The sequence below is a fragment of the Cydia amplana genome, chromosome 23, assembly GCF_948474715.1.
Source record: "Cydia amplana chromosome 23, ilCydAmpl1.1, whole genome shotgun sequence".
In the NCBI taxonomy this organism is placed as follows: Eukaryota; Metazoa; Arthropoda; class Insecta; order Lepidoptera; family Tortricidae; genus Cydia; species Cydia amplana.
This window is the reverse complement of record NC_086091.1, coordinates 14,301-158,479: the sequence shown is the minus strand read 5'-3', so window position 1 is coordinate 158,479 and position 144,179 is coordinate 14,301. Positions and strand designations below refer to the sequence as shown.

Sequence of the window (144,179 nt, the reverse complement as noted above, 5' to 3'; positions counted from 1 at the left end):
TTTTCGGTTATATGTTAAGTTTTAAACTGTGCAAGCCATTTCGTAAGCTCACGCAACTTTTCAATAACAAGTAGACAAAGTAACGCTCCGTCAAACGCACTCCCTGCGCTGTCGGTTAAATTTGAAAACCAATCGTCTCAGAAGTTCAATTAGAGCTGTCTGTCGCACAAAGCGGGGCCCGAATGTGCGGAAGTGAGACAAGGTTGACACGGGTGTAGAAAGAGGGTTCCGTATAATATAAATATTATAGGTACATGTACTTACGATATGTGTACCTATACGGCAATTTGCCTTGATTAATAGTACTTAAATTGTCTTTGACGAAACACAAGTCAAGTTTGCATCTCTTTTTGCCAAGTTATGTCAGAAAGAGACGTCTTTATTAAAAAAAAATTGTTGTAAAAAAAAAGTTAATCGATTGCTTATAAGTTTTTAAATTGTGTATTGCTTGACATTTGTATAATTATAATCAATTGTTGCTTTCCTACTAAACGATCATAATATAAATTCGTATAATAATAATAATAAATGTTTATTTATTGACAAACTAAAACCTAAAAACTATGTTAGTATTCGTAACTCACTAATGACTGATTTTGAATGATTCACGGTTAGTTTCACTAGACTTATATCGTTCCGTTTTTCAGTTACCCGTGAACAAGATGCATAGTAGCTGCGTCGAAATATCGGGAGCTCGAAAACAATACAAAAGGTAATCACTGTTCATATCCCAGTTGATATAAGTCTAATTTTAGTATGACTAAAACTCCCAGGTTAAAAAAATTAATAAAAATAATTTAGTATGACTCACGACAGCTTAAATTCGATGAAAACACTCAGTTAAGGTTTTCCTAATAGTGCCTCCGGAACCCTAGCGGTGTCAGAGCGGACGGAATTGGAGGGCCCCGAATGTCCCGATAGGTTTTATTGCCAAGCCTTGATTAATCGAACTTGTGTTTCGTTCCACGGGCTTTTTGGGGCTAACGAGCACAAAACTTCCAAAAAAAAAAACGATTTGCGTATTTCCATCTTTCTTTCGAACCATGTAACTACGAGTATATGCTTGTGACGGGCTCGATTTTAAGATTTTGGAGTTTTTTAAAGGATGACTCACGTTGAAACGGCCCGGGTCCAGGCTGGGGCATCCGACACTTCGTTTTCTATAGAAAGCATCACGTGATCACCGGTCACGTGTCATAGAAACTGAAGTGTCGCTTTGCTCGGTCCGGACCCGGGCCGTTCTAGCATGTCATCCTTAAGACGCGCTTTAAAATAAATGTGGGTAGTATAAAATCTTGGTTTTTTATCCTAAAAACTAAAACGACATTTCTATGGTCAATATCACGGGCTTTTTAAATGCCTAATTTTCTTTTTTGATGAAATGTTTCTACATATTAGTGATATTTCTGGTGATTTTGGAGTAAGCGAGAAGAGCATGACTGAAAAATTGTACTTATGTCGACCCCTGAATATAATAAGCAGTGATCGGAATTGGTAGTGCCATTTCACGGGACTTCGGTGCGTAAGCTTAGTATGGATATACCTTTTCACCCCGAGTTTTCATATTACCTACTTCAATAGGGATGTTGAATTTTATAACAAAATCTTATAGCAAATGAGCAGTTTATCATAATAATGTGGATATTAAAATAAAATACGGAAATGTTACAAAAATACAGGACCAGAAATTTTCAAAATTTAAGTTTTTTTTAACTTCCAAAAACGATAAAAGTAAGGGTACCATTCGATTCCTTACATTTTATCCAAAAAAATATTGTAAAGCAACTATATACATAAACGCAATATTTCACGGACAAAAACGCAATTTTCTTGTTTTGTCCATACTTCAAGATGGGATCTCAATGACCTTGACGTCACGTTCGCTTATCCTTTTGTGAGGGGCGTTTCGCGAGTGAAGTGCGACTGTCGGACTTTGACTATAATTTCTGACTTTTGTGTTGCTTTAATGCAATGGGTCCCATATAGACAAATGATCCTAAAAACAAAGCCGATCGATTGATACCATAAATGAACATGAGTCCTGTAGCCTATTAAAGACATACCAAGAAATATTTTCGTGAAAAAATAAGAGTCTTGGAATCCCGAGTCTTATCCATGTTCAGTACAATGTTTGAGGCCATTGACCCCAAATGGCACTACCTATTCCGATCATTGATAATAAGCTTAGAACTTTTTTAAACCCCTATCACTTTGCCAAACTTTGTAAAATCATAATGAGTTGAACCATTTAACTATAAGCTGACTGATGACGTATCAGTAATAAATCATTCTAACGGCACTTACGACCTTACTCCCTCTCAATACGAGCGAAAATCAATCATCAACTTAAAACTAGACAAATTAAATGCTTTTAAACTAAAAGGAATTAAGTACATTAATGCGCACAAGCAAATGTCAACCGTATTTGATTAGCATTAAAGTTTAAATTTATTTAAACTAAAGCTTACTCCATCCAATGTTGTATCTAAATGCAAGCTAGACTGATTAGGATCTCGTTAAGCAAGTTTGAAGCTTACCAAATGGGAGTAAGGTTGAATTTCGAGTGATTTTGGGGAACGTATGAGCCAAGAACAGAGCAAATATATTCGCGAATCACTCGCAAGATATTCATTATGAGTACGTGAATGTATATAGTTGTACTGGATATGTCATTGTCATAGCACGGTTTTTCGGCGGCAAAACGTTCCAGTGCTAGTTACTTTATAGCAAATTATATCGATAGCAAGCAAAATCCAAGTGTCATATGTTTTTTGTGGCTGGGAAGTGAGTAGACTAGACTTATAATACTAATAATATTGTATAGGTACCTCTTAAGCCAATAAGTATATTAAATCTGTTGTCAATCGATTCGTTTAGTGACGTCGACAAAATTAGTGACGTGGTAATTTTTGACTAAAACGGGACTCAATCTATCGATTTACTACAGTCAAATCGTCGGTTCTATGTACCTACTAGTTGATTTTTCAACCGAAGATATTTGTTCTATGCTTCCAGGCATTAAAATCCACGATAGTTTTATATATGGAATTTTTCAAACTCGATGGGTAGGATGACAGATGTCATTTCAATACAATTTTCCGAGATATGGCGTTTTGGGGTTATAAATTATATGGAGATGACACCGTCATTCTACTCATCGAGTTTGAAAAATACTGTAGGATCTCATTGACAATAAGGAATCCAGTCATTAGTGTAAGCAAGAACAAAAATATCGCCGGTTGAAAAACTAACGTGAGTGCTGTGACCCTGTGCATGACATAAGTACCTAGTATGCAAAACGTTCAGAAAGTTGATAAATAATACCAAGTGCCGGTCGTCCGAAAAACTCGCACAGCTAGATGATGTTGATACCAACTTTAGTCACACAATAAAGTCACAATCACTACATAGTATAAAACAAAGTCTTTTCCCGCTGTCTGTCTGTCCCTATGTATGCTTAGATATTTAAAACTATACAACGGATTTTGATGCGGTTTTTTTAATAGATAGAGTGATTCAAGAGGAAGGTTTATGTATAATTTGTTAACCCGTGCAAAGCCGGGGCGGGTCGCTAGTGGAGAAATAAGAGCGTGCTGCCTTCCAGGCGAAATATATCTTCATCAAGTCTGCTCGACTCTAGACCACCGTCACTTTTGCTTCTAACGCAATTACACGCGGGGTGCTTTGATGTGCCGCTAAGCTTAATTTCCTACTGAAAGCTCCTTTTAATTCAAATTCAAAGCGATGGTAATTCTATCAAATGCTTTTTTAGTCTGATTGTCTGCAATTTGGGTACGAATGGATGTTAGGGCACGTTTTTTTGACATTGGCATCGATTGTGCATGTAGATTTGAAGCAATTTAGTCTTGTATTGTATAAGATGAAAATTGCTCACGTATGTTTTCGAACACAAACGCTTCCTTATCACTTTTATTATTCCACTTTGTTTCACTGTAAAACTGGAGCGTTTTTAAAAAGCGTAGCATACTCTGTTTATGTGCCACAAGAACAAGGGTTTAATATAGCAAAAATAAGTACGTTTAAGCTTACTTATTTTCCTAATTATTAAATATAATATAAACAATAAAACACTAAAGGAAACCGTATCTTATCTTAACTTTTGATCAGGGCATATGTGTAAAATACTACTCATTAAAAATCATAAGTATATCACGCGATAAATTCAGATTGTAAGTTAAATAATATACAGATTTGTTGTCTTGTTCATTAAAACACATTATGAATACATCGATTTACTTAAATATGCTCACAAGATAATGCTTGAATCATGCATGTGTCGACAGGTGCGTAGTATCGAGCTCGTAAACGTTACAATAAAAATTTATTGTCCCGTGTCGAGTTTGCACGCTTATTCATATGCGCGATGTTGTTGAAATGTTATTTTGATGACTACATTTTTGGATTGAGAGCTTGTAACAACACTGATTGATACTTTCACGATTTGTATAAATTATTATTAACTAATACGATGGTTAATCGCGAAAAAGTTAGTTAGGATTACCACCCACGTTTTTTTGGGGATCACAAAGGCAATGCCGTCACTTTTAACACGTTTAACGTCACACTTTAAACTCTCGCGTTTTGTACACAAATTTAATTACACAAACGGGAAACCGTACACCGAAAAACACACACGTACACGGGAAAGACCGTAGTCTTTCCGTGACCACAGCTGGTGCAACTCAGCTGAAACGTCGGAATTAAAGGTAAAAACAATTAAATTATATCGCGGTAGACCCGTTTGTGTAATTAAATACGTTTAACGTCGGTTGTAACTTAAATTAACGATGCGAAATTTTGGCAGATCAATATTGAACATGTTTATAAAGTTATACGTGTTATAGTTTGTACGTTTGGATATTTGCATCTTGCCATGATTGTTTCTCCATCATGCTAAAGCGGCAGAACGGATTTTGATGAAATTTTCATGGTGACAGAAGGGATAACATTAAAACAAGCGGCCAAGTGCGAGTCGGACTCGCCCATGAAGGGTTCCGTATTTAGGGGATTTATGACGTATTAAAAAAAAACTACTTACTAGATCTCGTTCAAACCAATTTTCGGTGGAAGTTTGCATGGTAATGTAACTAATGTACATCATATATTTTCTTTTAGTTTTATCATTCTCTTATTTTAGAAGTTACAGGGGGGGGGGACACATTTTACCACTTTGGAAGTGTCTCTCGCGCAAACTATTCAGTTTAGAAAAAAATGATATTAGAAACCTCAATATCATTTTTGAAGACCTATCCATAGATACCCCACACGTACGTACGGGTTTGATGAAAAATTTTTTTTTGAGTTTCAGTTCTAAGTATGGGGAACCCCAAAAATTTATTGTTTTTTTTTTGTGTAAAAATCTTAATGCGGTTCACAGAATACTTACCAAATTTCAACAGTAGAGGTAGTTCTTATAGTTTCGGCATAAAGTGGCTGTGACATACGGACGGACAGACAGACGGACAGACGGACAGACAGACAGACATGACGAATCCATAAAGGTTCCGTTTTTTGCCATTTGGCTACGGAACCCTAAAAAGGAAATATCCCCCAATTTTATTATATGGACGAGGGAAAACAAATAATCCAATACAGACAATTGACAAATATGTACATCTCAATATAGGCAAACATTGCAGTATGATAATATTTTAATATTACAATCTCAAATTATTGCAGTAATAAACCGTACCTAATACAGTAGCGTCCAATTGATATGGCTATAACAAACTACTAATATGATATAACAAACAAATAACGTCGGCTCGCTGCCAAAACGATATCATTCGGCAGCATATTAGTTGGTAATAGCACTCGGGGGACACTCAGCCATAATAATATTGGTATAACGCTAAAATACTTTAGGTATTCTCTATTTACAGACTTACTTACACCGCAGTTTGAGTATTATAGGTAAATATGACGTGTTTGGTTGAAAAAAAACGACACAGTTATGATACTATACTTATATCTAAAACAAATCCAGATCAAATTACGTAACAAATACAGGTCAAATTATTAAACAGAACAGGGGCCCGTTTCTCAAAAGCTTGTAACTCGTAATACAAGTGGAAGTCCCTTTGTAACTAAATCTGTCAAAAATTGACACCCGCTTGTATTTCAAGTTACCTACAAGCTTTTGAGAAACGGGCCCCAGTACGCAATAAAGAAAAATTTTTTTTATTATATTATTTATTTAGCCATGTAACTTATTAAGCAACTAAAGAAACTACTGCCAAATCCAATAGTCTTTTATGATTACGAATATTACGATCGTCCTTTATTAAAACATGTTGATGTAAGTACTTAAGTAAATATTCATAAGATTTAGAAATTAAAGTCCTTGAAGATGTCCCTATTCTTTAACCAGAAATATTACTTTTGATAGATCGTATCCATCACAAACTTATGACCAAAAAATACTATCTACATTAAATTCACGAGCGAAATAAAGGTGAATTATTACAAAATTACATCTTCGACGTCGAAACGTTCAAATTGGCCACTAGCGTAGGTTACTTCAGTGTGTACATATACTCGTATGTAGCTACATATAGATATGTTGCAAGTATGTGGTCAATATCGAAGCATGTGGGAATAATGGCCATTGTAGGGCACAGCACCCCTAGCACATGATTGGCGCGACAGTATCTCACGGCGAGATAGACTACCCGTCTTTTTCTAACTATATTAATAAAAGAGGGAGGGGTAGTCTATCTCGCCGCGAGATACTGTCGCGCCAATCATGTGCTAGCCCGGCTGGTCGTTAAATCAATATACAAAGTGTGTGTAGTATGGATCTAATTAAGACCAGTGAGAAGGGATTTAAAAATCCTTTTGAAACTTCTTTTTATTTGACGATCACGTGATGCTTTCTATGAAAAAAACTGAAGTAGGTATCGTACGCCTCGGCCCGCATCCGGACCGTTCTAACGTCTGTGGCAGCCTGGCAGGTAATTTATTTCCCAATACATTAAGAGACTTGTCCGCCATACACATCTTTCAGACATATATGACGGACACATCGGTATGTATCTATCTAATGGCACTTAAACATTGATTTAATGTGTCTGTTCCCGAAACGGTCATCATTTGCACATGCTCCGATATCACGCGGGCAATGTATCGATTTTATGGTTGTGTGCACACCAAGGGCACTTGACTAGACAGTTATCGATAAACTATAGCCCCTGCCTGCGGTTTCGTCCGCATTGTCGTTAAATTACTCCCAGACCCACCTATTTACTTTGGGTATGAAAAGTATCCTATGTCGTGTATAGTGTGTCCAAAATCATCCAGCTAAATGCGATTCGCTGCTGATAGATGTGACTTCACCCTAAGAGGTATGTTGACTGGTCACCGTTGTAAACGTGACAGTGTGATAAATATAAGACAGTATCTACAAGAATATGTCCACAGGAAAGACGAATAACGTTTCAAACGTTTGCGTTCATTGAAAAGCGATTGATCAACTGTTTCTGTACAATATATGCGCAGTTACACCGTACGTCCTAAAAATAGCTCTTTTTTTTGAGTTATGAAAAACTATGGTGATTTTTTAACTCAACGGAAAATTTATGCTTACATACATTTCCGGGAGAAGTTGTGTTGTGATTGTGACTTCCTATTTATCCCGACTAGAATTATTTTATCCAAATATCATCATCTTCGCGTTATGCCACGTTTCGCACGCAATTTCTCGAATTGAAAGTCGCACTCTGTTAACGCTAGTTAAATAAGCCACCAGCGCTCCCAATTTTATACAAATGTAACGAAAAAAAATACAGCAAAGTAAAAGTCAGCCCAATTATTATAAGAACCGAAAACTTTATAACTTGCTTCAACCCAACTTCAACCAGTAAACCAGAGTTACTATTTACAAAATTTAATCCACCGAGAAAAATCCACATTCAACTTTCACAAAAATCCCCAACAGCAGTCGCCCAACGCGCGAATTTTCCGAATAATAAATATTTCCTAAATCGGACCCTAACCTGCCCAATATTACTTGAACCTTTGAAGTAAAATGTGTTAACGTACAAGTTAAACATGATTTTAAACTTTAATGCAAAGAGATAAAGTCCATCGATGATGAATTGTGTTGCTCTTAGTACAGCCGCCATCAGATATATCGGAGTGGCGAAGGTGCTCACAAATATCTGAACGCGGCTCTATTGTCAAGGCGCTAGAGTGCGTGTTTAGATATTTGTTAGCACCTTGGCCGCTCCGATATTGTATCTCATAGTGATGTTGACATGGGATACTGTTAACTGATGATTCGTAAGCCTTATTGCGTTGGACATACGGTATATAAGTAATCAGTTTTGTTCGTACGTTAAACCGCGCTATTCACCAAGTCGTATTACATTGAACGTTTTATCTAATCTAACTAGATCTATGATTTCATTCGAATAGTATGACCATCGTCCGCACTTTTAAGACATACGAAACCGCCGCGAAAAACCCGCTTCCATACAATAGGAGTTACGCTGTCTATTTAAAACAGCATAAGTACTTAAAATTATATGACACTTGGCACGAACATTTACATAATATATATTATGTATACTTAGATAAGTATAATTTGACATACATGTTTGACACTATATTTCGCTTCTAAAACAGCTAAAACCTAATAGAGCGAATTCGCTCTAATTTCTTTGTGTTACAATTTCTAGAAATTATTTAAATCTAGTACCAGACTAGAGACAGATATTATTATGCTACGGATTAAAACGAGTGGGTAATTTCGATTACAATGGGAGCGGCTTCGTTCGTGTGAAATTTAAGATTATCCTCTTGCCGCCCACAGACCTATAAAAAGGTCTCCTGTTCCATTCTAATTTGAACTTTGTGTCGACAAAATAAAATTTCTTCTTGCTTGGCAAGGTTTGACGTATGGGCGGCTAGAGGTTATTACTGTTACGAGCTTATACTGGTGGCCGGTCGGTAGGTACAGAAGCGGTCTTAAAGTTTTGTGAATGTTAGTTGCAGAAGGGGAGACCAAGGTATAATGGTGACGTGATATCAATTTGATTCGGTATTGACAGGTTCGCTGACGGCGGTCATCTAGTAAGATCAGCAGAATACAGGGTGATTTTTATTTGGATTTCATGAAAACATTTCTGGAATATTGAAGTTAGTTTTTAGAGATCCTTGTAGTTTCTATATCACAGCAATTATACTCGGAAACTATAAGATAAGTATATTTTAATTAATTAGTTTAGAAGATAACATTTAGGTATAAAAAACTATATTAGGGGGCTCTTTACATGTTTTAACTAATCACATCATTCGACAGGTCTTAAAAACAACAATGAGGGTGCTAAGAACGTTTATTCATTTAGGGAAGACTGTTGGAAATAATCGCGTCTAAAGTCAGAAATATTGTGTACATAAATAATATATTAGGTAGGTACTCAAATAAAAAACAAAACCTTGTAAAAGATGTAAGGTAAACGTACTGGTGCTCGACGCGATCCCAGTACATGTCATCTTGAAACTTAAGTCATCATTGTCAATAGAGGTGACAGCAGGGTATCATCTATTGGGCATTAGCATGTCGAGCACTAGTACGTTTACCTTATATCGGACTTTCCGCTTACAGTTGTTGGAAAACTAGTATTTTATTCATGCCTGTTCTGTTCCGAGTCTAATTTAGGTCTAGCTCTGTCTGATGGCTACGGTGCTTGTTTTACTTTTAGTTTACAAACAGACAGGAATATTTAACGTATTTTCAATAATAATTTCATTTCAGGTAGGTAGTTTTTTTTCATGTATCAAATTTACTGATTATTGAATTCATGTATGAAATTTTCCCTTTGAAATTTTTGCGTTTTCGGGGTTTGCCTTGCTGTAAATCTTATGTAGTATGACCTTCATATTTTCCTCTTAAACTAGGGCCAGGCAATAAAATCACTCTGTATAAATTAAATTTATAAATGAGAATAAAATTACGAGTAAAGTTCTTTATTTCAACCCAAAAGTTACGTAACTGTTTCAAATTAAACCGTGTCTGTTACCAATAAAACGGGATCCATTTTAAAACAAAACACATTATGATACAATTAGTCGATGCCTTGTTCTTGGCGCGGTTATCCAATAACACACTTTGTTATTTAACTTGCTTGCCAAGCAATCGGTTGTTCAGCGTACAAGTTTGAGCAGAAAATATAAAAGTGCTTATCTGGGCTGAACGAACATGATTAAATATTTCCCCCGAGCTACAAAATCCCATACTTTTTCGTAACTCAGATGAAGATTTAATAGGGAACTCTATCTCTACACCAAGTTTTATCGAAATGTAACAAAAAAAAACGCCAAAAAATAATAATAATTTTAAAATAATAATTTGGTCAATAGAAAGAAGAATTCCCTTCTCACAATTCTCTTCTGTACAGTGTAAGAGCAAATTCACCGTAACTTATGTTAGGTATACAAAATTTTCATCTGAGTTACAGAAACGTATGTCCTTTCCGTTTTGTAACTGTTTAGAAAATTACATTCATACTTTAATCCTAAATTGAAATTTCGTATTTATTCCGCCCAGTAGGAGGTCTTCATACCAGCCAATTTTTGTTCAAATCAAGGAAGAAAAACGACAACAACATTAAAATCGGCCCAGTAATAGATTTTTCTACTGGTACGTCGGAGGCGATTTCTCCCTTTCGATAAGAATATATGATTTCTAATTGCTACGAGAAAATGGTGCCGAGCGATAGCATCACAAGTTAATAAGAAGTGAGAACATAATACTCGTGAAACATATTTCAGTGGCTGTAATGTGTACTGGCTAAGTTGAAGTGTCATATTGTTCTAACTTATTTAGCGATCCGGGTCTAAGCTAAAGCGATATACCTACCTACTTTTAAAATGTTTACCTTTTCCGACGTTCCAACAGAGTTACACCAGCTGTCACAAATCACCTGTTAAATCCGTTCTTGTCACTAAATGCGAGTACTTAAGTAGGGTAACGGCACCAGTGGCCAGCCGGGTACCAGTGGTCAGCCTTTTGAGCCGTTTATTGGTCATAAATATCTGGTATATTCGTTAAAACAAATCGCGAGTACTCAAATAGGAGCTTTGATTCCTTATTGGTTAATACGTCACACGACAGGTGCGGTGAGGGAACGGGGGGAAGAAATATACTCGTTCATACAGGTGCTGTTTGTCGACGAGTGCAATAGTGTCATGTCCGCCATATTTTTTACTGCACGTGGTGTTCTCTTGACAGGCAAGAAAAACTATGTTTTAATGTTAAAAGTTATTGTTTTTGTTAATGATTGGTTTATTTATTAGTTTATCTATTGAATTGCATTATATTTGAATGAAAATATCAATATTTCACTTATAAATTGAGGGGGCTGGCCACTGGATAACACTTTTTTCCAAAGAATCCAGTGCCCAGCCCCCCACGGCTGACCTTTGGGTTATTCGTTTATTTTATTATTTTCGAGCCAATGCGACCGTTAGGACCGTTAAATTTACATTTTCAAATTTAGTTAGGCATGCCCTAGTCAATTTAAAGTAAAACCCAGTAGTCAGCCGCATTTGAAATAACGTTTTAATGCGGCTGAGTACTGGGTTTCGCGGGTCCAGTACTCAGCCATTGACCTTGCTTGGTACGTCGCCGCCAAAAATATGTCCACATTTTTAAACCCTATCTCATTGAAATAAGGTTCAAAAGTGTATACATATTTTTGACGTTAACTATACATAACTATCATTTTGGTTTCCCTGGTCGGTATATGACTTTGTTTATTAATGATATGATCTGCATAGACTCGATTAATTATTTTTTACCGAATACCTACTAGGAACATAATTATATATTACCTGCTTTACCTCGCTAATTTTTGACGGATTAATTATTAGAAAATAAATATTGCGATTCTTAGTTTGCAAGAATAATGTTAGTTAATTAAGTACCTATGGCCAACAAATTACGTGTCATAAGAATTGTATGTACCTATAAGATTTTTTATTTATTAAATAAGTAAACAAGTAGGTAAATAATACATATGTATATGCAAAAAAATTATAAACTAAAATTAAAAACTACAACTAACTACAATAACGATAACTAAAATAGTAATAATAAATATATATTTGTATAACATCGTTGATTTTGATATATGCAAAAAATTATAAACTAAAATTTAAAACTACAACTAACTACAATAACGATAACAAAAATTATAAAGAAAAAATAAATATTATAATATCGTTGATTTTGATATAAATATTAGTGATTTTGATCTAATTATTATGAATAGTATATAGGCTGAGTACTGGGTACACAGAGGCTGCTTACTGGATTTTGGAGGCTGACTACTGGAGAAAAGTGCCACTTTTTGTTTAAACTTAATTAGAGATATTATAAAGATGATTGTTATTTTTTTAAATATTTTGTTTTAAAACTATGATAAACAATTGATCTAACCATGTCATTTGTTTAATTATCCGACCAATCCTGTAGAAATGCCGAACGTTCAAACTTAAAAAAGTCGTTATAAGGCTGACTACTGGTGCCTTTACCCTATGTGATGTAAGCCGTGCCCTACCAGGGCCCATGTGAAACAACTATTACCTATGTAACACCTGTGTACTTACCATGGATGCAATAAATATGAATATATGATATGAATATGAATAAGTATGTACAAAACACGAGAGTTTAAAGTGTTGTACCATCCTCTTGAAATATGTAGGTACCTACTTGATTTGATATTCGCTTGACATCACTCGTAATTTCAGGATTTCTGCGGCACACCCGGATAAAATATTTATAAACAAACTATCCTTTCTAAATTCTATAAAGAATTGAATATCTATTTTACTAAAATTCCAAAGTAAATCTAACCTAAAGAAAAGTAAAGACTTAGCAATTATAAAGAAACATCCACGCCATAAAGCCAAGTAAACTAACAAGGAAAAAACTAAAACCTAAGCAGTTATGAACCCAGAACCTCATAAATAGAATTCCTTCACGCGCTCCATACTTTAATATCGCGCTGTTTGCTGTCTTCGCAAGTTTTTGTGACGATATAAATCATCGCTATCGGGGGGACAGGGGGGTGAAATGCACATAGACATATACAATTGGATAGAATACTCTATTTTGTATGATACAGGAGGCAAACGAGCAGACGAATCGCGTGATGGTAAGATTACCGTCGGCCATGGACACAACGTAACAACGTAGATAAGTGCGTACAGTTAGCGGTCTTTCACTAGTGCATAGCCGACTTTCAAGACGTGAGTACGTTCTTTTTTTGAAGGCTAAGTAGAAGGTCATGTCCAGGGATCGGATATTCGGATCGATATTTACCTAAACTTTGGCGGCGTGAACGGTATGGAGACGGACTCAACTTTATTTTCGTAATAAATTTCCCGGGATTTCCCGGGATTTGTTAACTATGTAACAAGGCAATCTAAACTCATATTTGAACATTTTAATACGCTTATTTATTATGTATTTAATGTAATTTACTACTATGGAGAAATATTAAATTCAATGTACCTGAGATTTATTCAACTAGCGAAGTATCATTATCATAACTTAGTTTAACGGAACTTGTCGTGAGTACTAGTACTTTTAAAACTACGAGTACTTTAGAAATTGTTTTCCTTCGACGTTTCAAGGACGACATTATACCCGTGATCTCAAATTTTTGCCCTTCCGCTATCTCTGCTACCGCCATTGTCTTACGCATAGCAGGTAAAAAAAGACGGGCAATACAAAGAAAATTCGTCACCACGTGTACTTTAGGTATGTACGTGGGCTTTATCTTAGAGATTAAGTGGGGTGTTGAGAGTAATATTAATACTATTCATTTAATAGTTTTCGAAAGTGCATAGATCGTTCGTTGCTGTACTGTACATGCATTTGGGTGTATTATTTACTTTGGTTTTACGTTTCTACTCGGCTATTCAACAACGGTTTCGGCTTTGCTTTGTGATTTGGATTTTGGATTCTTTTTCAACACCGACTTGTGCTTTGGATTCTCGGACCTTTGTGTTTCCTGTGACAACATATTTCCTTACAAAAATGGTCAAAAATAGCCATAAACTAAACATGTAGGTAAATTTGTACCATCTTATGTCATTTCGTGCGATCCCGGAGTCCCGGAGCATATTTATTAAACTTATAATAAAAAAGAAGCCGACTCCATATTTTCCCAACAATTTCCGGAATTTTGCCAAGTTTAGGTAAATATCGATCCGAATATCCGATCCCTGGTCATGTCGGTCCGGAAGTACTGCGGGCGACAGTTAAACAGTTTGCCTGTCCAAGGTAGGAACTTTCTGGAGAAATGCACAATTGAGGACTGCCAACCATCTACCTACTAAGTGGTGAGGATGGAAATGTTGTCGCGTAGGGCGATGGCAGAAAGAAGCGACAGGGATTAATCCGAACGATGCCTAATCTGGGACTGTAAGACGGTGGTTGCCTATCGGTAAACGCCGATCTAAGTAAAACTGCATCAAAGGACTATGCGTCAAAATTGCCCCAAAACCAACAGAGTTGAGAGTTAGGTCATTAGATAGGTATTTTTCTGTAGTTCATTTCGTTCTATGGGCACCAAGCGGAATTCCATTGCAGAACTGAGTATTTGGTATTTTAGTCAAAATGTCGTCACCCTTATTACCTAGGCAATAGAGTCCACTGCCGGGCGAGCGCGGCAAATCATTCGGTGTGCTCGCCCGGCGGTGCGCGAACATCTACCTGCAACAATTAATTTACTTACTTGGACTTTATTGCCTAGGTAATAAGGGTGACGTCATTTTGGCTAAAATACCTATATCTCAGTTCTGCAATGGAATTCCGATTGGTGCCCATAGAAAAAAATGAAGTACATAGAAATACCTATCTATTACCTTACTTTCATTTCTGTTGGCGTTGGGTCCAGGCTCCATACAAAGTTGCCCATGGTCCTGTCACTATCATTTTGGTATATTCCCTTTTATCACCCCCCCCCCCCCCCCCATAGATGGGAATGATTCATGTCCATGCACCTATTCCCATATGGCGGGGACAAATCAATACTAGGTAATTCAATACTAAATAAATAAATATAAGCACTAAAACGATATATCCCTACTATGGCTTGTCCGTCTTGTGACATAAAATATATGTCTGTAAAAGGGGGTTGGGGAGGAGTTGCGGACACAAGTTTAGCGAAGTTTTTGTACTCTTTTGTAGACTTGTCTGCACGTCTGTGTCGTCTGGACTTTTGGGTTTTGGGAAGAGAATTGTAAATGTCACATATGTTTGTGAGAAGTCTAGGCAAATCCGGCGAATCCAAACAACGGCTCTTTTTTGCACTCATACGAGGGGCGGCTGAAAAGTTCGCGGCCTTAGAAAAAAAATGAAAGAGAGTATTAAAATAAATGTTATTATTTTTCAATATAGTCCCCATGGAGTGATAAGCACTTTTCGCTTCGAGCAAACAATGCTTTAATACCGCCGAAAAAATAATCTTTTTCCTTCGCTTCAAAATGGCTCTCTACCGCAGCCTTGATCTGATTGTCATCGGCAAACCGGCGACCACGTAAGTCTTTTTTCAAATTTGAAAAAAGGAAATAATCGCTCGGAGCCAGGTCTGGACTGTAGGGTGGATGATTGATTTCTCCAAAACCAGTGTCTTTTAGTGCCTGCCTAGTAACACGGGAAGTGTGAACTGGTGCGTTGTCCTGTAAAAACAACACTCCATGGCTAAGTTTCCCACGTCACTTCTGGACGACTGCGTCACGTGCTTGAATCAATAAATTTGCATAATAATGACCGTTCATTGTGGTCCCTTTTGGCAAAGAATCAACTAATAAAACTCCTTCACTGACCCAAAACACGGTCGCCATAAGCTTCGAAGCTGACTTTTCCACTTTAAATTTCTTTGGTGCCCTCTCGCCCTTTTTTAACCATTGCATAGACTCTTGTTTTGATTCTGGATCGTATTGGCGAACCCACGTTTCATCTACGGTTACGATTCGGTTGCAAATTTCGTCCAGATTCCCTTCAGCTAGATCCAAAAATTCTTTGGAACTTTTACGTCGCCGTTCTTTGTCAAGCGGTGTCAGCATTTTTGGTACCCAGCGCGCAGTAATTTTTTTCATGTGTAAACGTTTATGTAAAATGTGTCCTACCCTTTCTTTACTAATTTGTAGTTTCTCCGCTATCTGCCAGATTTTAATTCTTCTGTCAGCCAGAACACATTTCTCCACTTTTTCAACATTTTCGTCAGTGACCACCGTGACAGGCCGCCCATGGCGGGGGTCATCTTCACAGCTCTCTCGTCCTTGTTGAAATAAACGAGCCCATTTTTTTATCATAGTGTACGAAGGGCTTAAATGATGGAGAGTATCCGTCATATCATTAAAAATCTCTTTAGGCGATTTTCCTTTTTTTACAAGATACTTAATAACCGCGCGATGTTCAAATTTGTCAAAATTTCCGCATTCAACAGACATTGTTAAGTATATCCGCGCACAGAACGAAAAACGAATATTTTTTTAAAATGGCGGCAATATTTAAACTGCCAAAGAGGCGGGGGAAAAAGTAGCATAGTTTTATTTTTAATCTTTCTTTTTAGGGTTCCGTAGCCAAATGGCAAAAAACGGAACCCTTATAGATTCGTCATGTCTGTCTGTCTGTCCGTCTGTCCGTCTGTCCGTCTGTCCGTCTGTCTGTCCGTCCGTATGTCACAGCCACTTTTCTCCGAAACTATAAGAACTATACTGTTGAAACTTGGTAAGTAGATGTATTCTGTGAACCGCATTAAGATTTTGACACAAAAATAGAAAAAAAACAATAAATTTTTGGGGTTCCCCATACTTCGAACTGAAACTCAAAATTTTTTTTTTCATCAAACCCATACGTGTGGGGTATCTATGGATAGGTGTTCAAAAATGATATTGAGGTTTCTAATATCATTTTTTTCTAAACTGAATAGTTTGCGCGAGAGACACTTCCAAAGTGGTAAAATGTGTGTCCCCCCCCCCCTGTAACTTCTAAAATAAGAGAATGATAAAACTAAAAAAAATATATGATGTACATTACCATGTAAACTTCCACCGAAAATTGGTTTGAACGAGATCTAGTAAGTAGTTTTTTTTTATACGTCATATATCGCCTAAATACGGAACCCTTCATGGGCGAGTCCGACTCGCACTTGGCCGCTTTTTTTTTCTAGCTTAGGCCGCGAATATTTCAGCCGCCCCTCGTATCTAGATTATTATCAATAGATATTCAAACTTTATTGCATATAAACAATGGCGCATTTAACGCCTTAAGACATTCTCTACCAGTCAATCAATGGGCTGAACAAAAACAGTAGTTGTTTTTAAATACTTTAATATTATTACCTAAATAGGAAAATATTAAAACTAACCTAATATTTATATAAAACTACTTAAAAATTAATCAACAATACAAAAAATATTTTATCATAAACGAAATAAAAATAATTCAGGCACAACCGAAAAGAACATTGGAATATTTGGAATAAGCAATAGGTGCTGTGCAAGATTACACACTTAAAGAACATTTTCAAAATTTCTGGTAACATTCATGAGAATTTTTTTATGCAAGTTTCCACTTACAATTTACAATGTTCCCGTTTATATTGGGGATTGTTACTCAATGTCCTTAACTGTGTCCCATTTACGCCACTCATTGTCAATATTGTCATCTATTTTAAGGGTCGTAGTATTGAATTTTGGACCACAGTTGGGGTCATAGAATTAGAATAGACAAGAACAACAGTCAATCTTCAAAAGTGCGACCAAAAATGAAATGCAAGTGTGTGCGTAAATTGTCTATGTGAGATCAAAAATAGTGATGTCATGTTACAACATATTAATAATCTGTCGGTGTTTGATTGCTTTATCGTGTTCATATACGTGATGGCTTCCCTTTCGCACACTTCAGCTGTCTGTCAAGCGCGAGCGCGAGAATGACAAGTCTGTGGTTGGGGTAGTTATATGGTACCTAGTTAAAACTAGCCCTTGTTCGACTAGACAAAGTGGCAGCAGTATTGAGCTAACTCCTAAACAGGCAGTTCGTTAAAAACTGCCGCATACATTTTTTATTCGCACTAGGGTGTGATTGGAAGCCCGGTCGGCTTGTTACATTGTTGGGTACAAAGGGGAAAAGGGAGTTTTAGTTTTTTACCGAATACGAAACTATACAGGCCAATTGAAACGTACACTTTGACATCAAAATGATATCTAAAAAAGCGGCCAAGTGCGAGTCGGACTCGCCCATGAAGGGTTCCGTATTTAGGCGATTTATGACGTATAAAAAAAAACTACTTACTAGATCTCGTTCAAACCAATTTTCGGTGGAAGTTTACATGGTAATGTACATCATATATTTTTTTTAGTTTTATCATTCTCTTATTTTAGAAGTTACAGGGGCGGGGACACACATTTTACCACTTTGGAAGTGTCTCTCGCGCAAACTATTCAGTTTAGAAAAAAATGATATTAGAAACCTCAAATTCATTTTTGAAGACCTATCCATAGATACCCCACACGTATGGGATTGATGAAAAAAAAATTTTTGAGTTTCAGTTCGAAGTATGGGGTACCCCAAAATTTATTGTTTTTTTCTATTTTTGTGTGAAAATCTTAATGCGGTTTACAGAATACATCTACTTACCAAGTTTCAACAGTATAGTTCTTATAGTTTCGGAGAAAAGTGGCTGTGACATACGGACGGACAGACAGACGGACAGACGGACAGACAGACAGACAGACATGACGAATCTATAAGGGTTCCGTTTTTTGCCATTGGGCTACGGAACCCTAAAAATGAGCAACTCGCTGTATTGGCACGAGCGAAACGTACGGGCAAATGAAAACAAAATGACATCATTTTGATATCAAAATGTAAGAATTGGCCTTCGTGTCTAAGTTTATCAGCTATCAAATCGAGTTGTATCTTATTTACAAGTCAGTAAATCTAAATCAGGCTCCTACTATTAGGTACCTATGCAGAGTCGTAAAAAATCAAGAAGTCACAAAAATCCACCTACATGAACTCGTAATGTTTCTGTTGAATAACTGCAAACGCATAAAAGTACTAATATTATTTTTTTATAATATTTTTCACATAGCTTGGGTACGGTGACAGCTGTTATCTCAACAATAAAAAATTAAACAATTTATAACGTATAAACGCTAAATTGTATTGAGATGACAGCTGCAAAAATACTACCTAGTTGTGCTTCCGCAAATTTTATTTGTGAATCCACATTTGTCCATTTAATCCACATGAAATTATCCTGCAGGATTTGTTTGAGTTAGAATAACAAAATGCAGGCCCCAATCTGCACAAACTACCCAAAATTCGACCACTGTAAAGAGACCGACCGGGCCCGGGTACAATCGGGAGTATTCGTGTTAATTTTCCCCGGCTGTTTAATCACCCGGGAATCGCTCTCGGGAGTCCCGGATGAATTAGAGACCGGTACTCTGTTTAGTAATACATATGTACTTAAAGCAGTAACATAACTTGACTGGATAGTTAACGGAACTTACCATAAACGGTAGTAGGTTCTTGCGAGTATTATTATGTACTAAGCTGCATTAAGTTAACTTCGACCGCGAGGTAATTGTGAAGATAGCTGATATCTACTAACCCAGGAGAATTACATACTTTAGCAACACTTATGGGCCAATAAAATTAGATTTAGCTAATTCCCAGCAAGCTGGAAATTGTTTTAATACCTTCATTTGGTTCTAAATGTGTGTAATCCGAGTTTGGGCAATCCCAAGAGGTGATAATTTATTTATTTATTTATTTATTTATTATTTATTGAACACAATGTAGGCTTACAGTTTCAGACCAAATCACTTACACGTTAGGAAAACAGATACATTGTCAAAATAGTAAATAGTAAACCCATTAAGCGCCTTTTATGGATCTAATTTGATTGACCTATTACCTACGCAACTTCAACGCCTAAGCGTTACCTAAGCGATACCTAAGTATCATGGCATCTTGTTTACTGTTTGCTACAATAGAAAGTGCTTCTATTTTATTTAGCAGTTTTTTTACAAAATTACCCCGCTTATGACAGACAGTTATGATACTGCTTAGTGATCGGCCTGACTCTCGGCAACTCTGCAGCTTGTATAAAGATACCGGGCAGATCATTTTGTATAGAGTTGTGTTACTGCTTACATCATTCTGTGGCAGTAAGATTGGCCTGACCCTCGGGGCCCCGGGGCCAACCGGTAATGAAGAAACCGGACGGTGATCCGATTGTAATTGGAAACCGGTTTGCTGAGGTCTAAAGGTTTTACGTTTTTTTTATTGGAATTATGCAAATCTCGTCGGGCTGTGTACTTTGACAGTTACCGAGGCGTAAGATTGAATTGGTTATTACTTATTAGTGAACCATTAAGGCCCCGTGGGTTCAGGTTCTTCTCTCACTCTCACTGAGCTTAAGCGTGAGCGAGAAGGCTGTGCGTGCCCGGGATCATACGACGTTCACAAAATTATTTGTGAACGTGTACGCAGAAAAAAATCAACCTCTATCGAACTACTTTTTTAAATAAATCCAATTTACGTTAAGAAATCTGAAATAACTTGCCTCGAAGGAAGATAACAATTATAACTGAACGATAAAAGACAAACATTTCCAAATAATTAAATTAATTATAACTGAAATATACATATGTACATACTTACAGACGTAGGTAAGTCAAATTAGACCAATTATTATACCTCGGCAGGCAAAACCGGCTAAAGGTGTCATTCGGATTCAGACTTTATGCCAGCGTTATTGCTGCGGGGCTTGCTGGCGACTGCATTGCTGCAGCAGCAGCAGTAATACGCGTAGTCGGCAGTAATGTCGCGGTGGAATACAAATTTGACAAAATGTAGGGCCGAAGGGCAGAAATAGTAGTATTAGGGAGCAAAATGACATATTTACGGCGAGGGCGTAACATACATTGAAACCTGAATAAATTGTACCGACTTTCGATTTAACTTGACGTTTCGTACAGGAACCCGAAACGTCAAGTCAGGAGTACGAAACGTCAAGTTAAATCTAAATTTCTCGATAAAATGAACTTTTTGACGTTTCCTGTAACGATGCTGTTAGAAGCATTACTGCAGACGTATTATAGCGCGTCATTACTGCAGCACATGACAATTAAACGTCAGTGCCCGAATTTTTGACATTTGCGGTAACATTGCAGTCGGCAGGAATTGTATCTGGGGGCACGGCAGTGCCCCCGCGAAGTCGAGCGCGAGGCAAACACTGCCGTACCATCCTTTACTGGAACCATTTCGCCGCATTTTCAGGCCCCTCTTTGAGAACCTCTGGATAAGACCAGAACGCAGAAATTTTCGTCATCCAGTAAGCTATAATCACATACTTAAAATCCAAAATTTCAAGTCATTTAGTTCCGAAGTTAAGCGAAAGCAAAGTTTCGCATTTATGACACTCATTCATTCACTCACTCATGATCATCAGAATATAATTAGTACTTCCCATAAACTCAGAGAGCTAAAGGGTAAACCTAAAAATATTGCAATATCAGTCACGTTTTAAAGATCTGAGAACTGCATAAGTAAGTTTGTAATCCCATATAAATATATGATATTACAAAACTTTGTTTTTAAGTTAAATTTAGTTTGTAGTTAGTTAGTTGTAAGTGTATGGACTCAAGGTCTGAAATAAATGTTTTTTTTTTTTTTTAATTACAAAGTTACTGTTGCAGTTCCTACAAATAGTAGGTAAAGTAAAGGTACACTACGATGTACGATGTGAGTATGAATGAAGATATGTTTAGTTATGATATGTGTATACATAGTATGGGTATGAGTACCCGAAAAGAAGGACTGCCTACAAAAAGAGATGAGATCCCATCAAAAACATTACATGTAAAAAGGTGCAAGTCTCGCAACGCTTTTACTACAAAAAAGTTTTGAGATGTAATGTGAAACCAAGTCGGTTATTTTAATCAGTGCCAGGGGGTGTTGAAACCGTATCAATAAGATATCTTTAATTTGTAATACATATAATGACTTGTGACGGTGACGGTGAGGTGACGATGATCCTTTTGTCATTATGCAGCCGTGCGATGGCCAAGTCATTATACGTATTACAAATTAAAGATATCTTATTGATACAATTTTAATACCCCCTGGCACTGATTAAAATAACCGACTTGGTTTCACATTACATCTCAAAACTTTTTGTGGTATATGTACTTGGTAAATTGTAGTAAAAGCGTTGCGAGACTTGCACCTTTTTGCATGTAATGTTTTTGATGGGATTGAGTTTACCGGTTCGGATTTAGGGTAACATTCCATTTCTGACCGCAGCTGCACTACTGGTACTGAACGCGTCGCTGTTTCTGTCAATTTCCACAATAAAATTGACAGTAGTGTAGCTGCGGTCAGAAATGGAATGTTACCCTAAATCCGAACCGGTAAACTTTAGGCTGGTACAAACCGCCGACAAAATGTAAAATAATTTGCCAATCGCGTCTGTTTAGACTTCTAAATGAGGACGGGGGAGAGGCGGGCCTTTGAGGTAAGATACTTACGTACCTCATTATTTGTGCGTACCAGAATTTAGTGAGGAAGTTAAACAGTGGTGGCCTAGTCGTAAGGCGTGGGTAAAAACGATGGGGAAAATGGGCGACTTTCCCGTGGACATTACAAGAGTTAAGACAAATGAGGATATTTTCTATAATGACAATTCTCTTAACAATTTGGGTACATTTTAGATTAAGGCTTCATCATCAAGTTTTTAGAATAGGAGGTTTTAAGATGCCTGATAGAGTCCAGCGACAAAATTAGCCTTTAACCCTTTTCTTGGCAAATTAAAAAAATCGTAAGTTCAAGCCTCGACTGCATCTTATAGCAAAAATACTCTTAGAATAAATACAAAATAGGGTGTAAAATTATGTATCTTGTAAGATACATTGCCAAAAAAAAGATGAAGTCCTCGTTTTTTTGAATCTCGGAGTCTCCCACGGAAGAAAGAATGAGCGCGCCGCGCGAGGTGCCAGTTCAAGTCTCGCCCGAGGGACTGACTTATTTGACTTTTCCTTTACCTATTTCTTAGCATTTTAAAGACGATGCCTATTCTCTGCTACCTTTTATACCACGTGTATGACTTAAGAGCCACAGATGAGTATCGGTACACCTCTAGCGGCTTACCGGACCCAATTTATTTTAAAACGTCCTCTTTATTCGGGGGATGATTGAGTTCCTTCAAGGGATGTTATTCCTACGGCTTGCCGTGTCAAACACTGAAATGAACCAGTAACGTTTGACATATCCTATATGGTGCCTACATGCAATATGACCACATCTAAAAATTTATGATTTTTGAAGATCAAAAAATACTCGTGGAGTCTTTATTAACAATTTTCGGCTTCGCCTCAAATTGTTACTCACGCCACTCGCCTTTTTTGACCTGTCTTAAACAACGGCGGTTGCATAAAATACTATTGTGCTCATGTGGCCATTTACTAGTAGCGAGCCTGTGTGTATTTTTAAGTACCAACATATACTAGGTAACAAGGGTAGGTATTGTATCCAATTTTAAGATACCTATAATATAAGTAGAAAAAACTATAATCCATTCAAAGCACTCTTTTAAAAATTCATCCTACTAGTTAACGTGTGCAAAATACTCAAAATTGGCATCTAATTAAAATTCTATAGAAAAAAGTGCAACTTTGCTAATTTTCTGAGCATTATTAATATTATGATACGACCGTATACTTACGTACTTATTGGTGCATGCGAAATAAAGTGAAAGCCGTGCGTGAAATGTGCGTCAATCACCAAGACGATTGTCAAGATAAAAGATAATGTCAAAACCAGTTCAAAAAATATAGAATTGAATGTTGACCTCCTTTGACTCGCCTGTCGGCGGGAACAGTCAGCAGCGGCAGCTTTGCGGCTCGGCCAAACCCTTTTCCAGACTCAATTTAAAGGTGTCCTATTAAAATACCTACTTTCCTGATTGCTTTACCAATGCCCCGAGAAAGTCTGGCATTTTTCCGATTTCGGTTGAATTTATAGGTCCCATTTTAATACTAGATATATTTTATATTAATCTTTGAAGGCTAGGTATAGCTCAGCATAGCATTAAGCTTTAGCTTTAAACCGGGGAAAGCCCAACTCGTACCAATGAGTTTTTTATGTACTTTATCAAATCCCTCGCTCTGGTGGAAACGCAGCCTAAAGGGGTCGTATATAAAATGAATCAGTTGATTAAAAGATTAAAGAATTACATTAGCGACAAACCTCATTATGAGAAGGCTTTTAAGCGGTACACTTAATATTCGTTAGATTGGGATTACATTTTAAACTCCGAATGGCCCCATTAAATCTACCGCTTTACATTAATCGCCCCCAGCGAAAAGCCCCCAATTAAATGGTTTTAAAGGGACAGCGTATTGGGTCATTATTTACTTAATTGGTTTTATATTGACTTTCTTCGTCAATAGACTGGTTTAATTACTATCTAAACAAAAGGTGCAAAACGTATACACTTTACCGATATTTGTCTACCTATAAAGTATTATTTATTATGTTTTAGGAATGTTTAAAGTGATAAAAACAATGTTTGATTACTCTTAAACAACATCCATTGCTAACATGTATTGTTTTTGACTCACGGTTCAAAAGTTAATAATAGGGTAGAGTAGCCTAAAGCGGGTATTCTACCTAAAGCGGACGCTCTGTGTTATATATATGTATGTGCAAGTTACTGTATAAAGACGACACGAGTATTTAAGTTACTGTATCGAGCCTGAATCTCGTCTGTTTCGCTGCAAAAATTACAGTAGGTACGAACGAGTATGTGTAAACGATAAGCATGTACTAACAACAAGAACATAAAACGTATCACCAAATGAACTCAACTCAGCATAATGCTAGCAGCAGCTATGACGCCAGCGCTAGTCTTCGTTCGATGATTCTACGACAGATAACACATGAAGACACATGTAAAATACTTCATTTTCCTTATTTTCTCGTAACAAACACAATAGTCTTACAGAATCTCCCCGGAATCGGAAAACAATCTCGCCAGGATTGACCCCAGTGACAATGAAAGCAAAAATATACGCAAAGGGACGCGACACAGATCTTTATCTTGAAATAAATAGACGCAGCAAATGCTCGTAGGTATTTTTTGTGATGATTTATTTTACCAGACATGGTTTCATAAAAGGTGTTATAAAGTTTTTCACAAGGTAAAAAAGCAAGGTATGATCGCGGTTACGCTGTCATAGCATGTCATAGCAGCTAAGGGATTTAAATCCTTTGTTCGTAAGCTCAAAATTTATTGTACTAAAATGGCCTACGAGCTACGACACGGTAAATGAGTTCCTGGAGAATTTAATGTGATCATGTTCCCATGGTATATTATATTAGATAAGATCTGTAATTGTATTGTCATTTGAATTAAATCCAATATGTTATTGTTATTAATCTCTTAATGAAGTTGAATTATGGAATTGTTGACAGTATATAATTTACAGCTAAGTATGTACTTTAAAAAAAATTATTGACATGAATCTAAATCTATTAATTATCATTTGTAACGAATTATTGTTAAATATGTAACTGACAGTGTATGATTAACACCAATAAAAATCTATCTATCTATCTATCTAGAGTGAGTAAATATATAACGATGTCAAATTTCACTAAGTACTACATACTTAAAAACTTACTACTACTTATTCATAAAAACTCTATAAGCTTCTATTAGCAATAACCCATTGTCTTAATCTATCAAGTCAGCTTATTTATTTTTCTATGGAATTACTAATAAGCTTAGTTGGTGAGCCATTAAAAACGGACTACCTAATTACTACCCATAGATAATGCCGTAAAACATGTACGTTTGGATATTTTAAATATACATACCACAAAACATGGTTTTAAGATCAAGACGACCGTAACCGGCAACAAGTGATAAGAAAATTTTAAATAACCAACAAAATCGACCCGCGTGGCGTGGTTTTCATACTATTGAGGTTACCAGAGGCATCTATTTAATTATATGGTCTGTGGTGACAATGAAGGCAAAAACATACACAAAGGGGCTCGGTGACAAATGTAACGGATGCCTTCTCTTGCTTTTTACGTTGCTTATTGTGAAGGGGGTTAAGAACGGGTGGGGAGGGAGGGGGGGGGGGGGTGAGAGAGAGTATATAGAGAAGGCATGGATTTACGTGCTTGAGATTAAGCTCTTATTCATAGAAATTTATTTGCTTTTTGCGTCTTGGTAATTTCCTACCGAAACAGTTTCTCAGTGCGGCAGGCACAGGATATTAATACAGTTTTTTTGCTTTGGTAACCTATGTCTCTAATAGGTTATCAAGGCAAAAATAACTGTTTAGCGTAATTATTATTCCTTCTAATATACCTACGACCCTCCTGTATAAAAACATAAAATGTACACTTCAACAAGGTAAATAATAATTTATAGTAGCCAATTTTGTTTGCAAATAACGGGTTATTTATCTATTTATTCTGGCTAAGCATGTACAAAAATACAAAAATGTACGCTTCAAACTATCATGGTTAAATAACAAGACAGTAAACCTGCACAACTTGGCTCACCCGAACTAACAGCAAAACTCGTGTTTACCGGAACAACTCCCGTAACAGGCGCTAAGCGTGGAAGGAAGACGCTCGCATCGCTCGGCTGTAAAACATGGCTATTTGTTTCCGAACGCACACATTATTGTACAGTACGATGACTGTAAGCACCAAATGGGATAACTATGGATAGATGGGGTAAGACAGTATTTTTTTGACTATGACCAGTTAAACATTTGAAAATTATTAAAGTATAGTTGGTCAAACCAATTGTCAGTAAATAAGAATAAATGTAACTATACTCATCCTTTTCTTTTGAGTGCTAGTACTAGTGTAAGACAAAGATTGTAAGATTTTCTCTGTCTATGTTTGAAAATAAATGAGATATGGATCGCCGGCATCATGAGCGGCACAGCAATATAATTAAGTATGCGCGTGCGGCATGCAACAGAGATATCAATGTATACGAAATTCTTCATGCTTAGTGGCTTTACTTTATTCCAGTCAAGATACTGTATGATTAGTTTGCGATGCGGTGAGTTGGGAACTAAAATCGAACTATTTAAATAACCGGCTAACTTCGCCGACGGACAAACGTACAGAATTTATGGCTCCTGTTTGACTCCAGTTGGAAGTTTCAATAGAATGTTTCTAACGTGGTTAAGGAATCGTGTAAGGATATGTTCAACTCTAGATAAGAGGTACGTAGGAAATAGATATTATGTCTAATAGACGTATTTGTCAAATGTAGGTATGTGGGACATAGGGGTCTTAATAGGTGACTCCTGATGAGGTACATTACATTATTACGTATTTATTATTATTTTATTTAAACCGCAAAACTCAACAAATTTAGACTTGTTATTTTCACGTCTTATGGTTGGCGATTGATCTGCCAGATCTGACGGAATATGTATAGGTACGTATATCCCTATTTACTAATAGACGGAGAGCACTAGCTCGAGTAGCTCTAGTAGGTATAACCTACTGGAAACACTACATTGTAAATCGTTAAAAATCTTTCTAGTCAGTTTACTACACTTTTTATTAGGGTTCCGTACCTACCCAAAGGGTAAAAAACGGGACCCTATTACTTCGCTGTCCGTCCGTCCGTCTGTCACCAGGCTGTAGTATCTCATGAACCGCGATAGCTAGACAGTTGAAATTTTCACAAATGATGTATCTCTGTAGCCGCTATAACAACAAATACTAAAAATAAAATAAAATAAATATTTAAGGGGTGCTCCCATACAACAAACACGTTTTTTTTGCTCTATTTTTTGTGGATGGTGCGGAACCATCCGTGCGCGAGTCCGACTCGCACTTGGCCGATTATTACTGGATCCGAGAGCCTGGCACTGTTTATTTCGTGGAGGTCAAAATCGATCAGTAAAGGATGAATATATAGGTAGGTATATTTACTAACCGTGCCCATAATTACGGCCGAGCAGAAATCGTAAAACTACCCTCCACTTAATTACAACTAAACAACAATTGTGATAAAGTTGCTTGTTTACAAGAACAAGTTGCTTGCAACGTTTTCTACCATTTGCTTATAAAATATTTTGACCGATACTTTTATCTCTTCTTCTGATACCTATTTAAAATATTCTTTTAGTTTCAAGTTACTGTCTCACCGGATAATATATTCCCTCAAGTTTCACAATAAAAGCAGATATTTGTCAGAAATAAAGAATAATCCAGCTTTAGTCTCATGCAGAAGACATGCACAAACAACTGAAGTAAGACACCCAATTTATAAAAGAGTCATTCATATCAAAAATAACGCAATGCAGTTGGACGTATCTTAAGACGTTAATATAGGGTTCAATATTGCTTGGGTTAAGTGTATTTTGGGAGTCGTCTTGTCGCTATTGTTGCCACAAAAGTTGTACGGGAAAGGAAATATTGGAGTATGTAACAGGAACAGAGTACCTAATCCTATATATATAGGTAAATATTATTTAGTGACTTGTCTGCACGTAACGAATATTGAGTGCATCAAAGTAATAGACGTGTCCAGCAGGCAGGGATTACCAAAATATGTGTACATATTGAAAAAAAATCCCCGGCATTGGGAACAGGCTGTTCCGAACTCTTAATATCTGTTGCCGTCAAACCCCGTTTTTAGTGAAAACTAGTTATAACCGAGATATCCCAGTTAAAACTAGTTTTCACCGAGGACACATAGGGACACCGAGGGTAATATATTTTATACGGAAAACTATTTTTATCGCGATTTCACTAAGGTGATACGGACAACTAGTTTTAACTAGGGAAAACGCGTTTTCACTAAAACGAGTTTTAAGGTGACATAATATATGCATCTCTTATTCATACGAAATTTACATACCTACCAACACGTACGTTTTTTACACGAGAAATTTTTCGATAATACATAACTCACTTTGTCGCCGCTGGGCATGAACTTGTAAAGTTGTATTTAACATAGTCACTCTGTTCGGTTTCCTTACTCCTGCCGGAAATGCCTTTGCGTCTGCAGCTATGGCAAAGTGCCAGCTGACTGTACAAGAACTTTAACTGACCATTCACTGAACCTTATTCCCTTGAAATACGGTTCAAAATAGAAGTGTTTTTGGTGGCGGGGTGAAAAGTAGCTAAATGGTATGAAAAGATGACACTTTTCGTTCAATACTGCGGATGTCTCAAATATAAGGTTTTATTTGGGAAGTGGCTTACAGAAAATAAACATGTGTGTGTAGGCTACCAAAAAGTGGAACTCTTGAGCATGAAAAATAATGAATAAAGCACATTCTCACATATATTAAGTAAGTTTATTTAATTTTCATACTAAAATTTCTGTAAATTATATTTTTACCTATTATATCGTTAAAAGGATTAAGTAAAGAGTAGGCATTGTCTTCTTACATAACTTCGTACAAGTAGGTACTTACCCAAGCAAGTGGCAATGGCTCTATTTGACTCACTAATCTCCTCGCGACATGGCTCGTCACGCCGCAGGCTGTAGGCCCGAGTCAAACAATTTACACACAAATTAGACTTCATCTCTTAAGCGCTGTGCACATTAGCGTTTATATCCGTTCCCCTTTTTTTCGGCTTTTTTAGGCAACAAGATTTCTCCGTTTTTAGGGTTCCGTAGCCAAATGGCAAAAAACGGAACCCTTATAGATTCGTCATGTCTGTCTGTCTGTCCGTCTGTCCGTCTGTCCGTCTGTCCGTCTGTCTGTCCGTCCGTATGTCACAGCCACTTTTCTCCGAAACTATAAGAACTATACTGTTGAAACTTGGTAAGTAGATGTATCCTGTGAACCGAATTAAGATTTTCACACAAAAATAGAAAAAAAACAATAAATTTTTGGGGTTCCCCATACTTCGAACTGAAACTCAAAATATTTTTTTTCATCAAACCCATACGTGTGGGGTATCTATGGATAGGTCTTCAAAAATGATATTGAGGTTTCTAATATCATTTTTTTCTAAACTGAATAGTTTGCGCGAGAGACACTTCCAAAGTGGTAAAATGTGTGTCCCCCCCCCTGTAACTTCTAAAATAAGAGAATGATAAAACTAAAAAAAATATATGATGTACATTACCATGTAAACTTCCACCGAAAATTGGTTTGAACGAGATCTAGCAAGTAGTTTTTTTTTAATACGTCATAAATCGCCTAAATACGGAACCCTTCATGGGCGAGTCCGACTCGCACTTGGCCGCTTTTTCAGTTGTTAAGAGTCAGACCACAAGTTAACTTGGCAGCGAGTTTGATAGCATAGACTGTGCAAGTATAATTAGACGTCAAACTTCTATGAAATTATGACGTTTATAATAACACTTGCACAGTCTGTGCTACCAAACTTGCCGCCAACTTAGCTTGGGTTAGCCATGCAAAATATTAGTTATTATTGATCAGTGCAGTGCGATGCGCGCTTGGAATCGGACGCGCTTCACTGCATAATATCGAATAATATATTTATTCGCGATCGGCGTGACTTAGGTCGCTGCCCCGTATTTTTCGCGATGGGTTCACAACAACTCATAGCGAATGAGTTACTGGCGTTTGTACAGAATGCCATAGACACCATGGACGAAGTCAGCATCAGGCAGATCTGCAAATCGAGTTTCAATGAAGACGACATTTGCAGTGGCAAGGCGCTGCTCTTCCAGACGCTCGGCAAAACTGACCAGATGCCATCCCGTCGGAGGGATGGGGGGTGAAGAGTCTCCAGGACATAATCAAACTGTTCAAGGAGACCGATCCAGACGACGTGCCTGCCTTCGTTGCGAAGCAGCTAGACCGGTTACCACCGGTTACCTTCGACCACGTCGACGTCACCAGGCTGCTGAAGGACATTACATTCCTGAAGACGAGTCTGGCAGAAGTGCAGGCTAAGTTAGAGGTATCTAATAATACCATCAGTGAGCTACGTTCCGAATTGGCATTATTACGTAGTGCAAGTTCGGAATGTAGGTCAGATACCTCTAACATAGCCGTGTGTCACGTTGCGCGGAATGTGTCCATCGGCGGTTTAAAACCCGCGAATTTGGATGCGTCGGCGATTGCTGACCAGGCGACCGCCAACCCGCGCCCCGCCGCCCGCCCGTCTACGTCACCGGAGACGCGCACGTCACGCGAGAATACGTTAACCCCGGAACGTTCTTACGCTGCTACTGCCGCTAAGCCGCCTGCTGTGTCCAAGCCTAAGCAGCGGCCGAAGAAAGGGGTGCAGAGCCTACGTGAACATGTTCACAAGGACCACCAGCCGGCTCTAAGGGAGTCGCGATGCGACGAAGATGGTTTTAAAAAGGTGGAGAAGAGAAGAGAAGGAAACCAGCTCGTCAGAACCAGTGCGGTACCGCACCGACCGGACCCAATCATTTGCTGCGTCCTGCAACACCGTCGACGCTGCTGTATGTGTCCCGTCTACACTACCTTACGAAGGTCGATGATATCGTAAAGTAGGTATGTGAAAGCAAAAACCGGATTCATCCTGAGGGTCGCGAAGTTGGAATCTCGACACAATGCGAATTTTAATTCGTTTGTGGTGACCGTTCCGACTGAACATCTAGCGACCTTCACCAAGGAGGAGTTTTGGCCGAAGGGTGTCAAGTTTCGGCGGTTCCGCGGCCGGTTCCCTGACACTGCGGGGTTGCGTAATGCATCGCAATCATAATGTGTTTTTTAGTGTTTAGTTATATTTTTATAATATGTATGCTAGTTTTAAGGTATTTATGTATGGGCTACTAGTTGCCTGAAATAAACGATTTCATTCATTCATTCATTACTTACTAGTCTTTGTCCTGCGACTTTGTCTGCGCATCATATGTGAAATCAGCACGCGTGTGTAGACGCAAAACTGCCATCGCTGCTTAAGAATGCTTATCGCATTATATCTAGTACTTTAAATGGTTTTACATTTTATTGGTCTCTTTCTAAACTGCAAGGCCAAAACCGTCGACGACTGGTCTGGCCTAGTGGGTAGTGACCCTGCCTGTGAAGCCGCGGTCCTGGGTTCGAATCCCGGTAAGGGCATTTATTTGTGTGATGAGCACAGATATCCTGAGTCTTGGGTGTTTTCTATGTATTTATGTATTTGTATATTATATACTAGCGACCCGCCCTGGCTTCGCACTGGTTAACAAATTATACATAAACCTTCCTCTTGAATCACTCTATACATATATCTATTGAAAAAAACCGCATCTAAATCAATTGCTTAGTTTTAAAGATCTATTAAGCATACATACAGAGAGACAGACAGGGAAGCGACTTTGTTTTATACTATGTAGTGTTATCGTTGTCACAACACAAGCCTTCATAAGCTTACTGTGGGACTTAGACAATCTGTGTAAGAATGTCCTATAATATTTATTATTTATTTATTTATTAAACCCCTAGTGTGCACAGGCCCTTAAACCTTAAGAGCCCTACAATAAATTACAAAGGTCATACCGTCTTGTTTAGCCCTTTCCATATTTATTCATGAGTACATTTGGGATCGTATATAATTAAAGGTTTCGTTCCAGAATTAATAAGAGGGATGGAAGGAAGGATGCGAGATCGGATGGATAAAAATGAAAGGATTTTTGGGACACAATATGTAAGAATGTGGACGTAGAGGAAATAATTGATTTCAGAGGATATACGTATCTACGATCTACGGGTAACATAATAATGTGAGATGGTAAATTAAGTTTCGGTGGAACCTTTTATTCGAGACAAAGAAAAGTTATAAATATTGGTACTTATATGGCAAAAATTAAACCGATCCTCGGATTTTACTCACGGGATAATAATTTTCTTTAGCTTATTAAAAAATGTGTGCTAGACTATACTTCTTCAATTGTATGATTCCCTTTCATACGGTTCAGTTGACGGGCAAATGAGATAACTTTGTCTGGGAATAAACTTTCATCAATACAATCCAATTTGGGCTTGAAATATTCTGAAATCAAATTGTTCAAGGGACTTTGGGGAAAAAAATATATGGTTGTCTGTAAAGTCGGTCGGTCGGATAATAATTTTGCGTGATAACGTCATAAGAAAACATTGATGAAAAATTGCATACTTTTATACGTTACCATGGCGATCTGTCCACAACGTTACCATGGAGATTTGTCCACAACGTGACACTTTTTCGTGCATGCTAACGGTGTTCATCGATTTATAAGACGTATTTATGTGTTGTGTGTGTCTTATATTATTGTAGGTGACAACAAAAACTCACTTATTACTACAAGTTCAGAGCTATAGTCAATCGCACTAGTACCAAAACAAGGTTGGTTTTTGTTTTTCCAATTAGTGAGTTTTGGTTGAACCATAATTACTGTTGAACACATTACCAGCTTTTTTTAAAAAAGCATTTTTAACATAATTATATATTTTTTGTGTCGTCGTCCGTATGCCTGTCCACTGGGGCCTTCATTTTTGAGTACCTATTTCGTCGACAAGCAGCGGCGCGGAAACAGTCCCCCCTCACGCACTCCTCTGGATTAATTTTATTAAAACGTTCCTTAATAACGAAAATCTACTCTGATCCCCAGGACTTACAGACCCTTTTCCAACCACCGACCCAAGCAAGCCGGATTATTGAAATTTACCGAATAAAGTCAAGTGGAATAATGAAAAGAAAACTTCATATATTTTTAATATCGTTTATTTTATCCGGTATACGATTCCATAAACACATTGCGATGAATATTATGGCCTGTACATTCAATATCAAATCAATAAAATGTATATTAGTAAATAATGTAAATATATATTATGATCTATTTAAATTATGTTGGCACTGATAACGTGACACGTGGTATCAAAATGGACGCTAAATATGGAACTTACAACGGAACTACAATTCCTCGGCCCGACCCCAATCCCAACGGCATTCTTCTAAACTTATAATATCGCTAATAAGTGTTCAAGGCCGTTCAAAGATTTGATTTAATACATGAAAGTTTTTCTTATTCATATGCCTTTTAATCCTAATAGACCTCCAATCATGGACATAAGAAGGAAGACTAATTACGTATATTTATCTGGACGAAAAGTATGATAATAATAATCATTGTGTTCATTACTGTCTTTAGTGATGTTGATGTCCTTCCTACATTAGAATCACCAATTTAGTCAGATACATTTAAGTTCTTTATTTTTACGTCTTTAATAACAGAACTTATTTATTGCTTTAATATACTCGTAGACCCTTAGTCTTTTATGACTCTTTTTTTGCAGTTTTTCAAATCATGGGGTAATAGTACTTAAAGGGTTAAACACGTCAGATTCCAAACACTATCAGTAAAACATTGATTTTATCTTATCCCCCACACCCGCGAATAAAAGAAACCCTACAGCTGCGATAGTTGTAAGTAGCGTATCGATTGGGGTCGGGCGAGAGTCCGGGCGGGGCGGTACAGCCTGTGAGATGGCCTGACGCACACTGAGTGTATCCGTGCTTGTATCTATTTCCTGCTTATGTGATCTGATACGTGAAAGATTTTATGTAGGGGACCAAAAACGTAAAAAAGTGTTAATTAATTTTGGAAAATATAAATAACTATTCAAACCACATTACGAAGAGGCCTATTTTAGGCTTAGAAATTTACAACTTGGTTTCATAGTTATTAATTTGATATTAGGTATCCGCAGTGTGCCTCAATCAAATCAAATCATGCCGAGACTTTCAATGTTGGAATAGGCCTTAAGAATCCGAATAAAAGAACGTTTTTACTTATGATTTACGACATTTCAGTCAACGCTATCTTATGCCCCTGTGTAAAATAATAACATTTCAAACGCTTATTTTTCTTATCCTCCTGTCAGGGTGAGTAAAGCTATTAATTTTACTTTTGCGAGATTTTTCTACAACCAAAATAAGTTAGTTCTATTTTTTGTTTTCCACGATGGTATTTGAACTTGGAAGGAATATACTGCAATAAATAGGTACACTCAGATAAACTCAGTTGTGCAGTCAGGCACTGACTAATGTCACTACTGAAGGGTGAAGTTGCTATGGAAGGACGTCGTCGCTACAGAAGGACATGGTGTCAGTGGCGGTGCGTTCATAGAACTCAAATCCCACCTACTTGCCGAATTTTTAGGTTAGAAGTTTTCTTTAAGCTCACGGAACAAGAAAAACGGAGTTGGGTAAGACTTGTGGATGAATGTGTTTGACGCGCCGCCACTGGTAGGTTAGACAAGAAGGGCGCAATGCGCAGGAGAGGGTCTAGCTCTTAATCTACTTCGAACTCCGATGGACGGAACATTGCGGTTTCCACTCAGGTACGTAACCAAACGTTGTACATCGTTTTATAATACAATTTTAAATCATCGCACAATTGACGGCTCTTAACGGTACAAAAATACATCTCACTACAACTAAACTAAAGGCGACTAGTCGCAGGCTAATTGCGATTAGTCGCAGCCCCGCCGGACTGACAAAAACTAACGATTAACATCAACACGTTACCAAACATCCGATAAAAATTTCCTTTTCATTTACACTAGTGTTATTAGGTACTTGCAAAAATGGTGGTAGCAAACTTTTGTCCATACAAAACTGCCCGAGCTACGCGGGCACTAAAATTGACATCGAAATTTACATGATTTAGATTCAGCTATGATACATGATGTTTTAAACGTTAATTTTACGAATTTGACATCTATATAAAATATATAGCGGTGTGCTAGCCAGTCGCGCTCTTTACAAGTCCGCTTGAGGCCTACCGAGGCCGAAAAAAATGGTTATAGCTTTAATCTTGTTATGATACGTCCTTGACATGGTTTGCAGTGCAACTCAAGTGCACCAATAAGTGCCTTATGAGACGAATTCATGACGAGCGAGCGCCTGGGGAACAATCAGCGAGAGCGATTGTCAAGGTCGTATCAAATGAAGATTAAACCATTCATAAATTGTTGAAATAGAATAGGCCTCCAGATTTAGACTGTGCGAGGCCGAAAGGCCTCATTCGGACTGGCGAAGCTTCTAAGCGCCTGCTAGCACAACGCTCGCTCCAACTTACAATAAATTCTAATTCATTTCAATTGGTGTTACAATACATTACTCACCGATTACCATACTATGTTAAACTTCCACATTCATCAATTATAAGAAAAATCTATTTTAAAATATCAACAATTTGGCACATTATCTTCCTGTTTTCTCAAAATACCCATAAAGAAAGCTTAAAGATTAGGAAGGGATGCCTTAATAACAAAATGTCGGCGTAAAGAGATAGCTAAGTATAACGAATACATATAGACCTACGAAGACTAGAGGGACGCATCCCGTACGATAGTGGGCGATGCCCTAGATACGAACAGCTACTATATAAGAGAGTCAGAGTGCCATCGACGACACGTGTGCGTTGAAACGTGTCGGACAACGACGCATGTGCGTCAAGATCCTTACGGGCACGAAAGAGAGCAAGCGGGAGGATATCTACACCCCCGGAGCGGGGACCACATAAACAGAGTTGATAGACAGAAAGAGGTCGCTAACATTAAACTGTGACTTTATGGGATGCCGATTTTGCACGCACACAAATGCTTACCGGGTTTAAGCCATTCTCTGCTAAGTTGTGAATGTGTCAATTTCTTTGACAAATCGCGTTGATGTCATTGCCGCATTACTGCCCCCATTAAAACGGTCTATTGTTATGAAATCAGTTTAAATAAAGCAGTTCATCTGCCTATCAACTCTGTGCAATAAACTTTTGAAGTCTACAACAATATCCGCAACATTTGCGCAGTCTTATCCTAGGTCATTCTTAGTTTCCATTCACCGAGTATTGCTTGAAACTTTTAACATGTCTCTGATTCCAGTTCATCCCAGTCTAACTTTTCTTCCACTGTTCCCACTGTTGGCACAACTTTAAATTCGCTCCTTGGATCAATGCAATCAGTAAACTAGGTTACGAAACTTTCTGCAATCTTTGCTCTAACTTTTAAGTATTCAGATACTTTCAAACATTCGAGTCTAGCACTCTATTCACTATTTACACTTTCACTTCACTACACTGATTTTTGTCTTTCATCACCGCTTAGGCTCAAATGGGGTAAATTCATGTCTCGTCTCTCCAAATACTACAGCTTAGTAGTACATTTTAATTTCTTAACCCAATTTTCGCTAATATAGGTAATATAGCTGGTTAAAATTGTCTTGATAGATGGCTTTATGTCAAATTGCACGCCTCCTTTTCACATAAATTAAATAGCGATATTCATCCAATTCACTGCTATAATATAGATGACTAAAATAGTCATGATGGAAGGCATTATGCCGTATCGCATGCACTAGAAATTAATCATCTTTATTCCAATTCCGAGGATTAAATACCTTTAATATTCACTTCAGATCTTACGCTCTCGTTAGCAGCGGTTTCGACATCGTTCTATGATCTTCTAAATTAATTTACTTCTTCAATCCAATTCTTAGGATTGGAAAGTAAAATTCAGTTTAGATTTTATATACTTTTTGGCAGCAGCGTCGCCATTCTTTCTATCGTCTAGTTTTAAACTAGGAAAGCTAACGCCATCGTCAGTAAGGTTAGAGAGGCGTGGTAAGCGGTAGAGGCGCCGTGTAGGGCGCGGACGGTCTGCCTGGCGGGGGCGGGGGTGCGCGGGGGGAATACTGCCACCGCGCCGCCGCCCGCGCCGCCGGCGACGCACCACACCTGCAATTTAATGACTGTGTTAATTTCATGTCTTAAGCTGCATATAGTCAAGGAGTTTGATATATGTGCCACTTTGACCACTTATTAACATGCCAAACGGACAATTAATATGAAAGCCACTTGAGATTGGGGACGAAGTATCACAAATATATTAAAAATTCCTTGACTTTACTTAACCTCAGTTTAAAATTCCAGATAAGATTTTATGGCGATCTTCCGCTTCGCCGAAATACAAATGAATGCTACCTAAATGAAATTAAATGATTTATTCTTGCATGAACAAGAGATTGAAAGAAAGAAGCTGTATGTGTCGCTACCTCTAGTCTCCGTCACTGCAGTCACTAACACCAAGCAGACATAATATTGCTCACCTCGTCAGGGTCGGTCACGTGAAGTACAGTCCGCCAGCAATGTTGCGGTAGATCAGGCGTCAACGCCGCTGGGACAGCCCTGCCTCGCAGTAGCCACAGAACTCGCAGCGCTCGGCCGCAAGCGCCACACTCGAGCCTCCAGCCGCCGCCGGCTACTGCTGTTGCTGACACTGCACGGGCTGTAGCAGCACCTAAGATATTTTAACAATCAATCATCATCATAGGGAAGCAGCTAATTGAATCTTCGTATAAATCAAAGCTTTCTTTTAGACTTGATTAACTGTAATACACACGTGACTCATAAAGTATTCAAAACATGAATCAGGCTTAATGGAACCATAATTTTATTATTTAAAGCTATCGACTAGCCTTCTCATACATTAGTATATAAGGGGGGTATATAAGTATTAACTTATATACCTACTACATACATTATAATGAGAACGCCAATTAGTGGTGATCGTCTACCTACATGTAAAAGTTACGAGCTAGTTATTTAAAAAAGACATAACTAGGAATTTTTAATGCTCATTCTGAATAGTTTTGGTCGAAAATCAATCTATTTTGTGTTTGGATCCGTTCTTTCTTACCAGTGACCCTCAGTGTGACACGCTTCAGCTCCTGCAAGCGCGCGAGGTCCGAACCGCGCGCGCCGACGCAACGGTACTCCCCTCCTTCTTGGTATAATGCTTCTTTGATCCCTGCATGACAGATTAAGGGGTATACTTGATTAAAAATATATTCTGCTTTTTACTTGAAAATCTAACCGGCATTTCAATTTAACCAAAATTGTAGCTCTAGAGATGACACATCTTTCGGATACGGTTTCTTAAGATAATTTGAACGGCCCACTGAACTAATATGTTCATAATTGCAAAGAGGAAGAAATGTGTTCAATGGTTCCTACTTAAACTTAAGATAAATCTTAAACTTTTGCAGCTATCTTGAAGTTCAAGTGACGGTAAACACCCATCACACTAGTCTGTTAGTACAAAGCTGGATGGACACTCTCGAACAGAAGGACAAGCGTAGATCTCGCGTTGAACTGACAAAAAGGAAAGACCTCTAGTCTAGTACCCTCGCCGTCGCAAAAGATGATGAAGGTTCAAAGAAAACTTACCGAGTACCCCGTGCGCATTATGAGACCCAGCCGGCGCCCACGCACCTTCCGAAGCGTTACCAAGTACGCGACGCCACCAGCAACCGACGCTGCCTGCAAGAGCACTTCAATATTAACAAAACCAGGTCACATTTAAATCCATATGCTTGAAATGTGATTAACTTTTCTCTTTGAGAAACGGCGCAGTTGTACTTAAGCAGCATGAACATGAACAGTTTATTGATTTTGATAAAAAAAACGACTTTACACTAAACGTTAAGAAACTACACTTAATTTAAAACCTTTACCTTTGGGGCAATGCAGTTGCACACTCCCTCCCAGTGGCACGTCGACCTTCTGATGGTCCACCTCTTCGTCCTCGGCTTCCTCGGGTTTCTGGCCCTCAGTGTTGGATGCGCTCGATGACACTGACGATGATTCATCCGGGGCTACAGCGAAATAAGCCTCTTAATACTTGTAACTACCAACTACTTTATCTTAGGAGTCGTTACACTGCCTTTCCCCATTAGTAACAAGAACAATCAACTTTTTTTCCCCTTAGCTAATGACATCCAGGATAAAATCCCGGACATATTTTTTTTTGCAGGGAATAATTGGTATAATTGTGAAGAGTGTAATTAATAATATAATTGTGAATTAAAGTATTTTAATCCAAAATATAAGAACAGCCAGCTCAATTCAGCGTTCCATAGTCTCAAAAATGATCTAGGTTTGAGATTATTAATCTCTACCAGCTCTAATAAACCATTAGACCACATGTACCGTGTTTTTTGATGATCAAACGAACTTACCAAGTGAAGTTCGATCACAATTATGTGAGCAACTTCATTCGACGCGATTTATAAATATACAAAAAATACTTACAGAGCACATTCAGATAGTAGCCGATGGAAGAATATTCTTGGTCAAGCCATGAGGCTCTGCAACGATACCAGCCCCCATGCTGAGCTGATAGTGCCGGCCAGCGGAGCGACGCCGAGGAACCGCGCTCAGCGCCACCTTGTGGAGGTGCGCTGTAAAAAAAAATGTTTTTAAATATCTGTGTCAGATCTTGAGTATAATCATTAATAATCATTAGTAGGTTTAAAATATGAAAGATTTAGATGCATTTCTTTACTCGTAGTTGACCTTTGAATTTTGATTATAAAATCAACACAAACCTATCTGGAGGAGCGTCGTCTCGCCTCCACCAAGCTCTTGCTGGTGGATTCGCATCCACATCACAGCGCAACGCAGCTGCGCCCCCAGCCCAAAGCGCCACGCCGAAGCCAGGCCAGCGAGAGATCACGAATGATGGTGGGTCTGCCAGAAAAACACCGCATTTCGAGAGTTATGTACGGTATGAATTGATAAATTATTAATATTTACCAGTAATATTAAAAGAAAAAAATGCGCAAATTATAAATAAAACTAATTCAATGGCAAAGCCGCTGGAAGACTAATAGTTCCTCTAGTGACATCTTTGTCATTCATTGACCTTAAGGAACTCAGCCTCAACTGTTGCCATCGATGTTAGCGGGATGCCTGATGTGTTGTTTGGCCTCGCACTGAATACTAGAGGCGAACCTAGATACCAAGTTACTCACAAGTGCCGTGAATCTCTAGTTTAATAAAGTGTATTTCGGCCTCGTCTGCGGTGGGAGGCCTGCCTTATTTTCCCTTGCTATTGGGGTTAAGAAAAGCCGTATGATATACTCACAAGTGACATGTATCTCTAGTTTAGTAGAGTGTATCGCGGGAGGGGATTCGGCCTCTTCCGTTGTGGGAGGCCGGCGTTGTTTGGCGTCGCACTGAAGGCTGGCGTTGTGCAACTCGCGTGCCGCTGTCACTGATGCTCCAGACCAGGTCACGCCCTCTGTTGGAAAGACAGATTTATATGACATATATTATTTTGAGTTACCTAATAAATAAATAAAAGTAATTATATTGAGGATGACATGCTACCATAAAGTTTACAGTTTTTGTAAAATTTTAAATTAATTCCTACAGCAAATAATTTTACACTGATTTGGAAATAAGTATGTAATATCCAATTGATCGTTAAGTAAAATAACATTAATCAATAACTCAATCCAAGATGCTCATTTAGGAGCTTGTTAAATACTGACAACCACATCCAAAGGGTAAGTATGCCACAACATAAAAAAATCGATCCTTGCGTCAATTACAGGACCATAGGTCAAAAAATCATCATTTTGTTACCTCGTGAGTAGTTAGCGGGCTTGGTCCGCAAATAGGGCCGATGGTCGAGCGTTGGCTCTAGCGCTAGCAGTCGCCATGACAGCTCGGGTGCTGGTACACCTCCTGTAAGAGAAGATATGTCAAAGAAGCAGGAAGAAAAACAATATAGGCAAGGATTGTCTTATGATTTGATTAACAAGACTAGACACTAAGAGACAATAATGTGAAGGCTGAAAAAAACTACGCAGGTAAAAGTAAAGTACCTTTAAGAATATTATTGGCTCAAAGTTATGAGTTGATAGGATACGGAAACGGCCAAGAGCGATCAGTGAGGTTAATGACGTCACTCCAGTACATTTTCAAGTTTAAAGATGAATTGGTGTCATATACCTTCAGCCACACAGCGAACCTCCAGCACCATCTTGTCTCTCACGGGCACCCACGTGTTACCCGCGTCCAGTCGTCGCCCATCCACAGCCAAGTAGAGGGATCGCACCGGTTCTGTATCAAAACAATGAATTAGTTCTTCAAATCCGCCATCCATTATCGGTACCTTGGTTGCTTCCTAAACTAAATAGGTATCCACTCAGTTCGCAATCAATCAATCCACAAATAAAATCTATAATAATAACCACTGACTATGCTCTTTTCTTATTCCGAGTTTTAACATGTTTTCATTTACTGTAATTAGTGGTAAATATCATGTGATATTTCGTACATAATAATTATTATGATCCAAAAAACTCGTTGGTACATGCCGGAATTTAAAATTGGGAAATAATATGGAAATCTTACCATAAACTAGTAGCTCCGTTGGCTTCCCAGACACCTTATTGCCGTTAGCATCTCTTCCTTCGCAGCGCCACACAGCGGCATCACTTCGCGTCGCTCGCGCTATAACCGCGCCGCCCGGCTCTGCCCACATCGCTTCCCCACCACGCGCAGAGGTAGGTAGGTTCACCAGCTGATAAATATACAAACACACATGATGTTCTGATGTAAGGTTAAAGGGTTAAGTCGCCGTACATCAGGTTACAAGAAGTGGAAAGTTCTTAAGTGGAACGTACCTCACTGTCGCGGTACCATCGCAGGTCCGTGACATTAGCCAGCTCGCACGGGATCCGGGCGCGGGCGTGCGGTTCCACCAGCAGCTCCCGATGTTTCGGCTGCACAACACATTTTCAGAATAAACGTATAAGTTTGTCGGGAATCACGTCATTGGTGGGGTGTTTGGGAAGCGTATTTTCAGAATTAATGGGATTTTTCTCAGAGCTGTTTTATTTAAGCACTCGATTTGTCTTCGAGTTGAATGATTAGTAGTATTAGTACGAGTATAAGCATGATTTACAATGTAGTGTGTATGGCCAATGTTTTTATTACCAAATTCATATGGCCATATAATTATCACAATTCTTTAATAAGTAGACCAAATCAGAGAACACGACCAGAGAAGGGCCTATACAAGTTGAACCATAATCTTGTTAATGTAGGGAGCATGAATGAGGTCAGCGCATGACCAGCCAGTAGGATGATGTTCATGTCAGTAGGATGTTGTGATGATAATACCTGGCTAGTGGAAGGTTGCACCTTCGGCGCCTGTCTCGCTTGTGCTTGCGGCTGCGGCGCGGGCGCAGCCGGTCTGATCACAAACGCATCCACACGTGACGACGCGCGCGGGCCCGGCGCGGCGCCCGCGTCGCCGATAGCGTCGCGTAGCGCGCCGCGGATGTTGAGGATCGTGTCCGCTGTCTGGACGCGTCTGTTTGCTCCCTGATGATCAATTTTAAATGCGTCAAATATGATGCATACTACTGATATTTCTAAATTGTAATGACTATATTAAATGTTCTATATGAAAATAAATTATTTGCATCAAAAGAACGCATGGTATTAGGTGAAGTTTGTTAAGGCTAAATCTGCGCCGACTTAGTATTTCTAAACGTATCTTTGCCAGAATTTGCTCTCAAATTTGTGATGGTTATTAACCGAAAACTATTGCTACTGACTTAAATTCCTAGTCAAGTTTATTTTTAACTTACCTTTGAACCTTTATCCCAATCAGGTCCACTGCTTCTTTTCTTTCTTTCTCCCTCTTCAAACTCAACTTCACTTTCACTCCCGTTTATCTCCTGAAGATCATTAACATCCCCTATGTCAGGAAAGTTTTCAATGTCAGGAACGTTGTCAATATCAGGAATGTTCCCTATGTCGGGAATATCAATCTTGTCGCTTGTTTTGTCTTCGGACAGCTCTGGTGTGACGAGGATGCTGCTGTCTTCGATGCTGGTTTCCGGGTCCTCAGGGTCGTAGTCGGGAGAGGCATACTGTGGGGAAAGAACATTACATGATATTCGTACCGAGGCTTCTTTGTACCAGATCATCATTCGCCATCATAACGTTCCACCATGCAGAATGTCGATTGCGAACTAATAAAGTTTTAATCGTACCATATACTTTTACTATTGCAAATAACCTGATTTTAGCGCTAATATTTAAGCTAAGATCTAGTATCATTCTTATAGAACTTGGAACACAGCAGAGTTTGTAAGCGACATCTCTTGGTCCGTTTTCATAATACAGCACGACAAGGGATAATCAATTGGTAAAAAGGGGTTTTTCCATTGCAAAAACGAACTAAAAGAGTGACCGATACTTGAATGCAATGTGCCTGTAACATACAACGTACCTGTAGTGGCGGGTAGAGGGGCGCATCGCGTAGTAATTCTTCGTCGAGCGCGGGGGGCGCGCGGGGGGAAGGCGCGCGCTCCGAGCTGGAAGACGCGCGGGCAGAAAGGGCTGGAAAGAAAAGGACTTGTTACTCTTGTTAGATATACTACTCTGACCTGCAAAGTAGACGGTGGGTGACAAAGATAACTCAGTCAAAAAGAGCTCAAATGCTGACTTTAAATATTTCATTAAGTTGGAGACTGCAACAAGTGGAGTAGATTATTGTAACACTTCAATCGAAGTCTTGAGCTTCAGGAGTATTAGTCATAATTAAAAGAAAAATATCCCGGTCCGAGCACCAATTAAAAATGCTTCTAATATTACGGTACCTACTGTATCATTTAAAAACTTCTACGAGATTTCTGAATATCATGCATAATGTTTGACTTCTGTCTGGATACTTTGACTTTGATTTATCCCTTATGTCCAAATGAGAATAATTGAATATTAATTTCCATAATGAGTCAAACTTCAAAATTTAAAATAAGAGACACGACGAAAGTTGTTTAACTTTGAAACTGTTAATGTTTCAATTGAGTCAGGCTTTTTGTTTTGGAACTAAACGAGGCAGAAACTCCTTTCATCAGTTTTGGAATTTCATTTATTAGCCCGCATTGAAGCGGAGTTTATCAAAGTGGCCGATCAATTAGGAGGAGCATCAACAGGAGTTTGGTATTTAGACAACAAAGGTATACAACAAGTTTATTAGTTGCAGTAGACGAACGACAATAGAGCAGGATTTGTAATATTGTTATAGGAAATAGTGAGTAGAATCGATATTCTTAATTAACAGTTTCTTATATCTTATACCATGTGTTACTTTGACGATGTGAAACAACCGACCAAACTTAACATTCATTAAATACAGAAACGACAAGAAACTGTATAAATAAACCAAAACCTAAACGCAAACCCATCAAAGTTGAGAAAACCTGGCAAGTAGCGATTGAGGGCGATCTGTGAGTCGGGTGGGCAAAGTTGCGGAAATTTCAATAACGCGGTGTAAAGTATATAGCCGTTAGGACTTTGTCCGTAAATACAGCTCGATACAGAGAGGTATTCGTGGTGATTTGGAGTGCAGCCGAGGCAAATGTTCAAGGAAACCGGTATAAGACGTTTATATATCTTCATTGACCTTGACTCTATGACTTCAGAAGGCTGGTGCACACACATAAAGTTAGGGGGTTCCTCATACAAAAAAAGTCCCCAATGGGAACTCCCTATTTCCCTCTCTGGACGTTGACTTAATGGAAAATATTTTATAAAATTATTTTCAATAACGGAAGTACCCAGGGAAGAAAATGGAGATTAGGTAAGTTTATATGGAGAAGCAGTGGACTATCATCTTAAAACGAGATATTGAATATATAAATTTATTCAAGCACAATGTATGAATGGCCTAGATTTGACGCTCGCTGGCAAAAAAGGGCACCGATCGGGCAAGCGACAGTGTGTAAGCGCTACTATATTCATCAAATACCTATTAAATAGTTGACGTTTATAGGATAGCCTATAGGAGTAGTAGATACAGAGTTGGCATTGACGGAGTCACGATCATTTTTCGATGTTCGTAGTACAACTCTTGCTTTCTTGATCGTTCGACTACTTACCCTGTGGTCGACACGCATTTGCAATAACTCCCCGATATAATCGCAAAAGTTCCGGATGAAACTGGATAATGGGTAAGGTGAAGTTCTTCTTATGAAAGAATTAAAGTTTAGTACCCACGCGGAGCTTAATGGCCTGAAAAATAACCTAAGTTTAACGATTTCTTTTATTACGACGAACAAGTCCGCGTATGTATAGATAGATATACATTTACCTCTAAATATTCGTGTAGGATCTAGGATCCATTGGATCGTTTATGCATCTTTAATACTTACCTACATTTTATCTTAAACATACATAATTACAATAAGTAAATAATAAATGAAATCAATTGTAAAAAAGCCAACAAAATAAAATAAAAATATGAAAAAAAAACATAAAAAAAATACATTGCCATTTTGAAATAAAAATAATACCAAACTATAATTAAAACATGCCCATACTAGTAACCGTACAATTAAGATGTTTGGATTACAAACCCAGGTGTTAAATTTGATCCAAGAGCCAGGTTTTCACATAAAACCTAAAAGAAAAACGTACATACCTAATGTATAAAAAAAAATAGTCAGTTTATAAATTTTCAAATTTTACGTACATATTTATTAAATCCTATTTATAGCGGTTCCTGTCTAAAATGAAGACAGTGATCAACAATTGCGACTTCTAAAACTTTTCCTTTCTTCAATTTGTTATTTTCAATATAACTGTTCATTCATTCATCAAGCAACGAAAAGTTACGAAAATAAAATACCGACGAAGTCGCAAATTAGCCCGCAGGTAATCAGGCTAATTCTAGGCTGAAACAGCTAATTACACAGACGTTGAAAGTCAACGCCGAAGTTCTTATTTCAACCAGAGAGAAGTAAGTCGATAAAGAGTATCCAAATGCCGCCTTCGTGTTATGTGTCCGACGTTTCGAGGATGGTATTGTCACCGTGGTTTCGAAAAAAGCGCTAAAAAGTTTTTCGAAATCCCGCACTTGGTCTTGTTTATCTTCTTGAAAGTTTTACACACTAGGTATCACTCGGAGGCCACACAATACAGTATTTTATCTTTGCATTTTAGCTGTTCTAATTCTACGCAGATGAAGTCGTATGCAAAGCTAGTTATAAATACGAAAATAACTCTGTCTGTCTGTCTGTTACCTCTTCACGCTTAAACCGCGGAAACGATTTAAATATTTGGTATGAAGATATTTTGAGGCCCGGGAAAGGCCATAGGGTAGGTAGTTTTTATCAATCATCATCAATATCATCAATTCATCATAATTCTACGCAAACGAGTGGAGGGCAGAAGCTAGTGTCTATAGCATAACAACGAGAGGTTGCCACTCTTTACAACTTTACTTCTCTCTATTTCCTGCCGTCTGCCGACTTAAACTGTCTAATAAATGTCTGACTCACCAAATAACTTTACAAGTATTTTAGCAAATTTGACCGCAAGCGAATATTTAATCAAAATTTTGATAAAAACGTGTGTATACAGCTAATGTTTCAATAATAATAAAGCTGTATATTTTAACGTTCCACTATCTGTTTCAGTTTATTGCCTTGTCTATTTGTTGAATAATACATTTCATCAAGGCCATACAATTATTTTCGTATAAATTTCATGAATGCAAACAAGCAATTATGAATTTAAATTGCTGTAGGATAAATTAATTTATTTCAAGCCATCCAGACTTTCATTACCTATTAGACAAATAATTTTATATTAAATAAAACGTCCTGCGATGAATCCTCCTAAATCTTAAAATTGCTGAAAGTGCATAAGTACTATGACCTTTTTCTCGCTTTTCTTTTCATTAGTGAAATTGCATAGCTGCAGTGGAACAATTAAATTCATCTCAAGACATTAGCTTTTTATATGTAATTACATGAAACGCATTATCAGAAGGATCTTGCAGAATCGTTATAATAATATTGCACGCAGCAGCATATGGCGAGCAGATTGCACGTGTCTTATAATTGAATCTGAGAACACTGCAGCATGGATAATTTATATTGCAGTTGTGGATGGCAATTTACTTGATTATAGCATCTTCCAATGTTCATGAAAATTCATGAACTTTATTGCAAAGACAAAAAGTCCTCCAATAAGTAGTTAAGAGTAGTGCCGTTATTATGATAAGGATTAAGATAAGTTTTAGCAAAAACTACTATATTAATAAATTGCGCGCTTATCAGATTAACAATATAACCCAACAAACAATTAGGCGACACTTGGCACCTATTTTATAACCTTAAGACATAGAACGGCGGTACAATAGCTGCATAGTCTTAGCCTACAGGCTGAGGTGACATAAAAGTGTTTAAGAGGATTAGCTATAGCTTTAAGAGCCACAATAACTATTTTAACCGCTATAATGCATGCTAAGCAGCTAGTATTATAGCTCAAAGTGAATTTTATAACCTTAGAATCTATATGAGTTATAAGCAGCTGCAATTTGAACTTAAGGTTCTAAACAGGCGATAAAAGTCTCTTATAGCTCCTTGTATCGCTAATGTTACTTAACTCCCTTGTATCACTTACAGTAGAATAGAGAAGTTATTAGTCGCTATTATAGATCATGTAGTCGCAGACGAGCGTTATCCAGTACCTTAATAGATCTTATAGTGTTATTAGAAACTAACTTATAAGCTAAGCCTATAGCGCCATGTTAAGATAGCTGATGAATCAATGAGCAAATCAAAAACTATAAATTAGAACATAAATACTGAATAAAAATGCATAGCTTTACTCAATATTGACCTAATGTTAGTATTACTATACTTAAAACCGGAGTTCACGTATAATGTAAAATTTTTCGAAAATTAAATACGGTGGACCACAAATAAAGAACTATTACATTTTGATAAATATGCCAAGGATCAGAGGCCCTTTAAAATTTTGTTAATAATACATATAGTAATTGACAGTGCAATTAATTTCGCCGTCATAAATCTGCAGATAGCGCTGGTACCAATGCACTATAATAATATTTCCTTTTATTTATCCGCCATTAGATTTCACTTAAAGCTGTCACAAGGTAAGCTTACGAACAATAATACAAAAATGTAAACATCTACAATCAAAGAAGATAGTGACATAGGAAAATAATGTGCATTTACCTTCTTGAGTGTTACAAATGTTGTCCAGAAATGCCAATATACCATCTAAAGCTGTATCATCTATATAGACCCACACTACTACTCAAATAGGTAATAGTCACTTATCTGGCACCCCTTTAACTCCTAAATACTTAATTAAAGCTATTATAGCACTACTATAGCGCTCTTCTACCTCTTATTTCAACCTGTAACCCCGTTAAAGCGCCATTTTGCAACCTCAGGTGTTAAAATTTGTGCCCAATCCGGGGATATTACGGGGTTATAGCCGGCTATAACTCCTATTTTTAGAACATCAATAGAACCAAAGGAGCGATCGAACGGTTATATAGATCTCTTTTACCTCTTATATTTAGCGCCTAATGTTAGTTGGGAATTGCTGTTATTCTTTAAAATAACGATAATATTATTATAAAAACAAAATCGATGAAAAGATCGAACCTTACAAGTCACAGACAGTAGTCGATACGTTAGCAGCAAAGATAAGGATAGATGAGATGAAATCAATAAAGAGCGAGTAAGACATTTCAAAGTCGTTGTTACAAACCCATTATACGGATAACTATTATGAATTGATTTGTACCTATAACATTCACCCCAACCATTTCTATACAATATCCGGGTCTAATGGCGAACAATATAACTCGGATGTGAAAAGCTTTAGCAACTAACAAGTAACAACTACGGCTTTTGTTCCCAGAGCGGTCATAAAAACTTTCTGTTCCAACTATTCCGAGCTTTAAAAAGTTTACTGAAGTTTAGAGATCATGGCAGATAGCAAGTAGCTATAGGACCCGTACATTCCGTACAACCACAGATCTAGGTTTGAAAAGTTTAAAGAGAGACCACTTTGTGTCTTTCAAAGATTCAAAGGTGAGTAAACAATATTTAAACTTTAGAAGTACCTAAAATATGATGAATTTTAATAAGCTGCTCACATATATTGTATAATATTGCGAGCAGGATAGATAGAAATTAAAAAGCACACATTAACTCAAGTTATTTTTTAATATCTTTATTATGTTTGTTAGAAATATACAACACACATTTGAACTAGGTATTAATTCAACACATGTATAACAATCACACAACATTTTACTTTTAAAAAGTACAAATAGACTACCAAAATCACTTTCATAGCTGAGGAGAATAAAAACCCCTCACACGTCTAAATCTAATTCATACATACACTTGAAAAACATCACCTTTCTTCGACATTTGTGTAAAAACCTCAGACACCACTGCAAAAACGCTCACATATTATAATTTTAAAACTTCAGACACTCCAAAAAACGTCCACAAAGCTAACTCAGACCGCTCAGAATGCAGCACTTCATTTTCATAAAGAAATCTCAAATATTTACAGAATGAGAGCAAATTCTCGAGATTATTTAACTGCGTAGTCATTTGCGGGTCTTCCCTTCCGCGGTTTGTCGCGACTTCGCTCAGTGTTATTATTTTCATTCATAATAAGCGTACTCAAAAGCTCAGATGAACTTGTATTAGTTGACCTTCAACGACTAATATTTTGATATAAATCTCGAAGTCACATAAACAAGGGTTTCCTTGATGCGTTCGACTACATAGACTATGGTGAATAAAGAATGAGAATACGCGACCAGAATTGTTCAAAACGCTTGCACATCGTTTACCTTAGATAGACCAGTGTACGTAAAATCTAAGCTACGCAGACTTTGATACTTTGTTACAGATCTCCAGGACAAGTTATACTAGCAACAATCTCTTCTAGGTTAAGTTCTATGTGGATTAAATGAAGTCTTGTTGTTTTATGCGGAGAATAAAAACCAAATTGCACCCCGGACCGTCTGCCAGGATTTGAGTTTACTGTTGTGACTTTAGGATTCGGATTGAAATTCTTTCCCGTCTAATTTATCAAGTTAAACAGAACTTGAGGACCAATTTACCAAAGTAGTCTTAAAGATTTAAATTTCTAATGAGATGTTTGAGTAAAAAACTTTTTGTCGTTCGAGTTCATTGCTCTTTTTAGCTACTGCAAGTAGTAAGTAGTTCTGTTTGTTACTGAAAGTTAAGTTAAGAAGTTAAACAAGAAGGTTTCCAATTAGATCTACCTAAGGGTCACCTACCTTTGAACCCTAAAGGCCTTGATATCAAAGTTTTTATTTTAAGTTTGTTTTAATTGAGAACCTTGAGATACGCCAAAAGCGTTGATATAGATTTTCTAGTCAAAGTTAGACATGAGTGTCGTTGTGAACGCTTATCAGTGTTAAGCTTAACACCTTCTGAGATATAAAAACTTATATTTAATCAAAGTCAGTGTCATACTCACGACTACATACCAGTCGTAAGCTTTTGAGGATTCTAACCTTCAGTAACAAGTAAAGTTAAATATTAACGAACCCGATTGGTTATAGTAATTATAAACTTCACTTGGAATTTAATGATACTTAATACCACACGTTAATCCATCAAACCAGATGATAAGGTGTGCCAAATAAATCTTACTACTATTATGACTATTTATTTTTGTTCGAACGTGTTTACTTGATTGCGACAAACTGCTAAACAGACTTGTTAATTTTTAATCTAAAATAAAACATGGCGTAGTCTTATCCCAGAATTAAGTCCCTAAAGAGGTAGAATTGCGGTTAAATAATAAATAGAGGCAAGTACAAATAAAAAAATGTTTATACTCTAAAACATTACCCTTTTCCGGTCGGATTATAAACCACAACGCATTTGTCGCCATCTCTCACCCGTTGTCCGTATTATTTTCCGAACGTTGAACATTGTGTACGCTGTGCGTGGTCGGATGTAAATAGCGTTATGCCGGGCGCGGGACAGACCGTAAATCAGGACTCAGACCGCCCTCTATCAGAGTACAGGGAGTAGCTTCTCAGTCATTGTTCGTTATACACCGTTTTTTATTAGAAATGTTATAATCTCAAAGTATTAGAGATATCAAGAAACTGGGAAAAAGGATTGTTTGCAAAAATTATAATAATGATTATTCAAAAACTTTACAAGTTCAATTAGGTACTTAATTTATGTTTAATCCCTCTCTTACAAGACATATTATGTCAAAATGATAGATTAAGATAAATGATTAATAAATAGCTAATTGGGGCCTGTAGTACTTTTAAGGATAACGCAATAAGTCTTTAATAATACGATTTAAACTACTTTCATGCCTTTTACTTTAGGTACCCTATAATCTATGTCTATGCCGCTATGTAGATGTGTGTTGCGTGAGTATTTGTGTTTCTGCGTGTTCCAGTGTTTGTGTTCCAAGACAAACGCGGCAGCAATCCGAAGTTATTGCGGGCGTTCATCTATTGGCTCAACTACTTTGTATTTGTGTTCATTTGTTGCCTTTAGTTTAGTTTCTAGTTGAAGCCTATCAACAACGTCGTTCTTATTGTATCTATATTTCACAGAGGCTTAGATTTATTTGACGACTGAAATTTCTAGTTTGCGAATTGTAGGTATGGAAATAACCCAAACTTTCCTCTTATGTTCCTGAAAGTTAAGGACAGTTAGAGTTTCTAGATACGTTCTATATCACCTCAAAACAGCTTCGATATGCCTGACAAAGGCTATACCAAAATTGTGAGCATATTTGTTTCTTTTATTTTATTTTTTTATAGTTAACACAGAAAAATCTAAATCTAGTAGGTAAGTAACTACCCATTTATGTGATACAAAACACTAATGAATTAATTTCTTTCACGAGTTTCACGCGTCAGTATATTCAAAGTGAGCGTTTACATATTTACCTATATTTAGGTCCTAAAAGCAGAGTTTATAAAGAATTTATTTAAGACAAAATTACGAAACCTTGTCTTGTTCTAAACAAAACCTGCAGAGGTTTAGTAATATGGAGCGAAAATGAAGCTGTGAATGAAATATTAACTGTTATTTGAAGACGAAGATCGGGCAACAGACTGTGACAACTAGACAAGGGATTAACGCCTTTATTACAAGAGTATTAAAGCTCAAGATGGTGAAGATACACTTGGTGGTTTATGAATAATGTATTGTTCGGGTTTATTTACAAATAATGAGGATTCTTCGCCGGACGCCGCGCGGCGCTCTGTTTACAAAGTTACCTCGCTGCTGTTGCAGACCACTATATCCCTAGAAATTATTTAGAGCCCAGAGATAGATAAAATAAATTGACTCCTAGATCTGATAGGAGAAATTTATACATTCAAACTTTCCAAAAAAATGAGCTGTGATGCTACTGCTGTGAAACAAAAAACCTTAACTAGGTACCGAAATGTTCTCTAGGATCCAAATACAGTATACTTATTATTCTAAAGAGCAATGTAAAATGTTAAAGATGGTTCCTTTATGTATACAAATATAAACTGGTGGTAAGGTTCACTTAATTCTCACTCATATAACTATTTGAAACTGCAGTATTCTGTATGTTCAAGAAAATTAATGTGTATGCCAGTCAACCCCCAGGCCAGAAAACCAATCATCGCATGCTCGAGATAAAAATACAGTACAATTCAATACAATAAAATACTCTTTATTGCACATCTCACCACACTCGTAGTTACAATAAATATACAGTAACATAAATAAAAATGTGTTAAAATGGCGCCCAACGTGGCGTGGGGCTGCGGGACTATTTTGTATTAAGTTTAAGTTCTGATTTCGACAGCATTGCTGCGCAATATTATAATAGGTATAGCTTTAGCTACCGGTAACGGGAGATGTCACTATCAATCTCCTTGACGCATTCGCTGCATCGCTGTTGCGATTGGAACGTTGAAATCTGTCGCTCAGTTTATCTAGCTAGAGGGTTGAAAGTGACATTATCCATTTCCAGTTATCCTGTAATGCTGCTCAGTAATGCTTTGATAAGTAGATAATAGCCTTTATGTGTTACATAAGACTTAGTGTACGTTTATTGTGTACATTTATCGGTTTCAAAGATATTACGTCTATTGCCCTTTCTAGAGGTCAAGATATACCAGTCAGAAGCTCTCTCACCGTAACGGGTTTAACAATAGTTCGGACTTGCGCATCGTTACGTACAACCGTTCATTATTAGCAATGCAAAGGACGTGGGCTCTTAAAAAGAGATAAGGGACCGGGATTGAGGTTTTATAACTCCCGCATATATATTACTAGATTTACCATACAAACTATTTGACGTTGGTTAAGGAACAGTAATATCTCAAGTAGAAGGAAGTAATAGGACCGTTTAAAACAGAGGTCTATCATTATTCACAACAAAAAAAGACATTATAAACAAGTACCAAATTCGTAAATTATTGCAAGGACGGTTAGTGCGAACTAGATATTTTAAATTATGCTATATAATCCGTTTAAATCGTTTTAAAATGAACACCATTCTTAATTATAGTATTTTTCTACTCCAGCACTTAAATGTGTCAATTAAATGACTAACAGTGATATCTAAAGCAATGTCATTTGAATGATTTGTCTATAGGCTCATAAGATGACTGCTAGCAGTCATCTTATGAGTATAATACAACTGCTTTATTTTTTTTAAAGATACAAGTTCCGATCATCTTGATTGAAAGAGGTATGTTTTCATTTACAATAATAACTCTTTTTTTTTTAAATAATAACTCAATTTTTTTTAAATAATAACTCTGTTTTTTTAATAATAACTCTTTTTTTTTGCTGCAGCTGTCATAGAAAAAGTAATGTATGCAACAGCTCATAATTGGTTCTTAAAATTCTCGGGTCTTTTTTTACAAAACTCGACTACGTCTCGTTTTGTAACTTCGACCCTTGAATTTTAAGAACCCTTATTATATCACTGTTGCATAAACTACTATTGTGTGACTCTATTTATTAACTGCAACACTCTAAATCGTATTTCGTTGAAATAAGGTATAAGATTGGTCAATCAACAAGACAAATATTGTTAGGCAACCGATGTTATTATTAGCAATGCAAAGGACGTAGGCTCTTAAAGAGAGATAAGGGAAGCTGGAGGCTATTGAGGGGGAGGAGGGTGATTTGGGAGCCGCTGAGGTTGAATACAAAGGGGGATTTTAGTAAATAGGTCGCAAGAACAGTTTAGCGTTACTTTTACTAAACAAATAACTTGTAATAGTTAAATGAAATGAAATGAAATATGTTTATTAATAACAATTGTTACATGTCAAGTACAATATTACGTATTCAATAGAATATAAATTTTATTAATTTGAACTATTATATCGGCTATTTCATTTTCTTTTTTTAACAATTACCTAACTACTACAATTACTACTTACTTACTACAATTACTAATCTGCTGACTAAAAAACTCGTCATATGAGTAGAATGCCTCCTGCGTTAACCACTTCTTAAGCCGAACCTTGAATGCCGAGGTGGAAGTTGCATCTCTTATCGAACTAGGCAGGCGATTGTAAATCGAGGGGCCTAAAAAGTATACAGATCGCTCTGACTTTGGCGAGCCTGTTATTTTATACGACCTCGACGATCGCTCACGCTGATTAGCATAGCAAATTATAGTGAGAGTCGTGCATGAGGTGCACGCCAATCGCTAAGATGATCGTCAAAGTCGTATCAAAACCATAACAAATTGTTTAATCTGAATCATTCTCCTGTTCGAATCCGGTCTCGGGCACTAAAGTGGTTGATGGCACTTTTCCTTCAGTATATGACATCTATTTCAGTTTTTAAATTGGCTGTACGATAAGTTCGGTATTTTTGATGCGTTGGCAACGATCACTGCCGTTTTCAACGTTGAATGGTTCATAAAATTTTATCGATATAATTTATTCGCTCGGAAAGCATCAAGTGCAGTAATGTTGAGTCACCTGCAATAACATCGTGCATTTTGTAATAACGAAGCTCGCAAAAATATATGACCACTATGGTTCTGCAAATCAGATTGTGTCAAATATTATTAAGAGAGAGACAGTCTCTGCCGTATTGGAACTTCAAGATATTCACAAGAGACGAAACGTAGTACTAGATCCATCCATTCCATCCATTCTCCATCCATTCTAGATACGTTATAGTTTAGATTTCAACTAGTTCTCTTTTGCAGCGCAATTCGAGCAACCAATGTCACTTTTACGTTAGATAGAGTTAGATATCTTTTAGATGTGAATCGGATCTCTAAGCCATATCTTGTGGAAATCGTTCAAGAGTATCTCCAGAATCGCGCAAATGTCAAATTTGACAGGTTAGATCTTAAACATATCGTTATCGTATCTTGGCGATATCTAAAAGATATCTAACAGATGTCTATTTCAAAATCCGAATCGGGCCCAGAAACATCCTTAAAGGTGACAGTCCATTTCCAACCGCAGCTGCACTACTGTTCATTTTACTATGGAAAGTGACAGTAACAGCGACGCGTTCAGTACCAGTAGTGCAGCTGCGGTCAGAAATGGAATGTTACCCTCAAAGTGACGTTCGGATGTCAACCGCAGATGCATTACTGTTGCGACATTACCTCTAACTAAGCCGTTGTCACCGCTGTATGTATCAATTTCCTTGATAACATTACATTACAGCCGCGATCAAGGCGTTCAGTCTGTCACTTATTTTACTAAGGATATTGACAGACGCAGCAGCAACATTAACGCCGATGCAGTAATGTTGCAACAGACGTGCTGCTGCAGTTGATATCCAAATGTCACCTTTATATTTTTTTTGTAACAACATCAAACTTTGAAAACAGTTTTTTTTTGTAATTAGTTTAGCCAAAAGAATTACCTATAAGCACAGATTTTTTTAGAAAAATTAGGTACAGCTTTTATTCCTCTTTCATAAATCCATTAGAGTAAAATTACAAAATAATAAAAGCACCTAAGCCACATCTCCGATCAAAAAGCCGTTGTTTTAGGCCTTTTCAAAGAATTTCTCAACAGCCGTAACCGCCATCAGAAAGTATATTCAATTTTGTACCATATTTCCTAGCAATGAGGTCCAAATTCAAGCAGGTTCTCCAGTGGTGTAGAGGTTATGAATTATTAATTGAATAACTAGCCTCCATAATGGCGAATGAGCAAGCGCCTCACGTAGAAGGGATGGGAAGAGAGGGGGGGGGGGGGAGAAGAGGGGGTAATGGAATAACAAGTTAAAAGTTGGCAACAATTAACGGGCGCGGGTGAATTCGTTGTCCAGGCACCGGTCATTGTGGGTCTAGGCGTGTTCGGATTTTGAAAATATTACATAACTACTACATGAACAAAAACCAGGTGGCGTAGTCTGATTCTAATAACAGGTAACGAATTTGATATGGATTTTTTATTGTCAGGATATTAGCTGTCAGGTCAAAATTGACTTTTTGGCTGAAGACTTGTCACTGTTGACACCTGAGAGATCATATCTACCTAATTATAACAAATACAGATCAAAGTCTTAATTTATCATTACAATCAGAATGAGCCTCCAGACCTATAGAATATTGCCTGCATTTTAGTACAAACTTTTTGGAAAATACTCGTAGTAAATAAGTAAATAAGGAGGAAATCGAATTCTATATGTAGCACCTTGACATTTAAACCATGGCATATACTCTTTAAACGTTTTTGAACACTCCTAAGAAGGAATGAATGGGTGAAAATGGGGTTGAAGTTTGTGACCTGTCTAATCAACTCTAATCAAACGAAGTTACGTCTGTTTGTAAGGTTCGATAACGAGTACCTTGCCGTTATAAATAGAACCCGGACTTTTGTCGCAATGACGTCACATATGTCGTGAATGCGTGATTATTCAATTTTAATTAACACGACCGTATTAAATCACACCGTTTCATTTACTCCCCAAACTACCCTATTGTGGCGTCATTGCGACAAAAGTCCGAGGTCTAATTATAAGGCACCCCGGGATCAATTTATACTAGTTTCGAGACCTCGACTCGCTAGTTTTTGAGCGTTAAGAATGTATAGTTAGTTAGTTGGTCAAGTTACCGACTATATTGAGTTACGTAACTTTGTTGGTTGGTCGAGTTACGCGTACGTTTAACAGAATTATAAATAGATTTGTATGGGCAGTGGTCCGCCTTTATCTTTAGTGAACGATAAGGTTTACGTAGGTAGTCAAAATTATTTGAGCATGACAATAAAAAATAACAAGTGATTTGTAACTTATTGATAACTGTGTATTTTTTACTTTTGCGTCTTTTCTTAAAAGCTGTGTAATGAAAGCCTCATCAAAATTAACTTAAGTCATCAATTTTATAATACTAAATAAATCCGTTTATTTAAGACAACATAGATCCAACACAATCATATTAAATGTAAAAAGCAGAATTAATGATGTACCCATCATGTTTCTGATTTTCCTTCGCTAACTAATTTGTATAAACAACCTGTACATCATTAGATTCGACAAAAAACAAGAAGTCAAAATTAAAGGAAAAACAAGGGGACGAAGCTCCGCCATAATCTCGAATTAAAAACACCATTATTCATATTACAATATTTCACGACAGAACGTTAGTCAACAGAAAGCGAACAACACGGCCGTCCTTGTCTCTCCTGTGGGAGTGAGCGGGACGCAACACTCATTAGTACTCATTAGCGTGGACATTGTGTTGTTTCAAACGCCCAGAGAGCGAGGGGGAGATGTTTGGATTTATGGATGTGTAAAACAAAACCGTTTGTTTTTTTAAATGTGAATTGATAAGAGTAAGTAATTAAAAACAAACTAAATATAATTTTACTATAGGTAGGTATATAAATAATAAACTGAAACAGATGTCGTATACGGAACACAACATCTCCAACCAAGACCGCCGAGTGGCTAGGGTTGGACACGAACTAGCATCCACTGCATTCGCGGGAGGTGCCTAGACCACTCAGCCACCCGGCCACGGCGGTATGACTCGAATATTCTAATTATATAATTTTACTTTCAAACATATATCTTACGGGCTTACGGCGCCCTGCCTTATTAATTGTCATCAAATTAATTAACATAAGGTAACATTTAAGATAATAACTTATTAATTGTTATCAAATTGCGCGCCTGCAATTGGAATAGTGCGCAGAACACGACACGACGTGATTTGTCATGTCTCTTGTTAAACGGCGGCTGTCGCCCGTGAATATTATAATATTTTATTTTTTAGCTTGCCACTCGCAGGACAAGAGAGAGAAATTTTAATCAGGGCATTTGTTGACTAAAATTTTAATAGTAATTTATGTGACTATTACCTAATGACTAGTTATGTGCCTACCTAGAGTTATATACACTGATTTATCTGTTTACACAAAGCTTAAAGATGTCCGCTAGCTGGCGCTGTTGCACGGAGCGGGTTAACGACGGGTTCCAGTCCAAAATGCGACCAAAATGCGCGTTGTAAAGTAATAAATACATTTTACAGTACATATGGGGCTACTTTTCCGCACTAGTGCGTAAAATAGCACTTTTCGTGCGTATGTCGAAACTTTAAAGTGCCATATGTACTGTAAAACGTTGTTCGATACACGTGCAAATAGGTAATTCGCAACTCGTGTCGATTTAAAACACTCTCTTCGGTCGTGTTTTAATTTATCGCCACTCGTTTCGAATTTCCTCTTTTTCGCACTTGTATCGAAAATTACTATTACAGTACATATGATCCTATTTTCCCGCACATAGCACTTTTCGTGCGATCTCAAAAGTTTAAAGGGCCATATGTACTGTAAAACGTTGTACGATACACGTGCGAATAGGTAATTCGCAACTTGTGTCGATTTAAAACACTCCCTTCGGTCGTGTTTTAATTTATCGCCACTCGTTTCGAATTTCCTCTTTTCCGCACTAGTATCGTAAATAACTATTTATTTACTCACAATTGAGAATTAGAATATATACCTACGTGTTCGTACTTCAATCTTGAACAGCGTACACATGCCTTCACTCTGTCTGTTTGTCCTCCGAAATCAAGCCGTCGCCAAATATTGACGCAGCGAAATCGTTAACAACACAAATGCAAACAAAATACAAATTAATTTTGTTTTTTTCGAGACGCAGATTGAATTTACCGAAAAAAAAATGTTATTTCAGCCTCAATTCGAAGCTTCTTGAAATTATCTATTCAGATTATATTGTGTTGTGAAAAATCTTTGTGTAAAAATCGGCGAGGTGACGCTTCTTTTGAGCAATCAGGTTTATTTAGATAAAAAATAAGGCATTGAATTTATTCGCAAAAGTTTGCGTATGTGAATTTTACTTTTGATCATAATTTGATTTTATTAGGTACCTAAAAATCAACTTGTTGTACAAAACATGTAGCAATTTTTTTTATTAGATTTTTTTTAAAGACATTTTTGGATAAAAGTTTTATTAATGCGTACCTATCATTTTCAATTTTCCATACAAATTAATGCATTATAATTATTTTTGCGTGTGTAAAAAGTTAGAACTAACAGGCGTATTCTGATAATAACAGCTTAATGAATAAGATTTGGGTCTCTGTCAGTGTCAAAGGTGACGTTTTAGGTTGAATAAATGTCACTTTTGACACTGACAGATCAGATCCATATCTACTCCAGATCTAATTCATGACCGTTATTCACATCAGAATATGTAAGACAATTTACATTGTTTTAGTGGTTACGAGTTGTAGCAAACGGCTACGAAACAACGTAGCAAGTGCTACGGCGTAGCGCGCTACGTCACAAATAAGTATTAAAGTTAGAACAGAAGATATAAGACATAGTACTAAGATTTTGGTAACAGCAGGCTGCAACGTTATATCAGTATCAAACTGAGACTTAATAAGTCAACGGTATACATCAAGGGACACAAATAAACCCACAATAAAACGCGAAAAACCCCATAAATCTGAGGCAGTATAATTAAAGCCGCTTCAACAGAGGCCATACAGGGAGACCCTCAAACGGCTCGTTTCGGTATCTCGGACCATTTGGACATAACACTTAACTTTGGGCCCGATTCGGATTTTGAACTAGACATCAATTAGATGTCTATTAGACATCACCAAGATACGATAACGATATGTTTAAGATCTAACCTGTCAAATTTGAGATTTGCGCGATTCTGGAGATACTCTTGAACGATTTCCACAAGATATGACTTAGAGATCCAATTCGCATCTAATAGATATCTAATTCTATCTAACGTAAAAGTGACATTGGTTGCCCGAATTGCGCTGCAAAAGAGAACTAGTTGAAATCTAAACTATAACGTATCTAGAATGGATCTAGTACGGGTCGTCTCTTTTGAATATCTTGAAGTTCGAATACAGCAGTTTAATGTAAGTTAAGATGGATGCCCATGTTTGTTATCTCGTCATAACCTTCCGCAAAAAATATTTTTGTGCAGGGAGGCTTATTCTGATTATAATAACGGGTCATGAATTTGATCTAGAGCCCGATTCAGTTTTAACAACTTGTTAAGGTTTGATCTTATATTGATAAGAACTTGGAGATCGCTGACGCTGGTTGGTGCACGCGAAATGAAGTGAAACTCGTGCGTGAGATGCGCGCCAATCACCAAGACGATAGTCAGGGTCGGATCAAATCAGTTCGAAACCAAAAATTGGATTCAACCTCGTCATAGTCATTTATTTCATCGATATTCTGAACTTTTGGGTATAGAAAAGTCAAATCCAAACCTAAATCTGTGTAGTCTACGCATGACCCTTAATATTTTACAATTCATTAGCAAATGTTTCCTTTTTAAAACACCTTTCACTTTCCAAAGAAACCCAGTAACAACCCCCAACCATAATGAAATCATAAAAACACCGTCCTGACCGTTAACGTTAATCCCTGCTCATGAATACATTACAGATGTTAACAATCACCCCCTACCCCCCAACCCCCAACCCCCTACCGCTACCCTGAGACAATCACCGCTCTTTCAACTTTTCAGGGAAATTTGCGTAATACGAGCGATCAACGAACATGTTTTGGGATGGGATGGGAATATATTATTGTATTGAGGGATTATTCCTACAAAAATGAGTTTACAGGTTTAACATTATGTGTATATCTCTATCGCACTAATATGGAAGATTGATAGAGAGACAGAAAGCGTGTCGTTGTCTTGGCACGCCGCAGGTTGGACTGCGGTTTAGAAGGTAGGAGGGTTGTAATAATTATTGTATGTCTGTTATGTTTTGATTATGTAATGTTATTTAGTTTAATTTTTTAATAATGCATGTAGTTTAAGAATATTGTGCGCCTTAAAGCTGGGTCCAGACGGTGCAGACTTGCGCTGCGCAGACTGTTGCACGGACAAAAGTATGTGCGACTCACATCGTCCACACGATACAGACATGTTAGTTGTTCTTTAACCCTCGTGGTGTGCGGACGTCTTCATATCCCTATTACTGTACTCTTTGGACTTAATTTTCCATACAGCTGGAAGGGACTTATATAGATCTATAAATTCAACTAAGAATTCTCTCCAATATTTTCTTAAATCGTTCATTTTTATAACAAAAACAAAGCAAACTGTGAATTAATTAACCAAAGTTGTCGTAAGTTGACCCAAACAAGTATAAACATGCGTCCACACAGTGCAGTAATCGGCGCAAACACGCATGTCTGCGCCGACTTTTTGATGCCAGATACAAAAATGCACAGATGTCGTTACTTGAGACTTCACGTCCACACGTCCCATTTGCACCGACTTAAGTCTGTACAGACACGCTGCGCAGACTAAAGTCTGTGACGTGTAGACCCACCTTAAAGGCAGGTTATAATGGACATAACTTGTTCACTCACTACACTTCCTACCTTCGATCAACACGGAAGGGATGCGGCATTCGCACTATTTCCCCTCTGCCTAGGTACAAGATCAACTGATCTAGCGCGAGTAATAAAACTAGTTGCGCTCAGATTTTTAACTAGACCGAGACCAGACGCGCGAGTGAACACAGCAGCAGAAAAAAGAGGTCGGGGACATCAAATTTACAAAAAGAAAGATTGACATGTAATATTTTTTTTACATGTCATACGTTTAATTACATTTAAACACAATTATTATATTTTAGTCTCATGTAATTGCTGGATTTATCGATTTTGCTCGCCCAGTACAAATTGCGGATCGGTCGAGCGACAAATCCGACTTCTCATCTCTCAGAAAACAATAAAATTCTTTGACGAAAATGTGTTAGTGTGCGTGTTGTGACACTTGTGATTCGTCTGTACACAAAAACAGATCGAGGTGTGCAAGATTTGTCTGTGTAGGGTGTCATTTTCTATGTATTTGTGTCGTCATTACAGATTGGATTTTGTATGTAAGTGTGTGAGAAGTGCGACTGTGTGCACGTTCCCCCCCGCGAAAATTGGCAGAATGATTTGAATGTCAAGATATCGCTTGGGCCTATCCCTTCCGACCTGTCGGAAGCCCGTGTTGATCGAAGCTTCCTACCTTTTATAATGAAACACTTTACTTGACAACTTAATTCTCATTTATTCCGAAACCAAATTAACTATATACGGGGCTGTGGAAAAATCTTAACAGCGCGAAGTAGCCGACAGAACAGCGACATCTACTGTGAAATTGGGCAACTATAAAAACTAAACATTACTACATTCAACATAACTATTTTAGAACATCTGTATTATCTACATATAACTAACAATAAAGAAATTGAATTCAATTGAATTAAATTGAATTGTATTTTTGGCGAATTGTTCTATCCACTACTATTGATACTGAATGTTCATTATATTGGTCTGTGCAATAAAAGGAAACAAAATATAACCCCAAGACGGTTACCACAAAGTTTCACAGCTTTATTAGAACCTCGTTTATTTTCACTCTTTTGCTTTTTACAGCTATTACAGCGCGGGAACATCATCCGGATAATTTATATTTCCAACGAACGAAAGTTCAACGAACTTTGCGTCTGCATCAAAGACTTTAAGATACCTAATATTGCGATGAATAATTTTCTTCTTTTTGCTATCAAAATTAAGTATAACAAGCAATTTTGTGGTATTTCTATCGTAAATGATCACCACTAAAAAGGTAACAAAGTGTTTTTGAGTGAAATCAAGCTGCAGGGCTAAAATAGGAGTAGAATGTACTCTCATAAAGATCTTAAGCATTTAATGATTCTCCAGAAACTTAAAGAAACTTTCAGAAATAAAAGATTCTACAAACTATTTGTCTTCCCAAATAAGGGTAAACCTCGAACACACAGCATTAGCCTGTGACAACACTGCCCTGTTACGGCCAAGCGAAGTATCTAGATAGGAAATATGTAACAAGTTACGCCGTTTTGTCGTAAGAGAGCAGAATTGTAAGCAAATGTGAGTGTATTCTTATGCCATTCGGCTGCGGAACGCCGTAGTCGCTTGCAGGATTGCTATTTGCAATAGCTGAACACTATTTTATTAAGACCAGTATAATTCAGTATATACAATATATCTCGTTCTCGTTCAGTATATAATATATATATAGTAGTATTTTTCAGTATGTAAAATTTATATAGGGACCCTTGTTAAGTGCGAGTCGGACTCGCCCATGAAGCGTTCCGTATTTAGGCGATTTATGACGTATAAAAAAAAACTACTTACTAGATCTCGTTCAAACCAATTTTCGGTGGAAGTTTACATGGTAATGTACATCAAATATTTTTTTTAGTTTTATTATTCTCTTATTTTAGAAGTTACAGGGGGGGGGGGGGGACACATTTTACCACTTTGGAAGTGTCTCTCGCGCAAACTATTCAGTTTAGAAAAAAATGATATTAGAAACCTCAATATCATTTTTGAAGACCTATCCATAGATACCCCACACGTATGGGTTTGATGAAAAAAAAATTTTTGAGTTTCAGTTCGAAGTATGGGGAACCCCAAAAATTTATTGTTTTTTTCTATTTTTGTGTGAAAATCTTAATGCGGTTCACAGAATACATCTACTTACCAAGTTTCAACAGTATAGTTCTTATAGTTTCGGAGAAAAGTGGCTGTGACATACGGACGGACAGACGGACAGACAGACATGACGAATCTATAAGGATTCCGTTTTTTGCCATTTGGCTACGGAACCCTAAAAATTAAAGTCTAATATACAAGTTGGGGTACAAACTTTAAATAGAAGTGCCCATTTATACTATAAATCCCAACCTTGATCTCTAAAAGGGTAATTTTTGAAGTGAAAACTTCTTTAGCGGCGCTGGGCACTTTTTGAGGTGGGGAAAAAATGATAAACTCGAGACAGCGTAAGGCGATCACGTGACCGTAAGAGGCGTAAGGCGATCACGTGACCGTAATCCCCGTAACGTAAACGTAAAAACTACTAACGTAAACTCATAATTTAAATGGCATTTAACTTAATAAAGATAAACTCAATGTTATTTGACATTTATGTTGCGGACTCCTTTTCAAGACTCTTTACCTATGTTCAAATAATTTGACGTTGTCATCGCAGTATGTAAATAAACATGTCAATGAAAAAGTGTGATCTTATTTAAGAATGATAATAATATATAATAAATAAATAGAATACCTCCGCTAAACGTATGCATCGTGTTACCGGGCGTCGGAAACATAGTGAGGTGAGTTTTCACTTCTATCGGCACTCCCGGAGTGCAACTGTTGTTGCTTGTTTTATTATACTCCTCTATTCGATTGTCACAGATCTCAAGATATACTAGGGAGAAAACCATATAGCCGAGAATATGTGAATGTCGCCGACGCAAGCACACGATCTGCCGAGTGTTTCCGCGGCCCGCTCGTTAGGGTCACTTCAAGTGTACACCCGGAGTTCCAACATATGTGTACACAACTTACACTTTTAGGAGTAGATTTTGCTGAGTGCTAACAATATTTAAATGCCCTTACCGGGATTCGAAGCCGGGCTCTCCTGCTGCGTCCGTAGACTGTGATAGAAGGATCACATGAGGTTCATGGTATAGGAGGATGAGATAGCACATTAAGAATAGGTATATAATTCTTTTGAAATTTTCAAAATTCCGAATTCAAATTTATTTCGCAACTGACATATCAGTTCCATGATGTTACCGATATCTTGTTATCCGATATCCAATATTTTGTTATCCGATTTACACATGTAATGCAAAATTCAGCTCAATCGAAAATCAGGAAGTGGGTCAAATTTTGCTTCCAAGATTTGACCCACTACAAATTAACATACATACTAACAGGGCAAGTTAAATAAAAGCTTGTAATAAATAGTTTTTTTATTTACTTTTCCACAGCTCGAATTCACTATCAATCAATATCAAATTTAGATCCAATTCCTAATGTTCAAATGTCTCTCAAGGACGAAACTTGCCGAATCAACACTCGTTAGTGGCACTCAAAGTATGTGAAAATCGCCAGGACTTCTCAACAAATCTCAAATTTTGGTTGATTTTGATGTAACGTCGGCATAAAAGTTTTGGAGAAAATATACTTAGATAAAAGTTTTTACGTCAAACTAAAAAGACTCAAGACTTAAGTAGTCTCTTTTTGATTGATTAGGGATGATAGATAGGGCAGGTTGTTGACATGATTAATTGATGATATCAATAAAGTACCTAATGTGACATGTCAATGAAGAATCCAAAAACATACAATTACTTTTAATAGACGATAGAATCCACCAGAAATTGCTAAGTTATCAAAAAAGAAATATTTAAAAACATGTAATAGTTAGTTTTTGTTTTGCTTAGCAACGAATAAATTATAGAGAATAATTTGTACCCAATATTTGCATTTTTTTTTCTAAGCAAGATTTATCATTACGCACGAACATACTAGATAGAACAATACACACATACTTATAAACAAATTACAACTCTAAAGCAACAAGTTTTTAGCAACACATAAAAAATTAAAAGCATTAATAAATCATTGATACGTATGCTGTGTGCGTTGCAGCAAAACAAAAGGGTTCAGGCTCAGTAATACGCTCCTCTGACGCTACGTCTTACGTAGGCGAACAACGCGCGAACGCGGCGCGCCGCGCCGCGCCGCTTCGCGTTTAAATCGCTCACGTACGAGTAGGACATACCTATACGTATCAACGGTTTGTTTCATCCTCGCCGCGCCGCCGCCGCGCCGCGTTCGCGCGTTGTTCGCCTACGTAAGCCGTAGCGTTTGGGCCGAAGTACCTATTGATGATTCTGCTAGAACCCAGTCGACTACTACCTTCCTTTTTTGTGCCATAGCGTTTTAATTGCAGTAAAAGTCAGCATTGCACGCAAACACACGCACGGGTGAGTTACTGGCCTCCAGTAAATTATGGGCAGTAAATCAGCAGCTGCTGACACAGCCTCGCGGCTAACGAGGCGCGGCTAATGATCATCCGGAGGAAAACAAAAGGATTTGGGGCATTCCAACAGATTATCGCTGAGGCAAGTCTTTCCTTTTTTGAAAGCCGAGTTTTGGATTGATACTGTTTTCTTTTTATATTTAGCTCTTATCAGTCGAATAATCAAGTTATGAACTGTGACAAACCAAGAACAAGCAATAAAAACCGCAAGAGCAAGAATACAGAAGAATTTGGCGTTCCAATACGTGATTAACTGAGAAAATTGATCATTTCCATTAAAATGTTAATAAAAACTAGGTACTGGAGTACCTTGCACGATAAATCGTGCTAAAATGAGACAATGTTATTTGTAAAGCCAATAAGAGCGTTCTGTTTACTTTTACGAGTTTCATTATGCAAGGTATCATTGCAGATGACTGCACTGGTGCAAATAACCAGAGTTCCAGTTTCAGTTTCAAATATTTGTGTTGTACAGTAACAGAACTACATCTGGGGGACTACTGCGAACGTCGAACTACAAAGTTTAACATCTTCAAATTAAGTTTAATTCACTTGGTGAATAAATTACCATAAAACCACCCGACTATAGACCAAGATCTCCCAATTGTGGTACAAAATCAACTTGAATATCTTAGTTTAGGTGAGACTGTTATTTGAATGAACCAATTCTAAAGGGGGAAATATTTAAATAAAGAACAAACTTAGTATAAACCGATGGCGACATAAAACTAAGTTCTGATTTTGTAGAATACTAAAATATCTAGTTCATTTGAAGGTATACTTGACAAGTTTAATAATGTTTTCGTAAAAGGATTGCGGGGGTACCTAAGATAGATTACCGAGCAGACCCCCAAGCGAGCCGTAACTAATTTCTGGGACAACGATAGGATTATAAAAGAAATTGTTACTTGTATACTATACTTACAAACTTACTCTATTAAATACAAAGTATGTACGGTCGAGTTCACAAACATCTTTAGGTACAAGCGGACGATCCAAAAAGATAATTTACACGGCCTTATTATCAGTGCTCTCGTTTCGGAGGCCAAGATTCACTTTGGATCACTGAGCCAAATTAGTTAATAATATCAGTGTCTTGGAGGCGTGTAAATATTTTTGTAAGAATGTTTGTGAACACAAGTGTACAATTTACGCGACCCAAGTTCGAAGCATCAAAATAAAAACAAACGTAAACGGTTTTACGTAACGACTGCCCAAACAAGGTGAAAAGATGAACAGAGTAATTTATTAGCAACCCAAATTCGTTACAAAATATTCCCTAACTTGTTACAAGTCAAAGTTGTCGACTTGACACTCGCCAAACTTCAGAGTTGTGTTCCCATTGCCTACCAAAAAATACTGGCTCGGAAAAAAATAGTATACCTAAAAAAGCACACGATTGTGCTAAATACAACCGCAAATTGAAACGAGTCGGTATCAGGGCTATAAAATGATTTCAAAATATGTTTAGTGCTCCGTGCAAAACTAGTACTAGTTAGTAGTCACCGTCAGAAACTAATACAACCTACAGGATGTTGAGAGATTTTTGGCCCTACCTCTTGATAATCTTGGCCATAGTTTAAAGACGTTATTAAGACAATAGTTATTAAACAATATGGGACTATCTTACACAAGTTGACCCAGGTGGGATTCGGACACAGGACATCCTCGACAGAGAGTTCGAGTTATACCGAGGCCCGCCCCGACTAGCGCTCGCTCAGCTATAGGAAGACGTTTCCAGACTCCGCAGAACTTAAGAAACACGTGCTCGAAGGAATCGTAATTAGAGGGAGAATATTCCAGCAAAAGTAGTAAGTATACAGAAAGTAGAAATATGACAGAATTACAGTTTCTTATTTACAGATAGGGTTCGTTTCTTTAACGATATTTAAACCACCAAACGGGAATGAGAATTGCACTCCAAAAACTGGGACCCCTGGCACTAAATAATGTACAGTATAAATCTTATTACTGTTCGATAAATGGGCTCTTTTGATTTTACTGGGAAATAAATTTATTTAACCAACACTGTTACCCTTCCATTCTGTGTCAGCATAACTTGTAACGCACACACGAGCGAGCTGACGGTTGCATATTAACCAGTAGACGCCCCGTTTTTATGAAGTTGTTACTCTGTTTCGGTAATTAGCTCCTGTAGCAAACTCAGTTTCCGTGTTGTCTTTTGTTCTTGGTCCTTTCACAACTGAAGAAAGAAACAAGCGCGAATCGGACAGAGTTTGTTGGGTTCTGTTGCGTTTCTGACTGTTTCGGGCATGTTATGAACATTCATGTAAAGGCAACAAAGGCGCTGGTGGCCTAGCGGTAAGAGCGTGCGACTTGCAATCCGGAGGTCGCGGGTTCGAACCCCGGCTCATACCAATGAGTTTTTCGGAACTTATGTACGAAATATCATTTGATATTTACCTACCAGTCGCTTTTCGGTGGAGGAAAACATCGTGAGGAAACTGGACTAATCCCAATACGGGCCTATAGTTTACCCTCTGGGTTGGAAGGTCAGATGGCAGTCGCTTTCGTAAAACTAGTGCCCACGCCAATTACTGGGATTAGTTGCCAAGCGGACCCCAGGCTCCCATGAGCCGTGGCAAAAATGCCGGGACAACGCGAGGAAGATGATGAAAAGGCAACAAATCAGAATTCTATATTGCTATTTATTTTCCTGTAGAGTTAGTCAAAGGCGCTTAGCCTTTCGAAGACTGCATATTATGCTCGAGAATAAGATCGGTTACCTCCCGTCGTGACCGGGTAAAAATAAAGAAAAAAATAATAACTAATGAAAATGAAAATGAAAAAATGAAAATGAAAATGAAAATTTATTCATAACATTAGGTTACAAGTCAAAGATTACATAAAATCTGAAATATCATTGTAGATATACTTATACGTATTACACTTATTAATTATTAATACATATGTCGTAGTATACATGTTTATTTATTATAATTAATTTTATTTAGGTAAGTACATCATCAGTTTTGCATGAAAGATATTCATCAATATCGTAAAACGGTGATTTTAGTAACCAGTGTTTTAGTTTCATTTTAAAATTATGGAAGGAAGGTGCATCTCTGATACTTTTAGGCAGGTGGTTGTATATGCGTGGACCAAGTACATAGGCTGATCGTCCGCTTTTTGTTAACTTATGTGGCACAGATACTAGGCAGCCCGCGTTCCTGTTGCTACGCAGATGGCGATTTGGATTTACCTGTTTCACAGCAAATTTGTTTGAGTTGGTGTGAGTAAATATAGCTATTTGTTGAATAAGTACACAGGGTAGTGTTAATATACTGTATTCTGTGAAATACTGACGAGCAGAGACGTCATCAGAAACACATGCTATTGCGCGTACAGCTCGTCTTTGTAATGAGAACACTCGACGCCAGTCAGCGGCTCCACCCCATAGCTCGGTGCCGTACGAAATGAGCGAGTGCACGGTTGCGAAATAACAGCTCCTGACGACGTCCCTGGTCGCAGTACTCGCGAGACGCTTTAAAGCGTAGCACGCGCTGCCCAGCCTCGCGCACAGATGGTCGATGTGTACGTTCCACCTCAGGCCACTATCGATGGTAAAACCTAGTAACTTTATGTCCGCAACTTGACGGACAGCATCGTCGCCGGCATACGCGGTCATGGGCCTGGATGTGTGGCCATTTAGATTAAGTCTCATGACGAAGGTTTTGTCTTTATTGAGGGCTAACCCATTTGTTGTAAACCAGTTACAAAGCTGTTTAAGCGTGTCGGTTACCTTCGTTTCCAGTTCCGGTAAAGACGAGCTGGCGACGATCGCTGTGACGTCATCCGCGTACATAAAGATATCGCACCCTTTTATTATTTGTGGGAGATCATTTAGGAGGATGCTAAACAGAGTATTTGACAAGCACGATCCCTGCGGTACCCCAAGCTGATTTCTCATCTCATCAGACCTGATGCGGCCACTATCCCCTACGACAACTTGACTCCTGTTCGACATAAATGACATTAGAAGCGCCAATGCGGGGCCACGAATGCCGTAGTGACTGAGTTTCTGCGCGATAAGTCCATGATTGGCGGTATCGAAGGCGCGCGAGAGGTCGCAGCACACTACCGCCACCTGCATCCCGGCCTCTCGCGCGCTCAGCGTATGCCACACCACTTCGCGCACCAGATCCGTAGTCGAACGGCCCTGGCGGTATGCGTATTGTCGGTCGGATATTGTTAGTTGTGGGAACCAAAAGGATAATAATCTAATGTTAATACCTACTTCTAAAATTTTACTTATTGCCGGTACTAACGATATAGGGCGATAAGACTTTAAGGCTGCTTTGGGACCTTTCCCTTTGTACAGTGGGGTAATCTTAACTTTTTTGAGGCCTTCTGGAACTGTCCCTTGTCGTATGCAGTAATTATACAACTCTGATAGGACGAAGGACAGTGCCGGACCCACGTACCGAAGGATGTTGGCAGAAAGATCATAGATGTCGGTGCTGTTTTTCGGCGCAATGTGAGTCCGTAGTATAGATTCTACTTCATGAGCTGTAAAAAATCTTAATCTTAATGAACAGTTACACTCGGGAATATTCATAGCTATAGCTGTCAACGAGCGTTGGACGTCCGGTTTCGGTGCACCGCATATAATAGCAGCAGTTATGAATTCTGCATTAATTGAGTCGACTGCTTGTTTTTTAGAGACAAATGCTAAACCATGACTGTCCTTTATAACGTCGGTATAGTCCGCGCGCTCGCGACAACCCCGTCCTAATTCTTTGTTTATTACTCCCCACATACGTTTGCATTTATTGGGTGCGTTCTGTATTAGCGCGCTGTAGTAAGCAGTGCGCTTGCGTTTTAACGTATAATTGTATTTAGATGAGATGCTAGCCAACATATCCGAGACCTGATTGCTAGATGGGTATTTATCTTTTAGATTTGAAATATCGTGAAGAAGAAGTTTCAAGTTCCATACCTCATCATCAATCCATGGATATTTACTTGTATTTGCCTTATGTAATTTCTTAGGAAAACAAATCTCAAATTTATTAACTAATATATTTAATAATGTGACAGTTAGCGATTCACAATTTTTGTTACTGTTTGCAACAACCAAAGGCCAGTCAATAGATTCTAGGGCTGCATAGAAACAGTTTTTATTTGCAATATTGAAAATGCGTTTAGGTATAGGAGTGCGTTGCGCGAGCGGTTTGTTTACGATCCTTATCTTTTGCGCCGAGTGATCGCTCAGGTGCGTGGTGACGCAATCGGCATACACACGGTCGGCACAGATGTTCGAGTACGCATGATCGAGTAGCGTCGCGGTGTTAGAATTATTACAGGTACGGGTTGGGAAATTGACGTGTTGATTAAAGTTATGGCACGATAAAATATCTGAAATATTGTTTTTGGAAGTTGTGTTGGTAAGAAGATCAATGTTAATATCGCCCATTATTATGGCACTGAGGTTTTCTTCGTTTATTTTTGAAAGGAGTTTATCTAATAGTGTTAGAAACTGCGTGTCACTAGTGCAGTTGGAATGATAAATGCCTACTACCAATATATCGTGGTCTAAGAGGTGGAGCGCACACACATCAAAAATTTGTTGTACGGACATATTGCTAATGTCTTGCCTATTTAGGGCCCTAACGCCTGAACGCACAAAGATGCAGCTCCCTCCATGTAGTATCGATGGTCTACAGTAATAAGATATTAGGTCATAATTATGTAACGTTACAGATACAATTTCACTGTCCCGGAGCCAGTGCTCGGTTAGCACGAGCACGTCACATTTTAAGTCTTTACACAATAGCACTTCAATAGACTTGGTTTTATTGTTTAGGCACCTGATATTTTGGTGACACAGAGTGAGGTTAGCCGAGGTCCGCGGGGGCCGTGTGTATCGGGGCGCACTACTGCCGACGCGGGCCGGGCTCGGCCGCGGTGTGGCGGCTCCTGTAGGGCGCGCGTCCGCGCCCGGTGCCCGCTCGAAACCACTCGCTGACTTCGGTACCAGGGGGCCAGTTTTCAGGCGACATAAAAAAATCAAATTTACTTACAGGAACTGTTATCGCGAATGAGGCATAATATTCATGTCTTAACTTAAGTTTTTGTACGTTGTAGTGGTCGCATGGTTCCTTCTTCTCCATGTAAGACTTGATCGACTCGGCTTCCGTATTAGTTTTAAAGAAGCACGCGTGTATTTTCTTTGGTCGTTCAATCGTTTCAAGCATATCGTCCGCCGGTCCCGTGCCAGTGGCGCTAATGCGAGGACGCCCGGGCGAGCGCTGGTGGCGATGGCGCTGCTTTTTGTTCAACACCTGTTTCCATTGGGCTTCCTTTTCATTGTCCTGGAGCGTTTCGGGTTGGTCGGTCCCGATGTACGCTTGGCTCGAGTCGGCGAGGCTCGCCGGCGTCGTGAATGTTGTTAATGATGCATCCTGGGGGATCTCATTCTTGGTACTCAGTGTTTGCTTATTTTTCCCGGGATTTGAGGAGGCCGATCCAGTCGGGGTCCGGTCTTCGGTGGTTGCTGATCGAGGGTTACTTGGAGTTTTTTTGTTAACCTGAGTCGTGGCGGTTATCCGTAAAGTATTGACCGGATGAGTCATGGGATTTTTTTTCGCAGCGGTCGGGTCGCTCGATGCGTTCGGTTCAGAATTGCGTGGCGTGTTGAGCGAGCTATTGTCGATGCACCGTCCATTGCACTGTAAACACGTACTGATTCTTTCTAGGTTTGTAACTTTTGCTTCTAATTTCTTTATATCGTCGAGCACACACACTATTTTTGATTCAATAGGGGCTAGGTATTTCCGTAGCACTTTTTCTAAACTTTCTATAGTAGATTTGGCCATTATTTCACACTGTTCGAATAAAAATAGCAGAGACGACGCGACCGGTGCGAAGTTCGCTACCTTGCTTCCAGCATTAGTTATTGAACTATTGAATATATTAGACGTTTTATAAGTTTGTGCAAAGACGCTCAACTGAACAAAAATATGAACAAATCTTCACGTTTTGTCTCATTAGGAAGTGCAATAAACATACCTACATACATTATTAACCTTTCGTCTCCCGTCACACACTTCAAACAACCAATAGCTGTTACCTACTAAATTGAATGAAATGTAATGTACCAGAATAATTAACTCACAGAATCCATTAATATTCCGCATATAACTCACCCATTCGAAAATCGACACCAATAATAACTTGCTGACGACTCCGGAATTATATTACGGTGCCGATTTACGGAATCCCGAATTCCTGATGAAGTTGAGAATTCCGTCAGTTCATAATGGAGTTCGGAATGGCATTCAAGTTGCAGTTGGCCCACCATTATACTCTTTGGAGCAAAGAAAACGGGTTACTAGTTAAAATAGGTACAGTGAAGTGTCAAAATATGGGTGTAGACAATTTACTCAAAAATATTTCCCATAGTTCCTAATTCGCTGACATAAGAGATATGGGACATAGTTTTGAGATGATGTGTGCATTATGTTTTTACACTTGACTGTAGTACTCATGTTAAAGTTGCATACTTTGTCCGTCTTTTATACTCTTGAGTGAAAGTCTCAATCTTTATAACGAAATTTATAGACAAAATGTATTTCATTTATGAAAATTACCTACTTACTCGATTAAAACCTAATAAGTATAGAAAAAAAGCGGCCAAGTGCGAGTCGGACTCGCCCATGAAGGGTTCCGTATTTAGGCGATTTATGACGTATTAAAAAAAAACTACTTACTAGATCTCGTTCAAACCAATTTTCGGTGGAATTTTACATGGTAATGTACATCATATATTTTTTTTAGTTTTATCATTCTCTTATTTTAGAAGTTACAGGGGGGGGGACACACATTTTACCACTTTGGAAGTGTCTCTCGCGCAAACTATTCAGTTTAGAAAAAAATGATATTAGAAACCTCAATATCATTTTTGAAGACCTATCCATAGATACCCCACACGTATGGGTTTGATGAAAAAAAAATTTTTGAGTTTCAGTTCGAAGTATGGGGAACCCCAAAAATTTATTGTTTTTTTTCTATTTTTGTGTGAAAATCTTAATGCGGTTCACAGAATACATCTACATACCAAGTTTCAACAGTATAGTTCTTATAGTTTCGGAGAAAAGTGGCTGTGACATACGGACGGACAGACAGACGGACAGACGGACAGACGGACAGACGGACAGACAGACAGACAGACAGACATGACGAATCTATAAGGGTTCCGTTTTTTGCCATTTGGCTACGGAACCCTAATAACTAGTAACTTTATTTGGCTTTATATACTTGGTCAACCAAATCTTGACAGTAGAAAAAGGCGGCAAATTTGAAAAATGTAGGCGCGAAGGGATATCGTCCCATAGAAAATTTTAATTTCGCGCCTATTTTTACTGACAAGATTTGGTTGACCAGCTATAGTAAAAGTTGTATAGTGTCCGCTATATTTGCCTAAAATTAGGAACAATTTTAGCACTCCGTCCGGCCGCGTATGTTTGTGACATTTAGTGTTCTTTATGATGCAAAGCCTTTGTTGAGATGTCAATCGCACAATCGATTAACTTTTGTGACTTGCCTGAATTTTCTAAATGAAATATAAAAAAAAAAAAGCAGAGGATGGTTTATATTGCACTTACATACATATATTATTGTGTAGGTACACATATACAACTTCCCCCTTGCCTGTACATATTATATATTTTACAATACACAAAAAATATAAGGATAAATATCTATTTTTGTCTTGTTTTGCATGTAAGCCCTAATATCCTATCTATGAGTTATGAAGACGTGCTGGAATCTAAAGTTCTTGAAAACAACACCTCAACTCCATTCATGAATGAAATAATCTAATGTCAGCAATTTTTCGAATCCGATTGCAGTTTACTCTAAATCTAACCTTTCATTATCAGGGTTTCACCTGAAATTGGTGCTTGCCTTGATAAGATGATTAAATTATCATTCATTATGTTGAACTGGACATTTGGTTTCCACAACTTACCTGTAACAAAACAAAAACACTTTAATCACAGAATCATAAAGTTACATGAATACCTAGTCACATAATAAATGCCTTTTATCATCGTTAGCTCAACACTTTTTAGGGTTCCGTAGCCAAATGGCAAAAAACGGAACCCTTATAGATTCGTCATGTCTGTCTGTCTGTCTGTCTGTCCGTCTGTCTGTCCGTCTGTCTGTCCGTCTGTCTGTCCGTCTGTCTGTCCGTCCGTATGTCACAGCCACTTTTCTCCGAAACTATAAGAACTATACTGTTGAAACTTGGTAAGTAGATGTATTCTGTGAACCGCATTAAGATTTTCACACAAAAATAGAAAAAAAACAATAAATTTTTGGGGTTCCCCATACTTCGAACTGAAACTCAAAAATTTTTTTTTCATCTAACCCATACGTGTGGGGTATCTATGGATAGGTCTTCAAAAATGATATTGAGGTTTCTAATATCATTTTTTTCTAAACTGAATAGTTTGCGCGAGAGACACTTCCAAAGTGGTAAAATGTGTGTCCCCCCCCCCTGTAACTTCTAAAATAAGAGAATGATAAAACTAAAAAAAATATATGATGTACATTACCATGTAAACTTCCACCGAAAATTGGTTTGAACGAGATCTAGTAAGTAGTTTTTTTTTTATACGTCATAAATCGCCTAAATACGGAACCCTTCATGGGCGAGTCCGACTCGCACTTGGCCGCTTTTTTTTTTTGAAGTGAAAACTTCTTTAGCGGCGGTGGGCACTTTTTGAGGTGGGGAAAAAATGATAAACTCGAGACAGAGTAAGGTGATCACGTGACCGTAAGGGGCGTAAGGCTATCACGTGACCGTAAGCCCCGTAAGGTGGCCACTCATAATTTAGATGGCATTTAAATCAATAAAGAAAAACTCAATGTTATTTGACATTTATGTTGCGGACTCCTTTTCAAGACTCTTTACCTAAGTTCAAATAATTTGACGTTGTCATGGCAGTATGTAAATAAACATGTCAATGAAAACATAGTGAGGTGAGTTTTCACTTCTATCGGCACTCCCGGAGTGCAACCGTTGTTTTTTTTTTAATTTTCTACGGTAGTTATTCACAAAATAGCTTATGCTATAAATGGAAAGTGTTTATTGAGAGATTTTACTTTAAATAATATTATAATTTCCATAAGTGATCATATTATTATGGCGTTGTAACAAGTACTGTGCGGACGAAGTCGCATACAAAAGCTAGCTTTAGCTAGTCCCACATGAAGCTATATAACCTATCATTCATCCGGTGCCGTGTCCCGTCCCGGCGCCGCGCCGTCTATAAAGTAACAAAGGATTACCGGATCTCGTCCGGACGTGAGCAGTAAAAGTTATACCGGCAGTATGGTGACTTGGCAGCCGGCCCGGGCTTTTTATGCAAGCAGCCAAAAACGGTTTATGTTTAGGGCACGCTGAATACATATAATAATCCTTGAATCCTTGTTATGCAATATGTTGGTGCGAATAATAAAATCGCTATGTGTTTTTTTACGATTTTTTTATTTTGGCATATTCTAATTCCTTTTTAAATTTCCCGTCGACCTATATCAATATTTTTTTATATCTATATTAGTTTTGAAAATAACTAACAAAATTTGTCAAAAAAATAGCTATGTGATTTTTTTTGCACATAACGGAATTAAATGCCTTGTTTTCCGTCGAGGGTGATGGCGATAATGTTGCACATGGCAATTTATTGACCCTAAAATCCGCTATGTATCATTTCTCGTGCTACGTTACTTTGGCAACAAATCGCTATGTGTAAACTTTACACATGACGATTTTAAGTGAACCAAATTTAAGTCGCTATGAAGCAAAATTCTGGTTAAAATAATTTATATTGTAAAAATTTACGAAAAAAACTGTTTATTTTCTGCATAAGTATCATGTAAAAACCATTGATCTACCAGAAAAAAAATACAGGTGCAACAAATATATTACAAACAGGAAAATAAACAGTTTATTTTGTCTCCTGTAAAGTAGCTAAAAAATACATGGCGATTTTTTTATTCGCACCGACGAATAGTAGCATAACAAGGATTCTAGTTTTAGAACATGTATTGACGCGAGCGAGACACAATTATGATATCAATATGTAAGTTTGAATGGGCTTCCTAGTTATGTACATACAGTAAGCAAAAGTAGGTGAGATCTGTTGAGGATTGCGACCTGTAGACGAAAACATCCTAACATAGGCACGAAACCATTTATATCCAAGCTGAAACTGAGACCTTCGCTAAAACTTGAAACTCACGTTTCAAGCACTAAGTATGTGAGTTTATCTGTAGAAATAATCAAAAATATTTTCATACTGGGATCAGGAACATATGGTGTGTTCCGCCACCTACCACTTACCACTACTTGTCTTCCAGATTGATGAATGAATATTGAAAATAACGGAGCGAACGGAGGGGCGGCGACGACGCGGGCGACACATCACTTTGACAAATCATCATCATTCAAGTGAATAAAATCATTCATTCATTCATTCATTACATTGACACTATTTGCTATACAATAAGAACATAGTAAGTATTTCATAGTAGTACGACTATGCTCTTTGTATAGCAAATAAACCACCACCATACTGAATTTAAATCACACACAAAGCAAATTCCGTAAAAAGGATTCCTTTAAAAATAGGGAACAGCTCGCTTAATTACAAAAAATCACATAGAAAACCGAGCGAGCTAACACTGCAAATGAATGTTCGTTATCAGAGACGAGTTAAACATAAAGATAGGTTTTATTCACTTTAATTAACAGTGTTCGTTTTCAAATAGCCAACAAACAAACAGATTCATTTTAGTGATAGGTTTGCCTTGGTAGGTATGTAGGTACTTATAAATTTTAAATTGTCTGTACTCATTATAAGCGTGATTATCTGATAATAAACTTGTTATGTCCAATTTCCAGTCCTTATTTTTCCCTTATCTCTGTAGTATATAGCAAAGAAAAATGAAACCCGTCGTGTCCGAGCAGCGAGCAGATGCTCGGACATTGTTGCAGTTTTGGAGGGAATTTGTGGAACTAGGTCGGAGATTCGATTACATCGCGGAGCTAGGGATGTCACCATACCGTATTTAGGTACCTATTTGATACGATACCGGTACCGATTTTGGAAATTTTTAACCCTAAATTAGGTTTTAACCTCTCATGCTCGTAAATTTGGTGTTCGTGTAAGCGGTATTAAGATTTATGTTCTAGTGCTTAAAGTAAAATCATCTATTACGACCTTTATTGACCTAGCGATAAAGTCCAAAACCTGCCATACAAACTGCCACTGCTGCATAGCTGGCGGCAGGCGCGCTGCTCTTCCCACGCGGCCGTGCGCGGGCCCGAGTACCTACTATCATTTCTTTAGTCTTGAATAGTCTTGAATAAATAGTCTAATCTCGGTTGAATAATAATTATTGAAGAGAAGCAATCGTTACACAATCCCATCTTTGCTTTGGTGCCGGTATCGGTAAACCGGTATGCCGGTGTCCGACCCCTACTCCCTAGTTCCCAAGTGTCTCTAACAGCAAAATGAACAGTCAGCCGTTCCAAGGGTAATTACTTATCCTTTACCAAATCCTATTCCTTAACAAAACATCCTAACTAACCATTTTTCAATTTCAAGTTTCATACACGGATTAAACTGCGAAGAGTTTTAGGATTCTGTTTCTTATTTTTGAGAAGGTATAGTTTAAAGTCGCTTAGATCGTTTTGCGATAGGATTGTGGGTATAATTGGCGTGTATGGGGATTTCAGTTTGAAACTTGCCACTTTGCCGACAGAGGGCTCGGGACTGGTGACTGACAAGAGATAAATTGAGTTTAGTAAACAAAGATTAACAACATGTATGTGGTTTGGGAAAGTAACAAATACTTTGGATGTCAACTATTAAAACTAACGCAATTTTAATTAAACAGTTGTACTAACTACTGTTAATACTTTCAAAAAATCAATCCAGATTATATTTTATTTATCAATAGATTTGTGCCTGCCTGCCTCCCTACCTATGAGTATGTACCTACTATTATAATCGTTTTTACAATAAAATGAATCGAATTGGTGTGAATATCAAAATCCAACCCGATTATACCCGCCCCAGGGCACGGAAGCGGTCTGCAGAGTGTATCCACTAATAGGATAAGGGAGTAATTTGCAAATGGCGGCGGAACTACAAGTTGCCACGGTTGCAACGTCTAACCACATAACATTAGAGCATAGTTACGTAATCATATCCCTGTAACTAGCTGGCTTGGCTATTGTTGATTAGCAAAACTTCAATCTTATTGTACGACCTGTAATTTAATTAATTATTTGTTTTACTGTCGGGCAATGTTGTTAACTCCTAGTACTTATATTAATAATCATTTATGCAAGGGAAAGATGCCAAAACTGAACTTTTATTTCACCAGTAAAAACACTCCATTTAAGTAACATTTTATGGTATCAGATAAATCTAATTCTTTTCGCATTCACAAAAATCCGCAACGATCACGCGCAACGAGTACTTAAAAATATTAAAACTTTTTACATGAAACAGCCGTGTCATTTATCAGTTCCTAGGTTTCATTATAACCACTTGGCGAGCTTGAGTCAACCAGTATAAGATCACCCTCCATATTTGCCATTTTTGTGGCACACTTCGAGGCCAATCCGAACGTACCTATACAGTTGAAAACGACAAAACACAAACTTCAAAACGACATCTGAATCGGACTAGTCCGAATGAAAGAAGTCGTTTCTGTCAATGTGCAACTTGCAGAACATTCAAAAAAATTCCGAAATTTCTGGAAACTTTCATTAGAAAATTCTCATGCAAGTTGCCAGTTAGAAAGTTCCCGTTCAGATTAGGGATTGAACTTCGCAATTTTTGAAAATTATCAAATTGACAACTCTAACTCCGTCATAGGTGTGTCACAAATACTAGTTATTTCTTATATCTCTAATATCAGATGTCGCGAGCGTGTGAATGACTCGACCAATGTATCACATGATACGATTCACACGCTCACGCTCGCGCAAAGAAATAACTCAGACTGGAAATGGTGAAGAACGCCGGCGCGAACACTTAACTAAATTGCTCTGTACGCCTTCCATCTCTTTAGCGCATCCCACGACATCTAGCAGGCAAAGAGACCGCATTCTCAATACACACGCAATCCAACTAATACGTTTTATTATAGCTTCAAATAATAAAATTAGGATAGGGTAAACATTTCTATATATTTTTACGGCTCTCCTGAAAAGTAGGCGTTTGTCCTTTATGAAATTTGGAATTTCCACTGTGGGGCATAAAGTGCCACAAGCCACAACAGAACACAACTAATTTGATTCTAAAACCAGTTTTAAAATACAACAAAAGCAAAGAACTTGGACTGAACACGGTGAAGAATGACTGACGTAAACACTTAACTAAATTGCTCTCTTTCATCACTTCGTATCTTTCCGTGAGCGAGCAGCAACACCTCACACTATCTGCTTGCTTTTTTATTGCGCTTTTTAGGCTTGCACACAACAGGTGTGTTGTGATATGAAGACGATCTTTAACAGACACACAGGCAAATATACTTAAGTGAATGTGTGCGCCAATCACCAAGACGATCGTCAAGGTCATATCAAAACCACTTCAAAACCTTTAAAATAGTAAATTAGAATCGACCGGTCTAAAATATTACTTATACTGTGGTGTTAATCTAACATCGTTTGTAAACATTATGTAAGGATGTTTACACATGTAAAGCGTATGGCGTGTTGTTAGTTCCCGTTAACCGGTGTATTATTAATGTTTCTTCAAAGAACACGTGTCGGCAATAATAACCAAAATCAAATACAATCACAGCCTTAAGCGGTATGTAACTACGACCCTTCGCCCCATGGAGGTATTCTAACCATAAAAACTTGATCTAGATTCGATACTGACATCATGTTCCTCCCTGTGAATATTGCTCGTTTATTGGTACGCACAGACATGATACATGTTACATGAGAATCGTGTTATCAATGGAAGAAATCCAATCCGTCTTGTCAACTGGGGACTGAAATATCGGCTCCAATTCAAACCCGATCGAAAACTATAACGTGAAAATAGGCGCCAGGTTGAATATTAATTTTACTGACAAAAGAATTAAAATCTGCATGGATGCTAGAATCTGTAGATAATCAAATAAGCAGACAACTTACGCTGCGGCTTGTCTAGTTTTATATCAAATTATTATCAGATTTTGAAAATTTGAATGCCGCCCTGGGTATTTCCTGTAGTTCCATTAATAGAATTTAAAGTTGTTGTAGGATATATTACAATATATTTGGTCGCTTACGTAGTTTAACCGAATAATTCCCGCGGGACTATTCTTAGAACTTAATCGATTGAAGAAAGTTTACAAACCGGAGGCACACATGACACAGATGAGATATATGGAGCAGATGAAATATCTATAGAAGGGTAAATATATAGGCGCAGAGTAAGTATTATACTACGAAAACTTGGCCCAACTTTGATTAAATGCATGTAATTTATATTTAAAATATTGACTATATTCTTGACCTCTTGTTTAACCTCGACGCATGTCATCGGCCTACATATCGTACGAGTATTTTCCCAAGGGCACACATAGCGCGAAATATTTTTTATCAAATAAATGCGCCATTTCATCTGCAATGAATGGGCCCCCCTCCCCCCCCGCTCTAACATACTTCCCCCTAACACATAAATTCCCCCTCGAAAATGTCGTCAACACGTGCTGTTTTCCTGTTTGTGATTTGTATAATTATTGTACAATCAAGGGCGGCAAAAACAGGTGTTTTGCTTATAATTTCTACGTAAAGTAACCTGTTATAATTGGTCGTGAGTTCACGGCGTAGGCATACGTTAATGCGTTGCGCGTTGTCAACAAGTTGTTATTAATGTTATTATGATTGATGATATGATATAATAATTATCAAAAGCGCGGCATGTTCCGCATGTTACAGGTTATTATTACACGTATTTTTTTGCAAAAAAACCTTTATTTTTGTATCTTTCGTCACTTTCGTGGCATCATTCAAAACACGCTATTTGCTTGTACCTTATTGAAAATTTACAGTTTTGCTAATAGATTAAAAGTTTCTTCAAAGTATTTAGCTTAAATATCGTCCACTCAAGTTACATTCATTCATTCGTTCATTCATAACTTATGTATAATCGTAGTAGCTACGGCGTAGCAATTATCGGCTACGAGCAGCGTAGCTACGAATATCGTAGCAGAGTTCAGCCTGTTCCTCGAGCTCGGATTCCTGAAATTCTTTGGCTGTAATTAACGAAGTTATCCACCTAGTGCGGACACTTGATGGCCATAAAGATGGCCACTTTGTATAGTTGGCATGAATTTTACACACAAAGTGAACTTTGTCCTACTTCTACTCACAACATATACTAGCATTTTCGATCCTGAGGCTAATAATGACCATAAATTAATGTGCATGGAAATATAATTTTCTACTACACATGAAAATATAACTAGCCGAAGTCATTGTAATTCAAAACATTACTGAACGTATTCAGTCCTTATGAAAGAAAGAGATTTTGGTCGAACTCGATACCTACCCTAACCGACTTTGTTATTACACACCGCTCTGTTGGCCGATGTCACACGTGTGTGTTGCTGTTTGTATGTACACAAGAAATGGGATTCTTGTGTACATACAAACAGCAACACTCCTAACTGTTACATCGGTGGACCTTATTACAACAGGCATAAGGTCCACCGATGTACAGTCATCTGCAATAATTATGTTACTCGAAGGCTGAAAAAATATGTGACGCGCTCTTATGGCTCTACAAATAAGATCGTGTCAGATATTTTTGCTGCCTTCGAAGAGTAATATAACATGAATATAACATATGGTAGGTATAATTAAAATGTTATGTTACTTGAAAACATTTCTTTCAATGAACGGCACGTGAAATTATTTTCAGAAACAGCGACACCTGCGACCGGTTTTTTTAAACCTTAATTTAAAAAACTTAAACTTACAATGTTTAGTTTCCTCAACAACCCGCAAGGAAATAGCAACGGACTCTCAAGGCTCAACTTAAACCCTCGCGATGTTCTTTTGTTCGTATACTGAGCCTCACAACATTCTGCTTTATTTCAACGGCATAGAGTACAAATCTAGCTATTTGCAGTTGAGATTGATAATGCAACGTTGTACCTTATTTCAAAGGAGTAAGGTTATATATTTGAGTGTTTAAACTGCTTCTTTTGTAATGTCGTGGCTTACATTTCGAGAATTGTGGACAATGGCAATTATTCTTAAGCCCTTGCTACACGGTCACCGACAAGCCCCCAGACCGCGTGGCCTTGGTCCGTCCCGGACCGTGTAGACAGTTGTTTACAACAAAATTTGACCAAAACTGACCAAGGACAGACCAAGGTCAGACGGTTAGAAGGCTTGTCGGCGACCGTGTAGCAAGGGCTTTAGTGCAGTGAAGATGGGTATTTTACAAAAAGAATAGCTAGAGTCATTTTAAGTTATGCGAACAAAGGATACCTACCTACAATATGTTTTGTAAACTTTAACTCAAATATTTATAAGGGGAATTTTTAGAGATGGATAAAAAAGTTGGTTTTTTTTATTATTGTATCAGTTGGAATGGAACTGTTAGGGCCATTTTCGATATATCTGCTGCCGACTGTACCATTTAGCGTTATCAGGCTATTACCGCGTTATCGATAAGAGGCCCTCGAGAGGGCTGTTAAACTTGATAGCTCCTTAGAACCAGAGACTAACTCGCATAGACTACGCTTTATATTTAAGGAATGCTTAGAAATAAAGGGTACCTAAATGGAAAAACTCACTGTTTCGAGAGAAACTGGAACTCGACTCCACGATTAAAACATTTTTTTTTTGTTCATATTAATACATATTACTACCGCCAAAATCTAAAATCGAAATTTCGTTATCTGCCTCTCTGTTTGATTTTCGCGGTAAACCCTCATGTCATGAACGTAGACGCAACTGAAACAATCGGGTCATACTAAATGAGTACGGGAGCGACCACGTACACCCCGTTTTATACCCCGTCTAGTATTTAAGTGGTCTAGCTGTGCCTAAAACATAGTGCAAAGGTATATATGGCCGTTACACTGCGAGCTTAGTTCGCACTGCGCTCGTAAAAGAGATTATCTATAATACTATGGTGGTAAACAAGCGTACGGTCGGCTATTTATTGTAGTGTCCGACCAATAACGGATTTTTTGCCGAAACTGAAACGGAAAGTTCCAGTGGCCTTTGGCTGAAACATGATTTTTGTCGAAACATAAATTATTAGCAACTTGAATTTTGCTGTGATATTGCGCTCCGCTCTATATGCGCACCTATTATGAGAGAATCCTTAGTTTACTTGGACCCGATCTTTATATAACCTTGACATTGACACTCACGACTTTCACTTCATTTCGCATTCACCAATCAGTGTGAGCGAACTTCAAGGTCGAATCGAAACCAGTTCAACGCTATATATAACACATAGTTAATGAAACCACAGAACTCATGTTCATTTCACTGCCTGAAAGTCACATCATGTCTTACAGGCCAATTCCAACGTAGAGTAACATCAAACCGATGTTAGAATGATATTCGAATCATATTTTAGCTGGTCACTCCCGCGGGCGTCTCGCTCGCACTAATAGCGACAACTCTGAGCGTAGGGGGCTAAGGGCCCACTGATTACCAGTCCGCCGGACGATATCGGCCTGTTAGTTGTTCGGAGCTGTCAACTTTTTGTTCTAACTGACAGGCCGATATCGTCCGGCGGACTGTTAATCAGTGGCCCCCTTAAGAACGCGCGAATGATAGCTAACTGACATGGTTCCAATATCATTCTAATATAGGTTTGATGTCATTGCACGTTCGGATTCGCATATCGAACTCAATTCAGGATATCAGCCCACCGTTCTACCTACTAAACTACCGAGACTTAAGTTGCATTCTATCACGGACCTGCCATTGGCAATCGCATCAATCACAGTTGTAAACTGTGTCACGTGAGATTAAAAATGCGACTGATCGTCTCAGAGCCGCTTAAGGGTAAAAGCCCTTCCCACCGTGACCAATAAAGACTACCGAAAAACCACCCGACCTTAGTCCAGTACTACAAGTTACAACTATGGTCCACAAGTTCAATAAGTAGGTATACCTATAAATATACAAACGGGCTTTTTAGTTTGTGTTTTTTCCATTTAATTTAATTATTTATAAAAATATTTTTTATAGAACTACGGCTTTAAAATACGAGTAAGTAATACTAGGTACTAGTAATAGTAGTAATAGTAAGATATTATTCTAGTTCACTAAAGATTTAACTAAAGATTTTGGACTATAAGTAGTTGGGTGCTTTTACCGTAACTATTAGTTGCCACTTACCCCAAATAGTCTTAAGCCTCATTTTATTTATTACACAATCAAGTCACATGACTCCACATGTGTGCTCGTCTTTCGTTCTATCTACGCTCATCTTATCTCCCATTTACGTCAAATCCGATCCCCCCCTGCCATCCACCCCCCACACTCAAGGACAATAGCCGTGCGTATAATTTGATTGCCGACATTAAAGCCTCATCAAGACTAATACTTACGAGTCTAAAGGTAACCTTAAAGATTTACATAATAGCCCCCCCCCCCCCTACCTGCCCCTTACCCCCACTGCTATTCCGATGTGATAGAGTAAGATAAAACCAGGATTTGTCAGACTAAGCTAACATGACCATTTACACTGCTGGTTCCATGAGCTCGAGACCTCATGGTTTTGTAAGATTATATTGTTAAACTTTACGTAGGTCTGTTTGAAATATCGTTTTATTTCTGTAGAATTTCACAACTTCAGTGCGAAAAAAAATTTTTTTCTCAAAGTAATATTTTTTTGATAAATTAATGAAAAATAAATGACCACATTATGTGAAAGAAATCAGACGTAATCTTAATATTTTTGAATTGGGCATTTTGGAATTTTATAAATGGAAAATCCCACACAAGCTTATTTAAAAAGGGGACTTTTTGCAAAAAGGACAAAGGGGCATTTAGGGTCATCACACGGCTTTTCAAGGTCACAAATACTGATGTGCCGTCAAAAAGTTTCGAAATTGCAAAATTTCCACATTGATCAGTGATTTTCACAAAATTCTCAAATTTTTGTATGCGAATCGAAGATTTCCGTTTCCAAAGTGAAAGTTTCCTTAATTTCCTATATTTTTTTCCAGAAATTCCCGAGAACTGTTCACAAACACTTTGGTTGTAACGTAGCGTCGCCTCCTGTACGCTTCGGAATACGCTCTGTTTACGATCAGATTACTGCAACGAATACCTTACTTGTGATCCTGGAACTGTCTCCAATCTAATTTCAACCTTAAACTCTTTACGCTACAGTAAGTTTTGGAGTGCGCGCAGAATTAATACGATAGCCACAGTTGTGATTCCCGTCTAGTATCCGATCAAGTTTCGACTTTAAGCTGCTGTAGCTAAGGCAGGTTTTAGAGTAACTTGATATGCCGCAGTAGCTAATCCGTACAATCAACAGAATCGGTCCCGCGTCGCCCATCTCACTCGCACCCGTAGTAAATAGTAATAATGTCTCTGTCGCACTTGAGACAATATTGCGAAATTGCCAGCGAGTTTCATTCCATCGTATTTCCAAAACGTCGTATCTACAGGAATTTGGAAAAGAAAAACAACGGTTAATGTTAAGGATTTACTACCCTGCTTTACCATGCTACTGTCGTATCTCTATTCCAGTGTCATAATAAAATCGTTCGAAAATTTGTAACTTCCTTAATGTAAAAGTGGTTTTAGCACTTATTAAATCAATTAAGTAAATACACGACACGGGGTAGTTTTCATCAATCATTATATCATCATTCCGCACAGACAAAGTCGCAGGCTGAAGCTAGTAGGTATATGTACCTGTACATTATATATGTAGATCGAAGGATATGTAAGGATAATTAGATCAGCAAAACCCTTTTTTAGAGTTACGGGTTTGACTACACTGGCTCCGTCGCAACTCGTAAACAACGACATTACTTACGCAAAGACGGATTCCGCGTGTCTTCTACACCATTACTTTGGGCAAAATAACATTGTATGTTACTGTCAAACCCCGTTTTTAGTGTATACGTCTTTTCCCTAGTTGAAACGAGTTTTCTGTATCGCCTAAGTGAAAACACGTTTTCCCTAATTTCGGCACAAATATTGTAAAGTATCACCAGATTCAAAATTTTAATACAATTAAACAACTCCTAAAACAGACGATTTTTATGCCCCCTGTTTGCCCACAGCCCACAAATCTCCCAGTAATGAACATGTAATCGGAGGCGATTGTCGCGAGTCTCCCCTGTGTCCCACGAGACAACTCAGCTAATTCACAAAACATATCGGGACGAATGTATCCAATATAACTTGACCTTAGACCCAGGTTTTTCTTATTTAATTTGGGGTCGGCTCTCCACATCATCATCCACATCTATTTGGACTTTGTTAAGGTAATTGTTAATGGATGATATCCAGGTCACAAGGGGTCTCTCTACCCGATCTTTTGGAACTGATACTGATGTTTAGGAATTGTTTAGTCATATTAACTTATGATCTAAATCTGTTTCATCGATACTGAACTACATATACCTACATCTATAAAGGTAACATTCGGGTTGCTTCTGCAACAGCGAGCGTTACACTGTTGCAGAATTGACACACGCCACAGCTGATGTGTTGAAAATGTTGAAATGAATGATGGATTTAACGTTCTAATTACTGCAGTAATTCGGCAACGACATCAACGCAAATGTTCAACGTGTTCCATCAGATCAAAGTACGTACCTACTCATACTGGTTCCGTTGAGATGAGTCATAATTTTGCCTACGTTTAAAAAATGGGGCCAATACCCCTAGCCCCAGGGTCCGGATAGCCGTGATCTGTCCGTGTCCGAATCGCATACTTTCTTCGACACAATAATTTGATCAATCTTAATCTTTACTGCTACGATATAAAGTGTACAAATGGTCAGCTACAGCGTTTCTATCGCATACATTCTTCGACACATTTAACTGATTATTCGTAACCCTTATTACAACACTATACGGCCTACCTCTGGCCGGTACGGCGGCATACTTCCCCTCAATTAGCTTGGTTGGAGTTTTACCTTTCATTGACTGGGGAAAATTGCTTCTCTTATTACTGCTATCAATCGGGGTCTCCATTATTTGGGAAGTAATTCAATGCGATCACGTGAATTCTGGGTCAAACAATTTTGTACATATTCTATCCAAGCTAAAATAATACAAAACATAGACATACTAATAAGACGCTTGTTGCGAACGCAACCTTTATTTGTATAAAATCTCAATACCTATATTCCTAATGCAGTAGCTAAACGCGGCCGTCGGGCTCGGCTAGTATTCGGCAGCTTTTTCTTAAGCACCAATAGGAGCGCTCCACATACTATGTATCGCGGCCAATTAGAGGCACCTAAATTTAAACCACCTTTTGTACTATTGAAATTATGCAAATCACTCTCTCATCAGCCTTCATACAATAACCACCACTTCTACATTTAACCGTTTTGGCAAGAACCCTTGTAAACCAGTACTTGGAAAATTATATCAGTTCACTATAAGAATTGAAGCTTTTTATTTGAGTCGTCGAGCTCCTGACCTGCACGGCGGCTACATTTGGTCCTTCGCAGCCTTCAAGACAAGGGCAGATTTGACCAACAACGGGTTCATCGTGGAAGTGGACTTTGACCATACTTCGAAACCGTCTTCGTTGTCTTCAGTTTCTTCGGCTTAGGAAGAACACGCAACGGACGTTGAAAACAAGGGGTCCCAGCGTCTACCGGCATAAGGGAGACGTTCGTTGGACATCCACCACATCAAGGACTTCAGTTCCAGTACATCGCATCACCTGAATACGTAGGACTAGACAGAGTGAGTTCGTTCCAATTTCCTTCCATTTCCCTTCTATACCTATTTATCTTGGAATTAAGAATAGCTCTGTACGTATCAGGCACAAATAATTCATTTTTCATACACATCAATTGCAAAATACGTTTAAAATCATAATTCATCTCGATAAAATAGCTTAGCTTCATATAACTTCGTATAGTTAAAATCTTATTACATATTAAAAAGCCGTCTCCATAGCTTATTATCATCGCCTCAGTAACATATTTTTTTTGCTAAATCATCACTTGCCGCGCGCAGCTGCTTATCTACTCCGCTTCTTTGTTCTCGTCAGTTGCATTTTAACTCGTTAGTGTTCACACTTCTCTTGCACATAGGTAATTGCATTTTTAAATTCACTTGTAAATTAAAATGGCTGACACGTTAAAGGAGTTAGTTAGGAAACGTGGCAGTTTGAAGGCTAAATTAACTTTGTTTAATACTTACATTAATGTGGCTAAAACATGTGAACAATTAAGTGATTTACAAATAACGGAGTTGCAGTGTCGCTTAGATAAAATAGAATCGGTATACCCGGAGTTTGACGCTTTACAGATGGAAATCGAAGCGTTAACTGAGAAACCCGACGAAGCATATGCGGAGCGGGAGCAGTTTGAAAGCCAGTTCTTTGTGTTGGTTTCGACTGCTCGACTTCTTTTGAGTCCTCCGGTGCAGTCGAGCGGCGGTCGGCCCGGGCCCGGGTCCACGACGGCTTCCACGTCGTGCGGCGCCGGCCGGCAGGACTTCGTTCGTCTGCCCAAGATTGACCTGCCTCACTTCGACGGGAACTATCAGCATTGGCTCGGCTTTAGAGATACGTATATTTCCCTTATTCATAATAATCCCGCTATTAATGACATAAGCAAATTTCACTATCTTCGTGCATCTTTGAAAAGTAGTGCCGCCCTTGTGATTCAAAGTCTTGATTTTAGCAGTGATAACTATCATAAAGCGTGGCAGTTAGTTTCTGAGCGGTATGATAACCCGCGCCTTTTAATTAATAATCATATCCAGGCCCTGTTTAACCTTGAACCGATGCAACACGAATCGAGCAGTTTATTACGTAACATGGTGGACGTAACTAATAAAAATTTGCGTGCGCTTGGCACCTTAGGGGAGCCCACCGACCATTGGGACACGTTAGTTATCTATATAATGTCTAAGAAGTTAGATCTAGTAACTAAGCGTGAGTGGGAAGAGCACAGGAACCTTTTAACAGGTTCGCCGACGTTGCAGCAATATATTACATTTTTAAATAGCAGGGCCGACTTACTTGAATCTCTTGGCAATAATAACGTCAATAATAGTGGTTACAAGACATCGAAACATAAATTGCATTCATATATCGAGCCACAAAAAACACATAATTATCTTACAGCTACAAAAAACAATGCTTATCGCAAACCTATTGTTTGCCCTTATTGTAAGCAAGATCATTTCTTATTCAATTGTGAATCCTTTCGTAAATTAGATATCGATAACAGGATAAAAAATGTGAGTAGTTACTCAGTATGTAAGAATTGTCTTCGGCCGGGACACTTAGAAAAACAATGTGTGTTATCTCATTGCAAATACTGCAAAAGTTGTGTAAAATATTGTAGCCACAAAATAACAGCTTAATATTAGATAGCGCCGTATCTGATACATTATCCTATTACGAGATATATCCACTTACCACACAACCAATGCGAGTAGCAGTTGTCTAAAGCGCCATCTAAGTAATTAATTTTCAAGCGAGAAAAAGTACTGTGACATATAGGTACCATTATGAAACTGTTTTTAGAGAGCAGAGCAGTTCAACGACCTTAGAGGTTTGTCCTGAGGAGACCGATGATCGTAGTGTAAACACTAGCGCAATTATTTGGAAGGCCGACGCCATTCGTTTGTTTGTCCTTGTGGGCCTGTTAGTGTTCTAGCCACATTAAAAAAATACATTAAGGTTTCTCTTTCAAGGTTGACCTCTTAATTTATTTTGACTTAATTTAGCAGGTATGTACCGACAAATTTTAGCTTTCTACGCTTTTGATTGAATGGGATCTGAGGAAAACGACTAACCAATTTGCAGCACCATAAGTGTTCATTATTCTGTGATTGTAAGCAAAAATATTGAACGGAGCTACTAAAATTAAGCAGGCAAATTCCTATCTCTTCTTACTAACACGACGTAATATGCCAGGAAAATACGCCGATTTGCTAATAGTATGGCGGTTTGTATCGTATGAAGGTACGGAACCATCATTATGTGTAGCCCGACACGCACTTGGCCGCTTTTTATTAATGAAATGTACCTAAACCACTTTGTAGTTGGTATGTGGTTACGTTTCAATCGGTGCCATTAAAAGTTGTGAGACCAACGCGAGGGTTGCTGTGGGACCACAATCCACATCCATCAAAGTCTCGCGGATAATTTGTATCCCCCGATCGTAAATATCTGAACAATTAACAAGCTTATAACGTTCCGTTAAAGTTGAAAATTGCTTACAAATTTATGACGCGGAACAGTTGCAGCGATGATCGAAAATATTTGTACTTTACAATCTTATTACTTAGCGTTAAAGTTCAGAATTGCTGACATATTTCATGACGCGTGTCTTACTGTAGGGTAAATATCTGCACGATTTACAGTCTTATTGCTTATAGAGCTTAAGTTCAAAATATCTTATATTTATGGATCGCTGTGGAAGGATCTCTGATTTATGATGGCTCGGATGTGCGGTCCCGACACACATCTGAATCTGAAGATATGGGTCGCCTAAAGATATGCCAAGATTGTCAAGTTTCATTTTGTAGATAAAACATAAGACCCATTTATATTATTCTTTTTTCGTTTTTACATATAGTTAGAAATGTCAAGACGTTACTTTTGATTTAACAAATAATCAAATAAATATTTGAGGACGATCTTACACAGATCGACTTAACCCGAATTAAATCAAAGGAAAGGGTGTAGAGTCGCCATCAGATATATGGGTCGGCCAACAAGCTCACGCATTTCTGAACACCCTCTATTTTCATGACGTTAGACTGCGTGAGACGATATACATACTTACATAGATAAATACATACCTACTAATATCTAAGTAACATATGATATGTAACACATATTCATGATTAGCACACACACAAAAATTCCCCTACCGGGATTCGAACTCGGATTCCGGATTTGTTCATTTCGTTCACTTGCCAGGGTTTTGATTTTGTTCTGATAACAACCTTGAATGATTGAACCAGAATCGGCCTCAAAGATGTTTTGAAGCTTTCATTTATTTTTGATATTATCTCCACAACCCTACTTTCGCACAACACAAGTTTATACTTACCTAATAGGAAGCAATTTAGCAACAACAACTAAACTAGGCTAGGAGTAACTCAACAATAGGCAATCAACTGATAAATCTCGGCCATTTGTTATGTTATGGTTCAACAGACTGAACTCTGAGCACGTCCCTCAGTATAACAACAATGTTGCTATTACTGCTACTAGCGTCAAATTGTATGTTGCCTTCTTCTTTTTGTCTCTTGTCAACTTTCTTTTTGTCTCTTGTTATTATTTATTGTGTCACAAAACATGTAAGTTGTGGTTGAATAAAGATTTTATCTATCTATCTATCTATGTTTATTAAATTATACAACGGGACTTAATCGCGTATCTAAGTTGTAAGATTTATCTCCGACGTTTCGAGGACGGCGTTGTCCCCGTGGTCTCGGAGAAGACTGGCTTAAGTTGACATCAGCATCGTCTAACCGCGCGAGTTTTTCGAACTACCCGCACTTGGTCTTGTTTATCCGCTTGAACGTTTTGCGCACTAGGGATGTCACTCTGTCGACACACAACACTAACGATATTCGATTTATCGACTGTCGATATTCGTTTACGCTTACATTTACTAATGACTGGATTCCATGTGGATGAGATCTTGAAACCCTCGTCCCAAAGTTTATCTATGTTTATTTCGAGCCATACTCTATGTACACTTCGGACAGACGGCATCAGATACAATATCGAAGCGGCCGAGGTGCTTAAAGATATCTGAACATGCACTCTAGCGCCGTGACAATAAAGGCGTTTTCAGATATTTGTGAGCCGTGGCCGCTCCGATATGTCTGATGGCAACTGGACAAAAACACAAAACACAAAGACATTGCATTGTGAAGTTCACAAAAAACGCAAATTTACCATACCTACATAGGCCCAATTTGACTTGCTGAAATTGCTACGCCGCGAACAGCGGCGACTGATGAGTTGCACCTTACGCCATTTTATACAACGTCGAGTACAACAGTCCTTGGACAAGGGTCAAATCAACACAACACGAAGAATGCTGGCGGCTACCTCGCACAACGTATCAGCATTGCGATACAGCGAGGAAATGTCGCCAGCATCCTTAAGCTAGTTTTTAATTTCTTTTAGTAATACACTGTATATATCTTGTTTGTAAATAAATGATTATCTAACACAACACGTTAGATGTTTCAATAATAGTATTTTCAATAGGCCGGACTATGATCATAAATAACACTGTCAATGGTCATGGTTGGATGACATGGAGTGGTGGGAGCGCCTTCCGGCCATACAAAATTCGTACCCAAGGACCTTACTTGTGCTCCATTCATATCACTTAGTTGACACAATAATATGACCTTGAATGACGGAACGCTCATGAGCGTCAAGTTCGTATCATAACAAGATCAAAATATTAACAAATCGTTACTTCAGAATCGTGGCTTAAATGTTAAATTAATAAACGTATACGTTACATCTAAAATAAATCACTTCGCTTTGTCGCAGTTAAAGTAAAAACAGTAAGTCAACTCACCTGTAAGAAGCAGTATAGAGAGCAGAGCGAGCATCTCGCGGGCGGGGCGGGGTGCGGGGCGGGGGAAGGGTGGGGCGGGGGGCACTGCTCATCTCCACACGCCCAGGGTCTGAAAGAAAAAAAAACATTGTGAGAATAAATCATCAGTATCATTGTTGTTCTTGTTCTAGTTCATAATAGCGCTACAGGCCTCAATTACCTATCAATCGTTTGTCTTAATCAGTCTGTATTTTTAAGAAAGAGATAAAACATAAATTAACTAATTAAAGATAAGATAGATAAAGATAAAAGATAGTTTATTCAAGTAGGCATAATTACAATGCGCTTATGAACGTCAAATAAAGCTAGGTAGACCGGCTCCAACCCTACACCTCTGCCCCGAGAAGATTTAAATCCCCCCTCAATTGGAGGAGGGTATCCCAATATGGGACCGGCAACAAACTCGGCGGGACACATCTTTTCAAAAATAAATACATCTTATAATTAACATGCATTACGAGAAAATAAGGGAAAAAATACAATTTAAATTACTATAGAATTCATGCAATTATACACATAAGGTGTAATAGAAATTTTATTTAGAAACTATACATATGTACATGGAATCATACAAATTCGGAGCTCTTTCAGAAAACATATCAAATTCTTACAAAAGGAAAAGAAAATTAAGGCTTGTAAAGTTTTATGAATAAGGGGATAAGAGGCTAGATAAAGGTATTTATTCCAGCGGACAATATGTTAACCAAGTTAACTAACAGGATGGGTTTTAACAACACGGTAAACTAAAGGGTCTTAAAACACAACCTCTATTAACATATCCTCATGAATAACAAAAACCCTCATAAATTCCCACCGAAAAGTTTCATGATTACACTTTAATAAACCGCAAACAAATCCCGTATAATAACCGAAGTGGTAATTGTGGCGAGTTGCAAACTTTGCCAACAGATGGCGTTGGTCGTTAGTCAAAATGTTTCATTCCTATGTAGGACGGTAACTATTATAACTTGAGCCTTGTAGTCACAACAAATGTGTCTAATTAGGCAAGGGCAAGTTTTACATTGGACTCGTAACGCTGTTCGGTAAGCATTGCTGCTATACTACTAGCTAGCGTTATTTTTAGGCATACATTTACTTCAGGTAAACTGTTATAAGTTATAAGTTACCTAAATATTTAAGATACTTAACAACTACATGTGGTCAGATATAACATTTCCCGCTTTGAAAGAAGTTGTAATTGGTTAATAATTGTTTTCATAGGTTTAAATTAAATTCTATATGACAAACCTCTTGCGCGGCATTACATTATTTACGTTGTCAAAAAATACGCATATATACGTAAAGACAAAGACAAATAGTGTAGGTAAGTATATATACTGGTTCAACTAAACGCCGGTCGCGCTTGCGTTCGCCAAGCGAATGGAATGGCCGAGGACGAGGGCTCCCGAAGGACCGCTAATGTCAAGCGGATTTTGTACTGTCTGCCAACTTTGACTCTGTACAAACAGAGAAATGAACGATAGTGGACCTTAAGTGGTTGCAGTACGGTATAATAGTGGCCAGTTAGGTGAGTCTTTGATGTCTAGTGTCGTACTTGAAGATAATTTGGTTGGTGAGGATGAATCTGATTTTAAAGTACGGCAACATTTGCAATCAGTACCAATAGTAAACGACTAAATAAGTCAACATCAACATGGTCAATTGGTCATGCATGGCCAAAACTACATTTATTAAACTGCTTTACACTGCACTGTTATTCATGCATGCAACACCTAAACTGTAGTCTACAGTCTACGTCAAACTAAGCATTGATTATATTGTCATTCCCTTCCACGCGTCAAACTATTGTTCCTAATGAGCACTATGCTCCCCTCGCAATCTCTACACAACACTAACTCTCAGTTAGCGGCCACTTGGGCCCTTACCTTACTAATAGAGAGAGAGAGACAGGTTCGCGACGTGAAATATCACTCGAGAAGAGGGGGGCTTGTCATAAACGATGCAATTTGTAAAGTGCGGCTTCAAAGTGACGGTGCAATTACGGTACAATGTTGTTCATTTGTGATGTATGAAACGCAAAAGGATTAAGTGTGATGGAGGTTAAAAACATTTAAGTAATTTTTTCTACTCCAGCACTTAAATGTGTCAATTAAATGACTGACAGTGATATCTAAAGCAATGTCATTTGAATGCTTTGTCTATAGGCTCATAAGATGACTGCTAGCAGTCATCTTATGAGTATAATACAACTGCTTTATTTTTTTTAAAGATACAAGTTCCGATCATCTTGATTGAAAGAGGTATGTTTTCATTTACAATAATAACTCTTTTTTTTTTTTTAAATAATAACTCAATTTTTTTAAAATAATAACTCTTTTTTTTAATAATAACTCTTTTTTTTTAATAATAACTCTTTTTTTTTTTTTTAAATAATAACTTTTTTTTTTTTTATAATACCTTTTTTTTTTTTTTTTTTGCTGCTGCAGCTGTCATAGAAAAAGTAATGTATGCAACAGCTCATAATTGGTTCTTAAAATTCTCGGGTCTTGAATTTTAAGAACCCTTATTATATCACTGTTGCATAAACTACTATAGAAATGTGTTTATTATTATAAATGTACCATTTTGTGTAAATACCATAACAGTCATCATAATGTCCTGAGTGTCCTGTGCTATCATCGCATAAACCAATACGGATAAATTTAATATGATACTTTCACTTTTATCGTCTAACATATTTACATCACTCTTGCACTAAACGTACATACTTTTTAGTTTTTAGAAAGAGACAGACGTTAAAACCGATCATCATAAGCCCACTTGCAAAAATTTACGTGTCTCGGCAATTTCATCGCTCATGACACAACAAGGATCGAATTATAATAGGGATGGGATCTCAGTATCCGGTATAAGGATGGGGTGGCTCGGGGGAGGGGGAAGCAAATCCCCTACAACGAGGGGGAATTTACTGTTTATTTCAATGTCAATGTTGATTAGCGGGAACACTAGAGTATGTTAAATTGATGGTTATGTCCTTTCAACTGAGTTGTGCGGGTAAGGAAGGGTGCCATTGATTAGAATTCTGTTGTGGATAGGAATGATTTTGACGGATACGATGTTAGCTGGAGATTTTGGAAATATGGAGAAAATGATTGTCGTCCCGTTTGCTAACTGCAAGTTGCAACTAATCATGTTTGTATATGTGCCTAATTATGGTTCTCCTTAAAAAGTGCGAGATTATGAATTACTAAAGGTTTGTTTTCAAATTGGTTTGTTTACATTTTTTGCGATTTATATTGAGTATAAGCATAGTCCGTTTGAGGCAGATAATTTTTTACGTTTTCGGCGCAAAATAAACAACAAGTCTAAATGACTTCTAAGCGATGAATTTACAATACTTACGTCTCGTCACGATATATTATATCACGTCAAATAGGGCCCTATGATTATTGCAATGTCACACCGTCCCGTGTTTGCTAAGTGCAGTGAATAATAGACCGATAATGATATTTGCTGAGGGATGATAGAGACGTCATTAATAACGCATGCCGTGACGCGGCAAATACTGTGAGGACTTAAGGGATCATGCGGCTTAGGTGTCTGCTTTTAGCCCCATTCCGTCATTGGATTAAGGCAGCAATGAATGAAGATTGAATAGCAAACGAAAGAAGCAATAAAATTTCATAATGTTTTTAAGAAGATCTACACAAAGTGATCCGCGCAAATCACGGCTCTTTGGTGGTACAACTGCGGCTCTTTAATTCACACCAAATATTAATTTAGAGCTTAATAGATGGCGTTAGCGTGCTGACTAGGGCTTGCATTCCGGTATTCCGGAATTTCGAAATTCCGGAATCTCGGACAAATTTTTCGATATTACAATTCCGGAATTGAGACCACTGAATATCGAAAATTCCGGAATTAGATTTAAGTACTTTTATTAGATTTTAATACGTATACTACTGAAAATTTCCAAGAAAACTACAATATGCTGGTGTTATTAGCCGTCACTGATAAAAGTCTGAAGTCTAGCAGCATGTATTAACACGCCCCGAAAGAAGTTTCCTCGATGGAATTTTTGGATCCTGTAGAAGCTTATATTCTGAATTAGGAATTTAGGAACTAGTAAGGAAAAAACCATACTTAAAAAGCGTAATCTCAATAAGGCTGGCGTTTTTGGCACTAGTCGGCAATGCATAAAGGTAATATGTATAATACCTATAGCTGAATACCTACTTTAATGCATAGAAAACAACCTTTACTCCGAAACAAATAATCGTCATAGCACAATAAATGACCTTACCGAGATCGGAACCCCAGGACCTTCATCTTCGTAAACAGGGCCACTTCCTACATACCTACTAGGCTACGAAGCCGTTATATGTATACATTATATAAAATTGGGCATGTAACCGATTTCTAGCATCCGTAGTTTCCCCAAATAAATACACCGTATCATTGAAGTGAATAAAAGTGACCATAGTAATAAGGTGCAAAGACGGCACTAAGTACTCAATTTATTGATATTTTTCGATTAATAATACGTCAGATTAAATTTCTCTAAAACAATACTTTCTTTAATAAACGTCTAGTATCAGTATTTCGTATTTTTTGTTGTTTTTGATTAAAAAATCTAATAAAAATATGATAAACCCTAATTCCGGAACCAGTTCCGGAATTCCAGAATTAGGAACGAATATCGAAAATCAGTTCCGGAATTGGAAACCGTCCGATATTGCAAGCCCTAGTGCTGACAGTGCGGAAATTGTACGCAGTTGTGGGCCATGGATTAAGGGCCGAAAGCCGAATGAATGGGATTAGCCTGTGAGGACACTCGTATTAGGGGGAAGTGCCCACTGCAACTGTCGCAATATCTCAAAAAAGCAGCTCTGCTCTCAATAATCAGTCTCGCACATGACTGCCCTTTTCAAAATTGCGAAATTTCCATATTGCAAATTTTATGAAACTACTCATGTTTTCCAAAATGAATGTTTTCTTAATTTCCTATTACCTAAATTTTCCTGAAATTACCGAAAATGTATCCAACTTTTTTGAAACTTTCTGCAACTTGCACGTCTATAGGCGTATAACCATTAAACGCGTCGTCAGTAGCCGGCGAAGAGTAACAATAGATTCAGAATATTAGGTACCTACCAACGACAATTGACTAATACGCATCCCTTTGATAGTAAGTATAGATATCCTATTTATCTATTACATGCGTGAGTTCTGTTGTGATATTGGATCCGTTGACGGTTGGATGTTGTGGTTGTTTTTGTCCTAAGGCACCCCAGAGGTGCAGAGGGCCTTCACAAACTCGCGCCACGCCTTCCTATATCTCCAGCGACGCTTCTGGCCTGGTCGACGGTTGGATGTAGACCTTAATTAATAAATGGCGTCCGCATGGTGACGCGGCGGAAAACGTACGAGCCAGGGATTAAGGGCCGAAACCCGGGGATGAATGGGATTAGGCATGAGGACACTCGTAGTCAGGGTTGGGCAGTATTTCAATTACATGTATTTGAAATACGTATTTGAAATACAAATTAGTATTTTGTATTTGTATTTCAAATACTACCTCAAAAGTATTTTGTATTTGGTATTTCAAATACTGCACTCACATGTATTTAGTATTTTGTATTTCAAATACTTCAAGCTTCAAAATACATTTCTATAAATACATTTTATTAAATTCTATAATCCTAAAATGTCTAATCTCTCGCACAAGCTGTGAGCCGACCGCGAACCTCCGATCCAGCCGAGATACAATTTTCATTGGCTGGATACTGGATCTATATTAGGTCAACTTCTGCGTGGAACTTTTCGTTTAAATCTAGGGGATAGGGTCATTGCAGTAGTTTCCGTCCATGCACTAGTTTTCGACGACTTGACGGATTATCAAATATATATTTCATTTTTAATTTACTACTTTTTGCGAAATCTTCATCTTCCTCGCGTTGTCCCGGCATTTTGCCACGGCTCATGGGAGCCTGGGGTCCGCTTGGAAACTAATCCCAGTTATTGGCGTTGGCACTAGTTTTTACGATAGCGACTGCCATCTCACCTTCCAACCCAGAGGGTAAACTAGGGCCGTAATTGGAATTAGTCCGGTTTCCTCACGATGTTTTCCTTCACCGAAAAGCAACTGGTAAATGTCAAATGATATTTCGTACATAGTTCCGAAAAACTCACTGGTTCGAGCCGGGGTTCGAACTCGCGACCTCCGGATTGCAAGTCGCACGCTCTTACCGCTAGGCCACCAGCGCTTCCTTTTTGCGAAATATCATTGTTATATGTAGACAGATATATTGCTTTGACGCCTTAGACATAAGGATTGAAATCAGTCCAAATTTGTGCAGGAATGTAGGTATATATTCAAATTTCGTCAAGTGGACGTAAACTAGAGCTGGACGAAAACTAGCGCAATGACCCTATAAGTTTATATGAAAGGATATTCGTTAACGTTAAAACTAAATGCTAAACAAAAAAATAAATAAAGGTATATTTTGTAATTGAAATACATTATTTTAAACACTGTAATTTGTATTTTGTATTTCAAATACCCGTCACCAAAGTAGTTTGTATTTTGTATTTCAAATACTTTTAAAAATGTATTTTGTAATTTGTATTTCAAATACGTGGAAGCCAGTATTTTGCCCAACCCTGCTCGTAGTACACTCGAAAGCAATTAAAATTAATATATCTGCGTGGATATTGCTACACGAAGCGTGCGGATTTTTTTGTTCTCAGGTAATTGTAAAGTAAGGCGTAGCGACGTTCCCGATGTAACTGTTGCGATCACAGCTTGCTCAGTGGAATAAGTGTGAAGCAAAAGCTTGCAATACGACGAAAATGTAAATAGGTACCTATGGTTACTTACCTACGTAGGTATCTACTTAAGCACCTAGTTGTTTACAGTCAAGTCGTAAAGTGCATAAGTTTTGTAGCTTTATTTACACCAAAGAAAATTCACTTCAGACAAAGTTGAAAAAAGACAGCAGTCGAATAGATTGAGTCGCAAACATTTTGTAATGCACACCCCGTCTAGCTATCAAGTTAAATCCAACTTCACCATTTATGGTTTTATTTATAAGAAAAATTAACAACTGTTTGGCAGATTTAGAGAATTTTTACGTTAAAATGTGGGTCGCGAGCGGCGAAGTGGAAATGGACACGTCACCACGGGGACTCGGGGCGACAGGAAATTGCTTGCGTCTTATCAAAAGAGCGGGAGTAGCCTACATTTCATCTAAATCTAGTTCACTTGGGCTGTATTAATTAAGTAGTAGAAGTAGTGGTATACTCGTGCTCGGTACATATAATATATATCCCAATACTACGTCGGCCCCGATTTTTAGTTAGGCTTCAGTGAGTTTCGAGATTAGAAAAGTTAATTTATGTTTTCCTGTCTGTGTACAACCCAGATGAATATGTCATCTCGGGGCGAGCAGGAAATTGCTCGCGTTTCTTATCTTTCAGCGACGAGTACCCAACTTCCGGTGAAATCTAAGTCTAGATAACTTACGGTATATAACGATTAAGTAAAGAAGGTAACATTTACCTTTTATAAGTATGTAGTCTTGTAGAAGATATATAGACGGTAAATACAAGACTAACACATATATATTCCCCCTCGTTTACATTCGAACTTGAAAATGATAAAGATTTGGTACCTAAATATATTTCCTAAAATAAAACCTTAGAATAAAACGTAATAGGTACTTTATTAGTCGTATTTTGGACATTATTCTTTCATTGTTTTGATATTTATATTGGCAAATTTATCATTCGGTGTTTCTCCAAGATCCCCACGATACAGGCTGTGCCTAGTGTGGGCATCACTGTACTGCTCTCATTGATTATTGTATTTCCTGAAATAAATATATTTTGAATTTTAATTTTAATTTGAATTTAGCTTCATCCCTACTAAAATTATACTTAAATGCGAAAGTAACTATGTCTGTCTGTCTGTTTCCTCTTCACACTTAATACAAGTTAATATGTCTTAATGTTGCATGGAGATATTTTAGTTTGAGGCCCGAGGAAGGACATATTTTATTATTTATTTATTTATTGCGAGCCTATTGTGTCCCACTGCTGGGCAAAGGCTTCCCCCCTCTTCTTCCACTCCTTCCAGGAAGGACATAGGATAGCTTTTATCAATCATCTCTATTCCACGCGGACGAATTCAAGGGCAGAAGCTAGTAAGTAATAAATATCTCAACATGTTATTTAGCACTCGTAGCCTGTATGTAGCTAGCTAGAGGTAGACATCTCAGTGTAATAGTTAAACACCAATTCAAGGCACGTACGGCACGTTAGTTCCCCGGGGTTATTACTTACATCCAACAGCAAAAACTGACTGAACTTGCTCTTATTATCAGGAATTACTACGTGACCTCACTATCTACTTCAAGTTATGTTAGGTCAAATTTTTGATTCGATTTACCATGGAGTTGCACGTTGGCATTTGGACGTTGCACTACATTACAATGTTGTGTAGTAGTAGGTAGACGGTACATGTAATGTACCATCCGCGCAATATCACGTTATGTTTTAAATTGTCTCCGCTGCAGTAAGCTGTGGGCACATTTCAAGATAATGTTTCTGCGGAAAGTATTCCCGGATCGGATGTGAAATGTACCGTGTTTATTGTGAAACTAGTACACTAGTAGTATCGTATTAGTTTGATAAAACATGTTGGCTGGAGATATTTTTAAAAGCGCTTCTGCATGATTACTTGACTGAAATATGATTGGCCACTTGACTCTGGGGCCTGGGTGGTCGGCAAACTATTGAACCACTGTACTATAAATCATTCATAGGAATGTCACAGCCACAAATAAGTGCAAGTGCCTCATCTTAGCAACAGTCAGAGATGAGGCCACTTCGTGCGTGGCACTTTGATTCCTTCTATGTTTATCTTATATGTGAACTGATCGTTTGTATGTTTGCTACTAAAAATATTTCTATTTTATTCTATTCTATCAAAAGTTGATTTCACGCCTCTAAGACACTGACTACAAGGTCATTTTTTACAAATATATTTTTGGAACTTTGGCTTGTAAAGTTGTTTAAGAACTCAACAGTACAATACAAACATGGTTACCAAGTCGGTCACACATGCAACCATAAAGATTAATATTTTCTGAATCATTCATACCAACTGGCGTGTTGTATCCTTACTTTTAATACAAAGCGAAAGCTTACTCGTAAGCGGCGCAGCGTGCTTACCCAATAATCCCGCTAAACTCGCTAAAGGGATGATTTAGATATTTTATGTTTACCGAAGTGTGCATGTGGTGCCCGCGCGCAACTGTGTGTGAACAAGATACGCCATCACGCCACTCAGCTGAGTTTATTGTCTGAAGTTGCAAATATTTGATATCAACAGGATTCAAACTCGGGACCAGTAACCCGACTCCGAGGCCTAGGTCACCAAATATTCAATATTAATTGTAAATGGGAACTGGAGTTCTGGAATTATTCTACAATACCCACTTATCATCAAACGCACTGCAGGTGTACGCTTAGATTGCATCCCTTCACCGTGGTAGGTTATTTAAACACACTCATATTTTTAAAGATAAGATATGATTCCGATACACCCATACGAAACGAAAACGGCCACTTTGCAAGCCGGTTTAAATAAAAAAAGACCCGTCCACCCCTGTTCAGTGTATTTTTTGTTTGGCGATGTGCGACCAAACGCAACACGCCATAACGCCACTCTCGGTGCAATCTTCGCTTATTTTTCAAAGTCCGACGGCCATCGCCCCGAGCGGCTATTCATCAAACGTTTCAGCCCCTGAGCGTGATGAGCACGGCTCTAGTATACTTGAACTTTGCACATTTCATCCAAAGTACGTGTTCCTCAATGAATACCTATTCAGGAAAAGAAATGAAATTGGTTAATTTTAGGAAGGAAGGTAATGAAAAAATGAAAACTGAAAAAACCGCAAATATTACTTCCTACCCCAAATATTATCTTAATTTAAAATTTGTGGTATATACTTAGAAGTGCGTAAGTCATCATTTTTCCCCTAACCGCTACCCCGCGTGCTTTCGTGGACGTGAACTAACTAATAAGCTCCCAAATCTCCTTATTTCATACCAATACGTCAAATTTTCAAATAAACTCTCTAGGGGCCCAAATCCGATTCCCTACTCCTGCAGCGGTCGTCAACCGTTTGTGAATTGCGCAGTGATAACTCACGCGGCGCCTTTATCTCTCGACGAGACAGGGGGGAGGGAGGATGAAAGGGGGGGAGGGATGGGGTAATCCCGGGCACTTGATTACGCCGCGCTGGGACGTAGGGTCACCAAGTTTTAAAAGTCCTGGTGATTTTTCTAATACGGCCCTGACGTTTTAAGCGCGCATTAAATTTAAGTACAATTGGCTATTAATTTTAACTCAACATGCAGTCGCCATTAGGGATTAAGAACTGTTTGTCTCATACAACAAAGTAAGTACTCGTAGATTATACCTAGGTTAATTTAGTAAGAAAATTAACAAATTTACATTAAAAATACATTAAAGTTAACTATAAACTAATAAGTAATTTAGTAAGAACTATAACCTCACACCTACCTACTTAATCTAATGTAAACTTAGTATTATTTCCGTTTTTTTGTGTAAATATTATTTTTTTCTTTATTCCCGTATAATTATTTAGATAGCTAAAAATACAGATTGAATATTATTCCTAGGTATTCCTAACCTAAATAATTATTTTCCCCAACTCTTTGTTTTGTTGTTCTTTTTTCTTTAATGAATAATGACTTCCAACATTTTAAACAACCTACAGTTTTTTAACATCTATACACGTTTAATTAGGTGGGAACCCTAATGTAATGTGGTAACCCTAACCGAGAGTTGAGACTAAGTAGCAGGAGTACGATGAGCGTTTTGACGAGTCGAGGAGTGCATCACTGTAGAGAGTGTAGAGTGTAGAGAGCGTAGACTGTGGAGAGTGTAGACTGTAGAGTGGATCTCAGTGTTTAAGAGGCTCAGTGTTCATTTGCGGAGATGGATTAGCAGATTTTTACTTTAGTATCTGCAATGGTGTTTTAATTTCATTAGGTCGGTTAATTGCGACTATTGGGCAAATTCAACTATGTACATACTCTAAACATGCAAGAAGTGACTACAGACAAACATACAGCTAGAGCCACTTATACCATGGATGACATTTGTTTTATGACTGGCGAAAGTGTGTCATGAATACAAGTAGCTATACCTCTCTTTATAATTTGCAACCATTTACCTACTCTGGCTGACCATATATAAATATTTATTCATTTCAGTTTGATAATTTCACTCCAAATAAATAAATTAGTGAAACTTATATATATAATCGTTATAAATAATAGTTTATGACAAGAAACACTTTCGAAACCAACTGTTTCCGACAGGTGCATTTTTTTAGTACTCACACCGCACAAGGACAATGCATTTTCAATAGTACTGTAAAGAATAGACTCACGAAAAGTTTTAGAAAATGTGGACACTGCTCATATGGGCAACGACAAATTTTATGATCAAATAATAATAAAACCGTACAGTCGTGGAAAAAGAATGGAATACGTTAATAGTAACGTACACGCCCGCGAATTTCACATATAAGTGCTCAAACTGCCTCCAACAAATTATCTCGAGAGGGCGCTCAAAGCTCCCCGCTTTACATACGAGGGCCGAACCCCTAAAACGTAGATTTATTTCCCCAAAATTGAAATTGGAAGGCACTATAGCCGTAGCCGTTTCACGCATTCTGGCTCACAATTGTAAAGTAGGTACGAGTATTTGGTTCTGTCGTAAAATATCGTTTAGGGACTGCCAGACTCTTTTGAATGCTGCTTTTATAATAAACAGAGAAAATAATATAAGTAAGTAGGAGTATTTTATAGGTATCTGAAATCGAAAGGCGTGTTGTGACCTCGTAATACTAATAGACTAAGATAACATATCAATTAAAAAGAATCACGTCTTAAGAGTCCGTCTAAGCTATATCTTTGCACAGACTTGAACAAAACGAAGTGAAGGAGTGTCATTATAAACGTCACATTTTCATAGAAATTCGACGTGATGACATTGTCACATTTTGCTGCCTTTTTTCAGTTTTTTCGGCGGTTTATTTGTTTGGCTTTGCAAGTGCCATGTAGAATTAGCTTGGTGCGACTCTATTATCTTGTTCTTTGTTTATTTCACGCTTAAAAAGTGAAACTAATATAATCCATATCATTTTGAAATTAATAGAGATACTTTTACACAAAAAAAACGTGGAAACAGCTACCATTGTTGTATTCTGTAAATTAAATACCCACAGCAAACTTAAATCCACGAGTAACACTGTAGAGTAGGTCAACAACGGAAACCTCATAAAAGTGAAGTTGGGTTACCTAATATTATAATATTGTAAACAATTTCAACAGAGTAAGCATTAATAATGTTTCACCAACTAGGTACATTTCTAAAGCACATAATGAATATAACAACCGCAAGTTGATGCTCCCACTACTACTCAATTATTATGAACTGAACATGACTGAACTCAGCAGTATTTGAATTTGTCGCAGTAAACCTAGAAAGCACCTACTGATATTCTAATCGCAGTCGAGTTGAAAGATAGATATTACCAACCAGCATATTTAAGGGCACTGTTTGATTAAGGGCACTGTTTGATTAAGGTCAATGAGAAGAAGATTAAAAGACCGACATAATTTATAACACTTTTGGCCGAGAAGACCGTCAGAGGGCAAGAACTCTCGTAAATATTAGTATGCGTACGTCACTCAGACGAGGTCAGAAAGAAAAATCTCCGCTCCTCCTGCTCTACCAACCTTCTTTAAGTGGAATATGTGCACAGTCAGCATCTATAGAAGCGCTGAAAACAACAAAAGTATCACTCAAATACTTTTCCAAATAAATACAGATATTCCTCGATGAATTGACATATGTAGGTATCTCTTTTTGTTATGCTATCAGAGAAAAGTAGATATTTTTGACGCATAATTTGATACGCAAACGCAAGAGTTGGAAGCGACAAAAGAGCTTGTACATGGTCGTACCATTGAGCTTACGCATAAGCAGGCTTAGAGCTTAGCTTTTCTAGTTAACTAACTTAACTTTCGACTCGTTGGCTTTCGGTAAGCAATAGACGAAGACGAGCAGTGCACTGTCGCAGGCACATTATAAATAGCCCATAGCAAGGAGTCTTTCATGCCAAACAGACATTACTCTCGTGTAAACATTGCGTTATTCATACATCTAATATTGGAACCAAAAAGAGTAAAACTTCACCTCACGAGGGAAGTAAAGAGATGTGTGAAGGTAATAAAAAGATAGTATAACTAAATGCAAGCGCGTCACCGGCTCTTTGATGGACGGAAGCTCTCTGTACGGTGATATTTAACATGGTTTAGTGACTTTGATGATAAAGAATACATTTTAATGACAGCTTGTAATAAAAACTATAAAATCCGCGTTATAATAAGGACAAATTAATATACGTGTGCCGGTAGATTTTGCATAAAAGCATAGGTACACAAATCGATCCATAAATTTTTACAAATCGATTAATACTCATAATTACTGTCGGCCTTTAAATTAGTAAATAAAGCATTATAAACCGTCATTTTTCCTTTAAGTCCACAGTCGCATAAATCCAAGGAATCTCAAATTACGACTCACTTATAATTCCGGACTGTCATCTCCTAATCATCAATTTATCAAAAAAAAATCTATCATTCCCCGTCTAAGCCAAAATCCCCCTTTTTCTGCCAGAATGTAGAACGTGGAAGGAAACGATTGGGTTTAGATTTCGGACGCGTCGGTGATATTTTAATTCCATCGTAAGTATTTGCCGACACATAAGCCTGCACGTGCCGACACTTACGTCGCCGATGTGTGCTGTTGACACGTGTCGTGTTTTCGACCCTCGGTGTGAGTGTGTATGTGAGGGACCCCGAATTGATCATCTATCAGCAGTTTATTTTTAACTTTTATCTCAAATAAGCAATGTGGCAAAACTTTTACATATCTAGTCATTTTCTTTAAATTTTTATGTAGATGAATCATAAGTAAGCAAGTTTAGGTCTCAATTTATATTTCGCGTAGTAAGTACTCAAAGTTAAAAAGAAGTACCTACAACCCAAAAGGCCAAAACTACATATTATATTTGGTCCGATTTTAGGAGATGTAGGTAACAACTAGAAATTAGGCTACATTGTTCAATTTTTTTAACCTTCTGTGCGTGTGTTGAAAATGTACTCATTAATTTGACATTAATATTTGGAAGCTTGAACCCACAAATAACTCAAATGATTGTTACAAAGTCCACTTTTTTGGAAGTGCTACAATTCATAAAGTTTATGGTGTGTTTGTGATTGTGATGCTGTCAACACGTATCAATTTGTGTATGTTCGTGTGTGGGGACCCGAAACCTGCGCCCTTCGTGCCGCGGGCGCCGTCGTAATTGACTAGCACTTGCCTTTGCTCAGCCGTCTTTATTCCCAAGGCCATAGAGCTCAGTGACAAATAGCACTCGCTTGCCTTTGCTATCTAAATCTACCAGCCGTCACCCTTATTCCCATGGCAATGGAGTTCAAAGTGAAACCGGCAAGATGGCTCTTTGAGAGATATTGCGGGATCATTTGTATTGGCGGAGATTGCATTTGGTGTTCACAAAGCTTCTAGTGGTGTCAAAATGGAAGCCTTGACGGATTTGATGAACTATAAAGAAGTAAAGTAAAATTTGATTCGTCAAACGTTTGTTTATATTTCTGCATGTCACAGGAGGAGCCCATCTACTTTTGGAATGTTTAGTTCGCGTTATAATATTATATACACGTAACATGACTCAATTTAAAAGCAGATGGTATGTCAGTTCTGTTTTTATAATATTAGTGACGTGCTATACTTCCGTGCTAAACAGGTACCTACGCTTTCAAGACTATTTGTGCAAAAAAAAGCTAAAATCAAAAATACACTTGCATTCACACCGCAGGGAAAACTGCTAGACGAAAAGATGTACCTAGTCTATCTATAGGTAGTTTTATATAAATAGTTATCCAAATAACAGTTTCGTAAAGCTTAAAATAAAGCAACGCAAACAATTCTTCACAATGTAACTAGATTACTTTATAGACATGAAACAAAATTAATAGAAACATTGTCTAGCCAACAACTTTTACTGGCATCGTAAAAATGTACGTCCCCAGACAATTTAGCACTATCAAGTCATTCCCATCTCACAGGGCAGGCCTCAGGCGACCAGTTGATAAGATCCCCAGTCACATACCGTTGTTATGGTGGCGAGGTTACGCTATAACTGGCCGTGGGTAAGGAATAACTCGACGTTATCTTATTCATCATGTCCCGGTCGTACGATTACGGTAATCAACATATAAATTGAGTGGGACTGTGTATGTTGTGTCTATCTAATAATGTCTGGATGGAAAGACCTATCTTTATTAGATTAATTCGGCAAAGTCAAACCTACTTGACTTTGCAGAAATATTCAAATATCAAATATCAAATATCAACATTTATTCAGCAAATAGGCCACAAGGGCACTTTTACACGTCAATATGGAATTTACATACAGCAAAAAAAAACACATCAATAATTATAAAATACAACTAAGCCGTAAATATCAAATCAAACTAACATAGAGATGTATAAAGCCTCTAAATGTCGAATTACAAAAAACGCAATAACAATATTTAATTGAAAAAAAAACACAAAGATACAAAAACTATTTATATATTTTTTCTTCGCCTATTTTAAAGTAAGTAATCATAAGAGTAACATTCCATTTCTGACCGCAGCTGCATTACTGGTAATGAACGCGTCGCTGTTACTGTCAATTTCCATACTAAAATGAACAGTAGTGCACCTGCGGTTGGAAATGGACCGTCCACGGTTCTCAGTTTAAATAAGCTCTGAATACTTGTTTTCTAAATTATGATTCGTTTTGAAGTTAGTAGGTAGACAGTTAATAAATTAATTAAAAATTAAAAAACACGACTGCAGTTTAAAATCGAACTGAAAAGCTAAAAATAATTTTTAGTTATGTTAGGTATTTTCGATTGCAGTCGGGGACCTGTGAATGGGAAAATTTCAATATATCAAGGTCCCCGACTGCAATAGAAATAAAATATGCAGGTACAGTCACGATCCTAAATGAGCCTAAACTTTTCCGTTTGCTGTTTATGACCCGGACTGAACACTTATATTCTATTTTACATTCATTAAGTTGAGTACCTAACATAACTAAAAATTATTTTTAGCTTTTCAGTTCGATTTTAAACTGCAGTCGTGTTTTTTAATTTTTAATTAATTTATTTTATTTTATACATTTTAGTGACCATACAAATCAACCACATTTTTTATGATTTAAGGAAATTTAGTTGCTTGAAGGAGCTTCCATCATGTTGATCTTTGATATGTTAGCATAAAACGTGCTTAAAAACCTAAATAGGTCGGACCCAAAAACCAGACTTATTTAAAAGTGCTATGGCTTAATATCTCTGTAACTACATAATTATTTCCTATTAGTTGGCTTTCGGCCTTCGCAATTAAGATACTTGGGGAAGCTGCAGAATGCGTGCACCTTTCTTACGCTCCGGGCCTTCGGCCCTACGCGAAGCTCGGCCTTCGGCCTTCGCAATTAAGATACTTGGGGAAGCTGCAGAAAGCATGCACCTTTCTTACGCTCCGGGCCTTCGGCCCTACGCGAAGCTCGGCCTTCGGCCTTCGCGATTGAGAAACTTGGGGAAGCTACAGAGAGTGTGCACCTTGCTTAAGCTCTGGGCCTTCGGCCCTACGCGAAGCTCGGCCTTCGGCCTTCGCAATTGGGTTATTGGGTCGATTTTAAACTGCAGTCGTGTTTTTTAATTTTTAATTAATTTATTTTATTTTATACATTTTAGTGACCATACAAATCAACCACATTTTTTATGATTTAAGGAAATTTAGTTGCTTGAAGGAGCTTCCATCATGTTGATCTTTGATATGTTAGCATAAAACGTGCTTAAAAACCTAAATAGGTCGGACCCAAAAACCAGACTTATTTAAAAGTGCTATGGCTTAATATCTCTGTAACTACATAATTATTTCCTATTAGTTGGCTTTCGGCCTTCGCAATTAAGATACTTGGGGAAGCTGCAGAATGCGTGCACCTTTCTTACGCTCCGGGCCTTCGGCCCTACGCGAAGCTCGGCCTTCGGCCTTCGCAATTAAGATACTTGGGGAAGCTGCAGAAAGCATGCACCTTTCTTACGCTCCGGGCCTTCGGCCCTACGCGAAGCTCGGCCTTCGGCCTTCGCGATTGAGAAACTTGGGGAAGTTACATAAAGGGTGCACCTTTCTTACGCTCCGGGTCTTCGGCCCTACGCGAAGCTCGGCCTTCGGCCTTCGCAATTAAGATACTTGGGGAAGCTGCAGAAAGCATGCACCTTTCTTACGGTCCGGGCCTTCGGCCCTACGCGAAGCTCGGCCTTCGGCCTTCGCGATTGAGAAACTTGGGGAAGTTACATAAAGCGTGCACCTTTCTTACTCTCCGGGCCTTTGACCCTACGCGAAGCTCGGCCTTCGGCCTTCGCAATTAAGGAACTTGGGGATGCTGCAAAAACCACGCACCTTTCTTACGCTCCGGGCCCTCGGCCCTACGCGAAGCTCGGCCTTCGGCCTTCGCGATTGGGTCACTTGGGGAAGCTACAGAGAGCGTGCACCTTTCTTACGCTCCGGGTCTTCGGCCCTACGCGAAACTCGGCCTTCGGCCTTCGCAATTAAGATACTTGGGGAAGCTACAGAGAGCGTGCACCTTTCTTACGCTCCGGGCCTTTGACCCTACGCGAAGCTCGACCTTCGGCCTTCGCAATTGAGGAACTTGGGGAAGCTGCAAAAACCATGCACCTTCCTTACGCTCCGGGCCTTGGGCCCTACGCGAAGCTGGGTCTTCGGCCTTCGCGATTGGGAATCTTGGGGAAGCTACAGAGAATGTGCACCTTTCTTACGCTCCGGGCCTTTGACCCTACGCGAAGCTCGACCTTCGGCCTTCGCAATTGAGGAACTTGGGGAAGCTGCAAAAACCATGCACCTTTCTTACGCTCCGGGCCTTGGGCCCTACGCGAAGCTGGGTCTTCGGCCTTCGCGATTGGGAATCTTGGGGAAGCTACAGAGAGTGTGCACCTTGCTTAAGCTCTGGGCCTTCGGCCCTACGCGAAGCTCGGCCTTCGGCCTTCGCAATTGGGTTATTGGGGAAGCTGCAAAAACCGTGCACCTTACGCTCCGGGCCTTCGGCCCTACGCGAAGCTCGGCCTTCGGCCTTCGCAATTAAGATACTTGGGGAAGTTACAGGAATCACGCACCTGCCTTACGCTTCGGACCGTCGGCCATATGCGGAGTTTGGCCTTCGGCCTTCGTAATTAAAATACTCGGGTAAGTTGCAGGAAGAGCCCATCTATCTCAAGCTCTCAGTTTTTGCCCCCTACGCGGAGCTCGGCCTTCGTAATTAATATTCTTGGGAAATTTGGAAGCGCGCACCGAGCCTGTCTTATGCTCCGGGCCTTCAACCCTACGCGGAGCTCGGCTTTCGACCTTTGCAATTTGAATACTCGGGGAAGTTGCAGGAAGAGCCCATCTGCCGTACGCTCCGGGCCGTCATCCCTACGTAGAGCTCGGCCTTCGGTCTGACACTTTTATACCTTGTTCCGTCAAAGTGGGTGCAGAGTTATATCTGAAGACGATCTCACTCTCTACAAAGAACTTTTACACTTTTCTATTCCTTTAGCGCAATTTAGAACATATTGGCTTGGTTTCAAAACAAGTAAAATATGATTAATATAATACCTACCTATGTATAATTTTTTTAATGATCAGCGGTCAAGCCACTTCCTTTGAATATCCCAACAATAGGATAATATTTGGTTTTTTAAGATTAGCTTTTCTTAACATATTTTGTGAATTCTTACTTTCTCGAAATTAGACTTAAACCCTCATATTGTATATATATTATTGATCGTCTTTCAAAGCGCTTCATTTTGATGCCCTACTCGATGGGTTTGCAAGATATTTTTTTCTAAATGTTGCGCAATATGGCGTATTTAGTCCGCCATATTGTTTTTATAATGACGTCATATAGCCTATGTCACTCGGGATGACGTAAGGATTCTAATGATACATCATACATCTAAATCGGTTCAGGCATTTAGCTGCTAGAGTGGAACAAAGAAACTTACATACCCACAAACATGAACGCTGAAAACAATACACTCCTTTTTTTGGGCAGTCGTGTAAAAATATCAGATTTTGCTTGCGTCTTGCAACTTCTTAGATCCTTGTTAGTAAAAGATCGAAGTTTCTTTGTTTATTAGGGTTCCGTACCCAAAGGGTAAAACGGGACGGCGAAAAGTAGGTATACATCATCCTGTGAAAATTTCAACTGTCTAGCTATCATGAGTTACAACCTGGTGACAGACAGACGGACAGACTCTGTAATAGTCTGTCCGTCTGTCTGTCACCAGGTCTTAGTAATAGGGTACCGTTTTTACCCTTTGGGTACGAAACCCTAAAAACGATTGACAATTGGCTAGGCCCCAGGATTGGCTAGGCTTCATCGAGGCCGAAGGATTCTTGCTGGGTAAGCTGCTAACCAATCTAACCATACATGAGTTATTTTTACAAGTTTTATTTCCTATATCCGCTCGCGCCACTCTGTCTGGATGTGTGTCGGCGGATCGTCAGCCGATTAAACCGGCTATAGCTTCCCCTTTTGCAATAAAATAGTTTTCGTTACGAACTTTTGGAGGGGAACCCATAGCTGAAGTGCCTCTCTCTTTTGAACCCATATACTCAGGCCTGGGGAGTATATATAGTCACGCATTTTAATTTTTAAAAACACTTTTACCCCTAAAAATTAGACTCGTCTAAAGAAACGAATCATTTGAACTTCTCTGCGTGAAATGATGATGCTGATTGATAAAAAAAATCTGTGACGGGCCTCAACCTATTTATTCTATATAAATCGGTTGAGCAGTTTAAGCGAGAAGAGGTAACAGACACAAGAGTTACTTTCACAACGGTTTATCATCAGCATCATTCCACGCAAACCAAATTGCGGACAGATGATAGTTCATGATAAAAACAGTCTAGAAATGGACATTTTAGAATAAATGTAACTAACTCGTACTTATAGCTTATATTTTCGCGTAAGTGTAGACTTCACTCCCGAGGCGATAGTAAAGGACTAAGGGGAAATACCAATAACGGCGAATAGCTCGCGGAGGGGAGATAAGAGATACGACGGAAGCAAATAAAATTAATTGCAGCGCCATCGACATCCGACCCAACGTCTATCCACACAATGTTTGACAAGGGAAAAATATGTATAGACTTTTGGGTTGTTACAATAGAACAGGGACCAAATTGGAAACATTTTACGTCGAGCTAAAGCTCTTATCGTGACTAATATGACGTAGAGCGAAATTAGTGATAATTACGAGTGTGCATTATAAATTTTGTATTGCTCTTTTTTATGCCATTATTTTCTGGGATGGGTTTCCATTTTCCGTGGAACAACTTATCCTTGCATATAAAATTTTACCCAATAACCTACAAACCTCACAATGAGGTAAACTAACCTGCCTATAGTCTAGTCTAGTACCTATACCACAACACAGACACAACTGGCTGTACCATGAAATCAGTCAATGAAATTCATAATTAAATTTTTCAGCTACACGTCCGTTTATAAATAGAAATTGATGTCAAAATATATTTTAAAAATAATGTCCAAGTTTTTCAGTTGCCAAGGCCGGAATCTTACTTCTTCAGCTTACGCGGCTAAGGGTGCTAAGGCCCTGACCAACAAGCCAGCAGGTCACGGCGGTACCCGTCACATATCCTCTTGACTATTCTTAACTCTATACCAGGCGTGTCTCACTCCGCGATTTCGTCGCTTTGCTACAGGTAGCTAAAAGTACATCCGTTCGGCCCCAATTTTGGGGAAAGCCATAAGCCGCGCGTGGCGCTGTCGCCACCTAGCGGCCATATCTGTGCTGATCGTAACAGACGCGTTTTGTTAGAGAGTGAGTCTTCTGTACTTAGTACTATTACTTATTCTGTGTCTATACCAAAAAAACCACTGGTCCATTTATATGTAAATCACAGCGTTCGATAGAATTATAATAGATAGTTCGTTGTATTGATCCCCAGATTATCAACACTATATATCCGCTTGTGAGTACAACGTTTACTTACAAATAATAGACCTTATCACTATACAATAAGGTTTACGTATGGTCACTCAACTGTGCCAACGATACTCCATTCTTTGTCTTCGCGCGATGTAAATCAAAGTCCGCAACCCTGCAATATATTGCAGAAAATGTGGCTTTCTGCGCAAAAACTAACGTATAGTGTGGTTGAGGCAAAAACCGGCTAGTTTATGATGTGTTCACTTCGTCTGCCATTGCGAGTCGATCATTTGGAATAGTAAAAGTCTGGCTAGCTTCTGCCCGCAACTTCGTCCACACGAGATGATGATAAATTGATAAAAACTATAATTTGACTCCTTCCCCGGGATTCAAACTATCTCCATGTCTAAATAAGGTTCAGCGGTTTAAGCGTGAAGAGGTAACAGAGAGAAAGACAATGTTACTTGTTACATTTCCAATATGACGTTCGATGGTTAAAGGTAACCGGTAATACGTCGAGTAGCACTGCATTAGTATATTATAAGAGCGTCATTAATGATACCTATCGTAAGCGCCAACCGCCATAAAATAGTGAAGGAGCGTTTGACCAGAGAAGAGAGCTCACTTATTTTGGATGTGCTGAGCGTTCGTCTCTCTTTCATGTTGTCAGCGATAAGACGTTATCCCTTGGTCAGCGGTTTTTAGGTTATGTTATGAGGCGAGAATGTGTCGTGTTTTTATTTAGTCGCGGTCATCCGTCACTCCGTGATAGGACGATAAGCGACTTCTTCTAAGCGATGTTTTGATATATTATCCGTAAATACACTCAATGAAAACCGATTACTTACTGTATGTATAATAATGCGTCTGATTTTTTTAAGTATATTTTCTATTACATGTGGCGTACTTACCAACATTTATTTTTATACTTTTGATTTCGCGATGTAGTCCAGGCAGATTTGATGAGTGAAAAAGTTGAAAAACACTCTGTCGAAAATAAGTCATTAAAAAAAAATCACACCGCATTCGTTAACGGTCATAGCTTTGCCCCTTTGTTTGACTTTTTGGAGAAGCAGTCACGTGACGTCATCCCCTTTTTAGGGTTCCGTAGCCAAATGGCAAAAAACGGAACCCTTATAGATTCGTCATGTCTGTCTGTCTGTCTGTCCGTCTGTCCGTCCGTATGTCACAGTCACTTTTCTCCGAAACTATAAGAACTATACTGTTGAAACTTGGTAAGTAGATGTATTCTGTGAACCGCATTAAGATTTTCACACAAAAATAAAAAAAAAACAATAAATTTTTGGGGTTCCCCATACTTAGAACTGAAACCCAAAATTTTTTTTTCATCAAACCCATACGTGTGGGGTATCTATGGATAGGTCTTCAAAAATGATATTGAGGTTTCTAATATCATTTTTTTCTAAACTGAATAGTTTGCGCGAGAGACACTTCCAAAGTGGTAAAAATGTGTGTCCCCCCCCTGTAACTTCTAAAATAACAGAATGATAAAACTAAAAAAAATATATGATGTACATTACCATGTAAACTTCCACCGAAAATTGGTTTGAACGAGATCTAGTAAGTAGTTTTTTTAATACGTCATAAATCGCCCTACATCGTCCACGTCCTACGTCATAAATACGGAACCCTTCATGGGCGAGTCCGACTCGCACTTGGCCGCTTTTGTTTTAATTGCTACGCGCTTCGTGCTGATCGCCACCGCCTTATATTGGTTCTGTAGACGCACACATTGATAGTACCTAACTACTTATGTGACAAACAAAGATTTATATGTTGATCGCGGTCATTGTACGAAGAATACATGAATTACCGTCTACTGGTACAGAACTGTTAGACCTGTATAAGTGTGTCAAGTGTGACCTTTGCTTCCATAACAACTTTGAATAAAAGGAGTTCTTTATTTACTGGATACTCTGACACGAACTGCTTGGGAGGATGGATGCTTTGATAGTGCGAAATTGTGGGACGTATATACATTTTTACGACCGCACTAAAAGTAATTTGTAGGCAATTATTCTATTTATTTTATTTCATGGGCCTATAAAACAAAATTACACGCTGCAGAATTATATTGAAACAATTGATAGAACCTAATATAAAAAAAATACTGGCGTAAAATAGTAAGTACTGGCGTAATTTGAACTCTCATCCTTTTCTTACTGTTTGGATGTCGGCGCGTTTCCAGGCGTTTGCTGAGACCCCACCAGTATTATTTGTATTAGTTGGGTTCTTATAGTATTTGAAGGATTTGTAGAGTATTCGAGAAAAGTGAAAATAGGCATGACTCTTCTAAAAATAAGCTTTCCGAAGCAATGAGCTGTAGATATCTTTCCTCCCTTGCCCTTCCTGCAGGCCTTCAAGCTGTACACAGTTGCATGCAATATTTCCGTATCAACGCTTTGTTACGTACGAAAGCTACTAACAATAGGTATGTATTAACAGCAATACGAACCATGAGTGGCTCTTATATCTTTGATATAAGGTTTACAATAGTCAGTTATGAGTTGGACGATGCATTAATAACGTGTCTGCAACCTCACAAACGACACTGAGGCCTTTTGAGCATTGTCTACAAATGGTCTAGTGTGTGTTCTTTCCAATTTAAACCTTGTATAGTACGACATACGGTGGAATTTTGAATGAATAAGACTAGACGACAAAGCTAGCAGGCTCAAAGCGCGCAATCAAATCAGCTGCTCATTTTGTATGCGACGCACATGCTCATCTCTGCTACAGGCTGTCGGCTCTATGGGATGTTGGACTAGGTGTTGGTAAAATTGTTTAACTACGAAAATATACTACAGTATATGGGATTGAAAAATAATGTACAGGTTAATAATGATCAGTGAAGCGCATGTATCGAAAAACGCTGGTAAAACCTTCAAAAAAGGAGTCATTTTGAAAATTGCTAATAGAATCGAAGTAACCCCAAATGCACCTTAATAGCTACAGCAACGGTAGAGATCAGTAGAGAACAGAGAGTATGGCAGATGGCATCAAACCGTCTGTAATCGTGACAATATCAATAGTTGTTCGTTAAAAATGTGTTTGAATGGAATGTTTGACAATTCTATAGAGAGCGAGCGAGTCGAAGAAACAGTTGCTGTTGAACATTATCATTATTATTAGTTCGCTGATTGTGCGGAGTGCAAGTAGTGCAACGTGAAGCAGGAAAATATATGGAAGAAGCCAGGATTAAAACCAGGAGTCAAATCAGTTGCTCATTTTGTATGCGTCGCACATGCTCACCTCTGAGAGACTGTCGAATCTATGGGATGGGATGTTGAAGTTCTTCGAGTTTAGGAAGATCGCTTAGGATCGCGTAGGGGTGTGTGATGTTTCGTAACTGCATGGTATTTGGTATTTCGTAGGGAAGTAATGTTCTCATGTAACTTTTGTGCTCCCAAAAGTTAAGAACATTCGTGTGATTACTTACAAATTGCACAGTTTCGAAACCCCCAAAAATTGCGAAAGCGGTACAAACAAAGAAAGCCGTCTACGAACGCAGAAATTCAATAGCCGTTCGTTCATTTTTTTTTATTTAGATTGCTACGGTCAGCAGACACCAATACTATTTTATTTATGCTTTACTAAAGCATTAGCTGCGACCGAACCATATAACTAGTTAGGTAGGAAGGTACCTATAGGTACTGGCTAATTTCGGTGTGAAATTGAAAGGGCTATTATAAGCTAACCTGATCCCACCAATGGCGGGGTGAATTGATTGGCCGGGACAGTATCGGCGACGGTATCGGACAGCTCGGAAACGGCGTATTATTCGCGAGTTCCGGCTCGGCGACGGCGACGGTGGCGGCGGGGAGCGTCGTCGCCGTCCCGGTAGGGGTCTAGGTGTAGCGTCTAGATAATAATTAGAGCATTCTATCAAAATGTATTTTAATAACGCAACTTTTTTGTTTTCACTATGAATTATGGTGGTGGTAGTGGAGAGCTGTTTTGTAACCAAAACATTGTAACATTTTTAGTAGTCCATCCGGCCGAAACTCGGCTTTCAATCCGGAGCCATTTCAAGTACTTTATAGCAGAGAGTAATAGAACAGTGAGACTAATAGTATAATGTTGCAGCTACAGATACAGATAGGTTAATATGTTACGTCAAACACATTTGTAATTAAAATTAATTTGAATTGTTCACGACGACTCTTTACATCAATTCAATTCAGGGATTGATTGAGTGCGATATCAGCGGCTCGGAAATGGCGTATTTGCCACAGTCTCGTTGCGTTGCGTCGCGCCGGGATCGATCCCGCAGGGGGCAGCCGTGGACTCGAGCCGACTCGACTGGACTTCGAACTTTTGCGCACAGCATAAATAGTTCGGAAAGCAATGATGCCAATAATGCCATTACAATAAGCACGTTTTACTGTATGTGTAAGTAGTAGGTAGGTACCTTAAAGAAACAGTTGCCTAGCTTTAAATATACCTACCTACGTATTCCTTAGCTTTGAAGTAGCTTCCGGCGTAGTTAAATATCTAGTATCGGATAGTTGGCGACACCGCCCGGGGACAAGCCGCGCTAAGCGTTATTAAGCTGCATTGTCTACCCCTAGACGAGATAGATCAATGTGTCCCTCATGTCCTAGACTTCTAGCTACGGAACAATGCGAGTAGGAACGGAGCGAAGTATCGAGCGATGTCCGCTTGGATATTGTCGCGTCAAGTCTTTGTGTTCAGTTTCGTTGGCTGTACTTTGACAATCAGGGGGAAGGGAATTCCGAAAATTTCCAGATTACCTATTATTGTATTTACATTTATGTCATTTATTGGAGGAAAATCATATGAATGGAGAGAGAAGGGATGAAAGGGGGGTGAGATGGAATTTTAATGTATTCCAATTTAAAATGGAGCTATAGTAATACTCATAATAAAAAAAATCGATTCCACAATCTTCCAAAATCACCTTTGTATGAAATCCCATCTCACCCCAATTACGAGGGACTACGGGGTGAGGTGGGATTTCCTGTTTCTCGTCAAAGTTATGAAATGGAACTACCCAAAATAAAATAAAAACTAAAATACAAACGTCCGGAACATTTATTATATACACCATTCAGTTTGCATATGTAAAAATAATATTTTATCGAGGTTTGAATGTCAGTTTTACCGCTACTCACCCCATTTTACGGTATTTAATATATTTTTAGATGATTTATTTTGACTTGTTGTCGACATTAACAACAACGGAATTTCGGCATAGAATCTAAAGCGAAATAAAATAAACCGTCGTCGTATCAATTCCCCCGATCACCAATCCCTCAATCCCTCGTTACGATAACGTTCCGCGGGGATCTCCGCCACGGAGGCTCTTTCATCAAATTTCGATCCATACGCGTGTTACCAGACGTTACCAATATTACTAACATGTTTGTGGTTCTTTCTAATCTTAGCCCTTTTCCCACTTCTGGAAATCTCACCTGAAGAGTTGTCCCAGTTTTCACGAAAGATATATGCTACCATTTGACCTTCTAACCCAGGAAGGTAAACAAGCCTTAGAAAAAAAAAAGTTTAAAGTCCCAAGAAACTCATTGGTGCCATCGATTTAATTAGTTCCTTTCAAGGATTACATAAGTAATGGGAAACAGCATCTCACTGAATAGATTTTTCATTGGACTTGTTGTCAGTTGTCAACGATGACGAGACACCAAATTTCTTTTTTGGTTCCACATCGTATATAATGGCGTATCCCCCAATCACCAATTCCTCATTAGGATAAAGTTCCGCGGGGATTTCCGGCACGGGGGTCTTTCATCCAAATTGGAACGACGACGGTACGTCGCGTGTGTTCTGTCTGCATACTGATCGACTTCCTTCACTCCATCATTCGATACGCACACTAAGAAGTTGTCTTTGTCTTTATGGTTCCCGACTACCAGTATAATTGTATAACCTCACTCTAAAAACACTCTACTGCTTATACAGCTAGCTAGTTCCAAATAAACCTGAGTGCACACAGTGCAGTATAGCCAACAATCGAGCAGAGTGAGCCCCGGGGGGGTCATCACCTCTGTTTAACTAGTATACAGCTGTAGTAGGTACAAGTTGTAACGGGTGATCATAACGCAGCACAGTGACGTCACGAACAGCACGCCCCTGTTTCACCACCCTGACAAGTATAACCTGACGATTGCTTATCGGCCCAGCAATGGACAGCAAATTGCCAGTGTCAGTTAAGTGTCAACTGTCATCGTGGTGAAATAGTAAGCATGTTACTTTTTTTTTCTTTTGGCATATTTTATTTGGGATCAACGTATATGCTTGACAAGTAAGTCGTTTTAATTGGTTAATAAATGCTATAGTTTCCTTGTATGGCTTGAGATTTTTTCACTCCATATGTTTAAGAAATTAAGATATTTCGTAAACTAGCTTTTTCTATAGGTATGTTATATAGACGTAATATATATTATGTACGTGGCGTCCTAAAATCACAGTCCCGCGTCCCTCAGAACCCACGTAGAACCTTCGCGTGGCTACATGTGTTTATTACTTTGCCCATTCCTACGGTTTCTGGAGTAATAAGTATTAGCCATTAATCCAAACAACTCTGATGACTATTTTTATACCATTTAATCCTTTAAGAATATTTATTCGCTTATCATAATAATACGAGTATGATGTACAATGTACTAACGTAGATCTGTTGTTAACAGTTAGTGGTCTGAAATGTTTGAACACCGTATTCGCTCCATCTAGTAACTTGGTTAATCTCAATACGTTTACTTCCTTATCTCGCTTGCCCTATATTTTCCTCGATATTGGAAAATGTGTGATCCTCGATTCCAAGAAGTTTGGGGCTTATTACAATCCCTCTTATTCTTAAAGCGTTCCTCTCGCGAGTCTCGCGAAATGTATACGCCATAAATTGGTACATTAAGTACTAGGGTATTTGCTAACTGATCTGATGCTGTAACGTGACCCGTATTGGTTATGTTTTCAAATGTTTCTCAATAGTATTTAGGAAAGTAAACCCTGTTTTGTTAGGCCGTGGCCTAATAACATTTGGAGATATTTTTATTGCTGAATGTTTAAGCGCTCTAGCTTTTCCTTATTAACATGTAAAAAGCCTATATTTAGTAAAAATAAGTTATTATTAAAAGTGGTAGGTAAGTGTATTTACTATTTACTTAGTCCGTCTAAGCTAACTTTACACTGACTTGAATAGAGCAAAGTACCCAAGGGAGCGACAGCGTGTATTTCTGCGGGTATTCGAAACTGCTTCGTGGTTGCAAAACGTGTTGTGATTAGCGCTGAACGAGAGTTAACATCAGGTTTCCTCCGGAAACCAGGGATAACCCCTTCCGCTTAGCTGTTGCCGCACATACGAGTATATAAGTACCTATGCATTATGGCATTATGTACGAGTAAAACGATTCACCTTTTATAGACTATATTTACTTAAATGTTGACACTTTATCATATCTCGATAAGAATCAAATTAACGCTATACATAATACAAAGAAATCTGTTCCGTGCTTCCGTGTGGATAAGTAACTATTTTTTTTCATAAAGTCCTTTGTACTAAACTTATAAATATTGGGACCTTTTTCCGAATAATGAATAGATTTTTGTCACTTTTATTATTTGTTACCCATCCCTGTGATCAAATGCCTACTTACGCGCTAAGGCATCTGCTACATACGTTTATCCCTATTTCCATCAATTCCTACGTTTTCCTCAATAAATTGGGAAAACCAAGAAAGCTTTAATACCAATTCTCAATGCATTTTCTTTCACCAAACCTCACTATAACACTACGATAACCTCTAAGCATGGTAGAGTAGTAAAAGAGCACATACTTCAGCGAGATCCATGTCAATGCGTGGTGACGTCACAAGCACTCGCGCACGGCCGCCCGGCTCGCAGGCGCTCGCCAAACTGCCGCCCCCGCCGCCCCCGCCCCGAGCACCCAACCGTGACTTTTTTCCGCTTTAGAGATCAGCCCCCGATAGATTCTGCGAAATAAAATGGAATCATACAGGCTGTTCTTCATTTCAATCTAAGTAAATATATTCAGCGAGTTGAACATGCAGGATACTATCGGTGTTGTCCAATACCGACATTGCAAAGAAATGTCATAGAAAACTTGTGAGATCGGATTGCCAAAATGTAGCGATTAGTCATTTTAAATATTTCGGGATTGATTCCATAATCGTTCTTCATTTATAAATCGTTCAGTATGACCCCTATATGGCTAAAGGTTAAAAGCTTTTGCCCGCGTAGACAATATTCTATTGCTTCCTAACACATTCCTCGCTACGCATCCTCGCACTTCTCTAGTGGAATCGCAGCCTTTAGTGCCATATATGTCTTATAATGCTCTCTCTAGTGTTAGTACTGAATTGTCTGCGCTCAGAGGGCCTACCGCGAACCACGTTCGACGTGTTGCCTCCCTGTCAGACTTACGTACGAATTTACAAGTGCGACAGAGAGGCAACACGTCGAACGTGGTTCGCGGTAGGCCCTCAGATTATGCGCAGTAACTGCAATACTTTAGGCAGTCAATTTTCAACCTTGTACTTTTAAAATAAGGTACAGAAATGAATAACTTGTCACGTGTAGTTACTTTAAGGAAAATGATTTCCCTCCCCCTAATTCTTAAAAGACCTATCTTACATTCAGGGATGGTTCAAAATGGATACGTATGGAGTAGGAGATACGGTTTATTTGCGGTTAAGATTAAATGCGGAAGAGCTGTGATAAATGCACGATTGTAAAGTTGGCGGTTCCGAATCTAGGGGTCTACTCGATATTGTTTTTAACACCTCCTGACATTGCTAATCATGTACTTACCACCAAAATGAATATTTCCCCTTACTGGAATCGAGAATATCGACACTTCTTGCTTGCTAAGATTAAATAATCTTTTGGCACAGAATTGACAGAATATATAATTAAAAGTGTAAGTGTTTGTCTTTGTCTATATATTTTACAAAATATATATTGTATACCATAAATTTTACAAAAACGTAATTTGATGATTTTACTGAATTTCTTTTGACAGTCTTCCATTGCATATATTTATGGATGTAAACACAGGGTTCCAGGGCAAACCTATTTCTATTTAGAACGTGCGATCACAGCCACACCGTATATTTAGGGTTTAAGTTTTCTTGTTTATGATGTATGTACCTATGTATAACAGACGAATTTGTCGCCTGATGGTAAGCAATTACCGTCGCCCTTGGACACAAAGGTGTTGCAAGTGCGTTGCCGGCCTTTAACATGTACCTACATTCTTTTCTTGAAGGTGAAGCGGGGCCGCCGTTCCTACGAATGGTGGTGAAGCTAATTGATGGTTGTTCAGTATTTACGCCCTGAAATGTCCAAACCTAATATAATCGTATTACCTATCGGTATCTAGTTATATGCTAATCATATAGTTGGTGGGTGCCTAGGTATGCTAGGCGAGGAGGCGCACTAATATCCTCTTAATCCTGCTTGTTCAATTCGTGATAAAAATGATAACAGCCGCGACACGAGTCAGACAAGCCGCTCTCATCAATTATTAACGTGACTACACCGACCCCCTACCACAAACCACTTCGTTCCGTCGGTCGTCTATGCACCTCTCTATCCGGACACGCGAGAGCGATAGAGAGGCCGCTAACGAAAGTTGACCGGTCGATGTTGGCGGCACGGCAGGCCTCTAGTTTGACGGGACTCATCGCCGATGCTAATGCCGCAGAATATTTATACAATTACAAGTAAATCATTGACGGGACGCTGCGCGGTGTAAAGCCTAACGCCAGAGACAGGTCAATTATGAAGACCGTCAATCTCCATACAGATTGACGGTCATAATTTAAACTTGGCCTTATATTAGCTTTAACGAAATTCGTGACTCGTTTAACCGAACGTACCATACAATAAAGTACGATACAAATATTCTTTATTGCTCATCAATATAAATAAAATCAATATAAATATGGATCTCATGGTCTGAAATAAACAAATTTTATTTTATTTTAATTTATTTTATAAAAAAGAAGATGACACAGATTATACGGATAAACAAAACTCTGGTACACAACACAACAGGCGGTCTTATCTAAAAAGCGATCTCTTTTGTGACAGCCTTTGGGTACCATACCATTATATTTCAGCGGTAATATTATGTATTTAGAATATTTTGCACTTCTTTGTGGTCTTCTACCCCTCAAAACTTAGCAACATCCTACCAACTACGTACCTACTGTTAATTTTTGTCTTTCTAACAAACACAATGTAAAAATGATGGATAGTGAGTGGCGTCATCTACAAGAATTGGATAAAGTCTATACTATTCACGTCTCTGTGCTACTACTACTCAAAGCCTAAGCCCGCTGATAACTTTTGCATAAGTATTTAGTGATTTGAATAAGTCCGCAGCTTTACATTTACTTTTGACTCTCGGCGGCATTCAATAAATGAATAAATGGTATTTACTAAGTACAGTGGTAGCCTGGCGCTATGATATATGTACAGATTACATTATATATGTAGAAGCGCCATGATATTATATGTAGAGGGTTTTGGTTCGATTTCCAGTTCGAATTATAACTTTGAATAAATACTTGACATTAACTAGTCCTTGTTAGTGAAGGAACACATCGGGAGTCTAAAAGCTTGTGAAAATAAATTTTTTGCCGTTAAAACAGAGAGACAGAGAATATTATGATTATTATGGCAACTGCATCTTGTGTTGAAGTAAGCCGAGGCGGTCTTACAGTTACTTACACGATTCCAGAAGGTTTGCGCGATAGAGTAGGAATCGAAAAGGTTGGCATATCGTCCTCGGCCCACTTTACCTTAAAGACAGCAGTGACAAATGACAATCACGCCCAATTACTGCCCACTTGTTTAATTTCGTATTTCGCGGAATTTTCAATAATATGCTGCTCACACAACATGGTAATTATTCCTCGCATAAATTACTTTCGACCTTTCCGTCAATGTCTGGGGTTAACAATACGCAATGCCGCGTCAAACAGAGCCGACCTCGACGACAAACAAACAAACAAGTAAACAAACAAACGTCGATGACAGCGACAACAGACAATAAAGCTTTATTCTCTAAGCCTGTCTAGGGTTGCCAGGTTTCCTATTTTACTGGGAAACCACGTTCGAAATTCGGGACTCACAGTTAGATTCTAATATAATCTAATCTAATCTATTTGCCCATTTGAGACCTTGGTAATCAAGAAAGGAAATGAACATTTTTGTTCTCATCCATTGAATTATTTTTTTGTAGCTAGCCTTCTTAAAATCGCTTAGTGTTTAATTAGGGTTTTGTTTTAACAATCAAATTTCGGGATACAGATGTTCCGATACAGAACATTAGATTTGATTCCCCAAATTTTGGGACATGGCCAAAATCCGTTCATAGCAGATAATTGGGAGCAAATTATTCGGGACGTGTGGTCACCCTAATCCTGTCACTGTCGCTGAATATTCGCTTTACACCATCGTAGCCGGTTAGTTTGGTATTTGAAATGGCAGACTGATTAGGGATCTCGAGCTCTGACTTATAATGGTTTATGTTTATAGAAGCGAATATTTATATATGTAAATGATGGTAATAAATGAACGCTTTGAACTGGGATGTAATTCACAAAGACGTTTACATCAGTAGTAGAAAGCACAGTAGGTATAACTTTGATTTCCAATTACGAAGACATTATTAAGGGACATTTTGAGCCAGGTACGATTGAGGTTCAGGGCCGGTTCTTTTTCTTCTATTCCGGGTTTTGATAACGAAGCGAAGTCTAGGTTTCTATAAAAGGTCCTAATTTCCTTATTTAACGCTTATTTTACTTCTGTATAACACATACCTGTTAACTATTGTCCACAGAAGTGATAACTTTCATATTATAAAATCTGTATAGTATAAAGCAAATAAGTAGATGCATCTAAGTAAATTTCGAGAACTTATAATGAATTATTTTACACCTAAATATAATTGAAGAAAAGATTATGCACCCGAACTAGTTTTGTAAACAAACCTCGCATTGCATAATACATAATTACATATATATAGTGGGTAGGTATCTCACGCAGAGCAGTCAACTGTTTTTGAATGCAGAGATGTGACTTATTTGAAATACTTGTATTTAAAATGCAAATACAAAATGCAAAATACCTATTTTGTATTTTGTATTTAAATACCTTTTGAAAAAAACTATTTTGTATTTTATTTGAAATAGTTTTTGGGACCTATTTTCTATTTTCAAAATACAAAATACTTTTATCACGACGACATTTTTATCACACTAACGAGTAACGAGAGGCATTATACTAGCTGTAAAACATTATAAATCTAAATTAATGCTTTTAAAATTTGTCCGTTATAAACCATCATCCTTCCGGTTAATATGAGCAAACAACTAGAAATTTTCACTTTAGATAGAGGACTGATTGACACACTGTTTTCAAAGAATAAAGAGTCTTCAATTCGGATATTCTGAGTAATACTTTTTAATTCAGACTAGGTATTCACTATTCAGAGTACCTTTTATCGCAAAGTATTTGTATTTTTAAAAAGTATTTTGAAAATACCTATTTCGTATTTTGTATTTTAAATACAAATTCAAAAACTATTTAGTATTTTGCATTTGAAATAGTATATCAAGGAAGTATTTGTATTTTGTATTTAAGGCCGTGCATCGAAAAATAACAGGATCTTAGAAAGGTGGCAGTGGCTAGCCCCGGAAACAAACAGTAGTGATTTTCGGATATATGTTTCTTGACTATATGATAAGACATTTCGTAGTAGTCGAAACACGAATGCTTAAAATTTTCTCGATAGAAAATAAATCCAAACTTACGTGTTCATTTTTCGGTTTTAGCTTCGTGCAACTAGAAAACACATCCATATCCAGCACAATCCACCTTACAGCAAAGGTTTTCATCTCGTCTTAACTTTCAAAGAACTAAATATTAACTTATTATCCTTTACCGATGGATTTATTATCGATTTTTGATTTTATGAATTCAACAGCAAACGCCCATTTTACGCAGTTCGGTTTCTCTTTCTGTCATGCGTCAAAGTCATAAATGCATCCTTTATGCCAGTAATGTTAGATGGCCGTCGTGCCTCAAAGAGGTAAGACCTATGTCACTTCGCGCAGCGCTCCGAATTACGTAAAATTTTAATATCCAATAAACGTTGAGTCGTAACTCCATTGAGTAGTAACGGAATCGGAGGTAAACCTATGATGGTGCCTTCTTACAGGCCTATACGTTACGCATGTGTGCGTGTTTGCTTAGCTACGTCATGCTACGTCGAAATCTATATACTCTTTGTCAGTTACAACGGGTTAGGAAATTTCGACAGATATTGAAATGTATCGGTAGCTGTTTGGTATTTAGCCATCAGAATCTAACCGTAACTTTTTGCTTTATTTTTGTTTGAAAATAAAATATCTATAAGAATATATTTTTTGCTTTTTTTCTATTGTAATGATAAAAATAAATCTAGTATGTTTCATGCTCAAATAATTTAAAATAATTGAATAAATATTAAAAACTAATTGATATTATTCGTTTTAATTATTATATTATTAAGTTTGTTTGAATAAAATATTTTATTTCAATAATACGAAAAGTTATTATTACTTTTGTTTGTTGTCGTTGTAAAATGTATTAAAAAATAATGTAGGCACCCCTGACAATTGAAATTCAAAATTATCCAGAAAAAGCGGCCAAGTGCGAGTCGGACTCGCCCATGAAGGGTTCCGTATTTAGGGGATTTATGACGTATTAAAAAAAAACTACTTACTAGATCTTGTTCAAACCAATTTTCGGTGGAAGTTTGCATGGTAATGTACATCATATATTTTTTTTAGTTTTATCATTCTCTTATTTTAGAAGTTACAGGGGGGGGACACACACATTTTACCACTTTGGAAGTGTCTCTTGAGTTTCAGTTGTTCTAAGTATGGGAAACCCCCAAAAAAAAAATTTTTTTTTCTATTTTTGTGTGAAAATATAATGCGGTTCACAGAATACATCTACTTACCAAGTTTCAACAGTATAGTTCTTATAGTTTCGGAAAAAAGTGACTGTGACATACGGACGGACAGACAGACATGACGAATCTATAAGGGTTCCGTTTTTTGCCATTTGGCTACGGAACCCTAAAAATGACTGTTTCAAAAAGGCACCCTGTATTCCTTACATACCTAAATAATCTCTTATTCAATAAAACATATAATTACTAAACACTGTGATTTATTTCAAATAAATGCAAATCGATCGGATAAAAGATATTAATACCTACCTATACAACAATGAATACGAGTACAGTCAGCTGCAATAATATGTTACACACCGAAGGCCGTTTTGCGGTAGATCATGTTAGATCTTATTTGTAGAGCCATAAGAGCGTGTCACATATTTTTGCGGCCGTCGAAGAGTAACATATTATTGCAGGTGACTGTACCTATGAAAAATTCGAGGGTTAAAAAGCATTTCAACCAAAGCATTTATAATAATAACGACCATGGACGCCTGCAACCCCAGGGTTATTGTAACCCCATAACAATAAGGTTGAAATTTGCATTTAGTGACCGCAAAGTCAGGTGAGCGTAATCAAGTAAATCTGTTTTCATCATATTTTATCAAAAATAATCTCTTTTCTGTTCTTGTGCTATTTTCTTATTATCAATACTCTTAACTTATATGCTATATACGCTGCTGCTTCTATGATGTTAACATCTTCCAAAACAACAATAAATATGCAGGTTTATGAATTAATTATTTTATTGTTTGCTATTATGAACAAGTAACAACGCCATCTGTTTCAATTTTTTCCGAATTTAAGTTTCTGGCCGACCGCAGCGACCACGTATAATGGTAGTTAACTTCTGTAACGTTAGATGGTGCTAAAAGGTCACACAAACTTCACGTGCGGCGCGAAGCGTTTCCATGTGTGCGTGTTAGCGGGGAGGGAAGAACTAGCGGGCGTGGTTTACGAAGCGCCAGACGCGGCTGCAGTAGGCCCTTAAATACTTTTTATAAAGTATTTTTCACATCTCTGTTTGAATGCGGGGGCTGCATGCATGTTAGCGGAAGCGACCTCCACTTGACACGCTCGTCGTCTTCTACTTTATATTACTATTTAACTGCGCTTGTATGTTTCCAATGAGTCGAGCTCTCGGGTAAACCAATGTGAGAACAAGACCTCGATATTTAAACAATGGACATAGAGAAAAAAAGTAAGCTTATTTAATAATAATAATATTGCTGAGCGAACCTCGGACTCTCTCCCTTAGCGAGACCTAAGAAAATAAATTTTATCTACACGTATGACGTGAACTTCACTAAAATTGCAGGTGCCCATAGACTGCAAAGTGCAATGGCTGCTTAACATCCCCTTGTTAGCCACCGTCGTTGTATAAAACAATGATTTGATTGAACACATGAGTGCATGTACATTGGTCGCCTAAGAATTTGTCTCGCGCGGCATTCACAATAAGGACAATCAGCGCGAGGCGCGTGCGCGTGCGACCCATTCTCATGGTAATGTGCAGTAGAGATGGGGAATCAATGACTTTTGTAACATACGAGTTTTATGATGCGTAACAATGTTTTGTATAGTTTTTTTTTGTAATTTTATGCTTGTTAGTAAGTATTTACTTGTGCACGCTGCGATACATTGAAATAATATAAATTAGATTAAAGACAAACTAAATACAAGCTCTAGATTTATGCACGCGCCTATAATTAAAAAGAACCCCTTTGTTTACATAAGGCTTAGAGCATGGGAATCAACATATGTGATATATTTTAAATAGTAGAGTCTATTTATTGACGCAGTCGAGAAAATGAAGTGTTACATAAATTGAGAACTCTTGTACTTAGTACTTAATACAGAGGAAAGAAAGAAATAATTACTTAGGTACTAATGCATCTAAAAATTCTGCTTTTGGATTACATATTTCGAAATGTTTCGAAGGGCTTAGATTTCCATTTTTAAGCACAACAGTGCTTAGACTGTAGCGGTCGCTATAGCAATGTGAGTTCAACCGTAACATGAACTTAATGTTATATGACTCACGAGAGTTTCGATTAATATTTCGAGTTTATTTCTAGGTAGTTAATTCTCTTTGTCGAACATAAGGGCCGCTAAATTGTCTAAAATTAAAGGACATAGTTAAGTTTTTCTAATGCTCTATAAAAAAAAATATGATTGGATGTGTCCCCTCCCTAGTCAAGCTCAACCTATAAGTAAGATACGCGTCTCAATCACTGCACTGTCCGTCGTGAGCCGCTACATCTCATACCTGCCAGTGATCCTCAACTTGCCTCGCATCACCATTTTCAACTGCCTCGCGACTTAACGATGCCTCGCCTCGGCTCGCTTCCTTGCCTCGCGCTGGCTGTCATCGTAGCTTTCCTCGCTGTAAGTCTTTTCAGGAACCGTTCGGATTCAGACTGTACCAACGGTACTGTTGCTAAAATATATGTCCGGATTTTTGATATTTGCGGCAGCAATGTCACGCCCCATTGCTGAAGCAGTAATCCTGGTGCATTATAAATCCGAACGTTACCTTTAGCAATTTTAATATTCACAAAGTTCGTTGGATTAACTATCTTAGACTAATGCCACAGATTTTTTCAATGCCACTGTAACAGTAACAGTGACAAAAATATGAGATTTCTAGCGGTTTCAATATATGTATTGTGTGTATAATTTTAATACTTACGTCTAACGATTATTTCCAATGCATTATCAGGTTCAGGCGGAGGGGCGCGCGTTCTTCGGTCCCGGTTCCTTCTTCCAGGACGCGTAAGTACATCAGTTATTTTAAAAAGCAATTAAACAAAAGAAACGCTACTTTATTTGGTTAATGAAAGGTTCTAATTGCAAGGAATACCTAGCCTCACGAGGATTCATAGTAAAATTCTGAGCTGGGTATTTTGTTTGCAGCCAGTTGAACAACGGCACGACGACCGGCCTTGGCCTGTTCGGGTCGTTCCTGGAGGCGCTCGCCTCGCTCCACCAGACACACGACCTCTCCAGCTGTAAGTACCATGTTCCATAGTCCACACTGGGGTCTACCGCAAAGAACCAACGAGCAAGATGCACTTGTCAATTCGTATGTAAGTGCGACAGAGAGGCAAAACTTCGTTCGTGGTCTCTTTTCACTGACAACTCCTAAATCGTATTACACAGACCACCACCAATGGTATGGACCATAAAAAGGATTGATGATTATGTTTCCGTGTTCACAGTGTTCCAGGGCGGCAAATGAGAAGCGCAGGCGCAAGGCGGGGGCGGGTCGCAGGCGCCCTCTGGTGTCCCATAGAGAGAGCTGTGTACATACACACTGCAGCCGCAGCCATACCAAATGTTAACTTGTTTATATACCATTATGTAAATAAATACCTACTAAATAAAATAATAGTAAACTAAGGTTATATTTGTAAATAAATCTTTCAAAATGTTCTTGTCAAGTTTTATTAAGAAAGAAAAACACATTTTTTTTTTGCCACCGCCACCCGCTAAAATTTATTTTTCACAAAAATATGCAGCATGAACGCATATGTAAGTATATAACTTTTAACTTTGAATTGACACTTTGCAGAATAAGAAATGAACGGGCTAAATTTTTCAATTATTTATTTAGTCGCAGCCGCCACATTGTGATTGTGTTGTGAATGGCGAAATTGTGCAAAATTGTCACAAAAAATGATATAATATAATTTTCTGCTAGCTGTATTGTTTTCGAGCTTTTGATAATTATTTCGAAGCAGTTACATACATGCATCTTGTTCACGGGTAACATGACGAAATGCATGTAACTGCGTCGAAATATCGGGAGCTCGAAAACAATACAAAAGGTAATCATGGTCCATATCCCGGTGGAAAGTCGATATAAATCTAGTGAATGAAACTAGCCGTGAATCATTCAAAACTGTTATACAGGGTGCTTCCTGTAACAGGAGCAATAAATTAAACTGTAGGCTGTACTCCTCAAACTGACCAACATTTGTTCAGCAACTTTTGAAAATAACTCATGTTTTGATTTTTATTACACTTTAAAGTTTATTCTAAGACGCAATGTATTGCAAATTTTGTTATGTTTAAGGCATGACAAGCAACGTCAAACACACTAATGTCAGCGTACATTGAAGGTGTAGACTGTAGACGGTGAAAGGGGTGCAGGGAAGAAGAGTAGCAGGAGAAAAACAAGTAAGTATGATAAATGAAAAATAGGTATAGCGGCCGCGAGGGACAGCGTCTGTGTGTGACAGTGGTCAGTTAGCAACTAAATTGGGTTCGATACAGGTACGTATGCATCTATGCATCTTGGTATGTATATATATAGTATAGCATGTCGCTCGCGCTCACCATTCAATGCGTAAGTATAGATTTATTTATATAAGAAGTATATCATCATACATAGTAGGTAAGTAAAAAAGGTATATATAGAAATAAGTATAGGTAAGTATTAGTTTTAAGCTTCTTTTTCAGGTTCTGCCGTCTACAATCTCCCGCCCAGTACTGCTTCGGCAGTACTCACACTGGTAGGCGTACTATGCGAGCTGCTGGTCTCACCAACACTCGGGATTTTGTTTTTACATGGACTGTCCTCACCCGTCCGTCCTTGCCGGGACACACCTCTTGTACCAGGCCGCGCGTCCAGTGGTTTCGGGGAGCGTTTGGGTCTGCGATCAGCACCAGATCACCTACTTGTAATGCGCGGCACTCGTCATGCCATTTTTGACGGGGTAGCATCGTTGGCAACACTTCTTTTACCCATCGGCTCCAATACATATCTGCCAGTCTTTGGGATATTCGCCACTGTCGTCTCAAGAAAAAATCTGAATCATCGAATGATCCCATCAGCGGTAAGTTTGATGAAGTCCCAAGTAAAAAATGATGAGGGGTCAGTCCTTCGGGGTAGTTTGGTTCCACTGAGACATGAGTTAAAGGCCGGCTGTTTGCCATGTTCTCCGCTTCTGCCAAAAGCGTAAGTAGTACTTCTTCACGTGGAGCCCTCTCCTTCAAGGTCACCTTCAAGGTCGTTTTAATCGAGCGTATTATTCGTTCCCAGGCACCTGCCATATGGGGGCTCGCAGGTGGAATGAAATTCCACGTAACTCCACGATTTGCCGCGTAGGTTGTAAGTAGTGGCTTGTCCAATTCTTCAGCGGCTAATTTAATTTCTGTATTGGCTCCTCTCAAATTGGTTCCATTGTCAGAAAAAAGTTGTTTTGGCCAACCTCGTCTTGCCGCCATCCTTCGTAAGGCTAAAATTAACGAATCCGTGCTGAGTGAATGTACTAGTTCTATATGAACTGCTCTTATCGTCAAACACGTAAACAATACTGCGTAGCGCTTCTCTCGGCGTCGGCCAACGGTAATATCCATCGGACCAAATAAATCTAGACCGGTGTTAGAAAATGGTCGTTGATGATGGGCCATTCTGGCCTCGGGTAGCTCGCCCATGCGGGGAACTTCCGGTTGAGCTTTTTGAATTCTACAAGTCATACACCTGGCGGCTACATATTTCACGGTCGGTCTAATACGAATGATCCAGTATTTTTGTTTGAGTTCGTTGACGACCATCTCCTGGTAGCTATGAGCAGCATTTTCATGATAAAACTTCACTATTAATCTGGTCACATAGTTTCTTCCATCCAAAATTATGGGTCTTTTCATTTCAGGAGATATATCAGACGCCGCGTCGATTCGGCCTCCGACTCTCATCAGTCCATTTTCGTCCAGGTACGGAGCTAAGGTAAGTAGTACAGGTAAGCTATTTTTATTTAATGTTTTTTCTTTAGCGAGTAAGGCCATCTCCGCACCGAACGATTGTAACTGCGAGTACTTCAATATTAAGCATTCTGCGCGTTCTATTATAGTCGCTTCACAGGTGTCTAACCTTTTTATTTTGTTTATAAATTTCAGAACAGCAGCGGTGGCGCGTACGAGCCGTATCCATGAAGAAAATCTCTCAGGTTCAGGTATGTCAAGGGTTATAGCTTCCGGTTGCACCATAAATGCAATTTCAAGGTCATCTTTGTTTATTTCCGGAGTTAAAATGTCTTTCGGCCATTGATCTTCCTTGTGATATAAAAATGCAGGTCCTCTTAACCACTCGCAATCGGCGCGTAGCATGTACTGTGTTTTCTTTGTAGCTATGTCAGCGATATTCAAATGTGAAGGAACGTATCGCCATTCCAACGAACTGGTATGTTCGTCGATTTCCCCAAGTCTGTTAGCGATATATTCTTTATAATTGCGATTGTGATTTCTAATCCAGTGCAGAACACAAGATGAGTCAGTCCAGAAGTACGTCCGGTCGCATTTTATACGATGTTCATCCTTTATAGTTTTAGCTAAGCGCGCCGCTATCAATGCGCTTTCTAATTCCGAACGCGGTATAGACAATCTTTTCATTGATGAAATCTTATTTTTGCAAGCGATAAGGGACACGCACACATCTCCGTTCGCACTCACAAGCCTCCAGTATGCAACAGCTGCGAAGGCGGTCGGCGCTGCATCACAAAACATATGAAGTTCCAGAATGCTAGTTGTCTCTTTCGCACTCGTTATGAAATTTGCAGACGTAGTAAAATACCATCTTGGTATGTTGAGGTGCACAACACTCTTTAGGTCGGTGATCCAGTGTTTAAATTCAATATATAGTTCTTCAGATATTTTATCGTCCCACGATAGGGCGGTCTTCCAGATTGACTTTAGTAATATTTTTCCTTTTATTGTTACAGCGGGCTTAGCACGGGCGTATCATATTGCACGTGGTATGATACGTTGTCTTCTAACGTTATTGGTAAATTTGTCATATCGCTGAGCATGGCCCCGAGCTACGATAAGCCTACCACGTCGATATTGAATAAAGTTATCGACTATCATACGATAGTGACCACGACTGTCTATGCGTAGAGCTTATGAAAAATCTATTCAATGGCTGCCCTTATTCATATGTCGGACGTGTGTCGGACATAGTTTGAACATGAATAGTCAATTTTATTACTACACTTCCAAATTGAAAAGTGTTTAAATGAGTGACAGCTTTATACAAATTGACCTACATTATAACATGCACGGATAATCGTGTTTGACAATTGAGTCAATTGACAATAATTTGACATTGACAAGCATCGCGTACGCGCGTGATCAGTGAAAATATCAGAATACAAACCAAGTTGAAGAAAAATACTGATTTGCTGTGAAATCTAAAGAAAATGCCACGCATAATGTAAGTTTCTCTAAAAACCAATAATTTATTTACAGAAAAAGTTATAATTCGTTTGATCATAACTGATTTTGTCATGAATATGTTTTTCAGTCGATGCATTAACGCAGAAGAAAATGCTAGCAAAATATATAACTCAGCATCCCCTGTTCGCCTACAGGGAGTACAGGGAGGACCATGAGCCTCTCGGAAGCCAGAGATAAGTGCAGTGCTGCATACAAGTTCTATGAGAGCACGATCCGTACAGATCAGTGGCAGCAGGCATGGAAGTCGGTAAGTACTATGCTAATAATTAATACAGATCAACCTCATCTCAAACTAAGCAAAGTTTGTAGTATGGACACAAGAAACATCCATAACTTAGCATTACTTAAAACATTCAGTGCCAGCGCGAGCTACGCGCTACGAGTGTAGCCGATAACACGGGAAAAACCGTATGTAGCAAAAAGCGCCTACGAACAGTGAACTCCCCTAGTGAGTCGCTGGCAGTTAATGTGTTAATGTTTGTTGTTTATCTTGTTGATATTAGCCCAAATCCAGTTTCTAACTACCGTTGCAGGTAGGGTCATCAAGTCATCACTGAATACAATTTAGCTGTTAAATGTGTCAATTATCTATAAATTCTATTTTTATTGTCAGACTTGTCGTTAATTGAGCTGCAAAGTTAGAAAAATCAATGTGGTAGCAACCCAGGCTCCGCTAGCAGTGAGCGGTAACTCAACCAATTACCGGGAGAACTGGCTTGTCTAAAATGGATCCAGAAGAATCAAGGATTGGAGATGTAAGTACACCTTTCTTAAACTAAAATCATGAAGAGTTTATTGTGCCATTTAAAACTATTGACACTGATCTTCTACTATGACTATGTTCTACTAAGTGACAAAAGTTTGTTAAAAACTGTTCTATGACTACTATAATTGCATGAAGTTGTCATGGCAACAATGGATGTTGTAAAAGTTGATCCAACTGTAGATTAATTACCTAACTAGAAAGTTCTAGTTTGTTATACTTGTTTTTGGTAAACTACAGTTAACAACATTGAAAGATACACTACTAAACTACCAATTGACATTTTTTTCACACTGCAGAAAAAGGTCATAATGATTGTAACAACAATTAAAAACTTTGGAACCCGTAGACCTCACTTTCAAAATTGTTTTTTTTTACCCTGTCTGAATATTGTAGAAGCTGGTTTTGTATGTAAGAATTCAAGTGTATTGACAAAAGAAAAACACCACCACACTTTGTGCCATGAATCTAAGACATAAGGATAAAATATTATTAATATTTAATTTTTATGTACAGTCTAACTGCACAGGTAAAAAGGCATTCGACTGCAGTTTCCAAACCGGCTTTACCTGTGCAGTTGAACTGTACAGTGTACATGCTAAACTGCGCAGGCATAGCCTAGTGTGTATTGCCAGCAGTTTAATTGAAAGATTTAAGTAGGTACTCTTATTTTAAATGTTTTCATTTGCAATACCCTAAGTGGTTTGATTGTATACGTGACAATGGGAAGAATTATGATTTTAGCAGCCTATGTATGTAGGTATGTATGTATGTGTGTGGGTATGTTTGTGTCGTGTATTACCCTAGCATAAAAGCTTAACTACTGAGACAAATATTGTTGAATAAGATGTTCATTGGTATGTTTTTATGCCGCAGGTGGCATAGACTACACTTTAATATATAATAGGTACTCTTTAATAAAATAATAATAACAAAAATGCTTTAAATAACGGATTAATAGTTACTGGAACAAAATTTAATTTATTTTCAGTCGAAACGAAATCGGACCAATGAAACTATAAAATCCCCCTGACTTAAAAACGACAGCTTTCTAAAAATGACTTTAATTTCTTATAATTTGCAAATGAACCTCTGTACTAGCCTGCGCCACTATAGAATCATGACCTCATCTAATCTATTTGTTTCTGTTTCAGTCATAACATATTGGAGGACACTCAAGTTATCGAGGACACGATAGAAATTAACTAAAATCTGCAGCCTCAATTATTTAATGACTTATTTAGAAAAGGGATAGTCATAATATTTAGCTATAGAACGAGAGAGTGCGGCAAAAAAAGTTCTGACTTTCTGCCTGGAACACACTTCTCAGCAGGCACGTCCATGCATTTCGAAGTCAATAGTAAAAGTGTTTATTTGTTAAGCATATGTAGGTGAAACTATTACAGTGGTATTTAAAAGGTTTTTTCTAACAAACCTTTAAGTTGCAATGTATCAAGTACATATTACAAGATAAATTAGACCCCACGTCTCTTTATTCGATTGAGCTAAAACTTAATATACATTATTTAAGTTGGGTGATAACTGATAACGCAATATTATGGTACCACCGAATATCTGATGATGGACGCAGGATGTGGTCAAAGAAACTCTTTGATATATATAAAGCAACCTAATTTGTGTTTGGGTTTATTAGAAATTGTTTTTATGAGTAGGTATTAATTGCCTGTTAAGGCCCCAGTACACAATGCGCCATTCTGGGGGACGCATTTATGCGTTAGAGGGAGCAAGTGATATTGCTATCTCATTCTACCGCATGGCTGCGTCCCTTGGTTTGGCCGGCGATGGCCCATTGTGTACAGGGGCCTTTATAGTCGGCAATAAAAACTTTTATCAAAAATATCATTTTTATTTGACAAGATATGTACTTACCACCTTATTCATAAAACTTTACGGACCTGATTTAGTTAAATAATTTTGTATCCCTTTCTTTCAAATACATAAGGGAGCCGGTCTACCTAGCTTTATTTGACGTTCATAAGCGCATTGTAATTACTTGAATAAACTATCTTTTATCTTATCTTTATCTAAGTCAAAATGACAGATAAAGACAAACGATTCATAGCTAATTCAGGGCAGTAACACTTTTATGAATAATGCCACTAGGCTAAGCGTATTATGAGACGCAGGCGACGCAGTTCATGCAGCGCAGCACAGAGCAGATTTTGTAAAGTATGGAACGTCCTTACTCTGGAGTGTGCGTACCTAAAGGACGTTCTATACTTTACAAAAATCGCTCTGTGCTGCGCTGCGTGACCTACGTCGCCTGCGTCTCAGCATACGCTTAAGTTTCCGTCACACAGGCGCGTTTCCCGGGCGGGGAGTGAGCGTTTTATATGTAAAAGCGGCGCGCCCCGCTAACGCCCCGCCCGGAAAACGCGCCTGTGTGACGAAGCCTTTAGCCTTACGGCTTGGCCATGACATTGCTCGACTGGCTTCGGCTAAGGCGACAAACATAGGTTGTAGCGAGACACAGCGATCGGACCTTTCGTTCCCATCTAGCCTTCCCTGCCTTAGCCGGAGCCAGTCGCGCAATGTGGCCAACGCGTTAGTATTTTTATAGTTTACCCCGCGACATCATTAGTAGTTTGTTTCAGTTCTTATAAATTGAAATAGATGTCATACACTAAAGATAAAGTGATCAAGTCCACCGGTGGCCAAGGCTGGAAACGAGGCAGGGTACGCGGCTAACGTCCCAAATTCTCTTATGTAAGTACATATATATGTTTTGACGACCGGTCTGGTCTAATGGGTAGTCACCCTGCCTGTGAAGCCGCGGTCCTGGTTCGAATCCCGGTAAGGGCATTAATTTGTGTGATGAGCACAGATATTTGTTCCCGAGTCATGGATGTTTTCTATGTATTTAAGTATTTGTATATTATATATATTAGTCTAAGAGCTAGCCACGGAAATAGGTACTTATGCAATTTATAGAGCAACGAAATCCCTCTAGTTAGTGGGCCATACTGTCATTATTAATTAATCCAGCATGGCAGCAGTTCAGCGGTGGGTGTGTGAGTGGATGGGCAACAAAGGGGTTGTAAAATGATATCATAGCTAATTATATATTTAATTCAAATATAACAATGCCAGGCGTTTTATTTGGGGGAATAGTAGTGTCAGGTGATGAAAGTACACAAACCACTTGAGCGCCTGCAGGAAGACCATGAGCAAATTGCACCTGACTCACAATTGCTTCACGCATAGTTGTATATGTCTTCTACTTTTTCTTAACACATACCTAGGCGTAATCGAACAGAGTAGTACTATTATTTATTCTGTGACAGAGTACAAAAAGTACGATTGCGAAAAGTACGAGTGGATTATATACGTAAAGCAAAAACGCCTGGCATTGTTATATTTGAATTAAATACATAATTAGCTATAATATCACACCAAACACAGAGCTCTATAAATTGCACACCTTCAATTGATTTTACAACTCCGTTGTTGCCCAACCACTCTCACACCCACCGCTGAACTGCTGCCAGGCGACCGGATTAATTAATAATGATAGTATGGCACACTAACTAGAGGGATTACGTTGCTCTATAAATTGCATAAGTACCTATTTCCGTGGCTAACTCTCCGGTTATATCGTTGTCTGAGTACTCTGAGTGTGTCTGAGACCAAAACACTTTTTCCCTTTTCAGGTCATTACTATGTATACCTATACATTACGGCCCTCGCTCCGAGCCGTTCCTGGTGCAAAAGCTGCCCATAGTAATCCAGCGTTGAAAAGTTGCTAGCATCATGGGCACTTTCGCACCGGGGACGACAATTAATGATTTGTTTGTATACCATAATTTAATGTGAAAATAAACTTGGTTTATCTTTTTGGCAATAGTTGTGTTATTTACCCATTTATAATATTCTCTCCAGCAGCACAGAGCCGATATTGTTAAGAGCCCATCAACGTGCACACTAGCGCCACTGCTAAATAATCGTGATTATTTAAATTTAACGTCAGGTATTTAAAAAAGGGGGCCGCTACGTACTGTATTTTGTATTTGGGGCATTATCTATGAAAAGGGACCTTATTGTCGATGGCGCTTACATCGCGCGGCATTATATTTATATCGGAGCATCTTTAATAATGACGTAAGCGCCATCGACAATAAGGTCCCTTTTCATAGATTCCGTCACATTTAAGTACCTCTTGAATACATCAAACTAGTTTTTATGTTGCTGGATTCTTCAATCTATGCGTCCAAAGTTAAAACGGCCGTTTTTGTTTTAAGTTCATAGATCGGCGAATCCAGCAACATAAAACTAGTTTAATGTATTCAAAAGTTACTTTAATACTATGTAGATACAATACGTAGCGGCCCCCTTTAAAAAAATCTTTCGTTAAATTTAAATTATCACGATTATTTAGCAGTGGCGCTAGTGTGCACGTTGACGGGCTCTTAACTTACCTAGTAAACATAGAAGACTGACAACAGTGCCAACGCCGCGAGAATATTGACATTGTTGTTAATGAATTTAACATAGTTTTTTAAAATTTAACATTAATTATTAGAGTATTAAACTCTGTCTGACCGTAGTTATAGTTACTAAAGTAGGTAGACTTATAGCATAATAGAGCATTTAGGAATATTCTTATTTAACCTTTTGACCGCCACAGACTAACTAGATGCGTCTTTAAATAAGAACGTGCTTAAAATGCTTTAATTATACTATAGTGTATATATATGAAAGTCGGATTAAATACGTTTAGAAGCTATAAGTAGTAACAGTGACAGATTTTGTACGCTAAAATGAAAAATAAGAATAAGCGACACCTACATGCGGGGAATGCTGTTTTGTATGAAGATTGACCATAGAAAAATAGGTAAATAGATTAGGTAGGTATTTGTGTGATAGTAAAACATAGTTGGTTATAGGCGAAATAAGTATTTATTAAGCTGGCTCGCACGCGCACATTCTCAAGAGCCCATCAACGTGCACACTAGCGCCACTGCTAAATAATCATGATTATTTCAATTTAACGAAAGATATTTAAAAAAAGGGGGCCGCTACGTACTGTATCTTGTATTAAAGTACCTTGTGAATATATCAAACTAGTTTCTATGTTGCTGAATTCGTCAATCTATAAACTCAAAACAAAAACGGCCGTTTTAACTTGGACGCATAGATTGACGAATCCAGCAACATAGAAACTAGTTTGATGTACGAGTATGCAAAAGGTACTTTAATACAAGATACAATGCGTAGCGGCCCCCTTTTTTAAATATATTTCGTTAAATTGAAATAATCACGATTACTTAGCAGTGGCGCTAGTGTGCAGGTTGATGGGCTCTTAACAACAGCCGGTTTTGTGCATGATGCTTAGGAAGTCCTCGGGGAGCGCCTTCCTTAATTTCCCCCTGTATCCACGAGAAGTTTTCTGGAAGAAAAATAAGGAAATAAGTAACAGCAGGTTCATGTGGCAGCTATGAATGAAATATTTTCACATGAGTGCAGGCTATTTGCACCCAAAATATAGCTACTAGTAACTAATCGACGGGAACGACCATTTCGGGGAATAATATCCATTGGTTTTTATATATATTATCCGCTAGTTTTTATATATATGTATTATCCATTGGAGTCTCGTGAAGAGCAATATGAACGCTTACTGATGCACACCAAAAATATGAAAGTTAAGATTTGTCCTAGACTCGAGGTTGCTGCTTGCTGCGCATTCCGCTAGTCATCAAGCAATAGGCCTGTATTTTTTTTTTAATAAAAATATGACTAAGTATGTTTGTCAACAATGCAGCACATTAGAACTAGAACTGGATGCCTTAGTTAAACCTTAAATGCATTCCCAGATTATGATATGATATGATTTATTTATCTCACAATATACAATTTCACTTAAAATTACACATGGTAGATTTTCAGGAATTTATATTGTGATTGTCAGTTTTTTTCACATAATGAATAATTGAATATGAAGAATAACAGTATGTATCCTAGACCCAGTAACTACTTAACATAACTATCAAACAATAGTTACCTATCTCATTGCACAATACAGCCACACTCATACTTATTCAAAAAAGTTACTAAGACACGCCTAGTGG

General features: G+C 38.2%; 1 protein-coding gene, 1 long non-coding RNA gene and 1 pseudogene across 2 annotated transcripts; 2 read left to right on the top strand and 1 right to left on the bottom strand.

Annotated features, from left to right (window-relative positions):
- The first annotated feature begins 30,503 nt into the window (after nt 1–30,503).
- Nucleotides 30,504–32,667, top strand: LOC134658609 (uncharacterized; annotated as a pseudogene).
- Nucleotides 32,668–37,592: 4,925 nt separating this feature from the next.
- LOC134658801 (uncharacterized) lies at nt 37,593–123,983 on the bottom strand. Its single transcript, XM_063514458.1, has 17 exons — nt 123,892–123,983; nt 94,859–94,967; nt 44,125–44,234; nt 43,478–43,762; nt 43,005–43,208; nt 42,506–42,604; nt 42,234–42,402; nt 41,829–41,939; nt 41,460–41,561; nt 40,957–41,112; nt 40,418–40,559; nt 40,122–40,270; nt 39,545–39,685; nt 39,258–39,350; nt 38,728–38,838; nt 38,138–38,328; nt 37,593–37,766 (listed from the first exon to the last, which is right to left on the bottom strand). The coding sequence occupies exons 2-17, from the start codon at nt 94,890–94,892 to the stop codon at nt 37,605–37,607; spliced, it is 2,259 nt and encodes a 752-aa protein (XP_063370528.1). The 5' UTR covers nt 94,893–94,967; nt 123,892–123,983; the 3' UTR covers nt 37,593–37,604.
- An 8,416-nt stretch (nt 123,984–132,399) lies between these two features.
- On the top strand, nt 132,400–133,108 carry LOC134658679 (uncharacterized). The gene is made up of 3 exons (XR_010097711.1): nt 132,400–132,476; nt 132,811–132,863; nt 133,005–133,108. It is a non-coding gene; the product is annotated as an uncharacterized LOC134658679 (long non-coding RNA).
- Nucleotides 133,109–144,179: the final 11,071 nt, after the last annotated feature.

Bases quoted from the DNA above. Each gene is read 5' to 3' on its own strand.
- LOC134658801 (XM_063514458.1), bottom strand. From the start codon at position 94,892: ATGCTCGCTCTGCTCTCTATACTGCTTCTTACAG. The intron at 42,605-43,004 runs GTATTATCATCA...TGTGTTGTGCAG, and splicing joins TGCAACCTTCCACTAGCCAG to CCGAAACATCGGGAGCTGCT. The intron at 39,351-39,544 runs GTAAAGGTTTTA...GTGCTCTTGCAG, and splicing joins GCAACTGCATTGCCCCAAAG to GCAGCGTCGGTTGCTGGTGG.